At 42.0% G+C, this 144,179-nt stretch overlaps 1 protein-coding gene and 1 long non-coding RNA gene across 2 annotated transcripts; one reads left to right on the top strand and one right to left on the bottom strand.

Annotated features, from left to right (window-relative positions):
- Nucleotides 1-44,598: 44,598 nt before the first annotated feature.
- irx1a (iroquois homeobox 1a) lies at nucleotides 44,599-49,817 on the bottom strand. The gene is made up of 4 exons (XM_034611819.1): nucleotides 49,191-49,817; nucleotides 46,604-47,690; nucleotides 46,196-46,271; nucleotides 44,599-45,184 (listed from the first exon to the last, which is right to left on the bottom strand). Exons 1-4 carry the CDS (start codon nucleotides 49,431-49,433, stop codon nucleotides 45,109-45,111), a joined length of 1,482 nt encoding a protein of 493 aa, XP_034467710.1. The 5' UTR covers nucleotides 49,434-49,817; the 3' UTR covers nucleotides 44,599-45,108.
- Nucleotides 45,090-118,687, top strand: LOC117777205. The gene is made up of 4 exons (XR_004616568.1): nucleotides 45,090-45,211; nucleotides 56,747-56,864; nucleotides 72,718-72,879; nucleotides 118,074-118,687. It is a non-coding gene; the product is annotated as an uncharacterized LOC117777205 (long non-coding RNA).
- The last annotated feature ends 25,492 nt before the right edge of the window (nucleotides 118,688-144,179 follow it).

Raw genomic sequence — 144,179 nt, 5'->3', positions numbered from 1 at the left:
AGTAAAGTTGTATATTTAAATGCTCCTATGCACTAAAATGACATTTTTTTCATTAAGTGGATTTATATTGATGAATTTGTTACAATGTTTGATGACATCAGATATAATTATAACTTTACTGTGAGCTCAAAGCTTGTTTGGCCATCAGTAAGAACTACCTGAGGTCATTGTATCACTTGCAAACAGCTGGCCTCTCATACATTCCTACCTGTGTGTTAACCTAAACGTTTGCACACATTTACGTTCGGAATCATTACGCGGTTTCAATTTATCCGTCAAGCTCGCTGAGGTAACAGGTAATAAATATAGTCACAACGATAAGCCAACATTTCAGTGGAAGATGAGCGCTTACTTTTAATGTAAAAAAAAAAAATCGTAGGGGGGGAGGGTTTCATTCAACAGACTAATCCACTGTCCTTTCAGTCATTGCATTATTCACTGTGTGTTCATTTCCTGTTGATCAGATTGACTGTTTGATGTATTCCCCCAACTTGACACAATGATGCTGATAAAACACTGGCAAATTTACTTATTCTGCTGACAGACAGCAATTTAGTGGGAAATGAAGTTGTCTTGACGACGATGCCATATTACACACACACCCCGGCAAATAACCTAGTTTGAATAATCACCGCCACTGTCTGTTTAAATGATTTTTATACTCGTTTTTTAAAGGAAGCCTTTGATGTGATTTGATATGTGAATACTAATTCCCTGCCCGTGAGAGCGAGGTGGTGGGAAAGTGGGAAATTATTTCAGCGTTATGATGTCAGTCAATCCTCAACCACACCTACCCCATTATTAACTGGTAATGATTGAGCTACTACATCCACTACACTGCCTTCAGTGCTGTAGTGCGCGGCGCATTTGATTTGAAAAAGGCGGCGGATGCTTTAATCTTATTGTTTGCACAGAATATTCAGTTTGGAGGGAAATGTGAATGAGTGTTGTTTCTGTCTTTGCTATGTTTTTCGCTGGAAGAGGAAGAAAGGGTTATAAACCACATCTAAAAAAAAATACCAGGATTATAATACGAGACATACACACACATGTATTTTTGATTAATATATTTTCAATAAATCTTTATATAACAGATAAAAGCAAAATTACAATCTCCATTTTGACATATTAGCACACTGCAAAAACTTCTACTGTCTCTTTTGAAAGCATCAGCTGAGTTCAAAGACAAATGCCCTTGTTATCCCCCCTCCATTCCTCTGTTTTACATAGCACAATGCCCTAATACATGATTTAAGGAGCTTTCACATATCACATGCATTAGGATAATGGAAGGGAATGATAAAACTTTCAGTAGCATTAACATGTGATGCATAAAATAAAGGAATGAGAGAAAAAAAGGTTCAAATAAGACTGTTTAATAAGAAAAAAACTCTGAGCCCTCGGACAGAATGTGCTTGTCACAAAGGGATAACTAGGCTGCCAATCATGCATTATTTATTTGGTTATCACGTTTATTCAGTTTTTCACTTAAGGTGGTAGCACATGTGAGCAGAGATGTTTATAATGAGTGTAGTTAAAAGTCTTTCTTAGAGTGTTGAAGGAAAACACTGATGCATAAAATGTGTGAGTGAGCAGCACTTGTTATGCTGATAAAATTATGCACCCCAACAAAATAACCTTGACTATAAATGTAGGGATTTCCAACCCTGAAATATATATTTTTAATCTTAATATTCTTTTTTTATGATTTGAAATATTCTTATATTTTGAAATTGTATTTTCACAAATGTATTAGATATTTTAATCACATATAATGAATTACAATTCATATTATATATATATATATATATATATATATATATATATATATAACATTAAAGATTTAGCCAGGCTTTGCAGTAACTGAGAATTTAACCAGATTGAGTCATATTGTGACATGACTCTAAACTGGTCAGGAGAAAACTTCTCTGTGGGAAACCCATGTGATGAGACCTCTACAAGCATTAGTACTTCATTTAAGGTAGTAGTAGTATCTTGAATATTGATCCGCTGTAGCTTCATTAGCTGGGAACTGACATCTCAGATTGATGTCTCTTTAAACTGGGTCCTGGTCAGGGATACCTGGGGAATCACACTATTGACTTTGGACTGTTTGTGCTGCGAGGCCTCTGGAGACTCTGTGTTAGCTTTAATGGGATCCATCAATTCAGCTTCCCTTTTAATAATTATTGTTTTACCATTCGCAGGAGAATACGGCATCTGAAGTTGTTTACTTATTTATTTATTTTCACCGTTGCCTGGAGACAACAGAGACTCTCCTGTATTGGTTTGTGTATAAGGAATTTGCAATTTGGCGGGGGCTGTTTTGGTTTTTTTTTTTTGTTGTTCTTGTTTTTTCTAAGTCCTGACAAGCTCCTCCTTTCAATCTGTTCTTCCGGAGAACAATACACAAGGGACGATTACAAAGAAAAGATAAAATTCCATATGAGTAATCCAGAAATCCCTTTTCAATGATTTGACATCATTAACCTGTTCATTGAAGAGAGAGAACTTGCTTTTCCCAAAGATTAGCATTGCGTAATTGAAAGCGTATACGTCTCTGTGTGAGCGACAATTGATCTTCTTACACTTGATGCCAGGATCGTGTTGTTGGTCTTAACAGTGGCTTTGATTTTCCTCTGGTTTAACACACGGTGACCACAGGAAGTTGAGACACACAAAAGCACAACCTTGCAGACCTTCAAGTTCACCTTGTGCTGTGGGGGGAGGGCGGCGGCGCGCTGCCTCAGACGCTCCTGAAAAGGCGTTGGGGGGGGGGGGGGGGGAGAGAGAGAGAGGATGACAGAGTGATAGAACAAGAGGAAGAGAGGGAGAATTAAGTGATCTTGGTACACGATGAAAAGGAATGCTAATGTTAAGTACATTGATCAGCTGCTCGGCTACAAGCAGCCCACCCTTTGCCCCCTGCGATATCAATACATTGAAAACATCATTTGTATCAGCAGTTGTTTCTTTAATTAAGATCTGGACCCAATCTTTGGTATTGATCCGTGCCATTACCTTATCGACGTGGTCCCGCCGAGCTGACTCAGTGGCTTTTCCCTCTATTGAAATGACGTTGCTCAGGGGGTACAAAGTGCACCGCCGTTTTATGTCATATAAGCAAAGCCGCGTCTTTGTCCGCTGTCCGAACGAGCTATTCAGGGTAAGTGGTACAGAGCGGTATTGACATCCGTTTGTGTCACTTAACAAAATTAAACATGTGGGAAAATAGCCTGCACGACTTGAATTCTTAAGGGAGCCCTGCAGTTGAGTCAAGCGGACATGTGCTAAGCAGCCCAATTTTATTCTAGGGTGATGCTGGTTTCTTTTTAAATGGTACAGGCGAGAGATATATATTCTTAAATATTATCAATTGGCTTTGACGTAGAGAGGAAAAAATATATAGGGTACTGGGCACTGCAGGATTTCTCTCTCTTCAAAGTATCTTTTCCCAGGAGTCCAGCAATAATCCCCTCTGAAATGGCCTTCAGTGCGGTGTACAGCATTTACTTCATCATCATTAAGAATCCATCCCACAGTCATTACAGTGATTGATACGGCCATTGAAACCTTAAAGGCATATTTTCTATACGGAATATCCCTTTAGTTGGACCTCTTTCCTGTCTGACTGAACAATGACACATTTTCTGTTATCTGGGTTTTAGGGAGCTCATCCCGACATCAGCCAACTCTCGCTTCCCCTCCAGTCTCTCCCCCTCTTTTCTTCTCCCTCTCTGCTTCTCTGCCTTCCTCTGAGGCATCTGCCGAGCCGCCTGCCTGGTGTCTCCTCCCCGATCCAGCCCCTCACATGGCGCGCATTGGTGTAGGAGACGCTCCTGAATCCACAATGCCTCGCTGCGCCTCAGGTGAGGTTTCTTAAGAGCCTGCGCCCGCCACAGCCTCCGTTCGACGTGCATCCAGCCCCGCGTCCCGCTGAATACCGCCAGTCAATCCCACTTGTCTCACCGCGTGAAGCAGTCCAGCATCCACCCACCTGATAAAATACACACAGCCCCCCCCCCCCCCTCCCCTCCCTTCTAAGCCCCTGAAGTGTTAAATATGTTTCCCCCCCCCCAACCCCTGCAGGAGCACCCCACATTACACTCCTGAAAAACCCCCAAGAAGAGTATTTCTTTTTTTTTTTCTTTTTTTCTTATGGGTGAAAGGATCGGTGGAGGCTTTGCATCTCCATGGGCATTTTCAACAACGCCTGCTTTGCTCCGATTGCAACCACCACAAACAAATCCAATAGCCACCGCTAATCTGATCATCTCATCCACAGCACTTTTCATGCTGGTTTCCTCCCTCAGAACCCCTTGTACTAGTTCCAGTCTGGGAGTGTGTGATAAGACACTGGAAATTTAGTCATCATCTTCGGCGCAAAGGAGCTCAGAGGAGGGATTATGATATTCCTATAACCTTACATTGGATATGGACAGGGGCAGCTCCTAGCACGGATACAATCCTGTACATAGCTGTCTGTCCGGCCCTTTTTCCTCCAAGCTTCATCCCCCCCGCTTCTTCCCTTTTTAAAAGGTTGACTCTACAAGATTAGTGCATGCTCGCCGTCATCATGTTAGCAGAGATAGCGAGGAGGAAACATAGTGTTTACTGTTGTTGAATACATTTTTGCCACCCCCCCCGATAAGAGGCCCAATAAATATAAACTATTAATTCAGTTTTTTAGTGTATTTGTTTTTGGGGGGGGGGGGGGGGGGGTGAAGTCTGAGAATGTGCGATTAGTTCGATATGTTTATACTGAAGAGAAGCTCAGAAGGCTTTTTCATGATTGGCCTGCGAAGATAGAGAAGCACTTGAGAACCTGAATATGACAAACATTTGTACCAGTAGATTTTTTTCGGAGATTATTCCAAAACGCTCGCTACACACAAAAATGAGGGACGAGATAAAAATCACTCCCGTTCCCCACAGGCCTAATTTTGCTCAGGTTGGCACATTCAGAAATCTGCACCGCAAAGATGAGTACTGAGATGACTTTTTGGCGTTTGCGGGTGCCAAACAAATCAAAACACCATGTTCACATTTCGCAAGCATGTGTCTCATTTAGTTTGGCAGTTGCATATGACTGTGTAATTATTGTGGATGTCATTCAGAATAGTTTTTGGCTTGGTGGTCATAATTTCAGTGGAAGTGTGTGTACTACATTTGCTGCATTTTTCGAATGTAACATCTCAGAATCCTTCGTCTGAACTCACAGGAGCCGCATCAATTACTCCCAGCTCTACTTGGGAACTCATAAACTACTGGCACATGCACTGTCATTTATCCAGCTATTTAGACACAGCGCAATCAAGGACCTGGATAAAACGTGTCAGTGGAAAAACACGGAAAGCTGGAAAACACGGCCGGTGGAATTAAATCAGTTTAGGAGGAGTAATTAAAAAGCGTTTTCAGCCCGATTTAATTCCTGCTCTTGAGTGCTCTGCGCTCGGCTGCGCATTTTACATGATTTCAAAGACTATAAAAATGTTGCTTTAAATAAATAGGATTTGGATGATCTCCTCTGTGGCCTTCACGCACCTTTACAGACTGTTTAGAGAGATCATTAACAAGGGAAGGCATGGACTGCACAGCCTTGTATTACAGAGCAAAGCCAAATCAGAAAGAAGAAACGCTGCGCCGGATTCAAACAATGTGACTCATGATAGTACGGGACCTGTACCTCAGGTTTCGCAGCGAGATGGACACACTAAATGGTGTCAGAGGCAGGTAATTATGTAGCAGGCACGCTGTAGAGCAGCTCATCACTGTCCCACAGTTCACAGTTTGCCATCCTTTTTCCCTGTGAAACTACTAAGCTGCATCTAATCATGAAAAGAATCCCAGGATATATCTCAGTCCATTAGCGGAGTCACGCTTGCAGTAGAACATCAGTCAGACATTATAATCGCCTGAGCAGCGCTGTGTCGTATATACAGTGAGCTCATTGTTCTGTCACATTTTAAAAGTATATATTAGACATCTCTGACAGGCGGTGTTAAATATTGATTATGATGCGTTTGAAATGTTTTGGCTGTATATTTTAACGCTGCCTTTTTCTCTGTCTCTCTCCGTCTCGCTCTCTCGTTCTAACTCTCTGGTCCTCTTAACAGTGCAGCGAGCTCCTATTTTTTACCTCCTGTGATACAGACTCATTCAAAGTCAGATTAAATTAGGGCAGGGCTGTCTCGCTGAGTTCCAGAGTGACAGAGATGTCCCAAGCTACAGGAAGCAGCAGTTACAGTTCCAACACCACCGCCAACCCCCAGCCAACCCAGCCCCCGCACTTCCCACATCTCCCATCAATATTTCATTAGGTAACCTAAGAAGCAAAGTATAAGTGAACAAGCGCGCGCGCACACACACACACACACACACTCATCCAGGAGTTCTCAGTCAAACACACACACTATTCTTTTTCCCCTGTTACTGCCGTATAGGTTTGCTGAGTTTCCGTCTCACCAGACGTGCGAGGAAAGCTAAGCCCCCCACCCACCCACCCCCTCCTTCCTTCTCCTGCTACTCCTCTTCCACTTTCTCCTCATGGAAGATTTAGCTTCCATTCATTTATCCTCATTCAGGATGACAAAAATCAATCATTTCATTCTCTCTGGATGGCTACCCATTAAGAATGGGGACAGAAACTGAAATGAAATACACATTTCCCTCAGCTGATCCCCTCCCGTGATAGATTTGTGTGGCTACAAATGGGTGGAGGTGAGATTTCTGAAGTCAAAATGGAAGTGTTTGTACCATACGTCTTCTAATCACCCTCATTGCGCAGACACCAGGGTGTTGATAATGTTCTTATCTCGGAGTGAATGCATGACAGGTTACTGTAGCAAGCCAACCGTGTCATATAGAATCAGGCTACAAGTCACAAACGGCTCTTAACACCTTGTCAAGGGCTTATACCAAGTACCAGGAGAAAAAAAATACATATGTGTGTAATATAAATAGATTTACTTGTAAGGAAATTCGGTTTTTAATATATTAACATACAGGAATCATGCACTGGACGGATAACGAACGGCAGTTAAACAATATTTGACTGCCAAAACCTGGAGAGTACATGTGAGTGCATCACTTCTGAATGTCGGTTTCCACAGGTTTTCAAATTCAACTTTTCTATTACATAATATGCTAGTTTATGTGTTTTACAACAGCTTGTCAATGACTATCCAATAAAAATAATAATAATATATTCAATTATATCAAACTTTTCAAAACGTAGCTACACGTGAGTAAAATTATATAAGAATGTAAATGTGTTATAAAATAATAACTAAAGAAATAATAAACACCGAAGATGTGACACAAATTCAACCATGACCTTCTAATACACTAATAAAAACTATAATTAAGTGGAGTTATGTGGAAAAAAATGATAAAAGTACGTTTTAAGCTTTGATTTAAAGAGAATACCAATAAAACGACCCGTGTATTCCTCATTTCCGTCAGGTTATACCTTCAGTTTTATAGATTGTCTGAAGTGTCTGTTCTCTTACTTGAAGGCTTATCCACCAGATCAATATTCCACTGTGGCAGTGATATTATTTCACTTTGAATGAAACTAAGTCGTATCCATTTGACAAAGCTTTTGAATAACATGCATCATGTAGCGGTATTCAACATTGTATCAAAGGAAAATAGGTTTGGGATGTATCGCTGCAAATAATATATAAATGTATTATCGTTGACTGTGAGCTACATGAGAGATTTATTCTTAAGTTTGGGCGTCTCTTTTTCATATTATTCTTCTGACTTGATGTATTCATGGATTCCTGATCTTCTGGAGCACTGATGCATGCAGTGTCAAAAAACGAGATTAAATAAGAATACCTGCTGTTGAAATTGTGATTGTATTGTGTTGTAAATAACATAAATACATATTTTCCATATAAAAATACATCTATAATTTATTTTAAAAACATAAGCGCACACATATATACAGATATTGCAATTCCGGGTCTTGATGTTTTGGTTTTTTTTACACTTACCAAACCTGCCGCATCACATCTTCTCTGTTTTCTGACAAACATTTTCATTTGTTGCTAAACCCATGCCGGCTCTTAGAATGGCACGTTCCATTCCTGTTATGTTTCCCGCATTGTTCATTGAAAAAAGGGGACACTGACACAAATTCCACTGTGCGTAATGAAACGTGGTCTAAAACACGACCTGCACGAGAAGAGTAAATGACAAAAGGGAGCAGAAAATTGGCTGCGACTCACACCTGCTCGGAATGATTAAGCTGCAGCGATTTCCCTTTTTTTTTCCTCATCCAACAAATGAGTGCAGTAGTCGACAAAAGGTGTTGATTCAGAGGGCAAATTAAGCCCTGAACAGGCAAGATAATGTGCCTGTGATCAATTAACACAGACACAAGGTGTAGCGGTTTCACTTTGAAACTTTCAGCGCCGGCCAACGGGGCCCCTCTGTGCCTCTCGGCTGAGCAGCACTAATCATTTCTGTGGCGTGCTTCTAAAAGCAGCCCTGAACTCAGAGTATGGATTTTGCCCGGGGACTCTCCCCAGGCAATGAACTGACTAGTCAAACATGTTCACAGCAGCCCTAATCTTACTCTAGGACACTGACTTGACATGAAAGACCATATATCTATAAATTTTTTTTACGCTTTACCTTTGCTGGGTTTCTCTCTCTCTCTCTCTCTCTCTCTGTTTTTTTTTTTTAATTGGTGCAAAATAAAGAGCGGGTCTCTCACAATAGGGGGAGACCAGGACTGTCTGTGAAGTTGCGGGGGAAAACCTGTGCATTTTATCTCTTTGTACAAGCCGCTGTACATAGATTGAAAGGCGGATGTGCAACAGTTCCGGACTCTGCAGTGGGTTTGATCTCTTTCTCGGTCCGTGTTCTTGTGAAGGACGTCCAATAACTTTAAAAAAAAAACAACAATACATCAGTATGAGCACAACTGCACGATACAGTGCAGTGTTGTGTTCATTAGCCGAAATAGAGAGGGGAAAACAAGGACTATATATTTAGAATAACGAGCGAAGTATTTGCAAAGTCTCACACAAGAGCTGATATGGAGTTCATTAGGCTGCGATCTCCGCAGGGCCGCACATTAAACACGCCACTGGATTGAGTGCAAAGCTTTACATACAGTAGGCACTGTCAGCTTACTGTCACTGTGTTTCCTCGCACGCCCAGTGTGTAAGTATTAATCTTGTTTGAGACAGAATACGCAGGCATAACAGCCGGGCTTAGGTGGGAGGCAGATGATGATATATCTATGAAAGTGTGAAGCTGAAGTAATATGATGTACCTTATAAAAGCTGGCTCCACAGTGAGGGAGCGCCTTAATCCCCCCTCTAAACCACCCTCTCCATCTCTGAGAGGGAGCTGATTCTGCTCTGCTTTGAATCCCCCCCACCCTCTCCTCCTCTCTCTCTCTCTCTCTCTCTCTCTCTCTCTCTCTCTCTCTCTCTCTCTCTCTCTCTCTCTTTGGTTTGTCTTGAAGAGAGGGAGATATCTGCCGCTACTATTTTCTTTGAGATTAACTGACTGATGGGCCTCTTCAAAGCACATCATCCACACCATATGGATCGTGGCAGATACAAATCACATATAGGTGTTGGGGCAAAAAGATAACTCTCATAAAACACTCTTGTCTGACAGTGTGTCGGGGTGTGGCCTTCTTACAGCGTTAGGAGCCTTCTAAACTGAGGATTTGTAAATTGTTTGTACAATCGGACTTTGCTCGACAAAAAAAAAAAAAAAGAAAAGTGATGCACGTGTGGAGTGAGAACAGAGGGGAAATTCAATCCAGTCTGTAACCATGGCAGTAAGACCAACATAAGCAGTTCAGTGCATGACACGTGTTCCTACAATGTAAAATGTGGTGTTACTTTTGGCTTTAACAGCCTTTTCTTGAGAGGAAAGTAAACGAACACTTGCTTCTCCTACGAATTCTTGTGTTAACTGCGAGCTAATGATATTATATGGAACCTATGGCCTTGGTAAAACGTATTACATATCTGGGCTTGAATGTATCATGCCATGGATTAAGGTCCAGCCTCTGGAGAACCACAAACCACATTAGCTTGAATTACCAAATTTGAACTTTATGCGCAACGCCCCACACCCACCTAGCAGGGTTTTAGCATTTTATGTGTCATAATCCCCTATTCCCCACCATCATAACCCCCTCCCTGGTCTCTCCTGTGCCGAATGACTATTAGGTTATTGAGAAATTCACCACAGATGTCATCCTTAAGATGAATGTCTCCGTTCTGATGTGTGAGGAATGGAATCCGAGCGGAGCCTGAAAGACGATAGTCAGGAAAAAAGAAAGGAATGGTCAGCTGTGAAAACACGGGCAACGCCAGATAAGGCGCTCGAGTTCTGTCCACCTCATGCGAAGCTAGATCCCAAACCTGGAGGAGGTTGTGGGTGCGAAAACAACTTAAAGGTGGTAATTTTCTGCTACCTACACTGCTACGGACAGAGAAAACAAGAGCATGTTTGCAGGAGTTTGTCTATATTTTACGCTACATACTTTAAGCATTTAAATTCAATATATTAATTTGATCAAAATAATGTCATCATGTAGAAAAGTAAAGAAAAGGTTTATTTATAATGAATAAACTTGAAGAAATATATTTCTCGTATTTATATGGACTAATTTATACTCAACATGAGTATGAATTATTCAGAATAATCACAACTCAATTGTTAACATTTAAATCAGTCCAAATACTTTCTTCTTCTTCTTCTTCTTCTTCTTCTTCTTCTTATAACTTTGTTTCCACAGGAAGTGAGTTAGTTCTCAAGTTAGCTCTTATTTATTTATTTATTATTAGTATTATTTTGCATGTACAAAGAATCCATGTTTACAGTAGTTTCCATTTCAAATTCAAGCTTTCCAGGGTTGGAAAAGGTTGAATAAAGTGGATTTAGTGTGTGTGCGTGTGCGTGCGTGCACATTGTGAACATACAGTGTATACTTGTGTGTGTGTGTGTGTCTGTGTGTCTGTGCACACATTGTGAACATACAGTGTGTGTGTATGTGTGTCTCTGTTCTGTAGCATCAGATGGGAGTTGGGCTCGGTCCCTTTGGGCTGTTTAACAGACATCAGTTGTCCTTTCTTCTTCAGGAAATGGATGCAGCTGATTACTATCTGAGGATTCATAAATTCTTTATGGGCAAGTTGAAGTTATAGGAGCTTATGAATTCAGTCTGTGAGGCGGCCCATGCCAAATACCGTCCCCTCCACCCCACCATCACCCACAATGGCCAAAGACATGAAGGAAGAGTCTGTCTTTATTTCTTAGTCTCTCTCCATTTTCACTCTTCCTTCTTTTTCTTTTTCCCCTCTGTCCTGCTACTGTCTCCTTTCTTAATCTCTTTCACTCTCTCCCCCCATCTCTATATGCTATGAAGTTATTCCTGCAGAATGTACACTGTAAAATTGCCCTTGTTCATCTAATGTTTCCAACCCATCTGCCCCAAAATGGACTCTACAAACAGATAGTAGCCTGCATGTCCCCGAAGGCCATTATCATCCTTTCGGGTGGTTCGCTCTGCGTTTACATTGGGGCTTATCTGCAAATTTGTGAACTTTTACCAAATGTAGTCTGTCCAACAGTTGACGTCCAACATCCTTTTCCACATCAATCACTGTTTTAGTTTCTCCTTTCAAAGCTGTCTGAGGCCTTGATGTTTTTTTGTTTTTTTTGCTTTTGCGACTGGATATCCAGAGGCAGCCGAACGCACTGTCCTCTCTGTCTCCCCCTCCATTTCCAAACACTTTTTCCTTGGGTTGTCTTGTGTGGGGTGCTCGCTAACTAAGCCAATCTGGCTACACCCAGGCATGCAGAGGAGTTATCCACCGGTTGGGGCTGTTTATATAAATGAGGACAGTGTGACACCCCAGGGTGTTTCTCACTGGGTACTATTCCTTCAAAAAAAAAAAAACTGAATCTCTCTGTGTCGCTTGCTCCTCAAAGTCCCTCGCCTTGTAAATAGATTTTGATGGATACGCTTTCCTCCTCGCCCTCACACTCGAGGTACAAATAATTCCACCACATAAGACCAACTACCCACTTCAGTGCAAGTGTACAGAGCACACTGGGGGAAAAAAACAACATATAGAATCAAACAGTGGCCACCTACTGGAATATGATCAAAACAAGCGTGGGAACAAAAGTTCGTCTGTGCCTTATACTCTCAGACAGAGATGTATGGATTTTGTATTGCTGATTGGACGACCTTTAACCGGCAGAGTCGGAAGTGCCGTCTTTGAAGTGAGCTTCCTGCTGGGCATAGGTTTGTGCGCATAAACAGTCTCACTGGATCATTGGCTGGGTATCACTTATATGTTTGCTAATGGTTGTTAGGACGGAAAACAACACCTTCCGATGAGCGGGCTCTTTGCAGAAACAGGAATACGGCTTGGAGAGTCAAGCGTGGTGACCGCACAACTGCAAAAAGTAGAAATTTGTGATTGATTTCCAATTGAAAAACATCTTTTTGGTCGCATGTTTCATTCGCTGTTGTAACTCGCAACCATTCTCTGCACTCATCAGATGGATTTTCCGTCAACTTTGATTATTTTGATCGTTTTTTGATGCCATCAGCTCTCCTCTTGCATGGTGCTCTGACTGGGTCTTATCCAATAAATAAGGCTTGTTTTGATCTGCGATTAAAAAGGGCGATGATGTGGAAAGCAGCATTTCTTTTCACGGGAGAAAAGAAAAAAAGGTGTTGAAATAACAGTCTACACAAGAGACCCTCTTTACACCCGCTCCTCTAATGCCGAGCAAGAAGGAAGAGCAGCGCTGCTTGATCTGGCCATGTGTGATGACTCTTGGAGGTCAGACGGGTTAAATGGTATTTGATTAAAATCAGTAGATGGCCAACTCTCTCTCTCTCTCTCTCGTTCACACACACACACACACACATGCGCACACACAGATGCACAAATAGACCCACCTCGCCTGGCCTGTTGGGAATAAGGAGAAGAAAATAGCCTTTATTCTGCTCTCTCTCTCTCTCTTGTTGTGGTTGTGGAGTGGGTGTGGAAGAGAAGTGGGCTCTAGGCAAGGGGGAGGGGGGGGGGGGGGGGTTGAAGTCGACCTGTATGTTTTGGCTGGCAAAAAAAAAAAAAAAAGGCTTGCCACTGTTTATCAAGCCACGGCAAATCCAATTAGCCTGTGGCCTGCCTTCCAACCCTATTAACCTGCTCAGCTGTGAGAGCACTCAACAGCTCCTGCCAATATCTCATTTCTCTCAGCCCCTGATAAGATCGGCTCAAGATATTCAGTGGGGTTCACTCCCGCTCCATCTCAGATGCTACAGCTGCCGCCGAGGCTCTAAAACCACAGCATCCGCCCTGATCTCTCCCTCTGTCTCTCTCTCTCTCTGTCCTTCTCTTTCTTTCTCACACTCTCTTTCCTTCATTCTCGTTCTCTGTCTTTCGCCCCTGCTCCTCCGCCATCCACCTGTCACCTCCGTCTCCTCCCGTCTTCCCTCCATTCGCCTCGCTCTTTCTCACCCCCCCTCCCCCCGCACCTCTTCCTTCATCATACCTCTCTATCTCTCTCTTTCTCCCTCTTTCTCTCTCTCTCTCTCTCCTCCGTCATGTAGCTACACCGAGACAACAAAACAACTAGGACAGTAACTTCCAGGCCCATGGCTTGTTTCCTCCCAGACAGCGATCAGGGCGCAGGCCCCACCGTCTGACAGGAGGGGAAACTGATTTTCCTTATCACGGGCTGCCCACAAAGGGCCAGGCCAGACCCGCGTGATTAGCATTCCTTGGTGGAGATGTGTCAGCCCTATTTCTATCACAGAGACAGATTGAGGCTTTCACTCAGACTGGCGACTGAGTGACACATGGCCCTGACCGGGGGGACAACATTGTTATTTGAGTTAAGAAATCAATTTGTATCAAATGTACACTGTAATTTATTTGTTGCCTTTGAAGGGAACCTGGCTAAGATAAATGGGAATGGACTTCTTTCCCCCTCTCCCTTACCTTGAGCCTGAGCCGATAAAGTTCTTGTGAAGCCCATGATAGTTCCCTGCGTCAGAGTAAAAAGTGACAAACATGTTTAAAGTTGCGCAGTGATCTTTAAATCTCAAAAAGAACACCTTGTCGGACATGATAGAACATTTTTACCTCTTCCCTCCCGTCTGTCAGCCGCCTCTGCTGACATACGGCTTTAGTATTTTTGCTGACATTTCGCTTTATCACATACATCTGGCGGCGAATGGAGAAGCGATATTTGTCCTTTTTTTTAATATATTTTTTTTTTCTCTCACTCGATCCACAGTGAACATCCAAAGCTGTGAGATCAAGATGGTCTTTTTGGGATTAGAAAGATTAATCCCTTTTTTTCATGTCATATTTTAAAGCCTCTGAAACAATATTCATATTCTGTGACATGCATCCTTTTACATGAGAAGAAGCTCTAAAGTCCCGCTGATAAAAACTTGTTTATGCTTTTTGTACAAGGAGCATTTCAGAATATTGACACAGTCGCTATTTATCACTAAAATGAATTATACATGGTGGTGAAGTAACTCTTCACTTCGAATTGGGTTTGTTTGAAAACTGATAACAGAGTATCATCATAAAATATAAACCAGCAACAGTATGAATTCACGTTTATATTATTTATGTTTATTTTTTTAACTGTAGAAAATATAGGGTTAGGGTCTTTTTCCAATCTTTGTGTATTGTTTTTAAAAATTAACAAATAAAAACACATTTCTCAGTGTCCTCTACAATCTCCTACATCACAGTACCTTTTTGGACACAGTGTGTACTTGCCTCTTACTTTGTAAACCAAGCGATTGGACAAATATGAGGAGGCAATCTGGTTCCAGTTAGTTTTTACTGCTGCTCCCCTGCTGGCTAAATCTGGGGGACAAACATCTTCCGCATCATCGTGCCATGAGGACTTAACACTCAATCCATTGGGGACCACTTGGAATGGAAAACCTCTCAGCACTTCACAATTATTTTACAGATCGGTGCACATTAACTCTTGCAGGTAATTGCAGCAAGCCCGGCTCTGTGAATAAAAACCAGCGAAGGACACAAAGTGTGCTCTTTTTTTTTTATGCAGCATGGAATCTTTCAGTTAATTCAAATATATGTAATCTGTGTGTACAATCAGTTGGTTTGCTGCATTATCTGGTGCAGCCATGAGTTAAAATTCCCTTAAGTATGCCAGATATTACATTTTCTGTATTTTTCAGCAGAGTAATAGTTTGTTTCCGACAACTACGCACATGTTTTGGCTCCTATTTCTAAAAACACTCATTCAAAAACAGCGAGAAGGGAAAGAGGGAGAAGACAAACAAGCAAGAAAGCAAATATGTCTCATGGCTAAAGTATATTTTACTTGCACCGAGAAGAAAAACACTATTCATGTTCATCCATTTGGTTGGAATAAACTCCACGTCCTTTCTGCATCTGAGGCTGGGAATTATGAAGAATAGCAGACTGTCCCATTAACATCAAGAGGGAGTTTAGCATTTCTCAGAAACTGGAGTAAGAGGGGAAAAAAGCAGGTGGCTATCTCTACACATCAAACATATATTAAGCCTCCAGGTTGACCCAGCAATGCTGCTCAGTTTGGATTTTTCAGCGGGCCACAAAGCACAGCCTGTCCTGAATTTCAGTGAAGGGGGAAAAAAAAAAAAAAAAAATTAGATATGCAAATGTACTCAAAGGATGCACGATTGAAAAAGGATGCCATATTGCCTCAAAGCCACATACTCTAAAGCTAAACAAGATTAGGAAAATTGAATCATTTCAAAAGCTGTGGGCAGAATGTAAACTGGTTAGCATTCTAATCCTCTGGGCCAGGTGACCAGCTCAGCATGTGTACAAACATACTGTATGAAAAACAAATAAGACGAGAGCCAAATAATACCTATACCTGAGAAATGCATTAATTTACTTTTTTTCTTTGTGTGACACGTCCTTGCTAGTTTTTTTTTTAATAATATTATTAGAAATCTGGCCTAATTTCCATTCTGCTGTTCCCTTCGCCATATGTTTGTTTTTCCTTTCTAGGGAAGGTCTTGTTTATTTTCCAGCATCTTATATTTTCTCTTTTTATTCCCACAGACATTGCAGACAATAATTAGGTATTTATTTCCTACAATAACAACATTCTTCATATTTATTTGGTTTAAGCTGTTCGACTGTGGGTTTCTGCAGGTTTTGAAGATTCTTAAAGACATTTTTTCGGTTACCCATAAACCCCCCAAAATAGGCGATTATGGGAAATGAGATAACTAAACACGTCCAGATATACCCACGACATGGCGGTTGTGGTGAGGTTTATGAATAGCAGTATAAATAATTTGTACTTAAAACGGATACAGCGACATATCTTTGCCGTGGGGACGAGATCTGCAAAGGTCATTCAAACAGGAACTGAACTCTCGACCCTCGCAAACTGATAAGTAAACAGGCGACCCTCTAATAAAGTGTCACATTTCAGCTGTTTGTTTTCACAGAAGTCGACAATGTGCTGCGGGAGGATAGCTTAGCATTAGCTTAAACGTTACATGGCCAACAGCTTTGGTGACGTGTTAGCGCACAGAGGGCATCTCTTCAAGCGCTTTGATGGTCTTGGATGTGTACAGTCTTATCGACTGCACTCTGGCTGACCTTTACGCTACGTTCTCAAGGCTCCGCTCTATATTTGTCATATCAACAGCAGAGTGATAGTCTTTCAGTGCTGCTCTCGAATGACATTGTGGGAATCAAATCTTGGGTCAACACTGGAGTTAAAGGTATATTTTGGACACAGCCTGACGCACAAATGTTGCAATGGGCTTCAATTAGACAGACGAGTATCTTTTTTTCCCCCTCATGTGGTAAAACGTGTCAAAGAAAACCACCTATTCTTTTCTTTATTTTATTTTACACTATTTTCATCACAGAAAGATTTTCACTCTATCATATTATTTAAAAAAAACACAGTGAAGCTTTGAGCCTGACGAATGCAGTGACTAGATCTGGCTGGTGTATTCACGCCCTGTCAACAGAGATCTTGTTTGAAGCACTGGGGTCAACAAACTGCTTAATCCCCTCCGTCAGTGGCTCATACTGACAGACTGATAGATGTGCCCAGCTTTGACATCTTTTATGAAACTGCTGCTTTCGAAGGGTTATTTGAGTTCAGTGAGTTAAAATGAAACTGACCAGACACAAGTGAATGGCTGGATGGATTTTTTCTAGATTCAATAAACATGTGTATACTGCAATTTTGACTTGCAGTAAAAACATGTGGGAACACATAATAAAACATAGAGCAACAATTGTAGGGTCTAACAATATTTGAATGATAACGACAAATATTTTTGAAATACAGAAAACTTGTTTTACCTTTGAAGGAAAAGTATTGTATATAGAAAATAACAAATATTATCAAATACAATCTAACAAAATACTTGAAACTCATTTGATTTATTATTATAATTAGCATTGATATGATCACTTTAAAGATCATACTGAGTAACTTGTGTCTTAAATCCCCTCCCTCTACTTCTTATAGAGCGAGGTGTATACCACAGAGTTTAGTCATTGGACCACTGCTGTGCTTTGCTAGTATATAGATAAAGTCCCTAACGCCACGTATAAACTGTTTACGACTTTTTTGAAGAAATCTTTTTCTGGAATGTCAACTGTCTTGTTGATATTAAAATCTATGTTTATGTCTTTTTTTATATTGAACAATTCCACAATTATTGCATTCAATGCTGAATTTGTTAAACAATACTTTTTAATGTGTATATATGTTTAATATATGATAAAATATAATAACATAATACATCACTAGAATATCAGTATCAAGTGTTATAATGATGTAATGTAGCTTGCTTTAGTTTTTTCTAGTTGTTTTAGGTCCCATTTGAATCATTTTATCTATAATAATACATAGGGAATTAATCACGCACTAATTTGCAGTGACCTGTATAAAAAGCCTACATAAACTAAACCAAACCAAATATAAATATTCCATTATACCATTTGAAATGTGACTGTGTTTGGGTTCTTTTCAGCCCAGTTTAGCAAATGAATGCAGCTGCCTTTGTACTTTAGCTTTAATAGTTTGCATGGACCAGCTGACACTTTGAAAATGCCAAGTCTCTACAGGACACTGACATTATTCTAGTGGAAGCTTCTAAAGCACGCGGCTATCATAGATCAAGGGAAGTGGGGACACGCAAATAGCAAAATGAAAGGTATGTGATATTTGGAAAGAAATCTATCCCGACTTTGAAAAGGCTCCCAAATGAGTAAATACATAAAATCTGAAATACACTGCGCGACAAATTCTTTTGCACCAGAAGGTCCAAACATGTGTTCACAATCTGTTTCTCAAGTATGTGACAGCGACCTGTCGCACAACTGCTGCCTCCATGACCAAACTGACTTCAGTTTGTAAAAAGCAGAGGGCAACGTTTAGATTCACAAAGTGAGTAAGGGTGACATATGTTTTTGTAACGCGCATAAAATAAATGTGTTGCTCGTCCCTAGGCAACGTGTGAACAAATTCATTTGGCACTAATACAACCAGGATAAGGTAGCATCGTATTTATGCCCCCTGACATGTGGCATTTGGTGATCTATCATTTCCTGGGTCATTCGTTAAGAATGTGGTGGTGTAAACATTTAAAAAGAGACAGACACCTCTTACGTCATTTGCACTACAGATGTCCTCCCAACTAAGAATATGCAGTTTCATTTGCTGCAGTGAAACTTGAGTGAAACATGCACGTTTTAATATGCACACCTAAAAATAATCTGTAGCTCCATAACTACATGGAAATATGACCACGGCCAAACCCCACCAGCACTGGCAGACCACTGCATCCAGCCACCAACCTGTTCGCAGAACTCTGTTAATACCAATATACCATTTCATATATCATGATTGCAAAACCAGAACTTGGTTGTGCTCCACAGAGATTTTGTTCGGCTTTCACAAGAAGGGCTCGGATGCCGTGCTTCTCAGTAGTAATCCTAAAAACAGAATTACTTCTTGTAAGATATTTGGAAAGTCTTCCAGTAAGTATTAAAGGGTGGGATGCTGATGGCGAGGGGCAGAGGTTTCACGGAATCGTTGCCTGCAGAGCCTGCAGTGAAAGTTTGGTCACAGCACATAGCACGGCACGGCGCAGTATACTTCAGTGAAGAGCCAAGAATGTGTGTGTGATAAATCTCGCTCAACCCGGTGCTAAGTGTCACATTGTGTTTATGGTGTGCAGATTGCATACAGCTTGTTTTCTCCGAGGCTTGGGCCAGGGCAGGCGTGCTCTGGCTGCCTGACACACTGACAGACTCCACAGGCAGGCTTTGACTCTAACTAGTATTGTTGAAATGATTTTGTACTTTTCACTACCCGTGTGGCTCAATAGCTCCGCGAGTGGCAACCTGACTGTCTTACCTGGTTGGCTTGATGCCTCACTGCCTGGTAGGTTGAGCGATTGGCTGGCTCGCTGGCTGTCTGAGCGAGGCTGTGTGATATATGATGCGGTTCGGCGTGGTTGCGATTAACGGATTGGCAGAACAGTTGCATCCATTAATAACTCCACCCTATAGGGCTGGAGCAGTCCCAAGCTACACGCTGTTTCTGCACTCGCATCACATTTTTAGGGGGGGGTTAAATTAATAAAGCTAGTTATATGATTTGTAGATTTGTGATTTTGGAAATGAGTTTACTCTTGCATTTGCGAGCGAATATCAATTTTGAATAGAAAAAAAAAAAGAATGCATCAGAGGTGTCATCATCACTGCGCCTGGCTGTCACCGAGAGAGAGAGAAATGCACCGTTTCCCTGGGCCGCATATAGATCTCCTTTGAATCTCACCCACTCATCGCTGCAGGGTTTGAAGAATTTAAGTTAATAAACTGGCTCATAAGGCAAGATTAAAGATACCGTGTAATTTGATTAACCGAATGGAAGCGCGAGAGGCCACAGATGAGAAAATAAGCTTTTCCAAGGCCTCATTAAAGGGAACAATCCTGTCAAAACCTCATGGGTGAAATCTTACTGTGAAGATGCTCTCTCGTGAAGTTCCACCATGTTGACGAAAAGTGGCTGCAGAGGAACATTTTGTAATAATTTACATCCTCAATGAGAAAAGTGTTTCCAGTTGCGGTGGCCGCTCTGACGGGAAACATTCTGTACCTGATCCCTCGCTGTTATTTTAGAAACAAAACGGGCTCAGCCCTCATTGTTCAAACATGATAAATTTGCTTCTTCATTCTTAGTCACCACAAAAACACTAAACAAATACATCTTGATGATCCAGAAGTGTGACTGATTCCACGGTAAGCACCGGCCCTATTTCATTTGTGTGTTTAACTCATTTTGTTTGAGTGTTCCCCCCGCCATTTTAATCCAAGAAAACATCAAGTCAAAGGCATATGCTGTTGTATATAAGATAAGAGATTTTTCATTACACTGCTGATATTGAAAATAAAACCATGTGATGGGGAAATCTCATTTTAAAGTGAGAATGCATTTAAATGGCTGTAAATGAATGTAGTAGCCTAACTCGGAAAATGTACCATGTTTATACAAGCATGCATTTAAAACACAACTCGTATCTGCACAGGTTAAACGTATTTTACATTTGTTTGCAGGTGTTCATCTGAGAACTTTATTAAAAATAACATGTGCCAAGTTCCTTCTAATTGCTTTCGAATATGGACACATTTCCAGTGCTGTCTGACTTCATTCCCTCCTCCACATGTGCCAGGAGATCAAGATTAGCCGTCTGCAGAATGAAAACCCAGGAAGTTCACCTGCTCGCCCTTGATATTACGCTGGAAATATAAAATCCATTCCCAGATTTAGACATCTCTCGCCACCAAAAAAAATGTTCTATTCTGTCTGGAGCCACAGTCTGCCTGTCTGCGCCGCCGTCCCTTTATGGCTCAAACTAGATGTCTCAGTTATTGGGATGAAGAAATCCCTGTCGGTGGACATTCCGGGGAGAATCCCCCCCTTTTTCTCACTCTCAGCGAGGTGAGGTTAATTTATATTTCTCAAACCTGTTCCTTTCTCCTTAGAAATGGATTCAGTTGAAGTGTTGGCGCCGGATCGTTATCGGCGTGCTATCATTCCGCCGGGACAGCCCAGCCATCATCACAAATGGCCGTTTTTCAGCGGAATAAAACATATGAATTAAACTTCATAAGCTTATCTGGTCTTTGATATGTAGAAAGCCCAAGGTTTATTTCCACATTAATCCCCACACCCGTCTATTGCTTTGGCTCTTTGATGCATGAAGGTGGGTTTAGAAACTGGAATCTGCCAGGTATATATAACTCCATGTTTTACCCATCGCTTGAGCTTCAGGCCCTCTCTTCTCCCCCTCTCTCTGTCTCTCTCTCTCACTCTCTCACACACACACACACAGTGGTTTTCCCTAAGAATTTCATTACAAAAGGCAGCCATATGCATTGAAATACTGCCGGCAAGCAGGGGTCATGTAGCCCGATACTGAATTTCCCTTGCCTTTGTGCAATCTTAATTGTCTGTCATTTCTGTCTGCAGCCCCGTCTGTGCGTGCTCCAAATAAAACCTATGGAAACATGAAAGGTGGAGCACTGCCCTCACTTTCATCAAGGGATCGCTTACCGGGCCTTGCCGTGGCTACCCCGGGCTTGTGTTACGTACCTCATAAAAGTAGCTCTTGTTTCACCGATGCACTGCCCCATCTGGGCACTGGGCTAATCTGTCAAGCCGAGCTCCCAGGCAAATTCTTCTGCGGCGTAATAGACACTGTTACAAACTCCGCTCCCTCTCTCCTCCGCTCGTTTCACCCCTCATTTCGGCGGAGGGCTCCCCTGATGCCCTCTGATGCTGCTGACAGTTGGAGCTGAGGCTGGATGCCACGGTGAATTTATATCGTGCTACTGCATCTGTCATTGTTTTCACCGAGGTGTTGACCTCCACGCGTCCTCTTCGGGCTGTTTGCCTCAGTTCTGCAACTCCAAGCAAAACAGATACCTACAACTTGGTGGATCGAAAGGGGGGGATATACGTGCCGCAGAGACCCTTTCCTCCTCTTTTGATAGTTGGTGCAAAACTTTGACAGGCGGGTTGGAAACCTCTGGGGAATTAGGTCACAGAGGGATGGGAGAGAGATGGAGGTCTCAGGGGAGTTGGGCTGTTTCTATAGCCGGAGCTGCATCACTGCCACAACAGCATGCAGTCAAAGATGGGGAACGCTCTTTAAACTGTAACCTATCTCGTGTCCTTCATACTTCACCGCAACATCATTTTGATCCTCTACACCTTGATCTCACTGTCAGTTCCACCTCCTGCTGCCATTTCTCATCTAAAATCTCTTTATTTGTATAAATGTGCATGGAAAGCCCTCCATGTAGGACATTATCGCTTTGTAAGGAAACTTCTCCGAACATTCACTCAATGTATTGATCGCTCACTTTCCGCTATAGCCGCTGATATCTTACAGTAACGCTTATTCTTCCTTATCTAGCACTGAGGGCATCAAGGCAGATACTGTATGAGTGGGACAGAAACAGTGACAAACCCTGTGCTCTCCGAAGGCTCGCGCCCGTCACATGGGCCACGAACGGAGCTGGAAAGTGACTGCATTGAGTTTATTATACTCTATACTGCTCTTAAAGCCGAGGATGGCGGATATTTCCCCCCCTTTTTTTAAAGTGTTATCACTCGGAGCTGTCGACTCACCGGGAAGCCTGACAGCTCCAGCCCGCTGAGACACGGAGTGGCCTCGCTGTGTCTTCTGCTCGCTAACGACAGACAGGCGGGACAGCCGTGCTACTCCACCATTCTTCTCGTCGTAACGCAGAGTGGCACGGACCTTTCCGCCTGCTTATTTATGGACGTAATGCCCTTTTTTTCAGTGTTTAACTCAAATTGTAGAACTTTTTACGTGTATACTATTCACGGCAATGGAGAGAATCTCCAAGACATGTAAAATTATTTTCTGAATGAATAAAGAATATGTCCCACCACGGCCTTGTACAACCTGACAACCTCTTGACGTGATTGATGTAGATACTTTCATCTTTTTTCCCTCCCCCCCAGGGTGATGATGCATTACTGTATATCCATGACTTCTAGAAAACCCCAAATCTCAACTTTAGACAGGTTTACCTATGGCCATAAATTGTGTAAAAATGTTGTATATACATGTGCAAATGTTTACTGATACGTGCACATAGAGGTGGTGTTCAAGCACCGGCCCTTTTGGCCTCTGACTAATTCAGTCCCCTTTTGGGAAACATTTAAAAAATTGTATTTTTCGAAATTCATTTCGATTTTTTTAACGTGATAGCATCAATCCTCTAATAGAAACATGTTGTAATGCCCAAAAACTGCATTTGAAAATTCTGTAAGAGCACACAAGTTCCTGCCCCTCCCTCTTCCACTTCCCTTATCCAAGCCACCACATTTTATGCATAAGAATCAAGCACCCTGCAGAACTGCATCACGGTTACGTTTGTTGTGAATGTAAGCATCGCAATGCATACCCTGTGGGTACGTTGTACATACGCTACTATATGTACACCATATATTATTGTTATTATTGGACATCCTCTTGTGTAGGGATACTTTAACGAAAAAAAATGTTATTTAAAGATGCACTACTGTATGTAACTTCATTTTACTGTCTATACAAATCCCTGGGGACAAGTCTTACGCTAAATCAAACCCAGTGTGCATGGCTCACCCGAAATGCACCCAAACCGAAACAGATCGTGCTTTCAGCTTAACTTTATATTTTCGTGATCTGGTTTCTCTTGTCTTTGTTTTGTTTTTCTCTATTGCTTAGTGTGTCCGTATTGTCTGTTTATGTAAGCACAAGTGTGTGAATAAGAGGTTCAAATAGATAGATGGATAGATAACATAAATAATATATAAAATAAATGAAAACCCCCCCCAAATACCTTTACTTTGAAAACTTTCCCACGACTCATCACCTCAATCATTATGCTAATTCCGCTCTGTTATTTATGCGTAAACGAATTCTCTTGTCTCAGCCCGGGGTCAATGTTCAGCTAAAGGCCTCAGCCATGTGTAGTAAAGTAAACCAAGCTCTGGTGTTGTATATAGAGGGGCTCTGTAATGTTCATTATGCTTAACAACACACCAAGTTGAGAGTTAAGCTCTTCTCACATTCCAGGCCAGTTATTAGTCAGCATTACGGTTTATTTGTCCAAAGGTAAGATAAACCAGAATGCTCTCGGCCCGCCTGCTCCGGACCTGCAACACTGACTGGTTTGTTTGAACAGAGGGAAGTGCTCTCTTATGACAAATAGTACAATAACAGACGATAATGCATACACAGCCCCCAAAACCAGATAGTGCCACTGTCGAGCTGTGACTGGGAATTATAAGACATTCACGTTTTTTAGGTGCACTTTGAAGTTGTGGTTTTTGGCATTGGGAACAGAGCATTTATCACATGTGTTAACCGAGGATGCATTGTATCAGTGAAAGCCGAGATCCCAACAAGGGAGTTATTTTTTTTGCCTGGGAAATATTTAAAATGAGATTGAAACTAGAGAGCACTTAATGAGCTAAAAGTATCGCCGCAGCTTTCCATCAAACAAGTTGTACTTTAAAAAAGTATTCTAATTCATCATACAGTACGACCCCCCCCCCCCCCCCGTCTATAACTTCATACATGTACGTTTGTTCGCCAGCAGCTGCGTCTGCTGCGCCGTCTGAACCGTGTTTTCTTCTATAGAACACCACATGTTCTTAACCTTAAAGCCAACAGCACATGACAGTCTCCATGTATGTGAGCTCTTTCCCCCATGCAGCCACATGCATACACTTAACTAATCAGGGCATGCAACCACAGTCACATTAGGTACATGTAACCTCAGTGGGTCAAATTTGTCTCCCAAGAAATTAAATCTGCACAAGTGTCTATGCTGTAATATCCTGCCAGTGGTCATATCAACTTCATTTTTTCTTCTTTAGAGGACAGCGCCCTCCTTACAACTATAGGATTGTGTTTCAGTTTTGACTTTTGAGGGAGTGTGACTGCTGCTGTCCGTCCGAATACGAATCCAAACACTTGACAAAGAGTTGGTAAACATGTCTTGTGGAGTTTTGAAGTGCGGAGAAATGTATGCATCTACCACAAGCATTTCTTTTTCTTTTTAAAAAAAAACATAATCCCTTCGATTATCACAGCAAATAAACAAGTTAAGTGTAAGGTGTGACACGCACGCACGCACAACCGCACGGATCGTCAAACAAACCAAGCCACCCGCGATTCCGCCCATTTGCTGCGAGTGCGTAAATGTTTTTAATTAGCGAGGAGCTGTGGTGTTCCCTCTGTGACTGCTTACGGCCTGCCCATCACACTCACTTCCTGATGTGTCCTGAGGATGAACTTCGAGAAAAACATGGATAGGAAAAAAGAAAAAAAAAAAAAAGGCATCTTCTTCTTAACCAAAACCAGCCTACAGTGTGGCAGCTTGCGGGCCGCCTGCTGCTGCTGCACAGAACATTCCCATCACAATCATGTTCAATTGTCCCCTAATTGTCCTCTTCTCTCTCCGCAGAAGAAGTTGCTGACATGAGAAATTAGGCAATCAGGATGGCATTAGTGCACGAGTGGAGGGACCGAGGCATGGTTATACTATAATGCATAGGCCCCATTGGGGGTGCAAATAAGCAGGAAAATGCTTGCGTCTCCCTTTGAAGTGATGGCCGCTCCCAAATTAAACTCTTAGTCACACTGCTATCAAAAGGATATGGTTGTTAGCAGTGCCCTGCTCTGATCTGCAGCACACTTCTGGATCTTATTACAATGTGGCTTCTGATTGATGCCCTTTAGGGTGGATCATTGTGAGTAAACATCCATATTCCTGTCCTTTTTCACGAGGCTGTCGCAGAGGAATGGTGAAATTACGGGTTATTACTCCAGAATTCACGCGGTTGCGGAAGAGAAACGTGCAGCGTAATTTGATCAGTTATCAAGAAATGAAATGTTTCTTTAATATTGTTGTATTTTGATGTGAATTCCTTTATATTATCAGCATTACAGTTTCTCATAAATATATAACTTACTTGTTTTTTGAAAGCTGAGTTTATTTGTTTTGCTGACATCATTTGCTAAAACATGTACCTTTAATGACAAAAAATAACAACGGAGCTAAAATAGCACTTGTGGGTAAAACTTTTGATGAAACAATTACAAAATACCCAGAGAAAAAAAAAGAGATAATGATAAAAGGAAGTAAGCTGTATCCAAATAAACTGGGTCAGGTATAGCACTCTGTGGAGAAAGAAAAAAAAAAGGGGGAGAAAAGTTCCCCCAAAACCTCTCCGGGGGAGGGGGGGGGGATTCAATGAGATTACCCCCCAAAAAGATTGAATTAGTTTGGCCAACAGAAGGAAGAAATGCTAGAAACTTAATGGCAAATAACAAGCTTGTGACAATTCATCAGGAGGCTTCACAGAGGGGAGGGCTCCGGTGGAATGCCGGAGACGGGACCTTTCCCCTGTGCTATGTTATTCTAACAAACAATGTCAATGAGATGGCATCCTACCTCTCACCAATTTGCATGGTTGTCAGAGGAGTGAAAGCCAGTTTAAAGGTACATCCTTTATGTGCCGGAGAAAGGATTAGGGCCAGCCCCACAAAGAGGCTTTGATTTCCCTGCAAATATGTATAAGAAGTTTGGCTGAGAAAAGTGAGTTTTCAAAGCTGCAACTTTTTAGCAGCTTTTTTTTCCCTCCTCCATCTCTCTCTATCGCTCTCTCCCTCTCTTTCTCTCTCTGTCTCTCAGCTGGCATGTGTGTGAGCTCAAAAAAGAAACTTGACTGATGAAAGTTCACCGTCGTGCATGTGTGAGTTTAATATAACACGATGTTTCGAACTAAAAACTGTTGTAAACTTAATTCCAGGAAAGATTTTTTTTTAAATGACAAAATGAACTGGTATTCATTTGCTTTATGCTGAAATCATGGATAATTATGAGGTGTCAACTTTTGGTTTAAGGAGGCACGGCATGGAAATTATTAAAGATTTCAAGATAAATTTCCAAAGTTGTATTTAAAGTATAATTCATCCTGTGGCACTCCTTTCTTTTTAGTTTTCTTTTTTTCTTTTTCAGTTTTCTTTCTTTCTTTTTGTTAGTTTCGTGTTGTTTCAGGGTCTCGGACTGAAAACGCCTGCACCACTCAGTTCAATGATCGACACGCTGATCCCACGTAAACACAAGGAGCACGCCATATGCACTTATAGGGAATGGGGTTAGAGTGCAGCCCTCATTAGCATGTATAAACTCCCTGTGTCAAGAGGTCGCCTTTGACCCGAACACACAAACTCCTGCTCGAAACATGGCCGACACGGAGCGCATCTGTGTGGGTGAGGGAGGTACACAACACTGTAAAGGTAGATTGAAATCCATCATTGGCTTCTACGTCATTCTCCATAATATCCAACAAAAACAAATAGCGAGTTTTGCTTTTCACTTGAAATCAATATTGAGTTCATATTATATAGACAACCATACATTAATCATTTACTAAACACAAAAATCCTTAAACTGCAAGCTACAAAGCAAAAAGACCCATTTCTATTTGCATCTAATGGTGCCGTCACTGTACTGAATAATTAAGTAAGTAAGTCAATAAGTTTATTTTCCTCTACCCACTAGTCTGCATTGCTGTATAGATGGAAGTTATGTTGCAGTAAAATGGATTTGTATGACCACTTATGGCTGCACCGACACTTGCTTACAGCAGACTTACAGAAATCCCTCACTGTCCGAGGGCTGCTTCACAACTTTAAGTCACTTAATCGATTGATGGCTACATGGTATCAGGATTTCCAACAACTCCAGTTGACATTATAGGGTTTACACACACACACACACACACACACACACACACACACACACACACACACACACACACACAAACACACAAAACACTGCTTCATGCTCAAAAAAGATCACCGGAGAGGCGATGTCCCTTCGGTGGCAGTCCAGCACAATGTGTTCCAGTTCACTTTCATCATGTTGTACCAGCTGAACATGGTGTAGCTTTCAGCCCTGCCCTGTGGGAAACCAGCCTGTCTTTTCTCTCGCTGTGTGTGTTTGTGTGTGTGTGTGTCAACGAGCATGTGTGTGTGTGCGAGAGAGAGAGAGAGAGAGTGAGAGATGCTGTTGGAGCTGTGTTGTCCCGAGCTTTCAGCGACACAAACTCCCTGTCCTCGGGCCTCCAGCGTGGATTGGCCACAGAGACTCTGTGTGGCATGCTCGGATGAATGCTACCCCTGATTCTCGACCAAAATGCCACCAATGCGACCCCTAAAGCATGTCTGTTGGGCCGCGCCGGGCTGCCAAGAGGGGGCCACTCTCTGCAATTTCTTGTTCTACTTCTCCATCTTTCTTCCTTTCTTTTCTTCTCCCTTTTCTCCGCTCATTCTGTGTCTTTACAGGCAAACAAAGCGAGTGTCGGCCTGAAAGCCATGCGATGTGTCTACAACCCCCTCCCAACTTCTTTCACGGAGAAATCCTCCTTCCTTCTACAGTCTCCTTCCTTCCGTCCTTCTCTCCTTCCTTCCTTTCTCCATTTGCTGACAGATGAACCCAGACATACTGTAAACTCACAAACATTTAAAAAGTACGAATACGCCATATGGCCTCACACATCGTATACACACTGTATCCTTTACCCTGCTGTGGTTAATGAGCCTCACGGCCGACATGGGAACCTTCCTCTTTAGAGGCTCTAGTTAAACTGCTCCCCTCTGTGCATGTTTATAGGTCAAACCATGAAACTTGATCATATCTTCTAATAATGGCGACTCTTTTGTTTATATCACATGACAGAGTCAGCATTGACACTACAGCTGACTGGATCCAACAGTAGTCCACCAGTAAATGGCTCCCCTGTATTTGTTAGATGACAGTATACAGCCTGAGACTCTTGCTAATGTAATCACACTTCGTTGAGGTTTTGCTAATGAATTTCGTTTTTCTTCGTTCTCATCTTCGCCCCCCCCCCCCCCCCCCCCTCCGAGTTCCTGTCGAAACAGCTGTCTGGCATATAATACGCTCCTCTGTGACTTGTGTCAACAGGTTTACGAAAATAACAATGTTCTCATTGTTTAGATAGGCCGCCGCTCTGAGACGTTCTGAATCTTGAGCTGTTGACGTTCTTGAATACTTTATGATATGAATTCCCCCCCCCCCCCCCCCCCCCAAGGTGACTGAATGCGACCTAATAACAAGTGCCCTTATTTTTGTAAATATACATGACAAATTCTGGCGTTAAACTCGATCCCCACTCTCCACCGTGCGTTTGGTCTTGGCACAATAAATCATGGCACTAAATAATATAAATGGAAACAAGAATAATACACGAGAATAATACACGAGAGGTTTTGTTCCGCGTCACAAGTTAATGGTGTAATCTAATTAGAGGATTTTTTTTAATTCGAGAAAGAGGATTTTAATCACAGTGTGAGTCAGACAGGCATTTTGGGGCCTGGCTGCCTTTCAAACCCTTATAGAGATCCCTTAAGACCAACAGTACACTATGTGTGGCTCATGTGCAACTCTGAGTCTAGCCGTAGTGAACAAATACATCTTTTATTTACTTTTCACCATTTTTAAATTTCCACAGAGCAGCAGCTGTGGTCATCCTGCCACTTCACCAATTATTACTTAAAGGCCAAATGTTGCCGAGCCCAGGGGACTCAAATCTAAACAAACTCCAGGTTTCCATTTTCAAGCAGCCTTAGCGAAGAGGATGGGAAAGTCTGAATTAAATATCTCCTTTCAGATGTCTGGTTTGTTTACATTTTGTTTCCCCGTGTATTCCTCTGGGGACGCTTGGAAATGGTAATAATGTCAAGAAGTGCTATGTCTTTAATGACTCAGGCGAGGAGGAGCTTGCCTCCAAAATGTCCATGTAAAACCAGCGCTGTGCCTGCAGGTCTGCGTGTGTGTGTGTGTATGAAAAGCCTAATCAGTTCTGAAGCTGATACGTAGGTAAAATAAATGAGACTTCAAACAAAGTAAAGTAGTCCTCGAGGGATGAGAACGAGGCACAAAGGGAGACGCACTCTGTGTGACATACGCAATGTTTCATCTGTGAGGAACACCAGAGAGCCGCGGCCTGTTTAACATAAACTCAGAGAGGTTGGATTTGTTTGGTGTCAAATCTAGTAAATAATTAGCTGATTCAGAGCAGTGTGGGGTCCTTCACAGAGCTCACCTCAAGGCCACAATAACATAACAGATGTAAACACCTATGGGAGTCAAGAATATTGGGGGGCGAAATTGGAAATGTGGACAGGTTCCTATATGTTTTTCTTTTCTTTTTAAGTACACATTTGTAGTTTATTTCTCTTAATTTTATGGAAGTAAACTGTATTTTTCTATTTTTTTTTTTTTTTTATGAAGAAAAACTGTTGTTGGCAAGAGGCTCCTGCTTGACTGTCTGCTTCAAGGTTATATCCCTTCAAGTCCACAGTTTGGAAAGTTCTTGTTTGACACCTCTTCAGTTATTTTCATGAATGATCTACAGACTGTATAACTACATATAATATTTGTAGTTAGTATGAAGGAAGCCATCTGCAACTTACTTGCTCTACGTTAAGAGTTAAACATGAACAAATTAAGAAACCAATTGCCTTGAAAAAGGTGAGTAAATATAAATATTAGTATATTAAGTTGTCGTTGAACTTTATATTCAAGTTTTTCAAACTTAAAAATGTAAAATTAAATGAACTAGTGATTTTAGTTGAAGTAAAATAAGTAACTGTGATTTAGTTGGTTAGTTGTGTTTTCTCAGTCTAATAAATCAGGAAATATTCAATCTAGTCAAATAGCTTGAATTTTGTTTTCATTGTAATCCACGATGACATTAACTTCCAGTATAATTTGTTTGGATTCTGATTTAGAAAAGTGAACAACTCAAGCAGAGAGGGTGGAATATACCTTATTTAAATGGTAGAAACCATGTAGGTTTTCAACAAACCTATTCTGGGTGTTACTAACGCTGGAATCATGCATTGCATCGCTTAACGTTAGCTATGTGTCCCATGTGATTGTTGTCGTTATGACAATCACGTCTGCAGCCCGTGTCGGGCACGCCCTCCATCAAGTGATGACGTAACACAGACGTGCGAGTCCAGCGTAAATGTGCACAAAGCTCCGTTATGGTACCAAAATGCGTCCTAAACAACAGCCACAATGAAAAGAAGTGAAATACTACCGGCACATGCCAAGTAACATCTAGCTATAATGTCTCAGAACACAACTTAACTTACGTGTATAACGTTGATTCAGAACATGCTGGGGCTACATCTATACCACTGCGTTTTCCTTTGGGAGGCTCCGCTCATCCACCCCCAACACACAACAATACCAATGTTGAATGTTCCTTTACTCTTCCACTGCACATGTGCACCACTGAGCCCTTATTCACTCCAGCAACACAAGTCCAGTTCACCCAAGTGAATGTAGTTGTATTCCTGTTTTAGGTAAAACAAGTACATTACTGACATTATATGAGTTGAATAAACTGAAAAATAATTAAAGAACACTATTGTAACCTAAGAACTTTAACTTTATCGCCTTTCACAGAGGTAGCCTATATCTCTCTTAACTCTTTTTTTCTAAATATAACCTTGTGGGCCCTTTTCAAGCTGTAATTGTTTATCCCTGTTATTTTTATTCTTGTCTTCCATGATAACTGCAGAATGACTGGACCCAATTATAGTGAAGCCACAAGCACAGAAACCAGACAATGGCACAAGTTCCGTGCAAATTCGTAGCTGTTTGCCAAAGCTGGTGGAGTCACCGCCTGCTCGATCGGGAGTGAAATCGGTCCTCAGAAATGTCTCTGCTAACCAAACATTATCTGTTGGTGATTATCTAGCACCACTGCTGAGGTAGTGTGATCCAGTGCACAGAAGTGGCCCCGGGGAGCCCTCCCTTTTTCAAGAACTAATGTTTGCAATCATTTAGGGGCGTCCGCGGAAAGCATACAGGAGACACTGGCGTATGTTTGTCTCCGTTCTGAGGATTGTGGTTAAGCTGAAGCTCATCTGGCAGCCTTATGGGCTGCTCATCCTCACTGAAGCTCCTGTTGTTCCTTCCTCTCCTGTCCTCTCCCACTATCACACTTCTTCCCCCCCCCCCCTTCTTTATCATCCCCTGATTATTTAATCGCTTTCTTTCTCTCATACACTCTAACATTGCTTTTGTTGCTTTGTCCAACTTTCTCCTCATTCTACGCTCTCAACACGTCCTCTCCGCTTTCGTGCAGCCACTCATCGAATCAGTTGTCTCTGGTCGTACATGTCATCCGCTGGTATGTGCTGATGGCTGAGTTTTCATGGGGCTTTCATGTGTGCATCATGTGTAGCAATGGCTGGAATAGGATGTAGCTGGAGTAAATCAATTTGTCATATGAGTCAAATCTGCTGAGTGCATAGGTTCATGAGCAGGTTTTGTGGCTCTTCTTCGGTCTTCTCTCACATCACGATTTCAGCATGTTCCAAATGGCCCCAGTGATCCACTGCTGTATTATATTTAGAGAGAGGAGGAACATCAACATCGCCAATATCTTTCTTTTGAGCTGGTCCTCTTCTGCTTTTATTCAAGGCCAACTCATTACCTGAGCTTCTCATCTGATTGCCAGAAAGACATAATGGTCCAACTCGGCACTGATGTCGCTTCCAGAAGAAATACATGAGTCGAACGATATTAAGTCTTTCATTCTAAATTGATGTGCTTCCCATTTGGAAAAAAAACATGTGACACCAACTCATTTAGTAAAACTGCTGCTATCAATGCACTCTAGGCAATAAGAAGAGAGAGAGGACTGTAAACATTGTAATCTGAAAGTATTGTTGCAGAGAGCCGGGCTTTTTCAAAATATTTAAAATGAACGCTGCCCAGTCCTTAGAAATTAGAGAGATTCATGCGACTTTACACATGTGAATGCTAGGAAAAGGCACAAGCAGGGAAATGAGATGAAGGACACAGAGGTTGAATCACTATGGCAAGGAAAGAATGCATTGGAAAGTGAGGGTGCTGTGGTTTGGGTAATGGGGCGGCATCTACATCTGTTTCCAACTTCACAGAACTGGGATTTAGTCTCAGCTCATGCAAAGATGTTTTTTTGCGCTAAGTTATCATTTTTTTGCAAAACTCTTTTTTATTCAACCATAACAAAAACTTTGGGTAAGAGCAAACCAAAATTATTTCCGTCGCTTAAATGTAACCCTCAACTTAACTCTTACCGCTCCACTAAACTTTAGTTTTAACTGCTTCTGTCACAAAGAGGTGAACTGTCCTTGTGAACTCAAATTCAATGAGGTTTTCAACAGCATTTGCTTGTTTTGTTATTTTCATGCAAAAACTACTGGACCGATTGTCACGAAACTAATGCTGCGAGATTGTTTTGATTTCTCAGAGAATAATCCATGGATCTTGATGAAAAAGCCTTGTTTATGGAACTGATATCTATTGAAGTGTAACTTGGTGTGGATCCAAATAAAAATCCAGATCTATAGTGGATTTAAATTTGGTTTCTTAGGGGGACTGTTGGGCCTTGGTGGAGGTATGCTCTCTACAGAGTGACCTTCTAGGTTTCATTCAGGAATCAAAGTTGCTGCAAAACATACAATTGTAAGATAATTGACACAAGTTCTTACATGTTTTTACTGTTAAATCCAGACTTAATCTTCTCTGGAATTTATTTATTTAATGTGGCAACAAAGAAGCATTGATCACATTTGGCTACTGGTCATTAAACCCAGTTTTAGTGTGGGCAGTTTGAAAATCTGTTTGCTTCTCTTGTGTTCAGGTGCTTGTTAACAGGTTCGAAACATGCTACAACAATCTAAACCCCCAGGGATTCAGATTTAACTTTCAAGGTAAACTGACAGTCTGAATGTAGGTACGTCACAAAGTCACAAATTCATTATAGCCTCTTGTTCTGAAGTCTCTCCCCACATTAAGGTTTCATAGCGGAAGAAAAGTGCCTTTGATAAAGTTCAGCAAATTATTGTGACAGAAGCTCTGTTTGATCTCACTGCAGGACTTAGTAAACACAGCTAATACCAGCACCAGGTAGGACCCCAACACTAAGTGACTAGCACACACACACATGTGCAAAAGAAAACACAGCTGAGGAGGAAATGGCCTCCTGGGGTTTTCAGCTGGACCATGTTTATTTTCCTCCCATGGTGCACCAGGGCGAAGTTGCTTAACAGAAGGCCGGGGTTCCTGCGGGGCTCTGTATAATGTACTGTGTGTGTGTGTGTGTGTGTGTGTAGCTGTTTGCAGCCATGTGTGTGCATATGTGGCTGGTGGCATTATCATTACTGTAATGCATGGGCAAAATGTGAGTGCATGTTTACAGTCAGTCAAAGGTTTTGCGGGGGAGGTGTGTCATATTCTTTTTTTTTTCTGTTTATTGTAAAAGGTTACATTCAGTCAAGCCTATCGTATGTGGCTGTAGACAAATAACTGGTGAAGTCGAGAGAGCAGAGGCTGAACTTGGGGCCTGAGTGTTGGATAAACGTTTGGTTTTCCCCGCTGCCTGTGTCTGGATTATGAAGGGCAGATATACGGCTCTTCAGAGTGTGCCAATTAACAGCCACAGCAGCGGCCGCCACACAGGAGGGCCCCTCATAAAGACTCACCCTATGGTGTAAGCCCTGCCACTTCCAAGTGCTTTATCCGGGGCCGAGCCCATACACACAGCTGTTAAACTGGCAGGTTTTTAAGCAGCCCCAGCATCGCCGAAAGGGCCCAGGAGTTCATAAAGATTTTCTCAGCAAGTGCTTTCCCAAGGAAAGAGAGAGGGAGAGAGATGAGAGGAGGGAGACAGACAGAGAGAGAGGGCGGGAGGGAGGGAGGGAGGGAGGGTGAGCGAGGAGACCGGGGCAATCAAGGGGCAGACCTTGCTCAGAGACAAGATCGAGCTACCACGCTTCCTGCCTTCATCCCTCTCTCTGTCCCTCTATCTATCCATCTCTCCTTCCGTTCTTGAATGCCCTCTTCCCTCATTCTCTCTCTTTTTCTTCATGTGAAGAACCAGTGATTGCGATGGCGAGCAAGCCAACAACAGGCAGGGGGTGGCCTGCTGAGGACTTGGAAGTTGGGATAAGTCCAATCGTCCAAGCCACTGACACTCCTGCCTGCCACATACCAACTGCTGGCATTTGAACAGCTTTGATACATATTTTAAAGGCTGCAGTGCATCAGAACTGTACTAATCTTAGTTAAAAGGCGAGGCACCATATACCGTTTTTTTTTTCCTCCTGCACAGAGGCCCAGCGGCTCGTGCTGCAAATTGCTGGGATGGAAGGACACACAAGCTGTGCATGAATCGACAGGGTTATGACATTTTAAAGATGAGGAAATATATAGTCATTGGCCAATGTGTACAGATGAAAGCAACATGGAAGTCCTACCTCTCCAGTGATTAGATGTTTTACAAACATATTTTATTGCATAACTGTTGCTCAAGACAATAATATATATACTGTATATCTACCTACTTATTCCACAAACATCTTTCTCTCTGTCTTTCTGTCAGTATGTGGAACGCATATCTCGCAAACCATTTATATTATCGACTTCACACTTGGCATGTGTATTAAAAACTTTACCAGAAATTGCTTTGTCAAATTTTGTATGATTTTAGACATGTGATCGATTCAGTACTAATAAAAAATGTATAAACAGGCGTCAGTGGGTGACAGGGCAATGTGCCTTTATTCTGCGGACTGAGTTGAACACATCTTCTTCTACGCCCTTGGAAAAACAAGGCAACGGTCGACAACTGGGTCACACCCTGGGTCGAAATCGCCACCAGATCATTTTGATGATTTGGTTAGTTTTCTTCAAAGTAAAAGCACAACAATCTTCTTGTTGCTGCAATGCTTCACACCGAGCCGAGTTACAGAGCTTTTGTGTTTAAAAACGTGTTAACTTCAGTTAAGTAAATCATTCATAAATACATATAAACCACACATGTAAACAATAATAAAGCAAATTCTGTTCCATTTAATTAAACACATTGGCTGTAAAATCTTCACTGCAGATAAACAGGTAGGATAAACACAACGTTTTTTCAACTTCACTCTGCACCATAGACTGTTTATAAAAAGCTCTGCACACAAACATTACAAAGTGACAGTTTATTATAGAACCGTTTGAGGAGGACTCACTAATGACAAGGAATAATTCTGAAGCAGATCCGGAGCATTGCCACAGACCAAGAGAACAGAACATTCCAAACTGGCAGGTGTAGAACGGGCACTGGTGTTTTTAAAATGTTCCAAAAAGATGCAAGCAATGGTGTTAAAGACAACTTGTGCATTAACTTTTAATTTACCATACTTGATCAGGATTTAGTTGCGTTATTGCCACGTAGCTAAAGCCTTTATTGCATGCTGCATGAAGGAGCCCAGTGTTCAGGGCTGCTGTGACAGTGGAGGGATGTGGACTGAACTGTTTAGCATGCTAGAATTTGTTTGACCAAGCTGTGCGAGTGTGTGTGCATGACGTCATATGCACCCATGTGTGGATGTCCGAACATGTCCATAACATGCGTGTTTGTGAGCACATACAGCGTGTGTGTGCATGTATACACCAAAATGACCCCCATGCATTTGTGCGCATGCGTCGGTGCCCTGGCAGCCTTGGGTCCACTTGCCATTGTTCCTGCTGACTGAAGCACAGATAAAGCAGTGGAAACCGAGCTGACCACATGCTCGACAGTATTGGCCACAGATGTGCCCACACAGATCACAGAGAAAACGTGATGGCATTTCCTCAAGATGTGGATGTGTATTTTTAAACTTTGATGTGAACATGATTTGCCATGAAAAAATGCTTTGTTCGTATGATTCACATGGTCTCAATAACGGAGCTCATACATATTGTATGCCTCTCCAGAACTTTTTTCCGCGTCTCCGTTATAGTGTACGTTTATCTCAGGACGGTAAGTCGGCAGAATGAGTTCTCTTTTCTGGTAAAGAAAAACAGTGCACGTTGTCGAACATCACTTTGACGTGAGGATAACGTGTGTGGAACTTCAGTGGCTGAGACAGTTGGTATCACAGTGGTATCAACACAATAAGATACTCTGTACTTCGAGGTCAGGTCCTGACCACGGGCTCCCTATTTGAATACATTAGCCAAGCAGTTAAAAGCCATTATGTGATTTAATAAACAAAATCAAACAAACGCTAACATCTAAAGTCTGTGGAACACATGCAACATCTTAAGACTGTGTAGATGGATATTTTTGTTGGCAGCCAACCAACACTTTCTGTTCTATCTTCAGTAGTGTAATAGTTTTCTTCTCCATCAAAGCCCATTTTCTTATCCACGCTACCTTATCTGAACTGTCGCTCCCTCTCTTGTGGCCATAAAGACATTTTCTTCTTCTGAAAGTTGCCTTTATGGATGAATCTATTACCAAAGCTTAAATAACCCGACAAAAATCCTATGACTTTGTATAAAAAATACACAACTTTTATCTTCATATTGTACATTTATAAAGCAGCCTAATAGTATTTATATTTCTATCTTATTTATTCTATGTTTCTACTCTTTTATTTCTTACTAAATATTCCCCTTGTGCTGCTTCTTCCTTGTGCTGCTGTGTCAGCTTTGAATTTCCTCCACAGAAGATCAGTAAAGGTAAATCTTTTTTTATTTAATCTAATATCATATAAATCAGTTTGGAACATGATTTGAATTGATTCATTAGTAATTTCACATTTTTAAATAAACCTTGTCTCCACTGAATGGCATTATTTATATATTATTGTATACGTTTGATCCATGGCTTTGTGCTTCTAACATTCAGGAATCTATGCAGACTTCCCTTAAAACGATTTCCTGAAAAAACTCACCGTGGTAAAAACTTCTCCTTTCCCACATCATTTTGCCTGACATGCATTAACAGCAGCGGCTGTTATGGCAGATAGCTCTGCAGTTAATATTTGACATATCGAGCTTCTGTTGAAACTCCCAACATTCTGTGCCCGTCCCTGGCTAACGTTACATGGGCTAGTGTACGAGGGAATGGCAGGTGTGAAGAAAGACCCCTCCGGTTCAGGCAGAGGGGAAAGGTATCACTGCTGGATACTCAGGCTGTTGACTGGCCTGTCCCGCTGAGTTCAGGTTTGCGTGAAGTGATAGTTCCAACACATTGTGTTCTTGTTCTGCTCTTCTTCTGTTTCAGCTCTGGCAGGTGACCCAGCATTGGGTGTACTGGCTGCTGTACTCTGGGTGACAGCTTTTGACATTGTAATTGTCTGCTTTGGGCAAAGGGGGGGTGGAGGGTGTCATACGTCTTACGTTTCCTTTCAGTAGAAATTATTGATAACTGGCTGTGAGAGGTGGTGTTGGTGTCACTAACCTGGTTTGAGCAAGTCTTGATTGATGATAGTAATTTGGGTTTACATGAAATTCAGGAACTACAGTGAAAATGATCAGGAATTGAACAATTATCAAACATCTGTTGTAAATATTGAGCGTGTGGCTTTTCATTAGGAGCCTTCAAAGTTAAAATATGTTGTTGATAATCCAAATGTACTCACATGTTTTGTTTCAGTAACTATTTCATCATGCTACAGCGAAACCAAAATAAAAATATAGCACATGGAAGAAATAACTAGAAATAGTGAGTTCATATTTAACTGAGTTTAACGCAACAGTTTTACAGATGTCACTTTTTTTAAATGTAAAAATATATATATTATTATTATTATTATTTTTATTATTATTATTATTATTGGTAGTAGAAGTTCATGTTTCAGTAGTATTCATAATTATAATAATTACATAATAATAAACTAATATTGTACAATGTAATAATTGTTGTTTAATATTTTTGATTTCAAAATATTTTATATCCGTTTAAAATTAGGGGTATTTTTTTTAATTATTATTATTATTATTGTTGTTCTTGTTAATTGTATTTTTTACTCTCCATGCTCATGATTTATTATGAGATATGTATATAAGTATACCTGTATATATTGACATACATTGTGAGTGTGTAGAACAGGTCTCTGTATACACTCTTCAATTGCACAGCTGCAGCAAATACTCATGCACAGTCAGTGAGCAGACAGCTTCTGCCACAGTGCAAAGAGGGAAAGGAAGGGAGAGCGGGGCAGAGAGAGAGAGAGAGAGAGAGAGTTGGACAGAGAGGGAAGAAGAGATTTCACATTCGCAGGGACGAGGATGGTGAGTTGCATTTGATATCACCTTCTGCGCTGCACATGTGCTGCGAGAGTTCAGAGGGAGCGAGCGAGGGAGAGCGACGGAGAGAAGCATCCTCTACTAAATTGAAATTCCTGTGCTTCAGCCACAGCTGCAGTGTGACACTTCAGATGGCCGCGCTTCCCTTTGTACAGCCCCCTGGAATTAGCCCAAACCACAATGGCATCACATCAGAAAAGCAGACAGGAAAATCAGACTTTATTATCTATCGCTGTGGAAATATTTGTGCAGGGAGGAAAAGGGGGCACGAGGCCCTTGGCTTCTCTACTATGTCAACCTGCATTTTATTACTGTTACACACACACACACACACACACGCAACTGTCTTTAAATAAGTGTCAGCGAACCCACTGCTACGATACCTGTGCTCCTGGATGGCTTGGCACAGCACTGAAATGTAAACACGGGTACACTTATCATTTTCCTTTCCTCTTCTTTCAGTCAGTTAGGCATGACATGTTACAATTGTACGTTTTTTTTTTTTTTTTTTACTTGGTGCAGAGAAATGAGTTGTAATGTCAAGCTGAACCCGCATACTGAGGGAACATTGTTCAACTAGTGCTGGGAAACAAACTCGGTGCTAACGAAGAGAAGTACAATCGCAGGGAATAAAACTTTCCATCAAATTGTGTTTGGGGAGGGGGATTCACTTCAAAGAGATCCCAGCACCAGCGCTGTCTGTCTGATTTACGTTTTTCAAGTACATGCCAAATGTAAAAACCCCAATTTTGAGGAGTGTATAATTACAGGGAGAGAATGAGCGACTATAAATACCCCCATCATTACTAGTTCTTCCTGAAGAACATGATCCATACTGAAGGATAATTAAGGCAAAAAATATTTCTGATCCTCCAACAGCCTGTACCAGGAATGAGCGCACAAGTATAGTAGTGCTTGTGTGTGTGTGTGTGTGAGAGAGAGAGTGAGAGAGAGAGGGGAGGGGGTCACAAGGCGTTCTCCCCTAAATATAGTTGTGTTCTGGTAGAGCTGCTATGTGCGGATACTTCAGGAAAACTCAAGACAGACAAGCTTTAATTGGTTTGTGAAGTCATTAATGGAGCAGAAGCATAACTCGAGAACATGTGTGTGTGTGTGTGTGTGTGTGTGTTGGACCCTGTCATTGCCCTTTAAACAACAACAGACACATGGAAATAACTTTGATCAACAAACATGTAGCAAACAAGAAGATAATAATGAACCTCCATGTTCAGCTGAGGTCTCTTAAAATAGAACATTTCAACTAGGATACATCAGATTTGAGGATAATATTTCGACATTAGGCCAGCTAATTAGTGCCCCAATATCTGGCACCGTGCTTCCAGTTCCGATCCAAATAAGCATATTGTCCTCGTAGCAGACGAGTGAAAGAGCCGATCTGTGTGTTCCTCACTCAGAGTCGGAAAGAATGTTCGACTGAGACAGAGACAAACTTTACTCTCCTCCTCTCCCTGCCTGGCTTTGTTATCCCCTTCCCTCTCTTTCTTGCCCGATCAAAACGCAAGAATGTCGCTTTGAATGGCCAAATGAAAGAAAACCAGGCAAACAAGAGCGAGAGACCGTGTTTATTTCTAGTGTTATCTGTGAACCGGGCCAGGGTTTTTGTGTCGGCAGGGGTCTGCACGGGTTGTCGAGAGTTGTTGCTGAACCGGCAGCGAGTCAGTCGGCCAGCCAGTTGTCAGGCAAGTACCGGCTCCTTGTTGCTATTTGTGTTCGAGTGTAGCCGTGCCGAAGAGCCACTCTCCCTGCGTTTCCCCCCCCGTTTCCAACCAAATTCTGCAACCCCTTCCTGCGGCTGGAATCGTGTCTTACAGCAGCCTCTCGCTGCTGGAATGAAAAGTCCTGCAGCCGAGGCTTTCGTCCCCCTTCCCCTGCCATTGTGTTGCCGAAACAAGGGAGCAAAGTAGTCAGCTAAACAAAGTGCAGCGGGGTCTGATGGTGGCCCTGCTGCGGTTGATGCTGCTGGGCTCCAGTGACTTGTTTTCTGCTTGTTGTTGTGCGTTTTCCCCCCTCGGCTGTGGGCCGGGGTCGGGGCCCGGGACGGCTTTTGTGTCAGCGCTCGACCAATGCTGCTCTCGTGAAACTAGATAAATGGATTAGAGGGGGGGCATATATGGGTGGGCATCTTCTGAGAAAAGACAACAGAGAGGTTGGAGGGGAAGCAGGGGTTGGAGGAAGAGGAGGGTGAGGGGATAGGAAGAGGCAAAGACATTTGTGTTGTTGGACTACAAGGGGTCGGGCCTGTTGTAAGAATAGCCTGCTTCTGCCAAAAAAGACAAGACAGTGATAAACTTTCCTCCACATGCAGTCACCTCGCTCCCCCCCCCCTCACACCATCCCTTTCACACACACACACACACACTGCACAAACTGTCACCACGCACAATTCACCATTAAAATGAATGGATTGCCACAGTGTGATACGTCTCAGTTGCATGGGGGAGATGGTACTTGCTCGCCAACAAAAGGCCGTGGTGTTATGGAGGGGGGCCGCAGCCTGTGACAGAATGCTAAATTGTTTTAGGGTCAACAACTTATTGTCTTTGCATGAGCTAGATTTACATATCTCCCAAGTGGGACTCAGCACTCGAATCTCTTGAAGCCTCTCTGGGAGTTGCAGCCCTTTGAAAGGTGGCTTTAAAAAGTTTGGATGATTTGTTTATTTTTTTACTTTAAAACAGCAAAATTAACCTAATTTTATTCAAGCAGTGAGTCAAATTATGTATTATTTAATGCACGGTAATTTTAAAATTGTAATGATCTTATCACTATAACCATTATGGGGCAATTACCATGCTACAAGCATTGTTTACTGTGCCTAACAGTGGCTGTGGTGTTTTGAAAATCTGATAATATCATGTATTTACCTCTCTAATCCCAAGGAGCATTATTATTTAGCTCTATATTTACATTTAATTCATTTATCTGCTGTTCTTCCCTTTCTTTTCTTTTCTGTCCTTTAATTTCATGGTCTTTATTTGCTCTCCCTCCCCATCGTGGCCCAGGGGCGTGCAGGGGGAAGAGACGAAAATGGCTGGAAGTGACAGGCCTAATTATCAGCTCCAACTCCCGCTCATTACCCATTAGACAATCCCACTGTACATCCACTTACTAAATGAATAATTTTGTATATATTACAGGAACACAATATTATGGCCCGCAGCTAACGCCTCGGTGCTGCAACCCCACGCTGTTCCAGTACAAAAGGAATAAATGGGACACCGAGAGGTTATTTAATTTTAGCCCCCAAAAGCCAGCTCATGAGAGGATGTCATGTGCAAATGGAGCAGGCAGGGAGGGAAGGAAGGAGGGAAGGGAATATGAATTTTTCACACCTGCCTCTTCTTTTTTTTTCCTCCTCCACAGCAATATTAAAATCATTATTGCCAAAGCACGTGTTGTAGCATTAAGTGAAATTCACAAAAGTCAGATATGAAATTCCAATTTTGCAATGACAGAGGGCGGAACTCGTTATCCCATCATGCACTGCAAAATGCTGCAGCACAGAAAAAAGAAAAGGGAAAGAAAAGAAACCAAGATGACTGTTAAAGTTAATATTGGCACATTCATATTAAATATCCCCAACTACCCTGCAATCAATCACTGATTTCCTTTGCGCTCTGTTTGAACTGTACCAGAAGCCTCTTGCTTTTTTTTAATTTTTTTTTAATTTCGTACATAATGACGCACAGTTTATGTTGTTGGTCCAACAGTGTTAATGTAAGTGTGTAAAAGCGCAATGACCCCGCTGCGGTCAACAAAACCTTCAGTGACCTTTTAGTTAATTTTTCAACACGCTCCTCACTGTTTAGCGAAGTGACACAGATTTATGCGCCCCCTGTGCCACACACACACACACACACACACACACACACACACACACACACACACACACACGACCTAGTCAACGTTTACCAAGCATTAAAAAAGGAACAGAGAAAATAAATCACCTTTGTCCCCTTTGCACGTTGCTGTGACGTTTAAATCCCGTGCAATAATTTGTAATGACTTCATTTGGAAGTTAAGTTGAGCAGGGAAATTATTTATTGCAGATCTTAAAACGAAAGATCATTTTGGCACGTAACGAAAAAAAATCATTTTTGTTTTATAATATTTTATGTGAAATGAGTGTAATCATATTTCCATAAATAAAGGGATTTCTATTTGAATTCCTTTAAAACCTGCAATAGCACAATACAGTTAAGTGCCACGTGTTTAAATCAAACTATAGAACACACACTTCATTGTGTGTGATGATACAGTTTAAGCACATTGATTTATAGCTGCTGGGAAGGTGAGCGCCGACTCAAGTGGAAGCGAGCTATATCCCTCGCCTATAGAGGTCGCTGTGATATTGCAAAACAGACGTGCACAAGTCACTCCACAGGTTTAGGCCACTCACAGCATTCGTGCTCTGGAACAGCTCACTTCGCAGCTCAGTGGGATTCACAAAGGTGCACTAACTGAGGGGGGATATTTTCTCAGGTTATACTAAAGTTATTTTTTATAAAGAACGAAGTGAGTAATTGATTTTAACCAGAACAAAAAAACGAGGAAAGGCTTTGGCCCTGGGTAAAATTAAGATCAATTTCATTTTAAAGGAAATTGTGAATATGTTTTTATTATTTTTTATTTTCCTGTAATTTGCATGCTCCTGCAAATTTTGAATAAAAAGAGAAAATAAAAAAAACAAAGGCCGCATCATTTCCCACCACAGCTAATCATGGCACTTTCCTTTATTTAAACCCCATTAGGCCGTCGCGATAAATCAATATTTGGTTTTGGTCACCGATTGAGGAGCAGAGAAGCAGGTTTTGCAGGCTAATGATCACTATCAGCCTTGGAGCAGACAGGACCCCCCCCCCCCCCCCCCCCTTAAAAAAAAAAACTCACTGACCCACAGGCTCCACAATGCCAGCCTCCCCCTCCTCATCCCAAAAAGAGAGAGAGAGAGGGGGGGAAAAAAATATTAATAATTTATCTTCGAATCGACTTCTCTCCCTGACAGATTAGATTTTAACCATTTGATTTTGTTTGGACTGGGCGTTCCCATATTATTACTTAATGACCTTCCCAGCTGCTCCTGTCCATTTTCTGTCACCAGCAACCATCTGGACACTTATTAGCACCTCAATGCATCCACGCCGCTTTCCCCCCAAACTTGAATAAAATTAAGCCTGGCTGCAGACTGCCAATACATGTAGTTTGTTTTCTGTCCCATTCCCACCACCCCTGGAAGAAGAAAACAGAAAATAAGCATCTAATAATAATAGCAATAATAATGCACACTCTAATGCATTCTCTATAATTTCATTTAGTTTATTAGGCAAAATATACGATCTGGACAAATTCCTTCAACGCTTCCTATTTACAAATTTAAATCACTTGGTATTTACATTAAAGGAAGGACACCAAAAAACACAAGATAGAGACAAAAAAATAATAATTATAATAATTATAATTATAATAATAATAAAGTAAAAAGCCTACCAAAAAAAAAAAATATCCCAGCCTGCCTGGGTCAAAGTGGAGAGAGAGAGAGAGAGAGAGAGAGTAACATTATAGGCGCGATTATAGGCTACACAACAATAGAGGAAGTAATCCATCCATCCACAGGATATTACCAAATTACGCCATTTGTTCTGTACCGACTGGATGCTACGCTGCATTATTATTTCTCATTGTCCTCTTTTTTTCTCAGGGAGTGTAAAGTCTCTTTTTTTGTCTCTGTTTTTCTTGTCTTGTGTGTTGGAGGGTTTTTTTTTTTTCAATCTCGGGGAAAAAAAGAAAAGAGAAAATGTCTTGATCAAGCCGAGGAGAGAGCAGTGAGGACGCGTTGCGTGGCGTCTGGTGGACTCCTGGCGCTGGAAGGCAGAGAGGATCTGCGTGGGGAATAAAAAACAGAGGAGGTGGGTGAATGGAGAGCCTCCGTGTTTGGACAGCGGGCTTCAATATGCAACTCAAGTGGGTGGATGAATGGCTGAGCAGTTTGGATTTGAAACACACTGCAGCAGCTCCCCCCCCCCCAATTCCAATGTAATAATAACAATAATGATAATTAAATCATAATAAACACAATAATGATAATAACAATCACAATAATTATAATTATCATCATCATAAATAATAAATAATTTCGAGTGTGTGAAGCCAGGAAATTAAAACATTTTTTGCTCGATCATTTTCAATAATTATAATAACTTAAATACCTTTTTTTTAAATAGGACTGTTGCATTATTAGAGGGAGTATTTTGTAGGACTTGAAACTGAGGTAAAGGTTTTTTTTTTCTACCCGCTTCCCTTTTCTGTGAGAGCGCTCCCCTGGGCTCCGGCTCTCCCATGGGTCTTTAGGGAAAGCACACAGCCCAGACAGAGCCCGTTTTACTCGGTGACTTGATAAGTAGCCACACTCTCCCCAGAGGGGAGGAATTAAAGGGGGGTGTGGGATGGGAGTCAAGACCCCTGTCACCCGCAAAGCAAACTGTGCTTTATTTGTCTTTGTTTATTTTTATTTCTTTACGTGTCATTCTAATTATAAAAGCTGTTGCATGCAGGGGAAAAAAAAGAAAAATCTAAATTTCCTATAAATTCAGCAGTTAGCTTGGTTTGCATCCCCTAAAATAATATTATTTATTTTCGTATATTAACTGAGGTTATAATTTAATTCAAATGCTGGCCCTTTCCTTCTGTCCATAATCGTGCTTCATTTTAATAATTTTAATCCCTCACATTATGCATATTACAGGAGAAAGGTGCATTGTCTAAATCCGTATAAATGTCTAATAATGCAAAGATCACAAGGTTTGATTTAATCATTTGATTTAAATCTGGTAATTTTTTTTTATTCCAACAATCAACAAGAGCAAACAAGGCTTGGATAAACGTTGTCTCACCTGTCATGGATGGGTCGAAAGGAAGACTTCAGGATCTGTGTTGGAGGTGAAACAGACCTTACACCGTTTTCATGGTCTAGAAAAGGAAACGAGCAAAAACACTTGTCAGTACTGGTGCTCTGGATTAATTATACAGGCTTTTATTTTTATAAAAAAATTTTCTCACACATGATCATGTTTAAGCTAAACTGAACCCTGTGTTGTTGTGTACGTAGGAACTGATTTTAGTGCCCATGCGCTTTTACGCACGTCTGTGCAATACTTATAAATATGATAATCAGAGGCTACATAAATGAGAAACAGGTAGGACCAGGACAAATAACACACACATATTTCATATTTTAAAATTAGCGTGCATTTTACTGGCGTGTGATATTTTGTGTGCATGTGGACAGACTGTGTTCCTACCTATGTGTTTGGGACTGTGGGTCTCTCGTGGGGCCTTGCTGTCATTGCTGAGCGCTGCTGCAGCTGCTACCGGAGACACCACCACCGACGTCGGCTGCTGCTGCTGCTGCTGCAAGTGGTGGTTGTGGTGGTGGTGATGGTGCTGGTTTACTCCCAGAAACGACCGCACGTTGAGCAGGGAGTTCTGGCCCAGGAAAGCCCCGTTCGTCCAGTTGTGGAACTTTCCAATCTGGCAAGTGTACAGTCCGTGGCTGGGGAGGAAGGCCGGGTGGGTTTGGATCTGGTGGTGGGGGGCTGACGGGTGAGTGGTGGCCGCGGGGCCACAGGGGGACGAGGGTTTCTGGGATGAAGTGTCGGGGCTAGTGGCGGTCTCTGCTAGAGACCAGATCTTAGGCTTGTTGTTGGACGGGAGAGGAAAGCTCCCGGATCTGTCCGGAGACAAAACTCTAGTCGTGTTGTTGTTGTTGCCGTCCGAGCTCTCCTTACTCCCTGCGTGAACTGAAATTGTGCTCTTCGATTTGTCAAAGGCCTCGTGGGCCTGCAGGGCGAAGGCCCGTCTTTTCTCCAAGCTGTCCAACTCTCCCCCCGCACCCACACCGCCCCTGTGCTCCCTGCTGCCCTCCGTCGATTTATCGTCATCGTCCTCGTTGCTCTGATCCCCGTCGTTGTCGTCGATCTTGTCGATGTCAATGCTCTCCAAATCGATCTCCTCCTCGTCTTCGTTCTTCTCCGCCTCGTCCCCGCTGCCGAACAAGTTCTCCTCCCCGTCCTCTTTGCTCCTGCCCCAGGTCACCTTGTTCTCCTTCTTGAGCCTCCTCCTGGCGTTGGCGAACCAGGTGGAGACCTGCGTCAGCGTCATCTTGGTGATGATGGCCAGCATGATCTTCTCGCCCTTGGTCGGGTACGGGTTTTTCCTGTGCTCGTTGAGCCAGGCCTTCAGGGTGCTGGTGCTCTCCCGGGTGGCGTTCTTGGGCCTGGCCGGGTCCCCGTACTGGAACTGACCGTATGGGTAGAAGGCAGGTGAGGTGTGGGCTGCGAAGCTGCCAGGGTGCACGCCAGGACTGTCCTTCAGCTCATACTGGGACCCCTTGAAAAATGCAAGATGATGTGTTATTACAATTTGGCAATTAATCATTTTTTCCCCCAACAGAATGAAAAAGCACGTGGTTTGATTAACCCCCCCCCACGCCACACACACACACACACACACACACACACACACACACACACACACACACACACACACACTCGTGCATTCTGGACATTATCTGCAATCCACACGAGTGACATGGCTGCTATTAAAAAAATCCTAGAGTACAGTTGCACCTGACTCTGGGCTTTCCACAAATAAGCTTCTCAACTTGCACAGCGGCACACGAGGCCCCGCGACACCTGCGCCCGCACAGCCACTCACCGTGAGCCGCAGCCCTTTTATTAGCAGACATTTTTCACACATGTCAGTCTAATAAGGGAACAAACAGCGAACAGGACAAGAGAAGGCCCGTCTCATTCTTGGTGAGCGCGCACATCGCATGCAAATCGCCAGCTTTCGTGCGTACCTGCCAAAACTCACCCCCCCCCCCACCCCCACCACCCCCTTTCTCCCCTCTCTCCACTCTCCTCAAGTTATATGTCAAAGCAAGTTTGAAGGCCTAAGTTAAGTTTGCCCCAGCACGCATCATTTATTAATCCTCCCTGTCGTCGTTTCCACTTGATTCTGACACCGCAGCACTCACACACACACACACACATATCGACCAGTTCCAGGAACATCCACACATGCTTGGATTTATTTATTTCTTTTGGATAATGGCCCTTGCTGTTGTTTTGAAGCTTTAGCGCAGTAGTGGGTGTCTATGCGGGCCCGATGCTCGCATTAGCCAACACATTAACACACTGCAAGTTAATCATTATCACCAGGGGGATGTTTTTAGGTCAGAGAAAGTCGGACAATTCTTCATTCGGCAACAGACATAAACCCCCACGTGTAATTTAGTGAGACGCTATTATAGCTCGGCTGTACTGCAGCACAGACTAAACAAAGATTCAAGTTAATAGCACATTTATAGCAGGATATATTTAAATTTAAATAGAGAATATAACGATCTCATTAAAAAAAAAAAACCTAGCCGGGATACAAGACTGAGCAGAAACTTTCTTTTTTTTTAATGGTGCGTAAACACGCAGATGCACGTTTTTCTTCGTCAGTAAAATTAATTTAAACTTTGTAATCAATCATTCTTACACTATAATAATTATTATTTGGCTGCTGTGTATTACAATTATGCTCTTCTTTATTTCTGGCCTTATTCTTCCTTCTTGTTTTCTTTGTTGTCTGGGGCCAAACTTTTCACAAGTTAACTAAACCAAACAAGACACTGATCTGCCCAAAATCAAGCGTATATATAAACTGAAATTTAATAAAACACATAAAAATGAAGTCATATTAAATTGTTTAGATATTCGCCTATTTCTTTTGGTTCGGTAGCTCACATTGTAGTCTACGGTTATTGTTTTCTTTGTATGGGAAAGTCAAGCGTGCGAGTCCTCAAACACGGAACAGAAGAAAACAGAAATATGTCCTTACCATTTGTGAGAAAAGAGCCAGGTCCGCGCTGGTGTAAGGTAAGAAAGCGCTGTAGTTGTGCGCGTACGGGTTGGCGTACATGCCCAACACCGAACTGACCGCCGCCGCGGTGGCGGAAGGACTACCCCCGATTTCGGAGCTCCCTCCGCGGGACGAAGACGTAAGCACTCCCGGTCTCTCGCCCCCGTACACCGCCTGGGAGGCACTTAAGTACTGCGGGTAGCCTAGCTGGGGGAAAGACATCTCCTCCGCCGAAACTGTGGCACAGCCTGTATCGTCCGACAAACTGTGCGTAGAAAGACCAAAAACAAGTGTGTGTGGTGGAAGGGGGAAAAAAAAGAAAAAGAAAAAAAGGAACCCAGAGGAGTCGAGGGAAAGTGTTCAAGCCAAAGTCACAGCTACTGGAGACATACAGCGGTATGTGCCGTCAAAACAAGCCCGCTCTTAAATCTCGGCTTCCTCTCTCTTTTTCTCGCGCAAAGTCCGCTGGATGTGATCTGATCAACAATTGCGCTCCGACTGACGCGCCTGGCCCTGAGGTCTCCGGGCTGATCTCTCAGATACAATTTGAAGTTGATGCTTTGATTGGCATCCCCTACTTGAGCCTGCAAGCTCCTCCTCGTTTGGAGCAATGTGGATAATGTGAATATGGAGTGAAGCACATTGGCTGGGGCCTCTCTCTCTCTCTCTCTCTCTCCCTCTGTCTCTCTCTATCTCTCTCCTTCTCCCCCCCCCCCCCCCCTCACTCTCTCTCTCCCTCTCTCTCTCTCTCCTCTCCTCTCTCTCTCTCTCTCTCTCTCCGTGTTTGGACTTATTGTATGTTAAATGTTCAAGCATTAGAGTCCATTCACCGAAGGCTTTGATTGTTGTATGACAACCTGTCTACAAGATTTTACAGCTGTCCGACACAGGAGGAAGTAAACCCGTCAGAAGAAGGAACTAACTTTTGAATAGATTTAAATTGTGGGCTAATTAAAAACGGAAGAACTGTTTCTGCGCGGAGGATTTAATATTTGGTACCAAAGACTTATGGTGCGTTTATTTAATAGTGACTAATTTACAAAAAAGTGTCTTTGTTCAAGTTGAGTTTATTCTTTGTAAAGTCCTTGTCTTCATTTAATACCAAAACTGGTATCCTACTTGTTATAGCAACATTATATTTATGTGGACGATATATTAATTAAAAGAAACGTTTTAATAAAATTAACAAATACAATTAAGCTTCATATTTCAGCTATGCAACGCGCCATAATTTCATGACGCACGTTTTCCCCAAAAATCCAAACTGCACCGATCTTTCCACATCATTTATTGATTATGTAGCTTTTATTGACTTCTGTTTTGCCTCCCTTTGATTTCTTCAGAAAAGGTTTTATCAGCCAACTTCTCCCTCCCTCTCTTTTCCTCACCCTCTTTCCCCCATCTGCACGCGCGCTCCGTATGTGTGTGTGTGTGTGTGTGTGTGTGTGTGTGTGTGTTTGAGAAAGAGTGTGTGTGTGTGTGTGTGTGGATTTAAACCAGATTGTTGTTGTCCCTTATTGCAACAGCACAGCCACTTCACGTCTCCTTGTTTGGAGAGAATAGGGATGAGGAAAACTCCAACATGGATCAGGTCCCTGTGCAAGGGACAAGCTGTTATCCATGTTCATTTCTACGCAGCTAATTTTAAAGCAAGTGACGTGGCAGCACTTTCAGCACTTGTGCTCAAAAAGAAAATGAGAATGAAGAATAATTTAGCCGTCATAGTGAAATAAACCTGTTCATAAATTGATCCTAAAAGACATTTTATTTTTTATTTTTCTTATAAATTAGACTTTAGGAAATAATAATAATTCCACAAGAGTTGAATTTGAAAATAAAAATGAATCTGTTGCTGTAGCTTCTGGTCGCCTCTTCTGAAACAAATTTCCAGCTCGGAGGAAGAAAATAGTCCGTTTTTCTGTCCACTTGTGACCTGCAGCCGCGTGGCTCAAAGGAGGAGGAGGAGGAGGGTTGTTGTCCGTGTTTTAACATTTCTATTTTTATTTGATTAGATTCTTATATCGCCCAAGCACCTCAACGTGCAGGGCTCGGGGTGGAGTGGAGTGGGGTAGGGGGGTGGGGGGGTTATTCTGTAGATCTAGATTTAATGCCTTAACGACTGGAAGCCCAAGAAGTCAGTATAGATTTTGATCTGCACCAGATGGCTCCGAGTGGATATTGCCCGAGCTGAAGCGCCGAGGATCTGTTAGAAAAAAAAAAATATCTGAGGGGCACTGATGGTAATCTGGGTAACACATCAGAAAGGAGGGGAGGAATGGCAATTGTGATAACCCGGTGGAAATGTGCGCATGTGAGGGGGGGGGGGGGGGCTAGATGTGATGGTCGTGGTGTTGGAGAGGGGGGCGGTGAGGACACTGGAAATATCTCTCAATAGAAATGAAAGAAGTATAAAAAAAAAAAAAGAAAGAATTATAAGACCAGTAGTAAAGTAAAGGAGCGTGACAATTTATTATTATTATTATTATTAATATTATGAATAATAATAATAATTTACTAATATTGTTATTTCTTAATTTTTTTCTCACAATGGAACCTTTTCCCCTTATTTTTGAAGAGCAAGTTGACTCCTGGTAAACAGTGACAAGTGTTGAGGGCAATAAACCATTACCGTTAACTGATTTATTGGGTCTTGTTAAACTCTCATTACCACCACAAGCTCCTCAGCTTCCACCCGGAGAGAGAGAGAGAGAGAGAGAGAGAGAGAGAGAGAGAGAGAGAGAGAGAGAGAGCATGTAAAACTTTGTTCCGGCTCCTCTCGCCGCGTCCATGAAGCTATTTTTTTCCCCCAAACACGTTGACTTCTAATGCACTGCCTGGAAACAGATGTGCATTCAACATCTGTATCTGTCCATGACGCGCGTTTACGCACACGCGTCTGCACGCACACGTATACATCCGTCATGACTTAAGAATTTTGAAATAGTCTCTCTCTCTCTCTCTCTTGAAAGAAGGTCCCCAGGCTTCTCATATCAGATTAGTTTAATCATGTAAATCTACAGGAGCCTCTTCATAAGCTGTTCTGCCTCGGCCACATTCTACTGATTCACTCAGGTGGAAAAAAAAATCCTGTCACCATGTCATCTTTAAATTGAGATTTTTTTTTTAGATTAAATGCTTAATTATAATAGAGATGTGATAATATTGTTTAGATGTTACTGATGCATTATGTAAAATGACTGGGCCACATCCACCCAAACTTCCACCTACAAAATCTGAAAAGAAGATAGAAAATATAATCTCTGTCCTTCTCTTCAATGTAATTAAATAATAATTACTCTGTTCGACGATAGAAATCGTCATTTTATAAAGTAGAAATACAACTTTCATTAACAGAACACACACACACACTTTGAGCATTTGTCTGGTATAAAAACAATACCCTATCATTACAGACAGGCCAGTAAAGCTAACACCATTCTACAGAGGTCTGTCAAAACACATATGGCAGCACTTTGCAAACCACATCCATATATATTAGTTTTTATAATTACTGTGCAAGTTTTGTCAATTTGTTTATCCTCAAAAAGACGCAGGCGTGTTTGTCATAAATATTTTAACAAAAACAACGTCCTCTTGTAAGAAAATGTATATTTTGCTCCATCAACATCTTATTTTTTCTAAAACATATATTTTCTTAACTATTGATTAAAACTTCAACTGTAAAAGTGTGTTAAATAAATTGCTGTTGCACTGGAAAAAAAACATTGTTTATGTCAGTTAGGCATTTTAAAGCTAAGATGTCCGTCAGGTTCTGGTTGTCATAGTCTTGTAATCTAACCTGTTTATGTTTAAAATCTATGCGTGCTTGTTCTCGGGCCTCTCAGACCCCTTGAAGCCAACGACACGCAGGCCTGAACGATTCCAGTCGAATTGAAAGAGAGTGAACCTGCATTACAAAAACACGGGTTATGTTGACAGTTGGCTACCACCGCAGAGGTCAAGGGTGTCTCTGTGAACTAATAACTGTGGTGAAAGATACTCCTTTCCTGCCTCTGGGAGTGCCAAAGTTGAGGAAAGGTTAAGAATCTGCAGAATGTCCCTTTTGTGCTTTTTCTCACAGATTATCAAATTAAGTGTTGAAACCAAAACTCCTTCTCCCCCTGGAGGGAGGAGATTAGATGAATATAACTGATACCAACGGACCATCACAACTGTTCAGCCGACCTCTTCCCTTTAACATCGCACACACAAAACACTCACACGCGCTCAGCTCTGGTTTATACTCCCCGAACTGCGTCAGAGCAACTCGACCATTTAGCCGCGAGTTAGAGTCGCAGGACCACTGGTGTTACTGTGAGACATTTGATACGCAGACAACTGCACCACACCTATAGGTAAGGAAACTAGGAATTTCCTGGATAATAAAAGAGGTCTATTCTGGGTCCTAGAAGGTCAAGACGTTACGCAGTTGACAGCTAAACACTTGGAGGGGAGGTGCTCTTCACTTCTGACATGACAGAGAGCTTCTGGACGATAAACACCGGCCGAGTGAAAGGTGTTTCACTGCAGTTAGGTGGGCAGTTCACTTTCACGTGAGTACACGACAAGAACAGGGTGATAATTGATTTGACTTCAGATGACTGGTTTTCTTATTCATATTATTCAAATGTCTGTCTGCTTGAGGCCCCATTGAGGATTATTGAGGTAATGACACCTTTAAATAAATGTGCATTCACCTACTTTTCTTTTTTAAAGTATCCAATACGTGTTTTTTTAATGATTTAACCATTGCATATCTCTCTAACTTTTTTATATATATTTCCACATAGGAAAGAGTAAACAATTGTATTAGTGAAAAAATAGCTGTGAATCGAGAGAAAAAGAAAACAATTAAAGTCCTTAAAGTTAGAAGTGAGTGATACAGTGTGAGGTTCTGAGTTGTCACCTTTCACCCTTTTTACCCTTTCTGGTAAGTTTTTTTTATACATTTGTTGCAAATGCAGTCTTCTTGAAATGATCAACTGATTTGTTTTTTTCAAGTATGTTTCTGTAACAAACTTGCAAACTGCAGGGCTGTGGCACTGGGGTTTAAGTTTGAGCAGAAATACATTGTGGTTAATGTTTAAAAAACTTTGGTTTTGGTTAAATGTTTGAAGCAAACACGTAGTTCACTTGGCAGCTACGTCTCTTAAGTATCCTCACTGTGCTGATAAAAAGCATATTCCAGGAGGTATTACATTTCATTCAAAACATATTTGCTGATGGTATTACTCGTGTATTTAAATGTCAGTTGTGTTTGTGGGAGACAGGGTTGAAATAAGTTCATGCCGGTGCATTTAAGGTGACTGACACTCAGCAGAGTACAACACTGTCCTGCACTGTTCTTCCAGCTGGAGCAGCAACACGCTGCCACCACTGCTGCCGAAGGCACATGAAATAAAAACAAGACCAAACACTATGAGCAGAGCAGGTGTTACCTCATCATGATCAAGTGTTATCATGATGAAGTAGTTCATCCAAACTTCCTGAAGTTCAGTGCTGAAGTGCAGGAGAAACACAGCACTTCATTATTGTTGACAAGTTTCTTTTAACTCGTTCTAGCTTCTGACTGCATACCACGCAAACGACAAGAGCCAAGGATCTGACTTTTCTCCTCCCTGAGGGCATACTCAGGGGTGGGTAATGAACGAGTGGGCCCAGATTTTGATGTGGTTAGGGGCCAAGGGGAGAGAAATGTGAGAAGGGGTGTTAATTGTTTTGGCTCTTTACTGGGGAAACATATCAACATTAGATCTAATGGAGGTTAAAGACTCTCATTGCCATAGGGGCTGGAGCTAATGAATAGCTATAGCTAGCCAATGAGAGAGACAGGGAGAGAGAGAGGGAGGGAGAGAGGAGGAAGAGAAAAAGGCGATGCAACATTCACTGGCCTTTAAGATGTTTTAACTGCACTAAGCTGAGTGTTTTATTGAGCTTCTGACCCAAGAGGATTAACATGAAGAAGTTGTGAAAGTATTTTTCACGAGTTTTTTCTACTTTTCTGCTCCAGTATTTACACTGTGAGTGACCTGAAACCATAAGTTTTGAGAAAAAAAAACGTTTTCAAAATCTCCCAATTTCAAGTAGTATCATCATCATAATATGATTATTGAATATGAAAGCTGCCTAATTTAATACCTGCCGCGTAAATATTCACAAAAACTGTGCAAGTCAGCGTACAGGACTGCATAATTTAATTAACCATTCTGGCATTTCCCAGACTAATTCCATTACTTGGTATTAAACTTCCCCCGTGAAACAATCAACTGATTTCCTGTAAGCCATAGCACTCCCAGTCTATACTGTACGTGCACATACGCACAATTCACTTGCAGATGTATGCAAAGTACAGTAAACGTGTGATACATACGAGAATGACTCTAAACAAAGAGAACACTGATATCAAAGTCCTCTCCTTGTCCCACATATAATGTTATGCTAAATCAGACTAACGGGAGGCTCAGACACTGGTTCGAAACACTAGCGTAAAAGATATTCATAAGAGTTAGTTTCCCGTTTCAGATGTTTATTTGCTTCTTCAGAAATGGTGAAAAAAAAAAAAAAATGGGAGCATGCAAATCCGCTTTCAGATGATACAATTCCCACGTTTATTTATCAACAGAGTTAATTGAATTTTAAGGAACGGCCTTCTTAGGGGGAGAAAAAAAAGATTTTTGTACACTGAAGTATTCTTTTGAAACTGCACCCCTTGATAGTGATAGACTCATAGATGAAATAATCAACAGACAGCATGACAAATGGAATTTCAATGAGGCTGTTTTTTTCATCCGTTATCATGTTGTGCTGCGTTTTGCTTTGGTGCGTCTTTGTACGAACTTTTGATAGTTGTCAAAACCTGCTGTTTTTGTGTGTTGCCGGACCCGCTCCCCAGGATGCCTCGGCCTCTCACGCCGTATAACACTCCTATCACCTTGATCACTGATCAGGCTGACTCTAGCTCAGTCGCTTTGGGATGTCACTTGTACTTATATTTATGTTTCAGAGTGTTGCAGTGGTTACCAACACAGAAAATAAATAAGAGAAATATTGGAAAGAAAATACATTGCTGTCCAGTGTGGCTGCGTTTTTGGCAGAAAACACAATATATTTATTTCCATCATTACACCGGTAGACAAATAACATTCCAGTAGCATATCCAACCAATATTTGTCACAGGATATTGTTCTTGACGTCTGTGGGGCCACAAACTACTATTTGAATTTAGATTATTTATGTCATCATGGCCTCTGAGCAGGCTAACCAGTGGTCCTGCCCTCTAGCCGTGGGTGTTATGGGGTCACAGATGAAAACAGCAGTCTGTCAAATTCACTTATGTAGTAATGTGTTATAGACACACAGCGAACCGGGGAGGGGAGGGGGGGAGACGGAGAACAAACACCCTAAAAGAAAACAGGGCTCCAAGAGGGTTTAAAGGCTACTGGTGTACTAGATTAGCTCTTTGTGGCACAGATTAGATCTTCCCATGTGGCCGACCAAGTGCAAACTACATGGAATCTTCTTTTTTCTCTGTTTAGACAACCATGACAAACCTGGAGACCAGCTGAAACAAGACTAGCATATGGCTCAGGACATGGCTGGACTGTGAATGGCCAATATAAGAAATGGAGGACGTAGCTTTGTGGTGGGATCACTGTAAACAACAACTTACAGTGGAAAGTAGCAGTTCTGCCTGGTGTCGGCTGCTCTCGGCTATTTGTCTGTATGCTTCTCTCCTACTCTCCGTGCTCACATATACAGCATTTTAATTCAGTCAAATTCAATAACGATAAATAAAGATGTTTACTTTTACATGTTTTTCAGTTTCTCTAGACATTTTTGGACAGGAAATAGTGAATGAAATGCATCCCATTAAGATAACATGCTAACTAGCATTCACTTCCGGCATTTGCATTTTCTGCCCTCCTGAAATCATAATATTACAACCATGATGTTGCTCGACCACCAACTGAAAGACGAAGGCCCTGCTGCGATTTCAGCTGCATTTAAAATGATCAATCACAGAGAAAGCTATAAGCTCACTCATGTGTCAGGTGCTGTGCGTTCAGTTGAATGACATGTACAGAGACGTGTGCCGAGGGAAAGTCCAACCTCTTGATCGCAGGGCAATGCTAGCGACTGTTTTCTCGTTAGGTTTGTCGCTAGGTGCTTGGTTGAATCGTGAGTGGTGTGAAACTGCACAGAGTTGGCTATAAACCTCTCAGCCAATGGGGAAAGTCCAACATTTAGCTGGCCGACCAATGGCATAAGATACTGTACGTGTGATGGAGAATAAAACCTAGTTGTGTCATTTGGTGATGCTCTAGACATTGTTTTAGCTTGAAGAACTTTAATAATATAAAGACCAGGAACGGTACTTTCTGGCTTTCTCCAAACATTACCAACTACATCAGCACAATTTATTGCCGTTTAATCCATGAACTTCCTGGAGCCTTGTTTTCACCATGGTTGTCATGCAGGCAACCAGCCGAGTAACCATAAATTTAAAGCATCTGTCCAAGAACTAATCTGTTTTATGGCCTCGCTGTAACAACACAGTGTGTCTTTTTACTTCTTGTTTTTTTGCATAGATTATATGAACAGAATAATAGATAATATATAATACTTCGGAAATGCAGCAGATTTTTTGAATGACAATGGAAGAAAGTCTTTATTGCAGAAATGGCTCTTGATGAGAAAATGAATCAAAATTCCGGTCACTCACTGCGAATCTAATCCCATGTAAGTGGACCATTAATTATATTTTTCACATCTCCAGAAGGAAGATAACCTGTACACTCTGATGTGGAGGATGCTGAGCAACCAATTCAAGTTAACTTTTTATGATTTTCCTTTAACACGCAAGATATGTCTGATAGAAAGTGCGTACTGTGGAGGGCCTCACCTTCTGTTCTAAGAGCAGCGCTGGTGTGGGTGGCAGGTTGCGCCGCGGCTTTTTACATCACGCCCATGTTAAAGCATCATTGATCCCAGCTGGAAAAAAAAAAGAGAAAGAAAACCAATCTGGACAATGAAGTTCAATAACAACTGACTCCCGTCTCAAAAGGGGGCCAGCTGAACTGGCGCGGTGTAATGCTTTAGCATTAGTGGCACTCAGCTGTTTCTGCCAAACACTGGGCCACACCATGAAATCTCTTGTTAAGAAGAGAGAAATAGTGTTCGCCTTGTAATTGAACCATTTTATACCCCCATCCTCACCCCCCCCCCCCCCTTTCTCCACCTTCTTTCCTCTCTGTCCCATCCTGCTCGTCACCATTTGTTTTCCGTTCAAACCGTCTTAACACGCATGCACACACACACACACACACACACACACACACACACACACACACACACACACACCCACACACACACACACTCCTTTTGTATGAGCAGCAGTACCCATCAAAATCTGGATCGATCCCCCGGTGTCATTGTGTGAGGAGGTTATTTATGTGGGCATCCAATCTGCACCTGCCGTTGTGTTTGAGCAGGAGGGGAACATGGCCAGAGTTTGTTAACAGCGAAAGGGGAAACATCAAAAGCCGAGAGAGGGAGAGAGGTAGAGAGAGAGGGCAGAAAGAAGGGAGAGAGAGAGAGAGAGAGAGAGAGGAGGGGAAGAGCAGCCACCTCCGAGCCCCATGAGTATCCACCAGCTCGCTGCCTCGTCTCTCGTGAAATGAGCACTTTCACAGTCAGTTAGTCTTTAAGTAATAGATATATTGAGTTCATCCCTTGTAACGTTAGACAACTAATTTATTATTATTTTTTTCCCCCCTCAGCCTTCGCGGCCCTCCCCTTCTCACCCCGCCCCCCCCTCCCCCTTCTCCATGTCCTCCCCTCTGTGTCCCCCTTTTCCCCTCCGCTCCCCATCAACACAGGATTATGAAGGTTAAATAAACTCTGTGAAAATGAATGAGTATTGCCACCGACCAACTCCCCTCCCACCCGACAGCAATCAAAACCAGCACCTCCACCACCACCACCACCCTCTTTCTCTCTCCACCCTCCGCTCTCATCGCCTGGAAAAAAAAAAGAAAGAGAGGGAAAAAAACACACAGAACTCCAGCCCAGGCTATCTGGCGGCAGAATGAATGATCCTATTTATGTTAATGCATACATGAACGTTACACAGGTTTTTCCCCTGATAAGGCGATAGGTTAATGAAATGCTCATTTCATTTTACCAGTTGTTTTCTCTGTGAAGTTCCGATAAGTAGCAAACCAATGAAGCTTGTAATTACAATCTTACAGAAACCCGGCCAATCTGTGTATAAATCTCACCATCCAATTACAAGATGTAATAATTTTGCAGTCAAGCTGGTAATGAGGTCTAATACTCATGCATGTGATAATCCCCCCTGGATGCTGACTCTATCAGATGTTAGCTTTGTAATTATATGAGCTTGAGAAAAAAAAAAATCATTATTTCATGTTCAAGTAGAAAATGAGGTTGGTGGGAAGTTAATTTTCTCTATGCTCTGTGAAGCGTAGACAAGAATTTAATGATTTAATTACAGTTGTTAGCCCTTTTTTGCGAGAGGCTTAAATTGAGCTAAGCATTTTTCATAGCCCCCGACATCAAGAGTCGGCGAGCATCAAAGATTTTGACAGCATACAAAGTGATGAGCAGGCCCAGTGGCCCTGACATTTTTTTTTCATACTCGTCCTGTTTGCCAGAAACAAAACCTCTCCTTTCCTTTCCTTTCTTTTCATTTCCTTTCTTCTCATCTCCCGTCCTCTCCTCTCCTCTCCTCATCGTCAGGGTAACCACAGCCCGGGGACGGCCGACCTGCTGGATAAAGGCAACATCAACAAATATTAACCGCTCTGGCTTTCACCACCGGCAGCTAATCCACTGTATGTGAATTTGTCATATCAGATTACTATGACAGTCATGGTGCAGCGCAGAATGGAAAGCATCCTCCTGCATCCTCAAAAGGACAATATAGTTTTACTCCCCACCTCCTTTGAATTTCAAAACAGCCTGTGAGTGGTGTCTGTAGTCCTCTGATTTCCATACAGCCTTTATATGAGAGAAAGGAACTGTAAATACATTCCTCAGAGTAATCCCTAGAAAGAGGAATGGCTGCTTTTGGTACTTTAAAAAGTGCTTTGAGCAACGTAATTCAACTTCATAGTAGCAGCGGCGACTTGGTGGTGCAGTGGTGTGAGTGTGTCATTGATCCTTTTATCAGGTTTTTGGATACTGATTGAGATTTTAATTACTTATTTGGGCTCTGGAAGTTGGCACGAGAAAAAAGGGTGAAGTTGAATGATTTGTGATGACGTAATAGTTCATATTTATGACAGATGACATATTTGCAAATCAAAGATTATAATCCAAGACGGTGAGTGTAAATGTAGATGTATATATATGTGTGTCTGTGAGGTAATGTTGGTGCAGTGTAACTTTTTGGTTACTAAATATATTGTTTACTAAACATTTAGTTTCTATTGAAATGCAGTTTGGGTTATGGTTATACTTACTTTCACATACATGTTATACTCCGCCTATAAAACTGAGTCTTGATAAATAACGTGTCTAGGCTTCATCTAATTATTATTTCCATTATAAATACCCATCACAACAAGAGAGCATATTGACACAACTAAATAACTCCCCCCCCTCCCCCCCATTTTTTCTAAATGTTAACATTTTAATCCAAAAAGTCTAAGAAAAGTAACAAATGTTCATATTTGAGAAGCTAAAAAAGGTAATATATTTAGAAAAATGCCTAATATTGACTTAAACAATTTATAAATGATCAAAGTTATTGATTGGCTAATCAATAAATTGGTTTTGATCCAGATCTGTTATTGTTGGCCTATAAGTGCAATCTTAGTATTTGTTCATATTTACCCTGAAACACACAAAACAGAGTTATTTGTGTCTGTACATGTTTCACTAGCGTATCTTAACCGCTGTTTTGAAAACTGTCTTCAAAACAAATTTTACCTTACACATTACACCTCTATAGTTTCACTTTTCTTCATGAGGCATTTAAAAACAAATTAGCTGTATTGATATTACACTCCCTCTCCTCTCCCTCCCTCGTCCAGCAGTCCACACTTCCTCTTCTGACCTTTTTTAATCCCCCCCAGCCCACGGAGTCCTTTCTCTGTGCTTGGACATGTCCTGTTAAACAAGGAACGTGTTGCGGTGTTGTGACCCACAATCGCGGGCAGCTTCACGGCAGGTTTTGCAGGCCTTTTTTCTGCTCCGGTGTCCAGTCTGCCTCCATCTGCCACTGCCTCGCCACAGTCCCACCGGGGCAGAAGGGGCTAATTCTGCAGTCAATTAGCAGAAGGGCCGCTTTTGTTCTCTCGCTGGCTCCCATGGGCCCTATCTGCTTCAGTGCTCGCTCACTCTCGCTCCGTTTCGATGGCTCTCACTTTCTGTCTCATTTATTTGTCCACGGTGCTCTATCTCTCTCTGGCTGTGTAATTTCTTGTTTCATTTCCACTCCTTTCTCTTCCCTGCTCCCTTCCCTTTGTATCTTCATTGACTCCATCGTATCGTCTTCATGTCTCTATCGTTCCTCTTTCTCTCTCTGACGTATAGACTCTTTGAGGTATTAAATGTCTGCCTGCCATATTTCTCCTCCCAGCCCACCCTATAGCGGAGTGACCTTTGTGACATTGTTGGCCAAACGCTGTCTGTGGCAATCATGGGCCATAAAAGAGATGGAATTATGGGTAAATATTGCCAGACAGATTTTGATACATTGTATCATAAACACTGGCGATTAGTCTAAATGGCAAACATTAAACAGCAGGCTACGTAAGTTAACATGCTGTACGTGTGTGTGTATGATTTCTGTGATGTCTTTTTTTTATATTATAGCTTATCCATCATATTAATCACTTCAGTTTAACACAGGAATAGAGTTTAAAACTTTTTAAAGTGCTTTAAATCGTTTTAGATTTCCCTGTCTTCACAATTACAACATGCACAATGATTTACCGTATAACATATTTATGTTTCATTTTGAAATAAGGAGACATTACATTTAAAGACAAATATTAATTGCACCCCAAGCCCTCTAGTATCAGAAAAAAAACAGAAGGAAATATCAGTGTAAAATAAATAATCATTCTTCTCCCTGTGTCTTTTGATCGATGCGGCCCCCTGTGGGTCTCACCCTGCTGTTGTCCCTGTGGCTCTACCTGGCCCTACTGAGCTGTACCTGTCTCAAGTTAATAAATCATTTTGGCATTATAAAATATTCAAAGGAGAGGGTGGTGGCGGTGTGGGGGGAGATCAGGCTAGGCCAGGGTTAAAGAATTTCTTAAATTTTCATGGCACGCCAGCCTGATCCACATTCACCGCCCCCCTTCGGCTGATTCGTGTCCCTGTGTGTACGTGTGTGTGTGTGTGTGTGTGTGTGTGTGACTGGGGTTGGGGAAGATCTCCTGTGTCACTCTAATAGTGTAGAATTACACTTGTATCAGTGTCACTAGCATATGGGGTCTATGTATACCCTTAGGCCCATCACACTCCCTTCCACCTTCCACTGTCATGGCATTTAAAATGATACCATTTGGGCAAAGCTAGTTTTGACAGGAAAAGTGAAAAGCTGTGTGTTTCCCTCCTTAGCCTGACGACAGAGCCGCTACCACCGGGGGCCCCTGCCACAGAGCAGCCAATCAAATGATATTTTACAGGATAATGATGGAAAGTAGCTTCGCCTCCTCGGCGACTGCTCTCTCTCGCTCTCTGTCTCTCTCTCTCTCTCTCTCTCTCTCTCTCTCTCTGCCTCCTCTTTTTTTTCCTCCTTTGCCTTTTTCTTCTCTCTGTCCCTGACTCTCAGTTTTTCCTCTGTCTCTCCCCCTCTCTACCCTGTCTCCTGTCCTGTGAGATGTAACTGATAGTCAGAGTGAGGATGACATCTCTTAAAGCAATCAACACTTTTGACAGACTGTACTAATGCAGTGTTATGAGTCGATTTGAGGTTACCTAACTTTATTTTTTTTAAGTGGGGGGGCTTTCGACAAAAACTTGGTCATAAAAGTGAAGTCTGATCTCAAATCATGATGCATGATCTTAGGAACTACTTATCTGTCAACCACCATTACTACTACTTTGGATGTTTTCTGCTTAAATGCTCTGATGACCTATTTTTGGGGTGGCTGTGGCACAGGAGGTACATAGGGTCGTCCACTCACTAGAAGTCACGTTTCGATCCCTATCTGCTCCATTCAAAGTGTCCTTGGGAAGATGCTGAACCCTACATTGCACCTGACTGCTGCCCCAACAGTGTATGAAGGGTGTGTAATACAGAAGCGCTGTATGAATGTGTGTGTGAATGGTTGAATGTGACTTGAACTGAAAAGCTCCATATAAATACAGTCAATTTACCATGTTCTTTATCAGCATCCTACATGAAACAGCTTTATTTTTACATTAGTGATCTCTGTTTTTACTTCTTTGTTTTACTTTTACTTCAAGTAAACTCTTTTTAATGGCTTAACATAGGTGGGCTCAGTTGGACAATGTGATATCATGTAACTTCATGAACTAATCAGGATTTTGCAATATATAAACCAGACTCCCAAGACCGCTGGTGGGTTGACTGGTCAATTACATCGGATCAAACCACACAGTTAGTGTTTTTCAGTCTGTATTTAGGCAGCAAATGTGTCAAAATACCTGGACCCATCTTTCATTGTATTAATTCACTCATCACAAAGGTCTGCATCATCCTGCTAAGCTCTGTTGTGGAAACTCAAATATGTTGAAGTGGACATTCCTGGTATTTTACTCTGTAATGTGAATACAGCAGCTCTGCTGGGTAACTGTTGATGACTGTGACAGAAAGACATTGTCCCAAAGTTTTTCATACAGTTTGGCCATCAAGGCCAATGTCAGCTTCATTGGTTATTTTCTATTAAAGTAGTGCAGTGCCCATTATAAACCTGCCTGTTTGAAATGGGCTGTTTGTTTGGTCTGTGCTTTTGCTGCTGTTTTCTTTCTGAAATTGCAAGAGAACTGTTCACCTGTTTATTAGAAGTTCGGTGAAAGTTCAGCTCAGTACGAAGAATACTGAACAGGAGAATCGGATGTTCTCATTGCCATGAATGCGCCTCGCTTAGTTGATGAGTCCAAGCCGCCACTGCTACAGAGCGCTGTTCACCTTTTTAAACAAAGTTAATTTTATATTTAACATATTACGTGTTTTGCATTTCTTTACACATATCACAAATGATGAGAGGGAAACCAATGGTGTATTATGTATTTCATTTAAAAAAATTATAATTTGTCTGGTAATGTGGTGAACACTGCTGTGTGTGAGGATCTGGCAGTAAAACAAGAGGACTATGAAATGAACTATTCTGTCCTTTGCTGTATCAAACAGCTTGTAAAGGCCTGAGGTAGGTTAGCTTCACAAAGGTTAAACAGCAAATGAAATAGTGATGAATTCGCGGATAGAGACCAATTAAAGCTTCCTGTACTGCTCTGCCATCTCTCCCTCTGCCCCCCCCCCCCCCCCCCCCCCCCCATCTGCCTCCCACAACCTTCTCTCCCTCACTTTTCTCCTTCCTCTCATACATTTTTTGTTTTACCTTTTGGCATCTCTTGATCTTCTCTTTGGCTCTGCCCATGCCTCATATAGCTACTCATCCTTAACCCCATCCATCCATCCATCCATCCATCCATCCATCCATCTATCCATCCATCCATCCATCCATCCATCCATCCCAGATAGCATATGGATGTGGACCACTTCAGGCTATGATGCAGCACTTCTGGCCCTCTTGAGGCCCGGCCAAACGGATGTCAGCCTATTGTCCCCACTTGTAAAATAGCAAATATGGCCCAAATATCTCAAATCAAATGTTGGCAAGGTGTAATCTGGATATGAACCTAAAGTGGCCCATGTAGTGGTGACCCGAATAACACAAAACAGTTTCCAAATCTGACAAACAGGAGTGGAACACCCCAAGTGCCATCATTTTACGTGGTATGTTCAATGGTCTGTATTTATATTGTGCTTCTCTAGTCCAGATGAGCACTCAAAGTGCTTTACAGTTTTACATTCACCCATTCACACACACATTCATACAGTGCATCTATGTGCAGCACTTCCTCTACGAGAAGGGGCAATTTGGGGTTCAGTGTCTTGCCCAAGGACGGCATGCGGAAAGGGGATGACTGGGATCGAACCGCCATCCTTCCTGTTAGAGGACGACCTCTAACCCCTGAGCCACAGCGTCCTGTGGGCTGTAGACCAAATCTGGGCCAAAACTGTTTTGTTCTCCGTCCATCCATCCATCCATCCATCCTGACATCACTTGAAGACAGTGCTCTGGCTGGCTGTGTCACTTCCACAGTGTGGGAGAGAGGGTGATAGCGAGGGAGGAAGAGTTCAAACAGCTCCTGTTTGTGCCAACTGAAGCTTTGGCACAAAAGGTTTTCAAGAGGCCAGGGTGCCTTCATTGATATGTGGCCACCTTTCCATTTTTAGTTGAATCAAGTATTGTCATTTACTACATCTCAAATGTAAAAAATAATGCAGTGTTGTGGATAGAGAGAGCACCAGTTTTATGTTGTACTTTCCTGTGAATATAATGATTTTATATGACAAAAACAAAGGGATCCATATGAATAACAATCTAAATACATCTTCCATGTGTATGATAACTTTTATCATTGCTTGTTAGAGATGTCATCAACACAGAATTTTCTTTGCATGTCTGAGAGCAGCTCGTCTCAATCTTAAGCAGCCGCGTCTCCTGAATTTCCAGCCCCTACCTCACACTGGCCATCGCTGCTTTACTGTCACTGACAAACATACAAGGGACCACATACACACACACACAATATTGCAATATTGATATGTTTTTCCTTCTTATCTCTTCATATCTTGTCCCCCTTTTCTGCCAGGCTACAGTCTGACCTCTGTGAAATCCCTAATATATGCCAGTAATTGCACATCAAACCTCAATGCATTATTTCAACCCCAAACTCTCCCTCATCCAACACACACAGATGTGAGTGCACAAATACGTACGCACACAGTGCCTTCTCTCATGCAAACACATATATAAATTTTGTAATTGCATGTGCATATACAAGCACACATGCATAGATTCGAATGGCAGCTCGCAGGCCTTATTTTCGTGTGTATGCACACACAAACACACAACGCGGCTCGCTGGCCCGCCGATGGTTTGGGACTCATGTATTTTGATGATATGAAAGTTGACCACATTTACATGCAAATCGAAGTTCCAGATTAACATGGTCCGCGTGCCAGCGCGAGGGAAGACTGCATGGTAATATGCTATTATGGCTTTTAAATACATTTACCAGTGTTTTGAGGCAGAATTAGCATGGTCCGAGCACAAGGAAATCATGTCGGTGTGATAGCAATTTAGTTTTCCAATTGGGAATACAATTTCATCAGGTTCAACTGTCGTTTCTAATAATGACTCAGGTTGTGCTCACTAAATTGAAGATTCTTTTTTTTTTTCCTCACAGTTTTGTTCCAACCTTGGTGGATGAAAGAACAAGCACAGTGTTAACAGAGGCTCTTGCAGCTCAGGCATCGCTGTACAGAATACTATTTACAACCTCTGTGTTTAAAACAGTGAATGGCAAGTGTGACTGTTTTGTATTTCTTTTAAGTTTCTGTTTTGAAAATAACTAGCTTGTTCTTTCAACTTAAGAAAGAAAAATCGGTGTTGTCATTGGACGATAAAGTGAAAATGACTCTTTGGCACCAGCCAGAGTTCTTGTCTTCTTCCCAGCTAAAGAGTACATTTGCATATTCCAACATAAAGCATAATCTCGTCCGCACTCGTCAAATCATTGTTTGTCAGTCCGAGCAAAATGTCAATCACCTCACCCAAAAACGATCCTGACAGCTAAATACAGATCTCAATTTTCATGCAGAGAATTCATTACTTATGAATAATAAATGCCAAAATAGTCTGCTTAATCTTTGCATTTTTCTTGCTTCGTATTATTTTCAGAATCATGAATTTCAATACGAAGACTGTTGAGGGGGAAAAAAAACTCAGGGGTTCTTGTTGTCGAGAAATGATTAGACTGTAGATTGACCCAAAAGGATAAACTGAATGCTCTCTACTGTTATAAGTCTTGTTTATCATCTTTGCGTTTAATTAATGTATTCAACTGTACCACGGTTTGATCTCCTTTGAGCACATGCAAACATGAGAGACATAAGGAAGCATAAAGGCAGGCAAAAGGAAAAAACAAAAAACAGACTTCATCCTTGGGTGTTAGACTTGTGATGTATTTCCTTAAAATTTTCCCCACTCAAGAAAAACAAATAATTAACAGCCCCATGGGACATAACACACAAATAGAATAATGTATTTGTGTCAGTCAAATGCCGTTCCATAGCTGGGGAAAGAAAACATAATAAATGAATATGAAATACGTAAACAGGGTCCGGATACCATCCAATTAATAAATACCATTTTTATCGTGTCTTCTGGGGACTAAAATAATTTTTTTGAAAAATCGCAGCATGCCTTTTGGCGTCCTTGTCAATTTATGTAAACAGCCTGCAAACATTCAAGGGGCGAAGACCACAGCGAGATCATAGATTATTAATGGAGTTTGAAAATAACAAAAGCTGCGTCAGCTTCATCCTGTGCTGCGGTGTCAATGGCACCCGGTCACTAAATGGCACAGAATGGTCGCTGTACGCCACCGATTTATTCCTTGGTGTTAGCTAAGCTGCGAAATTCGAGGTCTGACCAAGACCTACAAGAGCTCAAGTGGCGAGGGAAGAACGTTAGAATAACCTTTATCTTTATTCAGGCTGTGATGTGTTGACGGTCTGCTAATTTGACTCTGCTTGGAGGAGAGTGGGGGAGTGGCTGCAGGACTAAGTAGGCCAGAAATATTAGGCCTTTGACATCAAGGATCAATTCCACTCTCAGCAAGGGAGAGAGAAAAGAGGACTATGGCGACGCATGCCCCCTCTCATTAGCTGACCGTGGGGGAGCGAAGGCGTTAACTTGGCTTCTCCTCCGGGACTCTAAATGGGTCCAGGGCCACTGCTGATTGGGGGGGGGGGACTTCACAAGCACAGAAGTGGGTTCAGTATTGAGTTAGGATAACTTTGTTTTCCTCATCAGACCGGCCGGGTTGCAAAGCCAAACTCATGCAGGGAGACAAAGTGGTGATACAAGAAACAAATAGTGTAGTTATGCAAATTAAAATCCACTCAACACACGCACATGCATTATGATAAAAAAACAAAAAACAACAACAACACAGTAAGTGCACCTCACAGCGGTTCAGGAAACAAAATTACACTCTTTAGTTAATTAATCTCATACACCCTGTCATTAAACGTCCAGGCAGCTCGGAAACGTTAGCCGACAAATAGGCTGCTTTGACTAGCAAGGTGGAGATAAAGGGTTGAGATAATGAGGGACTAATCATCTGCATCAGTTAAGTCCATCAGGCCTAATTTCCCTAAAAACAAAATAGTGTACACACGGAGCTAATCTCCACCTTTTATTTATTAATTTCCCATCTAGAGGTTCAGCGCCGCGCTAATAAGGCGTACGCACGCAGCCGTTCAAGCATGCATCCTAGCCCCCTCCTTTCACACACACACACCGATTAAAAGGTGTTATGAGCCATGGACTGCGGAACAAAGAGGAAGCGACTGTAAGTAGATAAAGAGTACACTCATAAGGAGATGCAGCTCTTAGGATAATTAGGCTGCTGGGGCTTTACTGGAGGAGTTTTTTTTCATATTTCTTAACCCTTTCCTTCACCTCACTGCTGAGTTTGTTTCTCTCTTGAAGCCATTCAGGTACGGCATAGCCACGTACCCCACATCGTAGCCTACACTGTAAAGGGCGTGCAGCTCCCGAGAAATGCAACAACTAGTTCCAGTGACGCAGGACGCACCGTCTATATGAACTTCAATATGAACTTCTCAGTCTGTTGCCATTGATTGAAGTAATCTCCAACTCTATCTTCTGGGTGGTTTAAATGGTGAGGGACCCTGACACACCTGCTCAGAAATGTACAGTAAATATTCACAGAGTGAAGACTCTGCGTCAATGCACACAGACCTATAAACCAGACCTTTGGCTCTAAAGCCCCTTTTCGAATGGTCAGAAAACCCACTATAACCCAGTAACATCTGTTTTTCGTCTGGAATGGGAATGGATGAAATCGGCATTCAGTCTTGAGGTTTATTTACTCTGCTGTAGACATGGGCTTTTGTCGTCTCTGGCTCCGATCAGCAGTGATGCAAACTGGGTGAACGAGCTAATTTCTTCCTCTTCTTCTTGATTTTTAAAGTTTGGACGCTGATGCTGCGTTATTTCAATGCAGTGTCATGATGTGCATTGATCTTTCAGGCATTGATGCGTAAATACCCATAATTTTGTGTACTTATTGTTTTTTACATCATGTGAACAATGTGTGACAGCCTTTTTTTTTCTTCATATTGTGCAAATTGCAACACTGACAACACAGCCAGGGATGGAGCTTCTAAGTTTCTGGCAAATTCCTGATGTCGAACATGACTCAGCGGGGGAAAAAACTGACAGACATCTCCTCTACTGGCCATGGGAAATTTGTTAATTGCTTTATCTCTTGGGTTTACCCGCTAAAAAAACCCTACATATACCCACTAATTCTGGTGTTGGAGAGGTTGGCCTATAACTCCCTGTCCCCTCCACTCCTGTCCATTCTTTTCCTGCAGTGTTAAATACTGCATAAAACATTGGTGCATGCATGAGTATGTGTACATGGTTGTATGCTTTAGAGTGTAAATAGTTTTCATTGCACTCTGACTGGAGTAAGTCGAACAGATGAACATGACATATTGCTAATTGACACTTGAAGCTCTCAGGCCCAACTGTAGAGAACAGCGCGTACAACCAGCTGCATATTAGACAAATTCTCATACATGCCTAAATACTTACAAAATCTGACCTCGGTAGTTGCCCATTGTATTAATAACCAATTATTTGCACCAGTTACAGCATAGTAGATATAAGGAGGGAGGCATTTGCCTGTCTCAAGTGCTCTAATTGGCAAAACTAGTGGCTCTCAGAGGTCCGCGCCGTCTTTGTTAAACTGTCAGATTTGCAGTGATAAAGAGTCAGAGAGAGCGAGATGGAGAGAGAGAGCAACAGCCCTCCACTGGCATGAGATGTCTACAGTCTATCGCAACAGATTTTTTAAACTTTCATGGCCTCCCGTCCGGCCTCTTTGCCAGCTGCGTCTCCGAACACTCCACTGCCGACGTAAGAGAACACTCAAGATTGTGTCGGTCCTGAATTAATAATGTGACGTTAATTAATTAAGACACAACACTCCCTCAATACTGTTTACTTCCGAGAAGAAAAGCAAGACCTGAAATATGAACGTGTTGTGTCATTTATTGGCAAGCGCCGTCCGAGTTTATTGAAATGCACTTGTGGACGTGTCTCACCTCATCCATCAAATGACTCCTGCAATCTCTTATTAAAAAGTATGCATGGTGCAGCTTATTTCTTTAAAGATTAGAGGGTTTCTATTTAACTTGAAACAGATGTTAAACATTAGAGCCAATCTCCTTTTAAAAAGAAAAGTGGATGGGTAGCTAACACTTTTTGATCCAGTAGGACAGTGTAATGCCAGATATTTTATGTTTGAGGTGAAGGGAAGAGAAGAGTAGAGAAGAATAAGCAACATGGACTCACATTAACCATTAGAAAGCTGCATGGACCACCAAAGGCCCAGAGAGCACAGCTAATATGACACCCCAAGGCCTAATCTTCTTAGTGGGGTAGGATAAAATGAGTATCCATTACGGAATCAACCTCCATCCCAACCCTCTCTCTCCCCCATGTTACCGCCGCTACTGCTCCAACCCTTCTTCCTCTACACGCCCCCCTTCCACCCATCCAACCCCCCTCCCCGCCTTCCCTTTGGAGCAAATGCTAGCATCGATAGCCAGCAGTGAGACAATTGGCTGACTCGGGGCCCTAATCAGGTATTAGCCACTAAAGCTGTAAGGGAAGGCTGCTAATCTCCATACTCACTTCATCTGTAGGGGCAAGGGCCCAGCAGCTTGCTTTCCCCCGGCCCGGGCCTAGATCAAAGATGCCTGCTAGAAATCAGATTAGAGTAAAGAAGGGTGGAGAGAGGGTGCAGGGTGCGAAGGCCACAGATCTTTGAGACCTCCCTCCACCTTTCCTCCTTTAAAAGCTTTTTGCATAATCATGGAGGTGACTTTAGCAACCCCCCCCCCCCCACTCAAAAAGCCTCTTAGCCGCAGATGAGACAAAAACATTAAGGGGTGGAAAGAGTGAAAAGGAGAAAGGTAATGTCCTTCATGACTTAAAACTGTATAGTAACGTTAATTTGCCTTTTAAGCCTATTCTAGCTGAAGTACCCGCAAATGTAGTGTGATGTTCTAACACACAGTCGCAAAACCGACTGGTGGTGGTTGTAGTGTTGGTGATGTGTGGGTCAGGGTTGTGTTATTTATAACTTCCCTTTTATTGATAACGCAAGGAATGAAAACATTAATGAATAAGCAAATAAGTAAAAAGTTTGTATTTGTCAGTTTGAACCAAAGATGGATGATGTGTCTCCACTTCCTCCTACTAAACAGAAATTAAGCATTCCTGTATACCAAAGCTGCCATCTTGAGCCAATGGAGTCATTTGGAGCCAGTGTGTGCAGTAGCAAGCACAACCAATCATGAGTCAGTAATGATGTTCCACCCCCTTTTCATAGCATTAAATAACTACTTTAAACCAAACTTAGTGGAATAATGAACACTTGAGTGAACATCAATTTGACAAGAACTACCAAAAATGCCAGAAAGCATATATGAGATAAATATATTTGAGGCATATTTTGTCTTTTTAGTTTGGCTCAAGTCCCATCAACTAACATGGAGCAGGCGGTATATATGGCCTCTACTGTAGTCAGCCACCAGGTGCCGATCAAATGCTTCGACTTCATATTTGGGGAGATGTCATGTCGTCCATCTTTAGATACAGTCTATGGTTTGAGCTTTGTCCACTGATTGTCGCTGAAGCCAAATTCATCAGGATCTTTAACAGTTTACTTTTGTGGCTTTCTACTCAATTTACGTATACTTCTTGTCACAAGCTGTTTTAGGTTGTAACCACGATACATACTCCTCATATCATCGAGCTTCTCGCACCACCCTTTGCAGAGATGTGCAGAAGAACATCGTGGTTTCACTTCCAGGATGTGACCATGGCTGTGGAGAGAGCTGGCTATCAATGCACATGGTTGTCTTCTGTAGCCCCTAAGTAAAACCCCTGGGTTAAGATATGTATAGCATAAAAGCCCCAGAGTTAAGATATACATAGCAGTAGAAATGTTCCTATTGCTATACTAAAAGCTTTGTCACTCGAAAACAGGTAACTTCTTTAAAGAGTATGTTACTGTTAGACTATAACTTTTCTATAGTTTGGTTGAAAATACTTCCCTCAACACCAGGTGAGACAGACTCTCTTTCATGTGTTTTATTAATCAGATTGGGAAACCCACCGGTGTTCTTCATGACGATTACGACTAAGGAGGAATGCTTTGTCCTTGTCTTTCTTCATCGTCCGAGAACCAACGGTGGAATTTCTTCTCCTCAGTGTGTGGGACCACTTTTGGACAATGGAGACTGTCATTGAACTATGCATCTTGGGTGAGTAGCCCACTGCTGCTCAGTTGAGCGAAGACATCATCTGTGTGGCTCTGAGGTACCACACACACACACCCACACATGGCATCTGAGCTGCACACAGACCTGCAACAGGGTTTCATTTGTGGTTTATTGCCGGCTTTTGTTTCTATTTTCTGTGGGTCCACTAATGTCAAAGCTAAATTGTTTAGCCTTGGAATGGTGAATTGTTGTTGATTTAGCGTTTCTTTAAGGTTTTATTCAGAAGAAATACCAGTAACAGGTGTTGAAAACTCCTATCAAAGTTGAGAGGTAAACTCAGATGTTAAATCTTGTGGTTTAATGGTGCCTTGATAACGTTCCAACAGATTAAAGAGTACTTGCTAATTTCATTTTTGAATTTGGCTTAACTGAGAAAAGGGCTAGTGCACATTTCATTTTCTTCTTTGTTGTATTACTCCTGCTGTATAGAAGTAAAGGGTTATTGAGCAATACAATTAAAGGGTTTTATTTACACATTCACTTTAAAACATGTAAAGCTTCCGTAAGATCTACTTCAGTACTTACTATTAAAGGGTAATATAAGGTGAAATGTTTGTTTGATCAAAGGACGTGGGGCGCTGTATCTCATGACAGGTGTTTCATAAAAAGCGTTACACATCTACCGTAGCGTCACCACGGGAGAGTAAAAACAAAGATGTTTACGGTCCAGGCAGGATGAAGCCAGCTTTAAGTTCTATATTGTTTTTTCAGTGGCCACTGCAGGGCACCAGTTCACCTTGCTTTGACATTTTTTAAGTCTGCTACTTCACACTCACACACACTACTCTCTCTCTCTCTCAGACACACACACACACACACACACACACACACACACACACAGAGACATGCTCTTGTAAAGTGCACGGCTATTGTTATTGACTGGAGTACATTGGGTTCACACTTCTCCGTGATGGATTCTGGGGTGGCGGTGGTCCTTTAATTGTGAAGGCTGCTGCCTGAGTGGAGCAGCAAAGTGTCAGGGGAGTTCTGCCGTGTCGCCTCTTGAGTGTGGTCAAGGGCAAGCTTCCGCTGGAACCTCAGACAAACACACATACACACAGACACACATACAGACACACAAATAACATACACAACTATGTATAATACTGAACATAAGTAGGCCTACTGAACATATGTAGAAAAAAAAAATATGATAACGAATGTTATGGTGTAAAATGTTTCTGACTGTTACTTCTGCTGTTTCCTTGCTATTTTATTTCCCTTTTATTTTCTCAATTCAAGTAAACCAATTTGAGAATAGCCATCTAATTTCCATACAGTACTTTCTGTTGGACAAAATTGCAATTTACAGTATCTTAAAACCAATAGCATGGCTCACAGAGGTACTGCATGATCATTAACTGCACAGATAAAAAAAAACACAGGCTAAAGCTCACCAATATGCACACAGTTCCTGCAGTCTCCACGGAGGACAGCCTGTCCTTAGCGAAGCAGACAAATGTTAATTCCCTTCAGTGAGCACAGGTCTGACCTCCAGACTTCTTGAGGAGAGCGCGCACACTCACACACACAGACACACACACACACACACAGTCCTCTCAGAAGGTCACAGAGCAGATGACACCAGCCTGTTCCCTGTTTCACTTCGATTGGCCCATCTTTTCTCCTTCATTACCGCACACAGCTGTGAATAAGAGAGTGTGTGTGTGTGTGTGTGTGTGTGTGTGTGTGTGTGTGTGTGTGTGTGTGTGTGTGTGTGTGTGTGTGTGTGTGTGTGTGTGTGTGTGTGTGTGTGTGTGTGTGTGTGTGTGTGTGTGTGTCTGTTTCCCCTAGTCTCTGAAATGGCTAAGTGCTGTTAGTGCAGTTTTTATCAGTGAGGCCACTGCTGAGACTCAGGGGAACAGACCGGGGCTATCTCTCTCTGCCGGGCCTGAAAATTGATATTGAACATGGAGGAGGAGTTGGGGAGAAATCTCACTTGCTGGTAGCAATTAGCTAAAAAGGGATTTGCAACTCTGTGATTCATCACACCAGAGATCGAAGCCATTTAAAGACATTTTTTTCCACTCCTCTACCCCACTCCTTACTCGCTCACCTCCTCTCAGGCTGCGCCTCCTTCAGCCCACTTACATGACAGTGCGATATTTCCTTTTCAGGGTTTATTTCTCCCCACTGAAAACCTGCAGTGTGCCGATGCACAAACATGCTCTTTGATTTGACTGGCTGTGTGTACATACCTAACACCAGGGTGCTAAACTGATGCAAGGCCACTGTTGGTTTGCTTTGAGAGTTGGCAACGCTGCGTGACACACTGTCAACAGCACGGCAAGGGAAACGCATTCGCTAAAGGGAGGAGAAACGGCACAGGTTGAACAAACTTTCTATCACCGACTTGAGGCTTCTTATTTATGGCACTGGGGACCTGTTGAGCTGTGTTTACACTGTGTCCTTCACAAATACTTTGAGCAAACCGCCAACTTCAGGATATGAGGTTGAAGTAGTAAAACACACCCCTGCCACTACGCTGTGGAAGTTTGTGTTACAGTGAGAAAGAAGAGCCACATTCACTCCACTTTGTTATCTTTACAGCTTAATGTTTGGAGTGATGGAGAAAGTCTGTTTTGCCTTTTCAAACATGGACTTAATGAAACTCACACACCACGGACTCAGAGAATGTGTGCAATGCCGAGTCATTTGGACTCTGTGTTTATGCAAGTGGTGGAGATGAGGTCAAAATTAACTCAGGGTGAGGGCAAACTCTCACCGGACAGCAAGTATGTGTCTTATTCATTTGCACAACATTGTTTGTGTTAACTCAGAGAGAAAAATTTAATTTATTTAATATAACATGCTCATATTTCAATGGCCATGACTGAAGAAATGTTTGTAAGTATATTCAACCCACTGAAAACTAACGTCCAGCAGACGGCACCTAATTGGTGAGATTGTTGTTTACATTATCCTGTTTTAATTGAACTAAATTAAAAGCTATAATAGCTAGAACGTCCGTTTTTTTTGTGTTAACTAAGATCTCTGTCTTTCGCCTAATCCCATTGTTAACTCGTAATGACATCATTACATTTTGTGAGGTGAAAAACGTGATGACAATGCATGGTGGCGCCAGACAGTGGTGGGAAAGGAGCGGAGAAGAATGGGCATATCTCAAAAGCAAAAAAGTACATTGTTCAAATAACTTATGGAGTGAAATATTTTGTTTATGTTTATATATCTAGAAATATTTTGTATTTCTTAGACATTTGTAACCCAAATTTTGTACTTTTATCATTTACTACAGTTTATTGACTTACATAACCTTTTAGCTGAATGTTTCGTTATATGAATTATTTAAAGATACTCAAAAAAAAAGACATCATAGCAAAAATTTATATTGAAATCAACAATTGAAATCTCTTATACAAGAGGAACAGAGTAGATAATGGAAAAGACAATACAATATAAACATCATACTGTGCATACACTAAACTAATTACTTACCACACACATTTTTGTTATACAACGACAGGTAAGATTGCCACATATTGTAACAGCAGTTAAATGAACACATGCATAGTCCTCTAACAGGGCTAAACAAATATAACCAGTCGTGACTCTACCCAGTGCTACAAAGTTATAAACAAAGCCTTCAGTGCCAAATTAAACAGCAGGTTTGCCAGTAGTGTATAATGGGCTTCGCATCTGTAGATCTAGAAGAACAACTGGTATTTTTCTTTTCCAGAAGTCTGAGCCTTACTCTCAGACTTCTTTTACTGAGAGTAAAAGAAGTCTGTATCATAAAAGTAATTTCCATGATGACATGATGTTAAAATGTGTAAAAGGGGCCGGTGTAAATTGATACAGACTAGAGAACAGATGTAGTAGTAGAGAGAACCTCCGTGGACAGGGGGTGTGGGGAGTGTTAATGTGAAAAGATCCACATCCAGATGTGAGTCGTGATGTCGGGGGGGAAATCAGCACCCTTGTAGCGGCTGATCTCTGATGTCCGGCGGCAGTACCAAAACATTCTGTAGTGCAAACTGAGTGTATAGTGTCCACCTGTGAGACTGTACTCCTTCAAAAACACAACAAACCAAAGTGGTTTCTTAGTTATTATAACTGGAGCTAAGGAAGAAATGACGTGATGTAGTGTGAAGAGCGATAAAGTGTGTGATAGGAGGAAGTTGAGAAGGATGCGTTAACAAAACAATGGACTAGAGACACAAGACAGTTGCTCATTTCGCTTGTGAAACTGATCCATGACCATCCTATTAAAGTTACCATGGTGACAAAGGGCCTCTACCCAAACCTCTACCCTAATCCAAACCACCTTCTTTCCCTAAACCCAATTTACCATATGTGTCTTAATTCAGGGGTTGCATCTTCAGATTTATTGAATCACACTGACGAGACAAGACTGACCCATTTCAATGGCTTCAAGTGTGGCTGAAAAATGGGATCTCTCACCCACGAGCAACAAAGGCCCCAATGAATTGATCCTTCTCTGGTGAACCTAACCATCCATTGCACTTGGAGACAAACTGCTTTTCAAAGAGATAAAGGTGGCAGCAAGCAATGAGGCCAAAATGTCCAATGGCTACACTTTTAAATGTAGGTATCAGGATTCAACTCAACCAAACAGTTAACAGTGTGTTTAAAAACAAGGGGCATTAAAACTTTCTCGTCAGTGTCCAACTGCAGCTCTGTTGCTAGGCTACAGCGGTTTGGATAGGACAAGCTGGGGATGCAGATCATTGAAATCCTCAGTAGACCAGACCTTCTCATTTCAGCTCGGCCTTTACACTCTACATGACAAGTTCACCTCCTACGTGGGCTGGGTGAACCACATGCTCCCAAGGAGGTGGGCCCTGATTCAGGACACAGCTCATGACTGTTCCACAATCTTAATAACGCGTATATCATGGTTACCTATGACCCATGTGAACTTAACTTTTCTTGTTGCCACCTGCCAAAGTACAGCACGTGTTGGCTTAGTTTGGACACACTTTCCTTCTCATTGACATAAATCCCTCTGTTTTAGATGGTGTGTTGAAAAGAAAGAGTGGGGCTTGGAACGATTCCTTGGACCAGATGTTTAGGATGAGATTAACATTGGTTCCAGCACCAGAGAAGCAGAAAGAAGTAGTAGTAGTATTCAGCTTTACTGTCTTGTACCAGCAGTACATGGTGGAATATTTGAGTATGAAAATAGAGATTTCTAAAATAGAGATTTTCATACTGGGGTAAAAATAGAGTGAGATTCTTAGTCACAATATGAGTTGATAATCAGTTCTCCTAAGTTTTGGTGCAACAATACAAACAAATTAGCACGTCTAGTTTTGTGGCATTTCCTGTTTCTCCAGGTCAAGAAATCTATGACCCTTGTACTCATACAACCCATTAAAGTCGTTGGGTACCCCCTCAAACGGGGTCATTTCTTTGTTAGTATATCCTGTATATTTTAACTTAGCACAGGCATCACCAAGCAGAAATCTCACTTACTTTTCCACACACATTCCTCATAAAGCCCATACAGGCAGGCGGGGAGCCAGTAAACCTCTACAGTTTAAAACCGGAGCTTTAGCCATTAACGGAGCTGGAGATGACAGATGAGTTCATGTGCCATGCAAGCAACCCAAGACAATGGCTGTAGCCCGATGACAGATTGCCTGACCGTAACCCATTTTATGTTAAACTCATTCTTGCTGTTCAATTTCACAAGTGTAATTTTGTTGGGCCGTGGATGCATTGTCCTCGGCGGTGGGTGAGGCGCTGGGGTGTGCTCTCAAACTCACAATCCCCACCTCTGGTAATGATTCCCCCGCTCTATTCTATTGTATTGTTTTCTGCATAATCAGGTTGGTAGTCAAGGGTTTGGGTGACACAGCCATCTGTCAAGTTCATTTGCTCTGCGAAATGCAAAGGAATAATGGCTGATCCTGTGGGAGCCTATCTGTTATCAAATAGGAGAGGTGCCCCCTGTTTATGGCGCTGCTCCACCTTACAGCAGAATGTGATTGTGCTGGCATCCACACAGACACACACACACACACACGTAAGCAAGAACAAACAGATAAATGTGAATTCACATGTGCCTCTTTTACACAAGCCTGTGGAGACAAAGGACACACACGGTATGGGCCTGGCACACACTCACATGTACGATTGTGCATGCTTAACTTGATCCGCTCATCTCACTCTAGTGTAGTTGTATAGGCATCCTGTGTTATCAAATCTATAATTCAGTTAACACTGTGAGCTGTTGTCCATCTGGAGCTCAGCGCCAGCTGTTTGTCTGACGACTCAAAGTGTGTGTGATGGGAGAGTGGCATGTGTTTGCTGACGTTCGGTGCAAAGACACATGTAACAGTCATCTGCAGCTGTGTGTTTGTGCATTTTTATGCTATGCCTACTTGCATACAGTAGGATTTTGGTGTCACTTTTTAACCCGTTATCTGATTGTCCTGGTAACCATGCCTCCATAAATGTGCACCCGGACCACATCCTCACTTTAAAACCTTGTAATAAAATAGAGATCAAACTTAAGGATGCTATATCAGGAAATACAGAACAGGGATAACAAGTTGACAACAATGTAAACATAGACAACCAGAAAAAACATGTCAGAAGAGAGCTGCATAGAGTATAACATCACTGCATTATGGTACAGTTTAGCAAATGAGAATGATCATAATCAGGCCACATCCATACTTATATGTTTTCATTTTAAAATCTAGTTTTAAAACCAAACACTCAGTCCACACAAGCGTTTTAGCTCTGCATCACTAATAAACCCTGACCATACCAACACGCCTGGAAATGTGTATCACGTGACTAGTCACATATGCTGGGCATGTACATGTTGCGGTAAACAGGAAGCAGATTAAGTACTCTGCAGTTGGTTGCTTAGTTAAAGAAAACTACGAGAGAAACAATAATGGTGAAAAGAAAAAAGAAAAAAAAAATGGTTTTGCCCGTCCAGATCACAACACATCCGAGTTTTCAAACTAAAAACGTTTCCTAACTTCTCAGTTTCAGGTACTCAAAAACTCCTGTATCCGGTATCCTGTGCTCATTGGCGACCCTAGAACTGAGATCAAGCTGAGAGGCAGATTCGCATTATAAATAAAAGTAATGTGAAGGAAATATGTATCAATCAGAGCCACTGTTATGATTTGACCTTAAAAATAAATGCATTAAAATTCTGAAGTGCTAATTATAATGAAGAGAAACACCATAAGTACATTTTTCAATTTTATTTAGTCCTACATAGCTTTACTATTACATTATTACGTGTATGTATGCCATGAAACACCTCACCATCATTATGAATACATGTTGGTTCCATAATTCTACACCTTTATTCAGAGGGTAAACTAGTTAAAGTACAAAAACTGTGAACATTAAGATCGGCATCGGGCCGTATGTGGGTAAAACCATCAGACACAGAAACACGGGTCTTAGATGTGAAACCAGAGACCAAAACAAACACAACAGTAGTAAACTCAAACTGTATTTCACAGTGTAAGGCAGACAGAAAGATTAAAGCAGACTCGGTAGGTTTCAGATCGCATCGGTGTTAACTTCAAATGAGCGAGCAACCCCAGGGGAGCGAAATCTGAAAGAAGCACAAAAAGTGCACAGTATGAACTCTGATCGGAGGGCAGCTTCTTGTCAGCACCTCAATTCTGTTTGCTTTCTTTGGCAAAGTATTGATTCAGCTTCGCACTGAAGTCAGCAACCGGGCCCATTGGCAGTTCACTGGTCATCAGACACAAGCACCGCCAGTGTATTTGCTGGATGCAGTGGATGTTTGAGAGAGTGGTCAGGTAAGATAACAGTCATCTTTGAGTCTCACACAGGAAACTGCTTTGATTGACAGTGAGCTGATTGTGATAAAGTCATTTCTGAGTATTCACTTTTACATATAATCTTCTGTCACTATGACGGAGTATTAGGGCCATATGAAGAAAAAGAAACTCAGAGATTTTGAGAATACAGTTATAATATTACGAAAAATAAAGTAATTTAATGAAAATGTCATAATATTATGAGAATAAAGGGGCAAAAAAGCTTCCTTTAGCAAATAAGCAGTTCCTCTACTGGATCCAAACTCTTGATTATCAATCTCCTTGTTTCTTGAGAAACTACAAAACACACTAATATTACGACTAATAATATAATGACTTTATTCCTATAAATATACTTTTTTTTCTCATAATATTACGACTTTATGATCTGTTATTTTCCCTTTGAGTGACCCTAATATGCCATCGTATGTCACAGTTCCTAATTTGCCCATGAAAGAAACAGCACTTCATATATGTATTTATGTATATCACATTTATGTACCCTGTAGCATTTAAACCATATCCACTACTGTACAATCCCTCAGGAAGGAACCATTAAAAAACTTGATGTCTTTTAATCCAGAAATGTATGATGATAATAAGCTTCACCTTCAGCAAACACAACATTTGACTTACCTTTTCATCTTGGTAATTTCTTCAATATATTCCCGCAGCATTGCTTTGGTTCTGCTAAATTATCTCAATTTGGATTTAGCATTGTTGATACTTTTTACAAATCATGTTTTGCATGTTCAGAAGCCTGTATAGGACTATAATATTTTTTTGCCAAGTTCACAGGCTGCAAGTGTGAGGTGAATGAAGCACCATTAGAATAAATTCACTTTACTGAGTTCCAAGCAAGGATTACTCGATGAATTAGAATGACACGTGAACCTTTTTTTTCATCTAAACCACCGGCCTCAGTTTCTCTCTGTGCTCCATGACCCTCTTTTCTGGTGTCCCCTCCGCCCCCTCGCTCCACTCTCCGCTCTCTCACCTAACCCATTATTCCATAGCTTGTGTGAAAAGGGTAATCGCTCAAATCATTCAAAGGCAACTATCTGTGTTTGACACTGGGGAGCATAACCATCATCACAAGCAGCCGCTAATGGCTCTCTCTGGATCCAGCAAAAGCGCTCCGCCGCTCAGCCTAGTGCGGCGCAGCGCAGCAGGGCCAAATGCTGTGGGCACTACAGTGCTGCAGTCGAGGCCAAATTTTACCCTAATGAATTTGGACCTTGCCAGGTTATTGCAAAAGGCAGCCACGGCCATCCAATACCCTCCTAGATGATCTGAAGCGACTCCCGTGGTCACCGTTCCTGCCAGGGAGCCCAGTGCCATGTGGAAATGAGGGTGGGGGTGTGATGGTGGGGTGGCTGTTTTTGTCTTTGGCAGCCGTCTGCTCAGCTCAAGCGTTCATTCCTGCACACACACACACACACACACACACACACACACACACACACACACACACACACACACACACACACACACACACACACACACATAGCAGCCTTGCTACAACCAAACGCAGGCATGCGCACGTATCTGCACTTGCCCACACTCATGCACACAAACAAAAGGGGACAACTTCGTGCGCACAAGCTCTCATGCACACACACACTCACACACACTTCCAAACACTGGCACAGTAGCTGTAATGAAGCCTGAAGAAAATGGCACGATATCCGATTATTTCCAGTGTTCGAATTTGGAGAGAACGTGTGTTTTTTTCCCACTGATGCACAATGAACATATTGATTTTTTTCCCCCTTCTAAATTGCTTGGAAGCTTTTGCATATTGTATATTGAGCTCGAGTCCAGTCCACATTGAAGTGCACTGCTTTTATGGGTTCTGGGAGCGATTTGAGAGGCTATGAGAGAGACTGGAAATCCGTTTGTTAGCACTAATTTCTGCATGCATTTTCCTTGTAGAAAGCAGATTTTAGGCAGATGCCTATTTAGCAACCAGATTTGTTCAACTAGCCAAATGCTGAAAGCTAAAAAACTCACAGGCCCTGCATGAAAGAAGAACGGCTTCCTCTGCTTCCAACATGACTTTATTAAAATGGAAACAAATGCCATCATTACACAGTGTGAGCGTCCGGCTAATTTATACAAACCATTCCTTCTCTAATTTCCACTGGACTTTTATGTGTCTACCATCCTCCTTCTATTCCTCTAATTCCCACACCTATTTTCCTCCGTCCTCCACCATCTCAAATACACACACACACACACACTGTGCTCACCTCCCTGCCTGTTTTCCTCTGTCCAATATGCTCAAGGCCCCCCAGCTGTGTTACAGGTAGCGAAAGTCTCCTTCAATTAGACATAATCATCACTCACGGTCAATGACTGCGCTAAAGGCTAACTTCCAGTCTATGAGGGGGCCTTCGCATCTAATGCACTGATTCGGCTTGTCTCGGCCAACTTCTCTGTCTGCTGAAACCAAAGCAATTTATTCGTCGCCCAAGGCTCTTTTGGCAACAGCCAGTTGAGCAAGCTAACAGAGAGACTGATAGAGAGACATGAGGGGGGGGGGGGGGGGGGGGGGGAGAGAGAGAGAGAGAGAGAGAGAGAGAGCATGAAGAAGGGGGAGAGAGCTAGTGAGGAGGACTCTCTCGTTTTTCTCTCTCTGAGATACAATTTAATCAGAGACATCTGTGTGCAGGCAGGCGGCTTTTCCCTCGGAGGAGACTTAGACAGAGTCTTAGTTAGGGAGGCTGTGTTTGAAGTGCAGGGGAATTATCACTTTCTTCCAATAACAGTGCCAGAGATGGAGAGAGAGAGAGAGAGAGGAACGGAGAGCGTAGAAAAACAGAGAACCTACTTAATCTGCTTCATCCCGGTGCGCCGGGGTGTGCTCCGGACACACGAGAACCAAATCCAATCACCAGACAGGAAAAGGCCCACAGCTGACCAATCAAGTTACCACCTCGCCGGCCAAAGGGACGAGGCCAGAGGAAATTAAATACTGGTAATAGGTTTTAAAGCAGGGGGGTGGAGCAGGGAACGTGTGTGCGTCTCATCAGTAAGACTAACAATAAGCTACTCTGTCATGCTAAATCATTACAGCTTAACAAAAGGCTAAATTATAAGCAAGAGCAACACATTTAAAAGTGTTCAGCGCAGCACAAAACCATCTGATTATTAATAGCAGGCATTTTTATTGTCCCATTTTATTTCCTCGACAACTCATCACTCAAGCGTCGGATCTTAATTGCCGTGAGTCGAGGCTCAGAAATGCAACATGACGTGTCCTGTTGGTTCGTTCAGTTCCATCCTGGAGACGACATTCTGCCCAGAGTGGCCGAGCTGTGAAGAGACATAATCTGGGTGAAGTCTGAGAGGGAAGCGATAACCGCACAAGTGTGGGGCAAGAAGGTTAAAAGGAAAGATAGTTCTTGTCATCGGTTGCTTTGCTAAAGGGCAAGAGATGTGCCGAAGCTCGGTGTATGTGAGTGTGAGTGCTTTTCAGGTGGAAGACGAGCGCACGTGTACTCTTATAATTTCCCTGTGTGTGTGTGTGTGTGTGTGTGTGTGTGTGTGTGTGTGTGTGTGTGTGTGTGTGTGTGTGTGTGTGTGTGTGTGTGTGTGTGTGTGTGTGTGTGTGTGTGTGTGTGTGTGTGTGTGTGGGGGTCCGTGTCCTCATCCCTCCTCGGTATCTTAAAATAGTCAAGTGATGGAAGCTTGGCGGAGATAGACACCCTGAGCAGTTTGGAGTCACAGTTCAACAAGGCGGAGTGTCGCCAGACAGCACCGTCATCACTGTCACATCAAAGGGACGGAGTATTTTAAAAGCACTGACGGCTCTCTGCCCTCTTTGACGAATTGTGTAAGATAAACTTCACGATAACTGGAAGAATTACGCAACCAATGTAAACTTGCCGCTTCAGAAATCCAAACACTGGGAGTCTTTTTTCTTTTTCCTTTAAGTGTTCTCTCGAGTGTGGTCTTTGGCAATTTGGCAGTAAAAGAGGCAAACGAAAATTCAAAGTTAGGGCTTATACAAGTGTGCTCATGACCTCATTATTAAAGCAAAAATCAAACAAAGAGAAGCAATAACTCACGTTCTTTTTGACATATAGCGACCTGTAAATAAGCTGAATGGGCCATTTAAGATGTAGAGTGTAATCCTGTGAAAGTGAAGGCTGCTCGGGGGCGCAGATGAGTTACAAAGTGAGTGGTTAATCAATCAATCAGGCAGATTGTTACATTCACTTGAATCATAACAGACACATGCCAAACAATGATGATGTCTGCCTCTCGCAAACACACACAGAATGCACAGAAATTGCACACACACACACAGACACTCACACACAGACACACACACACACACACAGACACACACAGACACACACACACACCACCCTGTGATTACAGCTTGGGAAAGTAGTAATTTAGTCCAAGATTACAATCTATCAGGCTGCCTGGGGCCAGACTCTGAGAAGTGTCTGTCTAAATGACACTTTAATAAGATGCCGTCAAACACACAAAAGGTACAGGCACACATGCAGGTACATGCTCATGTAGGCTTACTAGTAGCCATGTTACACACACACAGACACACTGAGGCACAAACACACAATCACATTTAAGCCTGCACGCACGGGGTTACTGCAAACACACACACAAACAAGGAAAAGAAATCAACAAACTTGCAGAAAAAGGAATGCACACTTTTATACATGCATGACGGCACACACACACACACACACATACGAGCTCCAAAGATGGCATCTAGACTGATTACTTTTATCACTCGCTGTGTGTCAGCCATGCATCATTTCAGATGAACGCTCCTCTCTCTCTCTCCGTGCTTGACAGTGGATAAATGCAAATGAAGTTGTTGTGAAGCAGACCTCATGCAGCAAAATGAATAATGTTTCTTAGTTTTATTTTTTATTTCTTTCAGACACTTGAGATTTTCAAGGCTCCGCAGCTTAATTTCCTATTTTTAACCACCTTGATTAAACAAGTTGTTGCCTGAGCGATTTCATGTCTTTTTCTTGTCGAAGAGCAAATGTCACCTGCACAAGTTCTTCCGACAAGTTAAATTCAGATGACCAACTAATGAGTGTAAAGATATGTATTCTGCATGATGCTGAAAATAAATATATGTTTAACTGCACAAATAACATCCAGTAAATTAAACCTCAGTAAACAAAAGACAAAAAGACGACAACTACCAAGCAATTACTGTGAAGGACAATTTATCAAGCAGCCATCTCAGACTTCAAAAGTGTTCCTTCGCCTACACCAGCACATGTTTTACATATTTTACCTTGCCTAACAACCAGTTGTTAGATTTGTAATGTTAATGTGAGTCATTTCAATTCAATCACTTCTACTCATAGCATAGCTGACAGTGCCAAAGAGGCATGTGGTTCACAATAACTGCTGTTTGCGTAGCAGTGAATGGCACATATTTTATTATTTACCTGTAGAGCCACTTGGGAGCTCAGCACTGGGGCAAAGAGGTGCATGAATATGTTTCAAATGCAACAAAAAAAATACAAGAACTTTGTTATCTTATCATGTGAGCCGTGTGTCCACTCTCTGTGCTTCAATAAGACTCCGGCAAGTGGAATCAATTCAACCCCGGAGAAGTTCAAATATTTACCCCGGAGGGATCGACAGACCAAAACAGATCAAATGAAAACTCGCTAATGACTAAAAGAACACACGCACGGAAGAAAATCAGGTTAGTGGTGTGATGTAAGAATTGTTTTCCTTTCTTTCGCAGCCGCCATCTACAATACCATCAAGTCAGTGAGTAATCGAAACTAATCTAAAACCCACAATTTAATCACAACGAAGTGATTCAGTTCAGCGTAAACACCTGTTTAAAGTAGTGTGAGTCAGCCGAAAGCTTCAAACGGCAAGAAATACAAATAACCGTTCCCAAAATCCCAAACCTTGCTTTGACACCAGCGATGAGTAATCGTCTCTTGCAATCAGCTCTGCTGTCTTTTTTTTTCTCGTCAGCAGGGTGGTGTGGTGATAATAGAGAGGCCTCCTTTCAGTGGGAACACCGAGGCTTATTGGCCGCTTGTGAAAACAAGCTTTTGTTTTGTCCTGTGAGTGTGAATCTCATGGCAGCTCCCTCTAACAATAGGAGAGGTTTTCTGTGGAGAATCAAGAACCATCTTTATAAAACGCGAGAAATCTCTCTCTCTCTCTCTGTCTGTGATCCGTTTTTCTCGAGAACCATTCATCCCGTCGATTCTAAACTTTGCAGGTGTGTTGCTGGGGGCCAGAGGAAGTGCAGTGGCAAGTTGGTGCAATTAATACATCAATCTACTAATTCCAGAAATCTGTCTGTACATGGCTCACATATCTGAAGAGCCGTTGTGGCTTCACACTTGGCATGTGAACTGTTAGGGGCCCAAGTAAGTGCAGTGTCGAAATCGGTGAAATTCAGACACGTGATATGTTCAATATAAAAAAAGAAAAGAAAACAGAACAGACAGGCAACACCTCTCTGTAGCACTGGCAGCTGGAACTCATCAACATAACTGACGCTGTGGATCATAACAACAGTGCTCTTACAACAGTGGGCGAGTTTACAACAACGACAACAGATTTTACAGTTTAAGGTTCTTAGTCGGACTGAGTCGAGCTTCACTGAACTTTGAATAAACAGGTGAACAGCTCTTTGTGCAGCAGCGGGGGTGCAGCTTAGGGTTCTGTGGAGACCAGCAGTCAGTCTTTGCTTTGCCGTGGCTCAATAACTGCAGGTCATTGAAGCTGCAACCAGCTTCACCACAGGCCAAACAAGCGGACCATTCCAAATAGGCATGTTCAATATGGGCACTGGACTAAATTTGAATAAATGGGTGAACAGTAACAGTAACAGGAACTGGGACTATTCCACATAAGTGATGTTGCCCAGTCCAAAGTAGACCACCGTTTCTCTGGAGATTTATCTGATCCTTAAAAAAGAAAACTCACCCACAGTCATCTCAAGTTGTTTTTTAGACAGATACACCACCAACGTGGTTCTCTGTAAGTTCTGCTAATAGGAAAAGTCTAATCCCAGCAGTGCAAGTGAGCAAGGGAAAGCAGCAGTTTGTCAAGACGGCAGAAAGACAGCACAGCACTCTGGGTCCTGTTTAGTGTTTTTAAAACTGTGGAATGTGTTAATAGTAGTTCAAGTTTCATTTTCTAAATGTTTGTGTGTCACCAGTAATTTTTGAATCACTGCTGTGACCTAAAAAAAACCTCACCCATGATCAGTTAAAGTGTGGGAGTCACAGATCCAACCTTGTAGTTCTGTAACATTTGCAAATTGGAAACATCTTATAACAGCATCAGTATCAGGATCATCAACACGAGGAGCAGACTTCGTGAACAGTTTCTATTCACAACTGATTTTCTAAACGTTTCTTCATTAGCCCCATGTGTATTCATGCCCTGTTCTCGCACCTTGCAGCACATAATGTTGTTGTTAAGCCTTTTTTTATATTTTCTGTTTGGTTTAACCATTGCAGTGTAAAATATGAAGTATTTTCTAGGAGCAATTCTCATGAAAGCTGCAACCAGCATAACCACAGGTCAAGGAAAAGGCCCCATCCCAGACAGGTATTTTAACAATGGGGATTGCACAAGTAATAATATTATTATGTTATACATGTGCTTTTCCAGAAAAAAAATAATTACAAAACAATGTGCACAGTTTTAAGTACACAAATAAAATAAATGAGAGCACAATAAGATCACAGATACTACAGTCTAAAATGTATGACAGTATTTAGTTTTCATTAGCTTGGCACTGAGTGAGTAAACTCGAGCATGTTTACAATGAATCTTAATCAATTTGAAATAGTGTATAAATCACCCAGGATGAGTCGGGATCACCCGCACTGTGAAGCCTGGGTTTCCTATGGAGCGCACACACATGCACACACACTGATGCAACTAAAAACACATTATACACACACACACACACTCACACACTCACCCACCACCACTATATTTTCTTTCTTCCACAGTCTTTTCTTCTGCTGTCAGCAGGATGCAGGGAGGCCCGCACTCTCCCTCTCTTTATCTCTCTCTCTCTCTCCTTCGCTCCTCTCCTCTGTCTCCCCACCACTCAGATATTCATGGCCACATCTGGGACAGTTTAATGAGTTAATGCCAGTTAATTACTCACTCCGGTGCGGCTGACCGACCAAACTCCGCTCTCCCCTTTTTTCTTTTTTTTTTGCTCTCTCTCTTTATCGCTAACTCTGCCTCTCTGTCTCTCTCTCTCTCCCTCTCTCTCCTTCACCACTGATTAATGGCAGAAAGAGAATAAGAGGAAGGGAAAGAGGAGCAATCAGCATCTACTGCCATCATCAACATTACTGGTGTCTGGCTGCATTAAAGCTGGGCGAGAGAAAAGGCTGGGTAGTGTGTGTGTTAGTGTGTGTGTGTGTTTTGGGCTGCCGAGACAGGAGACTGTTACACCACTAATTGAATAGAGATGATTCCATTATCAAGCAGTTTGTTTGAGTGAGGAAGCCAGTTAGTTATCAGCTGTGGAAAAGAGAGAGACACACTCGGCTGCTGTTTTTTTTTTCCTTGCGCTGCTTAATAGAGAAAGAAAGAAGATGGCAAAGGGCGAGCAAGAAGTAGAGATAGCACACACGCGGTAAAGCCACTCTTGATTATGAGATCACTCATTGACCACAACTGAGCTGACCGAGATGCACACACACACACACACACACACACGAGAGAGAGACGGACAGGGAGAGATCAGTTTTATCAAATTCATTGTGTGAAATTCCACCCTCTCAAATCACACAAATTGATCTTAATTGCATCTAAACAATAACAACAGCTGCTATAAAAGCACACAGTTTATTCTAATCTCATCCCAGTGGGAAAAGAAGAAGAAAAATAGATACAAGGACAGCTATTAAAGTTTGGATGGAATTTGCCGCTCCACTTAACAGACGCTTTGGTATCTTGCAGTAACTCCAGTTCCTGCGTGCAGAGATGAAACTGTATTAAGATTTATGATAAGAAAACAAAAGGATCGAGCAGCGGGGAGATGGATCAAACTATTCTTTCTTTTTTTCCCCTTTTTATTTTTCCTGTCTTGCAATTTGTCTGAGGGCTCCAGACCCAGTAATTTATCACCTTTGGTTTTACAGCCATCGATTTCACCCCTAGTGACCTCTTGCTCCCAGCAGTAGCCTTTGAGTTGGAGTGTGTGTGTGTGTGTGTGTGTGTGTGCGCAGAGAGTGTATTTATAAATCAGCACGTGAGTAAAGGAAAGCGTGTGCAAGTGTGTGTGTGTGTGTGTGTGTGTGTGTGTGTGTGCTGTGCAGGAACTATCCAGTGCACAGGCTGTTTTTTGTTATTTTTTCAATTCAGCACTGAAAGGTCAGCTGTAGTTTAAAAAGGATGGCCCGTGGTCAGAACAATACACCAGGAGAATCCTTCCATGTGTTTGTGTGTGCGCGCACGTGTGCACATGCCCATGCGAGTGTGTGTAAACAAGGGAGATTTCATGAATTGATACATATGGAGACCTATCACAAATAAGGTAATTACCTTGATATTTAAATCAGATTTCTCTTTATACAAACTCTTGTACCCATTTTCTTTCTTAAAATTGTCTTCATTACGTCATCAGCCAAAAGGACAATTATATACGGACACAACGCAGAAAGTAACATATATATCTATTTCTATATACATTTATTTTTATATAAACCTGAGTGCCTGATTAAGTGACCATGCGCGGGTGCCGCCCCGATTATGTGATTAGTGGGTCTGTGTTTATGTGCATGTGTAGGTGGGTCTGTGTGTTTTTGTGTACCCACTGTGTATACAGGCTGACTCATGTTTGTTTGTTGTAGCAGTGGTTGCTACTCTCAATTTACGTGGCACTGGTGGGTGTATGGTGAGAGCTTGAAGTTGACACTCTCATTTTACCACTGAGGAAAAGTAGTCAGGGAAGAGTAAAAGGAGTGAGGTCAAACAGCGAAGAGGGGAGCGGGTGAGAGTGGAAAGAGAAACAGCCGGGAAAGGAAATGGTTGCAAATTAAAGGATAGAATAGAAAAGAAAGAAAAGTCAGTATTTCTTACAAAACAAACGTCTGATTCAGTGTCAACTGCTGCACGAATGCTTCCATTTATCATCTTGTAGGCCACAGCTTTTTGGTTCCTTTTGTTGTTGACATCATGTTTCCTCTGTTTTCTTCCAAAATACTGGAGTTCAGACTTGAAATTTTGCAAACTGACACAAGTCTGTGCACTGGAGCACTGCACACAAATCCTCTTATCACTCTTATCTGCAGTTCATCTGTGCAGGGCTAATACACGTGTGTCATCAACTGCTCACATATTCAGTATTTGTATGTGATTCCATGCAAGGTTCGACAGAAGTTTGAATTCGTGGAAGGTGACTTTTGCTTCTACTTTACTGCTGCTTTAAGAGACTGTGAGGATTCAAAGAGCAGAAAAAGGCTTCAAAACAAAACAGACAAAGACAAAAAGAAAGGAAATTAATGACCCCCCCAGTATATTGTCCCCTTTGTGCTGTGGGAAAACAAAAGAATGCCAAGTTAAAAAACAATGTACGAGGACAAAGGGAAGAAAACAGAAGAGGAGGGAACTGAAATAATGAAAAAAGAGAGACCATGACCATCAATACAAGGTTGTAAATTCCACAAAACATTAACTTCATTACATGGCAATTACTAGCTGCAAGTGACAAAACAGGAAATGTCCCTCTCTCCTCACTATTTAGCGAGCCACTTCTCTGCAGCACGTATTTGTGTTTTTGTTGAGGGAAGGTCTAACACGTATTTCAAATGAAACAGGCTGTGTGACACACGAGCGCTCGCCAAGCTTAGACCCAAAGCTGTCTTCATTGGCAAAGACAGTACAGTCTGCGGGAAAGACTGAACTTCCGAGAATGTTGCGCAGTTTAGATTCAGAGTAAAAATGTTTTCCCCCCGAATTTCATTTTAACTTGAAATGCGAACATTTCAAAACAGGTGGCCACCCAGAGGAGGAAAGGGAAGGTTTTTTTAAAAACTTTTTTCTTCCCCTTAGCGTCAGTTGGAGGAAAAGAAAAGTTCCTTATCCCTTTATATGACAGCCAGTCATTAAAAAATAAATAAATAACAGTAAGAATTCATTACTTCCCAAAATGGTGCAGCACAGGTGTCGCAGTCATGGAAAGCTGCATACAGCACAAAGATATTAAGGCTCCGTGCTGTGAGCTGTAGCGGAGTGGCCCAGGAATGACCTTTCTCTGATATTTATTAAAGATAAGCAGGGAGTGTCAGGATAAGACAGGAGTTAGTGTTCAGATCTGATACACTTGTTATTATGTTTGACGCTAATGCTGTGACTCAATGATAAACACAAGTTAAATAATGTGTGCTTAAACACTGACACGGAGAAGTGGCACTCTCGCTGCTCTTTGATGGTGAAAGCCGCACTTTGATGTGTCGCACTGTATATGTTGTGTGTAGGTGGAGAGAGGGAAAGACAAATCTCAATAGAGAGGAAAAACAAGCCGCAGAGCCGGCCCGAGGCATAAGTGATCTAAGCGGCTGCTTCGGGGCCACCGTGACCACTAGAGGGCCCCCAAGAGCCCTTGAAATGGATACAAATACGCAATCATGTTTTAACGAACTGGCAAGTTAATACTACTGGTTTACTCGCATGCGCACTGTAGCGAGACGTAGTTACGCACTGTGCAACCACGGTCAGTTAATCTGTGTACGTATTTGCCACGAGCTCCGCAGCCGCTTAGCATTGCCTGCCGATAGTTTGCAGGTGATGCATTTAAGGGACTTTAGGAAGCTACGTAACTACAAATAGCTTCAGGCGATGCATTAAGAAACATCTGTAGCTGGGTAAACTACAGAGAATATCCTGGGCTACACCATTGTTATTATTATTTTGTAAGGCAGAGTCGTGGATAGATTAAAGCACTTTGGCTGTGCACTTAACACAAAAGCCTGACTCCACCTCACATCTGCTTTCTGCCACAATTATTCAAATGTCTCCACCAGTTCACTGCTTTCACTGAACACAGTGTTTATGTCGTTCTGGATTCATTATGGCCCTAACAACCAAAGCACTACCTTAAAGGATAGCCATTGCATCTTTATTAAAAAAGGGGCAATTTTATTTAATCTATTTTATGTTTTTTATGACTGTGGGAGATTAATTGCCTGTACCATTAAAGTAATAAAAAGCTGATTTGGTAATTTAGGTCAACATTATTTATTTTTGGCCATCTGTCTGACAGAAGTCATGTGTGTCCTTGTGTGTGTACTTAAAAACCATGGAAGCATAAAGGCTGGCATCGGTATGAGCAACACAGCTACAAATAATAAAACTGACAATGGGTGTGTTAGATTTACAGCGTGTGACACATCAAGCATTGAAAATAGTCAATAATATTGGTGGCACCGAGGCGGTGGGGGCCCCCAAATCAAATTCTGCCCAGTAAAGGCTAGGGCCGGCTCTGTCAATGTATATTCTACCATCAACCATCAAGCATGGATTAACAGTTGTATTAGTTGCACTCTCTCCTCAATGTGCAGTATGCCTGGAGTTTGTGATCCCTGCTGCACTGTGACAGATTTCCATTGTTACCTCTAATTGACATTGTGATTAATAACAGCAAAGATCTAGTTCATGCTGTGCGACAGGGGAGTTTGTTTTACCTTCTTTTATCCAGCAGTAGACATATTGTAATATAGGTGCTGTTATTGTTCCTATACCTGATGCGGTATGTGACTGAAGATTCAGTGTTACGGAATGTTATCTTGCTACCTGAACCACGTAGGTGTCACATTTTCAGTTCCAGTTGTGTCCTTGTGTCCTTGTTGTTGTGGTCGCTCACTAGCACTGGTGTGGAATTGAAAAGTTAATCTGCAGTGGAGTTAAAGCGTTCCTCAGGCTGTACAAATTCAAACTTCCACAGTAAAGAAATAAAAAGTGTAATCCCTCCTAACCCTAACATATATATAATGTAATAAATGTGTTGTAATATAATGTGAATACAGATGCTCATTTAAATTGAACACTGTGCAATGTGACAATCACGCAAAAACGAATGCATCAATTATTACATTATTTTGAAATGGGCCATTCTGAATTGTGAGTACTTTATAATTGACTTTACTTTATTATGTTGTGAAGATAATAATACTTTTGTACCATTATTTTAAAAAGTTAAATACATAATGTCACAAAGGTATTGCTGCATTCATCAAAGCAAACATTTATGAGTAGGCTGCTACATAAATGCTAACATGCTGCTTCAGTCAATCATCTGTTCATGAGATGGAAAGACTATTTTAGAAACACGTACTACTTGTTTCACCCATTCCATTCACAGCACGCAGATAACAGCACTTACTGGAAGTTACCTGAGGGGTTATTCCTCATGTTACCCGCACCTCCAGCCCTTTAGTCGAGCTGACGCCTTCCCGATCATCTTCACTGGACCCAGCCCCAAAAATGGACGTCAACCTCAGTCCTTCTCCTGGTGAGAAAGCAAACAAACCTGTCAAATGTCCTCAATGCACTTTGTAGCACTCAGTTATACAAACACTTCTGGTGAGTTCAGGACTAAGGGACATGTTGGACATAAACAAAACCTGTTTAACCTGAACTCATAAGATGATGTCAGGTCTTTTTTTGTAAGATTATTAATACAAAAACAAGCACTGCTACTAGTTTCTATGTGAGCGGAGTGAGGGCATGTGGAATCCCCACTGTCCAGGTTAAACAATACGGTGTCAAATACTGAGACAAGATAATTATAGCTGTGAGACGGTGTGAACTCAGGGCACACACAGAGAGAACCCCTTATTAAGAGCTGTGTAATTAGGTGTCAAGTAGTGTGTGAATGCTGTCTTATCTGTCATCTGTGCTGCTGCTTCAAATAATTAGTGAATTACATTTTTTGGGAGACAATGGTTCCTGCAGGGAAAGGTCAAACTAAATTCCTTCACTGGAGATTCTGAGAGAGCTAATGGTGCTTTACATTGCAACACTGCACTGTATCAGTTTCCTGCGTCGCCAGTCGACGTAAAGTATTTCTGACATCAACATTGTCAAAAGTAATCCACTAATCAATCACTTAATTAATTATCTTGGTGAATAATTGATCACATCTCGGAACACACTTCTTCTCTGATGTTTTTTGAAACATGGCGTTGTGGGAAAACCACGGGGGCACTAATATATACATTGCTTTAATCAGGCTTTTGATCTTCAGTACAATTCTGCGATAAGTCAATTAAAACTAGGCCTGCCAAAAATGAATTATGCAATAAGTTTATTAAAACATTTATCAGCTTGGCTTATTATAAATGGATGACTTCCAGTGGAAGACAGGCAGATGAGATGAACAAGTCATCAGATTGGCTTCTTCTCCATCCCTCTCATTCGACTTGGTTGTTTACCATTTTGCATGCAGATTGTTTTTGATTATGGAGCCCTATATAGTCCACTGCCTTTTTTTGTGTGTGTCTCATTTGGACTGCACCCGGTCGAGTCGGTGAGAGTTTCTGACATCACGAAAATGGCAGCCGGGGATGTGAAAAGTCATCCTGTCCTTCATCGTCTGTTTTTATCTCCACATCCCCCCCCCCCCTCCTGTTTACTTATCAGTATCCGACAAATCCAGATTTGGCCCTAACAGACTGTGGGGCTCGGTACCGTCCTCGGGGCGTGTTGGGGTGTCAGGGAGCACGCAAATGCCCCGACGCCTTGAGGAATTGTCAGTGAAAATGCTCCCCCCGAATCAATCTCTCATGGGCCTCATGAGACACGCGTTGGGATATAAGAAAATAAACACGAAGACGATACATGGTTATAGCACTAGAGAGCTTTAAATGGGCTTTCATGCAGGTTAGGCGATAGTAAGTGACCAAAGTAGAACAGTATTATTAAGAGTGATGATTGAGATGGATTCTGTCCTTCAGGTCTTTTTCCACTACATTTGCTTTGATATTTCACATTATAAACCATTAGTGTTTCTCTCTCGTTCTCTCCGTATCTTGTAATTTTCCGTGGTTTCGGTGATGCTACAAGGCGAATATTGTGCAAATTCTAAAGAGAGGGATTTAGCAATAGAAAGTTCCTTCTGATGCCTCCAGCAAACAACACATAAGTCCACAATGCTCAAGGTACAACAGAAATCTCAGGGGTTAGGGGCGGCTGCGACTTAATTAAAAGGTTCAAGTGGAGACGAACAAAAAAAAAATAGGAGGGAGACGGGGCAGACACAAACAAAACGCAGGGACAATTATTTTGTACGAGTTTTCCTCTGTCTCTGTTTATGTGATTCTTCTGGGCATTTTGGAACCTGTTGACACAGATTATTCAGGTGGAGGCCTGAGGGGCTGGCTGAGGGCGCTAAGCCGGGCCAGTGTGCACATCTCAGCGCTTCTCTGGAATGGCTGCCAGCTCCGTCTGCTCGGCTGTGATAATGGAGCCTCCATTCCCCTCTCTGTGTTGTGTGGAAATGTTTCCATTAGCCTTTGACAAGAAAAGTCCTCTCTGCAATTTAGTCCATCTTTTATGTCCATCTTGTTTCTTCCAGCATGCAGATTTTATGCCTGCCTCCCTCTCTCCCGCTCGGTCTCGCTCGCTAGTTTTTGCCGCCTGCTACACACCCCTCAAGCGCTGCTGGGATGCTGGGGTGAGATAAAGAAAAGGCCCCGCTCTGAGCAGGTTCAAGTGTTTTGCTTTTTTTTATATCAATGACCTTTTTTTGTGGGTTGTAAACACAAGGGATAAACTACGCTTTTGACAGAGGCTCTTCCAATTCAAATCCTGCTCTCCCTCACTAGCCATTTGAAAACAAGCACTTTGATGGATGGGTTTAGTGTGACAGAATCATAACACATTGCCGTTTGAATGGTATCCTTGTTTTCCAAATGTGCTCACGTCCATTGACACAAGCACATCTGGAAATTCTGATGTGACCTTTATTTGCATTACTAAGCTCATCAAATTTGAACAATAATTCACACATCCAGCTGAAACTAATGTGAGATATTTTGGCAAGCGCCTGAGATGAGTGTAATGCAAATCTCATGTCTTTTTGTAGCACAAATAGGAGCGGCGGCCAAAAGACTAACAGCTAGGCAATAATTCAGTCAGATGTGGAATACACTTATAGCACAGTGGGGAGAGACGGCAAGAGATGGAGCGAGAGAGAGAGAGATGTGAGGAGGCCATACAAAGGCTAAAGCCATTCAGCCTGGCGCAGGAATCTGGACCGGTTAGCCAGCATGAGACAAATTGTGGCCCTCAGAGAGTCCGTGAATTAAGTTGCTTACAGTGGAAGGCTTCCTGAATCCCCGTCTGCCTAAAAGTACGGTATATGATTGTTGAATTATATGAAACATAACATGAGATTGAGATTGGGCGTAAAATGAGGTGGCCAGGATGCTTGGAAATGTGGTTTGGAGACTGTCATAGAGCATGGGGGGAAACGGAAAGTGGTTCAGTGTTTTTGCAGGGAACCTTTGAGTTGATGAACATATGAGAAGGTAGAGAAATCAGTCGCTTTTAGCATGACGTTTTTAGACCAGTTGCGGTTTTCCATCTCCATGCGCCTCTCGAACTTTGTGCTGACACCTTGAGTTCCTGCACTAAGTTTTAATTAAAACTCTTATTTAAAGAAATTTACACAGTCCTCCCTATATTGTGATAACAGTACTATACTGTACACAGTCTGCACACTTCATTTTTATAATTTCTGAGGAACCACTACTAAGGGATGCATAAGGTTGGTAAGAATGGGTGATCCTGTCACTGTGTGTGAGCCAGTATGCCAATTCAAACCTCAGTATATATATTACAGTGCTCCATGCACGACACAGACTATCATAATAACTGAAGTTATTAAATGAAGTAATGTTTTACTTCATGATATACAGTATATACATATATACAGTTTCCTAGATTTCCATGGCAAGCACATATTGCACATTACATCATGACACTCATGCAGTTGTCTGTTCTTCAGTGTCAGTTATTTATTATTAAATGTCAGCTCCTCTCTGTAGCTTAGTGTGAATGTATGTTTTATTTAATTTGACCCTTCTAAGGCTTCAGTCTGATCTGCATTCTCATATATGACTAAACCCCAAAGTAGTAAATATATATTCATACATAAATTGCCAATACAACAAGCAGCCAGTAACAAAGCATGGAAGAGTTATTCTACCTCAAACTACTACTATAATAATAATAATAATAATTATAATAATAAAGGACTTTTTTTACATAGCCCTTTTCTTGAAAATGTCACAAAGTTCTTAACAAGGAGTAAAATCAAAACATTAAAGATCTGACAGATAATAAAAGACAGGTGACTAAAAGGACAAATGCCACATACGAGATAAATCAGTAAAAATGAATGAAACAAAATCAAAAATAATAAAAACACTGAATAAATGCAAACAAACTAACATCATAAACTTCTAATAAAATAAGTATCCAAGGAGATGCGTATGTCTTACGGACAAGTGGTGCACTTTAGATATTGCTGAACATCTGAAGGGTCTTCACCAAACCACTATAGAAAGTGAAGGTTCTGGTTGTCAGGCACGGAGGATCGAATGTGTGCATGTGTGTCTTTCCATATGTATCTAGGCCGAACAGCAGGAAGTGCCAAGTGATTGACAGACTTCTCTCATTTCCTCGAGGGCAAGGTTGCATGTGTTGTTGCATCAGGTGACTGCAACAGTGAGACTGAAGACCATATGAAATCCATTAACCCTTTGCTGTTATTATTTACCAACCCTCTGAAACCGCCAAATGAGGGTCGCATATCTACAAATGCAGCCAGCATGTCACATGCGCCCTATCTCTCTGTATCACTAGTGTTTGTGCATCATCCCTCATCAAAGCGAGTGTGTGATATTAATGTGGCTCAGAGCATGTGATAAAATATGCAGGGATGTGGGTGACAAACACACAAAGCGGCCCCCGATTGTTGTGGTGCATTAAAACCGCTTTCAACAGGGGGAAGTGAGCTCGGAATATCAGTTTACATTAATGTGAACAAATAAGTTGTCTCCGGGATTGCATTTGAGTTAAATTCTCAAAACTCCAATTTCAGTAATATGCTGATTTACTGATCCACTAGCAATTGCACTTCTCTGAGGGACTGGTGCAGGAAACCATTCTTAAAATCTGAAACTGGTCTTTTACTGGCCCTTTGTCATTGAAAACCAGAGAGTGTGTGAGTATTGTTCAAAGTTATCGTGCCCTGGAACAGATGTGCCGCCTTTTCCGGTCTTGTGGAGCTTGCCCAGTCACACTTAATAGACATCCACGGTCACATACACTTCACAAGTGTTTGTAGGGTAAGTGCTGGATTTCACCGAGTGTTAAAAGCTTAATCCATCCAAATGTGTGAAACTGAGAAATATTTTGTTTACACCAGAGGGAGAAAATTGACTGAGGTTTGGTGTCAGGCACTTTGCTTTGCCATAAGATGTTGGGGTCGATAACGTGACCCCTCATAATGATTTAACTTTCAGCCAACTGTTAAAGAGAAGCCCACATCTACAGTAAACGGCTGAGCCGATGTATTAGACCACCGCATGATGCTGTAAACAACGAACACCATTCGATCACTATATGCCTGAGTGACAGTTGTGACTTTGAGTCTCAAACTGAAACAAAGGATTGGCTGTCGTGGAGCACAAATTGTTGTGGACATAATGTAGAATTACTGCTGTAAGCTTAGTTGATGCAGTGGCATGAGCATCGTGATTGCAAGCACAGCAGAGCACAGGCAAGGCAGAGGGGATTTCGGGCATGTTTGCTGGAGAGTTTATGGATTTGTCATTGGAAAAGACCAGATCTCCATGTTCCAGACTCTATACCGCATCAATTTGATTCCAAATAAGACCCCCGCATCGGCCCCCGTTCCTTATCAGCGAACATGTCCACGTCGGTCTCCAAGATTTAGCCACGGCTAAATTCCTCCGTATTTAGGCTGGCTGAATGATATGGACATCTACGTAGTTCCAATAGCTGCAGGCAGCGCCTCTTGAATAGCATTTTGTACATAAGCTTTAGCTTACTAGCCAAGGATACCAGGCCAATGCCTTATCCCTGTTAACAGAGACCCTTCTAAGACAGGATTAGTGGGGGAGATAGTCAGTGACAAGGGGGGACGGTCCATCTCCTGGGAAGCACCACCGCTAACTCAACCGTAATTGCATTTGTTTAGATAAGGAGATCACAGCAGAATCGAGTACTATGTTAGCCCAACAATGCAATGTGATTTTGAATTCATGGCATCACAATATGTGGAGAGCTGACGTCCATAAAGACAATGTTTGGAGTTTGTCTCCATTCGAGCTCGGCTGTCTTTTCTTTCATTTCCCTTCAGCCATAGAAAATCATGTGTAATTATTCCCTGTAAAATGATCACCTGTATCATAGAAAATACAGATTCAGTCACATCACGCAGGAATGAATTAACTCTGGTGTTAGGCCCGTACTGTATATGTGCAGGTCAGTGAGTGAGTTTTCCCTCTGTGAAATAACGTGAACACAGACAGTGAGTGAGATACTGTAGATGGAGGGAAAAAAACAAAAAGCAACCTGACTTTCAGGTGTGACCTTCCACTCGTCTCCTACTCTCCCATCCCTTTATGGGTTAACCATCCTTAATGCTTTATGTATGCCTTGTGTGACACTCTTTGCATAAATGATACGAAATAATTGGGATTTATAAATTATTCATTGTGTATTAATGCAGGTGAAATGGCTTTTTGGCTTGGACTGCTGTCTGTCGTTCAGAAAATAAAAGAGGAGGAGGTGGGGTATCATAGATACTTCGCCTGGAAAAAAATATAAATACCCCCCCACAGAAATATTTGCAATCAAAATGCATGAGCCATACATGGTCAGTGCAGGAGCGGCACTGGCATTCTTACTGGTTTTCTTTCTCATAAACAACGGCAATAAAGTCGGTTGAACTCTCAGGTGAGGTAAAGATTTACTTGTGTGCACCTTTCCAACTCCATAAATGCATATTTTTATGTCATATTTTTGGGGTTGGTTTATGTGCTATAAGTATTTGTTTTTGACACCTTTATAACAGCTTTTCTCTAAGGCCACATTCGCATCATACGTTTTCTCCATGCACGTGAATGCTGTAGCTCTGCGTAATCCCCATCCATACTAACACAACTGAAAATGAATGTCACATGACCATTCTCGCATACTGGGCATGTGCGTGCCGGTGTGAACAGGAAGCAGATTGTCTGCTCTGCAGCCGGTTGTTCACCTACAGAAAATACTACAAACAAGAAATAACAATAGAGAAAAGTGAGACGATGGATTTCTTTTCTTGGACTGAAGACCAGAAGGAACGGTTGGTGTCTACAACATTTCACCTTCACCGCCGACAGTCGAGTCATGAGTGATAAGAAGCATAAGGAAGTGAATGCAGGTGATCGCTTTATCAAACGTCTCAATTTAAGTTCTTACAACAACACAGCCCCGGAGTGGTGTGTTTAAAGAAACATAGTTCGGATGTAGTCTAGAAGTAATAGCTTCTATAAGATAAGCGACACAGTGGTTGATCCTTATGCTAATGGTTATCCTCAGTCTGACTGGCTGAAGGCCTATAGTGAGTGATTGGACGCTCCATATGAAGTGTCTCCATTCATGACACAAGTGTGCCAATTTCACATATGAAGAGCATAGCAGGAGATTGTCTGGGTTAGACGTGTTCACAGCTACGGGTAAATGTCATAACATTTAGGAGAAGGTTTCGTGGCGTCTGTGTAAAGCAGGACATGACATAAATTCAGCCCTTATCACAAAAAGCTTGCATGTGTTGTTGTCTTTCCAATGGGACCTTTTTATTCATATTCTTTTTTAGTTTTTTTGTTTGGCATTGACATTTTCCTGCTGTATTCTCACAGCTTTACAAATATTTGGCCATTTTTAAGGGTTATTGCTAAAATTAAGTCAGAGTTTTGTAGCAGTATGTGATCCATCAGTAGCACAGACCTGCAGCTCTACAGCGACATCATAAATATATGAAAAACAAGAAACAGTCTGAAATGAGCAAGAGGAACAGGTTTTCAAACAATGCATTTTTTAACATGTTTCTAATATCCCTAACCGATTGCTCCTGCTCTTTTTCTACTTGGTGAAACAACATCTCCTGACCTGCACACTGCTCCGTCATCCCTGACTCGGTCCTGAGCCTGTGCAAAGTCTTCTGTTCCCCTATTCTTGTCCTAAATGCCTTGCATGATATCATAATTACAGGGCTCCCGTGACCTTACCTTAACACGTACTGACCCAAGCATTTGAAACCGGGAGCTTGGGAAGCTCGAACTATGTCGAGTGATAAAGAGGGACCCGGCTCCTTCCCCGGGCCCTGGGTTTGAGTGCGACATAATATTTCTTTTGGCAGGGGTCACGGGTGACTTGACGTACATCATCACTAACTTATTAGATCTTGAGGCAATTAGCTGAAAACAAACAGGCCAGACAGACCGGCTATTGAGTTGCCCGAACAGGGAGAAAATAGCCCATGGCGCTCAGTCATTTCAGAGCCGCATCAAAGAGGAGTCCGTGGCATCAACAGAAAGAAAGAAACACATTGTTGCGGTGTAACGCCTATACAGTACTGGGGGCTTAGCGCATTTATTTTTCCACTGATTCAGGTTACAGACCCAACTTGCCCCAGTATAATAGGGTGGTGGAGAAAACTTTTCACCTGAACACTATACGCAATGTGCGGCATGGTTAGTTTAGGATTAAAAATCCACTTAGGCCCGTTCCCCTGACATGGGAAGTCAAGCCTGTAGATTATAATGCGGGGGCCAAACCTCAGTCTGTGTCTGGGGTCAAGGGGACATCTTGATGTGCAGTGCCGTGATGACTGCAACAAGTCTTGGCAACAGAAATCTTACACCGCCCTGCTTTTCTCACAGGGGCAGATATCACTTCCTCACATACTTGTCCACAATAATTACAAATTGTCTCTTGAGCTGCCCTCGGACAGGACACAATGGACATTTCCCCCGGCAGAATCTTTTTAAATAGCTATGAGGATTTTTTTTCTCCCCCCAGACTTAAATGATATATTAAATCTTGATGAGATGGAAGGTGGGAAACCAAAAAATTGTGTTTCCAAGGTGCAGTGCAGGAAAAGGAAGAGAGCAGCACGTTTGCTTTTTCTCACACATACAGTATGTTGAATGCCTACAGTGTGGGTGTCATGCACCTGTGCACAGTTATCCCACAGTTGCTGCGTCAATGTTTGATCTCCATTCAGATCCTCGGCGAGTGCGAGACGTCCTCGCCACATATCAATTATTCCACAATTTAACAACAGACAGACGTTTGAGAAACAAAAGCCACTTTCATCAGCCTCTCGGAGGTGGAGACAAGGGGAAGAAAAATGGGAGTCTCTTTGGCTTTTTCAGACTTATCGGTTTCATGTGAATGGCCACTGGAATGCCAAGATTTTAGTCTGCCTTTTTCCCACCAGATTTCTTTCTTTTTCTCCGTCTTTTCTTTTTTTTTTCTTCAATTTGTTCATCATTCCCTCCTAAAGGATCTGGTTCCTGGACATGATATGCCAAATTACCTGCTGTATCAGTTGTGCCGCTGGCGATGCATTGTAAGCTTGTAAATTCCGCACAAAAACTCTCGGAGGGATTTGCCTCGCCGCTGTCACTAACTTCATTGTCTTTGGAAAGTGGCGGGACCAAAGAGACGCCCTCAGAAGTTGAGAGCTTAGGCCTGGTATTATCATAACAGAATGACTACGAGCGCTGGCAAGACGAGGAGCTGTTGCGAATCGAGGGTCTCGGAGGAGATTTGATCAGGGTAATTATTCATGTCTCAGACCCAAACTTGTCATTTTATTAGTCTCGTACAAAGGGCAACCTTTTCATGTGTCTTATACCCTGGACACAGTAGTTCACGACAGTTAAAATACTCATGTTAACATTGCAGAAAAGTCAGACATGAGACACTACTGTACATTTTAATGTTAAGGCCATGAAGCCTGTAACTTAGTGGGCATTATGAAACTGATCCAGCCGCGGATATCATGTTGTGACATCCTCTGCTACACTATCTCCGCTCGCAGATGCTTTTCAACCTATGAATCATTGCTCCAAGCCATCGTACATTAGAAAACAGGTTACTGTACCATCTGTAGCCCACTTGGATAAAGCCACTGTAGAGGCTGCACTTTTTATGGGGGGGGACATCCTTACTGCAAAGCTCCTTCACTTTTATCCTTTCTGGAAAAAGGGGAAGATCAGTTTTGCTGGTCAGTGAGTAAAATAAATGACACACACAAAAAACAGCCAAACTGGAAAAGTAGTAGTTTTAGAAAGTGCCAAATAGTTGAGGGGCTGGAAACTTGTAGTACAAATAATGTAGAAAACAGGAATCTCCAGTGCGCACCCCTGGTTATACTTTAATATTCCCCTCAGTTTCTTATTATAATAAAGTTTAAGTATGTATATAAACCACAGTGCTTAATGATGATAGCACTTTGTTCTCCTTAAGGAATTGCCTCTATTGGATGTCTCATTAATCATGGTTGTGCTTACAGTTTATTAGGGTTGGATGGATTGTTTCTTTTTTTGGATACTCTCCAACAACATACTAACAAAGCAGCGAGACTGGGGGTCTGCATTATGTAATTGCACCCTAGTGTTGCTATTCAGCTTTTATGTTCAGCAGTGGATGTGGCTAATATCCTTCACAATATCACTATACAAAGCTGCTTAACGCAACTCCCATGCTGCAACACTTAAGGAAATTAAGTCTTAATTAGTCTGTATTTCTAATAGAAATTAGCAGAGGTCGATATAAATACCATAGTGATTTAGAATGGATAATACTGAGCGGTTACATACGCTGTGTTTGTTCCTGTTAAGGATCCCTGACACATATATTTAACCTCGTTCTAGTAAGTAATGTACTGAGCATGTCTCAGCATTAATTTGTAATTGCATACATTTCACTCTGTATGTTTGATTGCAGGCTCATGACCTGACATGTAAGCTAACACACTGGAAAAGTTAACACGTAAAGCTCATGTTGTGCAGAAATAATAAATAGTTTTCCCAGTTTCCCTCATTAGACAGCACCTGACGTGAACTCTACCAATCTAAGAGACCAGAAAATAAAATATAATAAATGTTAATAGATAAATAAATAAATAGATAGATCCACAGGGACATAAGGAGGCTGAGGTCAAAATTAAGGTGAGTGAGAGAGAAGTGAGTCAAGTAAAAACATCCAATAATAACAGGTAAAATTACTCTTATTGATAACACAATCATAATATAATATATAAAGAAAATATAATAAAATAGATGTAAATGTATTTCAGCATCAGGCTGAAGTAATAAAACTAAAATAATCCATATGATAACTTTTTCAACAAAAGCATTTTCTAGAAAGGTATGCAAGACTTTTTTTTTTGCGAATGATTTATAACATCATAAATATCTGTCATCAGTATGTGGACATGTTGCCAACTGTTCGCAAAGGACAAAGCCAAATGGCTCCAAGTCACCACACACTGTATGAGCAGATGTTTAATACACTGAACAGCAAGTTAGCCAGCTAAGCTGCAGTGTAGCATTCTGCTCCCTGTGAACTCTGCGCTGTACAAATTATCATTTATAGTCAAACTTATTGTTTGCAGCTCATTGTATCCTCGTGTTTCAACAGTTTCACCGGATCGGAACAACTGTCGCAGAGTTTACATGTCTGAAAATAATGATAGTAAAAAAAAATCCGAATAATTAACACAAAACAAAAGTTGTCTCCAAACAGCAGTGAGATGCAGTGTGTTTATTTCAATGTTTTTTCCAATCCATCTCAGCAAACTGCACATTTACGGAGCCTCTTTGTTCAAATAGTTACTTTGCATGTCTCCAGATGATTTGGAGTCAGTGATAAAACAGTCTGTGGTGGTGCAGCGGGAAACAACGGCGACGCTCGCTGCTTCACATTAAGTATCATCACTGAGGTCTCATCTTAAGACTTGTGTGAGCCTCGCTGGAGTGTTTATCTGGTGGCTGTGTGTGTAGAGGTGGATGATCTCACGGGGGCTGCTGGGTAGGTGGTGGGGTTGGGGCTGGGGCCTCATTGCCTATGCATGACGGTGTTGTAGGAAGATTAGAATAACACTGACTGTATTCTGTAAATGAAGAAGAGAAGCAAGGGAAGCCTCAGGAGTCCATTATGGATTTTAATAATACATCAAGGTAGTGTAACTGAATAACCGATCTCAGAGGGAAGAGGGGAGACAAATACACACGTGACGTTTGGCTAATATTACAATATGAATTATGAAAACAAAAAAGGGACTTTTAGTTTGTATCCTCTTTCTACTTTTATTCATCTTTAGGCATTTTTTTGTTTCTGTTTTTTTTCTTGTGCCTTTTTTCCCCCTCCAACTTCCTCCTGAATCCACAACACGGTGTAAACAAATAAAAGTGGAGGAAAAACAGTTTGGCATCTCTGTAGATTAATTAATGTGCCTGCGACTTGGCATCACCGGGTGAAAATTATGTGCATAAATAATATCACTAATTAAAAAGATGCAGATTAACATGCAAATAATGTTAATGAGGATCTGCAATTCCGGAGTGTATTCGCATAACATCAACAATTTAATGTGTTGGAAGGACTGTGTTTGCATTACATTAATAAAATTCAAAGACCCGTGCATAGAAAATTCTGTCGGAGTCTGTGTTTCCACTTGTGAGTTGTAAATTTTGTGGGCAGTAACAGCCACTTCTTTGGCAGATGCAAAAGTTATTATCTCAAAGGCTGAAGTGGTGCCATGAGCCAGTACGACCAGCTGTTAGCGAGCGGCCAGCCAGAAAAGCACTAAGACAATTAACTGTATTAGTTGTCGGGCTCCGCTGTTTATTTTCTCTCAGATTAATTTCACATGGCTGAACCAGAAATCTGCCCGAGATGGGGGAACAGACAGAAAACAAACAAAAACACTCCAACTGGGAGCAAACACGCGGAGATCCGGCTGCCCCTCCTGTACCTAACAAATGCTGTAGAGGAATACTTGTGGATATGCTATCAACAGTGTCTGATATGTTTCATGTGTGTTTGCAGCAGGGCGACATAAAAAGAGACCGATTATCTCATCGAGTGATATCATTTCAACACTTGTACAAAGTTTAGATCTTGGAAGGAGACCCTACTTACAGCTCATCCCAAAAAAAACAAATCGCGTACAAGCATGAAAAAAGAAAAAGAAAGAGACCCTCAGTCTGTGGACTTAATGGATTTCACAGTAGAAATGAAACGACAAACTTGAGTGAGCGCACCTCTTCCTGTGGGGCAAATGTCTGCCGGATTTGGATCGTTACCTGAAGAATAAACAAGGCCTGCTCTTAACAAGGAAAAATACTGCCCGTGTCTATCAACACAGTGTCAAGCAGGGGGGAAAAGGAAAGGCTCTCCAGTCTGCAGTGATATGCATCGACTGTCCTCAAGAGGACATTTCCACAAACCCCGTTCATGTCATAATGGAGAGCGGCTCAGAGCCTGTTCAGGTCACAGCGGGCAGGAACCCTGCAACAATGACATTTATCATAGATGGTAAAATGGGCCCTTTTCTTTCTTATAGATTCACAATTTGAACATACAATGGGCTTTATAGACTTAATATCTTCATGGGAAATGACAAGTGGGCACGAATATCGTCGCTGAAAAAAAAGGGCAGATATAATGACATCAATTTGTGTACGTTGTAACTATTACTTTACTGCTTCCTTATGCAACAGAACTATAACTCAACAAATGATGACAATTGTTTTTCACTCATTCGTGTGCAATCCATCCCAGTAACTCACGGCTCAGTACTAAATCATATCACTGTCCATATCTCAAATAGCAGTTGTTTCCTTGCTCTCGCCATGGCGTGCGTGACATGGACTCATGACAAGCAGAACATCGGATTCTAATAAAGCCATGTTTATTGTGAAACCGCTGCACATTTATGACATTAAAATGCAAGCAGCTGCGTAACATAAATCTAAAATTATAGATTTTAACGTTTGCCCTCCTTTCTTTCGACCGGGTGTAAAAAATGGGATATCGGGATACACATTTTTCATGCCGTTCAAAGTTTGCGCGCAATCGCTCGTAAATAAGCGACGTCTGTGCAGTGTATGTACAGTGACCGAATGTAGCTGCGTAACAGTTCTGTCCCAAAGTTACAAAAAGGTTAACTGTCCACATTGTGTCGGCCGTCGTGTCTCTGCCCCGTGTGTGAGGAGGATGTGGGGCCTGCTAAAATATTCAGGCAAACGATAGCTTCTCAGGACATACGGTTTGTATTATGCTTGGCATTGACTGTGCTACAGTGTGATATTCTGAGAGGAAAGAGGAGAGGGAGGAAAAAAAAAAGAAAGCGAGAGAAACACAATGACCTCTTCAGCTGGGCACGGCCCTAGCAGCTGGCCAATAACTTAGACAGGGCCTTGTAATATGCTTGCTTTGGGCTGCGGGGGGAACTGCACAGGCAACACATAAAAATATGACAAGCAGATGATGGATTAGGGTCATAAGTCTCAGTTCAGCCGTACAAACAAAACATCATGATCGTGTGTTACGACAATACGGTTAATAGACAGAAATTAGCAGATGTTGATTGCAGCCGAGATACTGTCAGCATACCAACAGGCTGGGCTGGAGTGGCTGGGGTGATACATGGAGCCAGGGAGACCCCCCGCTCATGGCATGTGTAAAAACACAACCACAGATCTGCCCTATTTTTTTTTATGTTTCAAAAACTGTGTTCTTTAGTCCGTCCCATGATACCCTCAGCCTGGTGCAGACTGACCTGTCCGTGTAAACCACAAACTTTCAGGGAAAAAAAAAGATTAAAAAAATACCAAAGAGCGGAGTGTTTTTTGATCTGCCATGGCGCCGTTTCAAAGTTGTCAGGGAGGGAACCTGTTCCGATGTAATGGTTCGGGGTTTTTATGTTCTCCTCTCATAGCCTAAGGTGAAATGCACATTTCATCAAGGTTATGGAGGGCTGCTGTAGTACTCGCTCCCCTCATGAATGCAAAGTTGGCTTTGCCTCTCTGAAGACTTCCAGAGAGATTTGAATGCTCGACTACAAAGAACTTGTTAGAGCGGAGCTTGGCAGATAATTAAATTCAACCCTCCCAGTATCTCAGTGCTGGACAGGGAGGCTGAAATTTCCCTAAAAATTAATTGCTGGCTCCCAGAACTTGTTGATTATTCCCATTGTTGTGTTTCCTCTGGTGTTGTTGTTGTTGTTGTTGTGTTTTTCTGTTCTGCCTTGTTTGTACATTTCCAAAAGCGACGTCTGTAAATGTTAGTAGAAAAATATTCTTCTTTTTTCCTATCTATTTATATTTTTTACATAGTGATATAAAATAATAAAGCGGATATTAGCAAGCAAGTTAAGAATATAATTTAAATTTTCTTTTATCCATCTCATTCACAATGTGTAAAAATATTATAACAAATTGAGAATATTAGTTTTAGCCGCTATTAGAGGTTTTCAACTTGCAGGCAAAACCATCACACCATCACATCAGCAGAGGACATGGAAATTTCCTAATGGCTGAACTGACTGTTTAAATATTCCTGGATTGTACTCGGCTCAGAAAAAAGAGAAGAGGAGAAAAAAAGAAAAGTAACAAGTGATCTTCTGTTCCGCAAAAAAGATGATCATTTACAAATCTCAATTCACTGGCAATTAAATAAACCCATCCATTCAGCTTTAACTAATATAGAATTAATAGCACTCACAATGACCAAATTATTTTCTAACTCCAGACAGACAAAAGAGAGAGAGAGGGAGAGGGAGAGGGAGAAAATTAAATCGCAATTATCATAAAATCCATCATTGTAATTCACACGGGCGGATTGTTGCAGTGTTTGGATAGGTAATGATTTTCTAATATGAGAAGGCAATTTGCATAAATAGCCCGGAGATGGGTTATCGTCGTCATCATCATCATCATTTTCGATTCCGCACAATTACGATCCCTGCACTATATATCAGAGCTCACAGCTATGTAAAACCACAGCACTAATTAATAAGCCATTTACAGACTAGCAGATAGTTACAGTTGGTCCTGCTGATGACCTTAGTGAAGATGAGCCGTCTCAGAAGTGCCTGTGTGTAACTACAAACATAATGATGTGCCAGGAGGGAATCATTAAAAATAATTTACACAAGCCTTCATTTACCCAGATCTTTTGATAGCACGCTTCCCCCGGTGTTTAGATCCGTGGCACAGAACCTCCTCACCATTTGGAAAGTGCCGGCCGGGGGAACGAGCGGGGATACCTAAGTGGTTAATTAAGAGCTGTTGGGGCGCCGGGAGAGCCTCCTGAAAAATCTCTCTGATGTCTGCCGTGTCAAGTGTCTCTCCCAGACTGAGCAGCGAGAGGTGGCTGCCACACTAGGCTAATTACTGGGGAAGGCAGGGAGCAGCTGAGGAGAGGAGAGGGGCCCCTATAAATGAATCGCTCTCTCCAAGAATCCCTGCATTTGCACACACACACACACACACATATATAATACAGATACACACACACATATGCCCAGTGGCACGCAAATATTTGGGCAATCAAAAACGTTTAGAGCCTAGTTTCAAGGCTGGCGGCTCCAGCGAGCACAAAGCGGGGGTATCAGGAGGGCGCTCGGTCTGCGAGGCGTGTGAAGGGGTTAACTACACCTGGGTGAGGATGATGCTCTGACAGAGAGGAAGGTGTGTTTTGGTAGCAAGTGCATGGACAGACGAGAGAGAGGGAGGAGAGTGTGTGTGTGTGTGTGTGTGGGGGGGGGTGTCGAACAATAGGCATGTTACTGAGATGATATGATGAAACAAGCTGCTCATACAAAGTCTCGCTACCGTAGCTCAGCTAATGGTGTCATTCTCTCCTTAATTGTCTTATCTGCGGATTAAGTTCACCACCATGGCTGCACCGTATGCATGCACACATACTATGATTAATCCATAATGTGTACTTTAAAGAGAGGAATAAAAGACACAGAAGAAGAAGAAAATAGAAGCGAAAAAAACATGTTTTTTTATTGCTTTAGCGTCCGTGTTACTCGTGTTAAATATACAGATGATTGCACTGATGGGCAGTGGATATTAAGTGTCTTGTGTAGTATTTTAAATCAAATAATAAAAGCAAAATAAAATAACATTCCTGCTCCTCATTCCTACTTAATGCCTTGATTACGAATTTGCACCTTCCCCCAACCCAACACTACAAAATGCCAAGAAGGAAGTGTACCAAATATGTCCCCTTTAATCTGCAGAATTCCCCACTGTGGTGTCAAAATTCTGTTCAAATGAAAGTGCTGCCAGGGAGAAAGGGGCTGAACAATGCTGCGGGATGTGGGCAATAGCTGCCGTGAAAAGCCTATGCTGATCATGATACGTTGGACCGGGCCCTTGAATGCGCTTGGCTCTTTCCTCCTTCTTTCCCTCTCCGCCTCCCTCTCTCTTTCTCCCTCCGACTCCAGACCATCCTACAGAGGGAGTGGAGGGAGGAAAAGGGCTAGCCGGGGGAAAGACAGACAATAAGGGTTTTAAAGCTCCGGAGCTGCCTACAGCAAAGCCGCTTTCCAGGCAGCGCCGAGCCAGGCAGCCGCCACCAAGCCAAGCGCTCCAGCCACATCAGCCATGACAGAAGGCTGGCAGAACAATCATCTTAACAATATGGCTGTGGCGCTGACCCCCACACTGAAATGGCGCTATCGCTCCAACTATGGCTGGTGGTATGGCTGGCTTGCCACTGGCGCTAATAGCTCAACAGTGAGCCAGGCCTTGGACCAGGCCTGGTTGGTTGTGATGGGACTGTTACAGGCTTGCTTTGGTTGTCGAGGAATGTTAAGTCCCGAAAGCTGAGGCAGAACAAGTTGGTTTGGTTGATGATCATTGACATAAACAAGATAATGACTGATGAGCATCACAGTGGTGCAATTTTGGTGATGGAAAATGTTGATGGTCATCATTTCAGGAGGTCAACTTATATGAGCAGTTTATATAAAAAGCTTCTTTTGGAATTATGAAAACATACCATTACTATTATGAACTGGAATTTCCCTCAAGGCCCAAAATTTCCCCTTAAATTCAGTCAAGCTGCACCAAATTGCACACACCCATAGATATACTCCCCCTAAATATGCCAGATTTGTTTTCCATCAAGATTCCTGCATTATCCCCTGGGAAGTTGGTGAAAATGCCAAAAAGAAAGCAATAAAAAACAAATTCCTGGATCTGCCCCTTCAAACAGACCCGTTCCAAATTTGAATGCTTTCTTTCTCGGCCCATGTCCCATCCTTTCACCAAGTTTCATGTACATCCATTCAGTAGTTTTTGCTAAATCATGCTGACAAACAAACAAACCAAACAAACCAACAAACAAATTGACAGGGGTGAAAACATGACCTCTCTAGCAGAGGTAAAATTATACATCCTTTTTCCCGAATGAGGACATTTACTGATTTTAATCCCGTTTACTTAATTATTTCTAAACTACTCTGAGGAGGCTGCTGACATTATTCCATAGCGACTTCTAACAGTTCAAATACATAAATGCAATGTCATGCTGAACCACATCCAGGAGACGTGTAGGGACCCCAACGTGCAGGCGCGTGATCCGTGTTTGGTCCTGACCTGTAGATTTAGGAACACTGCATTAAAGCTAACCCTCACCAAATGACTGTGTGCCTCCATATAATCAGTTGCTTTATAAGAAAAGTAGGAGTCGGACTTCACAGCTCCAATTATGTGCAACTGCAAATCCCTAAATGTTCTAAAATACCCAGACCTTGCAGTTATCACAGAAATACTATAATCATTTTAATTGACCTGGCTACTTCTATCAAGCCAGAAACCTGGTTATACCTTTGTGAGCTGGCAAGCCATCAATTATATGTTTCATTATGGAGTAAGCATTTCTTTTCTTTTTTTTGAGAATGCTTGAGGATTAGAGGAGAAACAAACATGCTATTAAACGATTTCCGCTCGTGTGTATTGTACTTTAAAGGCACTTTAGTACTTTCCTTTACATTTTTAAGCAACACACTGAGGAGAGATAAATGTCCTGCAGTCGGTAGAAATGTCACCTCCATGTGAGAGGGTTGGGAATGAAATGTCATATCTCAGTACAATAACTGTATGCAAAGCAGAAGCATATGAATGACCACATATGATTTAGTCTTTGACTGTAATTCAAAATAAACACTATGGCTATTGTAACCTCAGCAGGACCATATCAACACAGTTTTCAATAAATGCATTGAGACAAAAAAAGAATCTGTCAAAGAATCGTATGCTGTTGATGCACTGAACTAAAAAAAGAAAAGTGGACTTCCGTCCTTCCTCTGGACCTTTATTCTCCCTATAATTTCATAGGATTTGTGTAAAACACCGTTGTCCGCAGACTTGTTGTATTATTTGAGTCAAAAACAGATATTTGCACCGAGGCTGAAGTCCCCAGACTGAAAATGAGAGGTGTAAGAAGGCCTGGCGGGGCCCCAGGGCGTGGGCACTGTCGCCAGTGTTCTCAGCACTACACACTCAAACATACACTATACACACTCAAAACCGGAAAGGAAGGCGTGTGTGTGTTTATGTGGACATAGGGATGCTGTGCACAAAGGATTAAAGCTGCAAAACAAACACACACAAGCGCACACACACGTAAAAACGCAATGTCTTAGTTGTGTGACCAGGGTTAGATTTTGTTTTTTAAAGTTTTTTTGGAAACTACCTGTGAATTTTGTGTTTTATTTTGTTCAGACAAAAAGGTAGAATGGGGTTTGAATAAGGGAAAGTGCTACAACTGAGGCCATAACACGCCTCAAGCAACAGTTTTATCCAGAGTTGTGTCTAAACACCATTTGGTAACTACGCATTTTCCAGTTCACCGACTCCAGAAACCAGCGATTTTAAATCCGTCACCATGTACAGTCTGCCATCGCACCCCCTCTCTCTCCTCATTCGATCATTTCACCACATAATGAACCATCTCCAGGAATACGGAAGACTTGTAAGTATCGCACACGCTCATGGTTTTTTTGTATTTGCATTCCACTCACTTTCTCCCCCCCTTGTTTTTAATGAGATGAAAATGAAGGATTTCACTTTTAATGCCACATTTTCATGCCTGCCACGCTTCACGCAGCCCTGCGAATAAACATTGGTATCAATAGTTGGCCAGAAAGTAGTGCCATAAAGGCTGCCATGAAATTTGTTTATCTAGCTGCTGAATTGTATTCAGCTGGGGATATATGGCATAATAATGCAAGAACTGTGGGCTCTGTAATTAAGTCTGTCTTCAGATGCTTTCGAAGCAATTCATTAACACAGTCTCTCAGCTGAGATGCAGAAAGTAATGCCATTCATTACATGATGGAAGTTAATTTATTAAATAATGTTTTTAAGTTTTTCGACTAACCAAGGATAACTTTTTTCCCTCCAGTTTGTTATAATTAATATTTCTCATTATGAGTTTTGCAATACAATAATTGGTGTTCCGGAGTAAAGTCATTAAAAGCGGCGCGACGCTTTTGAGCCACACTTTGAGATTGTTTTCAAGAACATTTTGGAATACGAGGTCCCTTTCTTCATCTTCTCACATAGACACTCTTCATATGTTTTTTGTACATATTACAGGACTACACATTAAGTTAGGGGAGCTAAGATGTTGTCCCATATCTTTGTTAAACTACTAGAGTGATACAATTTCACAGTGATGGTCATGGTGTGCAGGATTCCCGTTTGGGTGGAGCAACAATGTGGAAGCAGTTCACACCAGCAGTGTGAAGTCTTTAATAAAGGTGTTAACTGTAGATGGCAGTCTGACCTCTGCTAGAGATAAACAGTAGGTCTTGTTGCAACATGAGGAAAGGATCAGTTTTGTACAGGTCGAGTAAGTTGCACTCTGATGCTTCTTGGGTGAAAAAAGTGGCTGTTTGAGATTGTTTTGCGAGGAGCCACCTGATCTCCACTGGTCAATGTAACCAGTCTGCTCCAATCTTGGTGTGATATCACATTCTGCGGGGATGATACCCTTGTGCACGAGTCATAGCATGAGTGTTGGGATGTTTACACGAGTAGACAAGGGAATACAGCAAATTCCACCACAAACAAAATGACTGGTGCAACTTTGTTTGACTCACTGCAGCATTATAAATTTTAAGTATGTTCTACAAAAACAAAACATGATGAAGGCTTGTCGGTCAGGTTGAGGTTTACCCGAACCATAACACATGCAATAATTGCAAGATAAAGCACATATTAAAGCACGTCGTCGAGTATTCTCATGGTGATGCACAGTCAAAAAGGCCCTTTTCCCTTCTTACATTTTGGACACTTTTCAATTTGCCGCAGAGGCTTAGCCAACTTTAAAGTGCCTACAAATTATGAAATGAGGCTTTTGCCCCTATTGCGCTCTTGCCAGTTGGCTGCCTATGGCAACGCATTCAAAGCTAAAAGTTGGATTTTCAAAGCCGGGCCAATTAAAGGATATGAAAAACAACATAATTTAAACTGTGATCGTTTGGCAGAACCTTGGAGTGAACAGTGGCCCCTGTAATGGCCCATCTAAGGGCGCTTCTGACGGCTCTGGAGGGACACTAAACATTTCACAAACAGAGAGGGAGAGCAAGAGAGAGGAACCTGTTATTTGCATCTGCATCATGCTCTTTTTGCATCTGATGGACTTTCTGGGTCAGCAGTGAGAAAATAATTATCTGTATATTGTATAACACACACACACACACACACACACAAACACACACACACACACACGTCTAAACACACGTTTTTATGAGGTGCTTCAAGAAGATAAAAAAAAAAAAAAATCCACTGGCTAGTAAAAACAAACAAACAGTAAAGATAATGCCATGGCTAGATGCATGTCAGTGATCTAAAGCCTACTTTAAGGAGAGGAGGCTCACACTCATTCCTTGACAAAACAGTCATCTTATTTACAAGGCTCAGAATAACCCTACGCAAATGTCGAAAAGAGGAATAAAGAGAGGAGGGGAAGAAAATAATTAGCATATTAATCTTTTTTATGCCGTCATCTCTCAGGTCCAGGAGACCGGCGGTGTAATTTAAATCTAAATGCTTCTCCTGGCATTAGAATTCATTTTAGATGGGTCAATTGTTCCATAATAAAGGGATAGAAGGTGTACTTCATGCAAGAGATTTATGTTTGCCATTTGTTCATATTCATGTGCTACTGAATACCCCTCAATTCAAATGGTGATGGCAGCTCATATCAGTCGAGCTCCAGACCTACAGATCACTAACCGGCAGCAATGAATTTCATTTGCGGAGGACAAAAAGAGAGAGAGGGAGGGAGGGAGGGAAGAAGAGGGAGAGCGAGAGGAAGAGGGAGAGAGAGAGGGAGAGAGAGAGAGGGAGAGAGGGAGAGAGGGAGAGAGATAGAGAGAGAGGGAGAGAGAGAGAGATATGGGGGGGATCAGCTCCCCAACACAGTTTATTGATTTTTTTTTTTCCTGCTCGACAGAAAGCCTGTATAACAGCTCTATTGCCCTCATAATGATTAGTGACAAAAGTTTAATTAAGCAATTATGAAGCCAATAATAGAGTTGTCTGGTTTGCTTAGCTTTAGACTGTTTAAGACTTATCTCCCTCTCACACATCACAGCAGCTGGAATGTGCTTGAAGAGATTAATGCCGCGAGAACACAGATGCCCACTTTAATACGGCGCCATGATGCCGTTTGAATGAAGTTGAGAACACAAGCTTCTCTTTATCAAATTACAAGTCTGCTTTTCATGAATATGGAGGAAAAAAGGGAGGGAAGGGGGGGGGGGGGGACTCAGCTATGGCTTCAAGGTGTAATTATAAAGACATACAACAGAAAGACACACAATTCCATTTTAGTAATCTTCCTGTTTGAAATATGCATGATAATGTATTACTGAATAAAGACTTACAATGTTGTAAGAGGCTTTGGCATTTTACATTTCCTGGGACAATTGGATATTTCTCGATGTTCCTTAGCGTTATATTCGATCCCCCACCTCTCCCTTTTGTTTCGGGATCTTTTATTTTTTATTTTTTCCTCTGAAAATTGATTAGATTATCTCTCCTCTCCACACAGGCTGCAACAAATGAGTGAGGTTCCCAGATACAAACTTCCAAGTTGATGCCATTTGTCCACGTAGATAAATCTGTGTGACACATGGTTGATATAGCGGCAATTTACATAGATTTCCAAAAGGGGATATTCAAGATAATGTGCCGAGCAAATACCAAACAAAGTATGAGCGCCTTGGTTATTGAAGATTTTTGGTACTTTTTCATAAACAACACTGGTTTTAAATCTTGAAAATTTTCCAAACCCAATCTATTGGCTTCCCATGAGCTCCACACTAACTCATTCTCACTGCACAGCTTATTAATTACCCAGACATTACTCAATGTTATGCACCATGTAGGCACATCTACCCATTTTTATTGCAATGTCACTTAATCTCTAAAAGGAATTATTTGTTGAATTAAAAAGCTCCGATTTGCAGAGCAGATGCAGTGTGAGTGGACTTGGAGAAAAAAAAAAAGCCGTAGATGCGGCATGAAAGACTTCTACTAAATCGTCTATAAAAAGTCCTCGGTCCTCTTGAGCTTATCCACATTTACTATGAGCACAGCAACACAAAGTTGTGCGCTGTGACGGCCCTAAATCCTGGAGGAAGCGCACAAGCAAACAAGCTGAACATAGGCTGCTGTTAGTATTACAGCATATCCAGTATTTATATGTCCTGAAATAAAACTATTATAAGAAGGGAATCTTAGACGGCTCTGGGACATGTTTACACCATTTTAGATAATGCCCGCGCTTGCTCTACATATTGAATCACAGATTAGTCCAATATCAAGTACAGTACTGCGTGTCTGTATAAAAGGAGGTCAAACGCAGTTGGATTTAATGGGTTTTCTCACAGTGGTGTTTGAGTTGTAGATACTTTTTCTACATGGACCCAGCCCTTTGCAAAGTGGTGTGAAGTAGAGAAATGGGCCTGAGCTACAGGGTTAAGTCTGAGAAACAGCTTGCACATGCACATGCACATGAAAGATTTACTATCTGTACACATTTGAAGTGATGTTACGGAAGCTTGGAAACTTTACAACAACGTGGATCCAAATGCAAATGTCCCTGTATGTTTACAAATACTGTTCGTATGGCTAACACACGTGTGTTTGCATCCACTCCAATGCAATATTCTCCTTTAAAGACTGTTGAATACTGGGGTTAAATCTCTAAATCTGAATTTCATCCCTCCTCAAGGTCGAGGTCACCTCAGGTCTCCCAGGATGTCTCCCTCTCAGCTGGGTGTGCCACGGCGAGAAGAAGACACCGCTCACTGACAAACAAAAAAAACCCCAACAGAAAGCAAAACAGAAACAAGGGAAGGCAGAATAAGCGCGAGGCAATAAACCCGAACATCCCACAGCACATGCTGCGTTGTGGGATGTTGTGCTCTCTCTTTTTCCTTTTCCTCTCCTCTCCCCCTGGCTTCCGAGGACAATGAGATGACATGCTGAAGGTGGGACTGCATCTGGCATCATATTTAAACAGGGCTGCCACATCTCAGGAACACGGGTCGTTGCCAGATTGCAGGCTAATTAAGGAGCTTCTTGGATGACCATCAGTGCCTGTCGGTGGGCAAGGTAGCGGGCTGAGCCGTGCTCCACCACGCTCCCACTGCGAGGCCTTGAAAAGACGAATGGCCACTGAAACCCCCACGGGACCTCATAATGCTACATATTTTCCTCCAAAACAAAAGATGTCCCTTATGGGATTGCGAGTTCCCTTTTTTTGCCTTTATCCCCCCCTCCCCTTTTCAAACAAGTGTAAATTACCTTGCCTTTTGGGTTTGTCTTCAAGTGGCCTGTCCACACACATTAGCCAATTGTCGCTAAAATAAATAGGCACTAAAATATGTGTTTCACAGATGCTAGCAGCTGAATGCAATAATTAGCAGTGATATAATGTGCTGTGAAGGTTATTTAATGACTTTGTCCTCTAATTTTGCAATAAATGATTATTTTGTATAATTAAAGGAAGGAAATGTGATGAAATTACGGGCTTGGCTTCAGGGGGAAAATGACCATTAAGCTGTTATTGCGTCGACAGATAATCACCCCGCTTACTACTCGGATGATAGCGTTTTCTGCGGGTACAGTTTGACTTGCTATTAATTGTGCTGTAAAAGTTCTGCCTTAGCAAGGAGGGCTCAAGTGAGAAGCCTCTCCATTGTTTTTGCATTTGGCATAATGCCTGTTTATGACAGGCGATATAACATAGCAAAGCGCGGCCGGTTTGACAGCGAGTGGGAAGCCGGAATTGTTTACTTGACTTCATTTCTTTTTCCCCCACTTGCTGCCTTTATTTCGTGCCAGTGTGAGAAAAGCGGAGGGGAACAAGATGTGGTGGAAAAATGCAGCAGGCTGGCTGCTCGGCTAATAAGATGCCCATCATGCTAGCTGGCGCCGCTGATTTGTGTCTCCCTCTAACTCCCTCCATGATTACATTCTAAGAAGCCCCGCCCTCCCCTCCCCTGTCCCTCTCCTCCCCCCTCCCCCCGATCCTCGTCTTGTTACGTGGCATTAATGACACTTCAGTCATTGTGGCTTTCAAGCAGAGACCTTCCACGGCGAACAGAGAGTTGACATTTCCTGACATTTTCCCAACTAATTACAGTACAAATAATTAAGCATGTTCCTCTATGTAACAAATGAAGGCGAAAGCCGTCTGTCAGCCCGGGCCATGATTGATGACACTCCGGGAGACTTTATCTGATGGGTCCTGCCACGAGGTACAGAGGAGGCAAATTTATTAGAACGAACAATGCAAATTTAGAGTCATCTCATCCAGTTATGCGCCGAGGCAATATCCGTGTCAAGGTGAATGTGACAATGAAAGCAAAATATTAGCATTTTGTGCAGCGGGCTGAAGGGGAAATCAGAGCAGGGAGATGACAGGCCTAATTATTTCGGCTCACACAGGCCAGGACAGCTGTTTCTGGTGTCCTGAACAAGCCTGTCACACAGGTAACCAAATAGGGTCTGCGTATGAGCCTCTGTATTCGACACTCGGCGGATGTGTCTGCCACTAATGACCAATGCTAATGTCGCTGCCATGTCTCTAAAAACGGAAAGAAAAAATGTGGAGGTGTCATCGAGCTGTTCTATTTTTTTATCAGTCAACATTTTTCTACATAATTATGTGTTTTTAGAATTAATGCCTGAATGTCACCTATTGGCCACCCACATATTCTGTACGCTATTTTTTTTTTTCTTCTATTATTGTAAACGAAGGCGCACACACACAAACACACACATAGGAGACAAAATAAGGTTAACATTTAAACTTGAAGATGTTTTTAAAATCATTGCATTTAAAGAGAAGCCACAGGAAGGTATTTTTGTGTTTGTATATAGATAATTGATCCACATTTAATCCTTTCTTATAAGAAATAATTTGCACTACATTTATAAATAATTCAAACATATGTGACGCAGTTGTTCAATATGTCAAAAGTAAGACACTAGCACGAACAATGCTAATATTTGAAGGCACCTGTGATCAAATGTGCAATTGACTGCCAGCGTGCACTCATCTCTGGATTAAACAACAGTCTAATTGAAGCTTTCTCCAATAAACCCACATGCACAGATGAAACAAATAGGTGTTAAGGTCAAGTATGAGTGATGTTGTAAAAAAAAACTAAAAAAGAAAAGAAAATGCATCTTTAATAGTTAATGTTTAACACAAGTATTTTGTGGCAAACGCTCTGCTCCCTCTGCATTCGAGAGCCACGTGTGATATATATGAACCAACAATGAACAATAGGTTAGGCTTTTATGCTACCAAATAGCAATATGTTGTCTGCATACATCTGCGCTTTGGGGAATACAAAGGTTACCGCCCACACTCATAATGAATCTGGAATTTGTACTCCAGGGCAGCCTCACAATGGCTCTTAAGGGGCAGGCAAATCCGGATGGGTTTGGAGAAAATCTACACGGGGATCAAAGTTTGCTGCTTAGTGGCTCGCTGGCTGGCTCGGAACAGATGGGCGTCGGAGGCACTATGAGCCCATTGAGATTCAGGATCCAAAGTGGCTGCTGCTGCTCTGTACACACAGGCAGATGACGCCTTTGTGTCAGTGGATTGCCGATATGCATTTATGTAGGTAGGGAGGGATGTGGGCTTTTTTTTTTTTCTCTCTTCTCTCTTTTGGCTTCTGACTGCAGAAGTGAAGCAAAGAGACAAAGCAGCAGGGAAACAGGAGTTGGTTTAAAGCCGAGTGTGTTTGGGGATTCACTCGCACAGGTTGGTTAAAAATATGCAAAGTTTCATATTCCTTGGTTTTAAGCATTGTAATTGAGTTTGTGTATCTTAAATGAAAACAACAAGCACCCTTTGTACACTTTGCCACAGCTTCTTTTCGCTTTGTTTAGTCTCTTAAACACCACAATTAGCCACAGCTTTGTAGGCTATACAATACTCCACTGTATATACACCCTTTACTTATTTAGAAAATCAATTACGTTGCCCCCGGTGCTGTACACTTTTTATTGTTGTTATATAGAGGTTGAAACATATTACAAAAGCAAAAAACGGTGGGTTCATCTCTTTTGATTGTACAATCGCCTACACTGAATTGTAATAAATTAAAATTCCACAGACGCACATTATAATTTTGAGCTGACAATGATCAGCCCACATTTAGTGTTTCGCCCTTTTTTTCTCAAAATATTTTAAAAAGCAGAGTTAAACAGTGTCACAACTTTCTGAAGCTTAAATCCTGATTGTAACAAATATGACAGCATTGGATACAAAACAACACACACACACACACACACACACACACGATGTGGAGTAGAACAGATACACACAGTTCGGCCTGCACATTTGTGCAACCGCGTTAGAAAAAAAACAGATAAAAAAAGTTTTTTACACACATAAACATATATTAAATCAAAAAATAATTGTATTGGAGATATATTAATAGCAAGCAGTATGGACCAAACCATGTGAATGAATTCCGGTACACTCTAAATATTTCAGCCCCAGATGTCAGGGCAGCGGCGTCCCTTTCATGTTGAACGCGGTGACGTCGCAGCTCTCTCGGTTCACTGTTGTCAGATTTCAAATGCCATGAAGTTGAACAGGGTTCAGAAACAGCCCGACTTCCTCCTTCCAACGCGGCAATTAGTTCCTACAACACAGAATGACAGTGCTTCAACTGACGAGGGGAGGGGGGGGAAAAAAGGAACGCTTTTTAATGATGTAAAACAGGTTTAACATTTTCTGTTGTGGAGACATTAGTGATCTTCGACAGTGGCCCTCCAGAACACGGAGCTTTTTGTTCCTGCTGTGCGCTGAAATACTAATTTAGCAGGACGATTATTTCATCATCTCTTTTAATTTCTTTCCTGGGAATAATTTCATGGTTGATCGAAAGTTTTTTTTTTTTTTACACTCCATGGATGATTTCATTCATGTGTACTGTTGTCTTGTTTCAGTTCGACAACAATTCTTTGCATGTTGAATTTCATCTCTAGATTCATTAATATTCATCTGAAAAGATAAATGTTGATTTTGCAAACATTCCCGTACCCAGGTAAAGATAAATGTGACCTATAGAACAAATTAAATCTTTGGATTTTTTGTTATGGCCTCTATGGTATGTGCAGACGGGTAGCCAACATAGATCACTCAGGTGACTCTGCTAAATGACTATAAATGTTCCTGTTGGAATTCTATGATACTGAAAAATGTGTAATTATGAAGCAGGGCGGTATTCAGCACTCCATCATGTTATGGTTGGAAAAAAAGAAAGACAGACAGGGTGAAAGCTGGAGAGAGAGAGAGAGAGAGAGAAAGCCTCAGGGGCTTGCATTTAACCTGCCCACCAATCCCAATCAATGTCATTACTCCTTTCCACTCCATTTTATCAGCTCCTGGAGACTGTAGTTTCCTACAAGTGACCATTGTACGGCACTCTATGAAACAGTCACAGGGCTAATGGGATGAGATGCAAAGAATTATAAATGCTGACAGTAAATCATATTACATCCCTAATAAGCATTAACTGGATAACTGGGTCAAAGCTGTATTATCTTAATTGATTTTTCTAAAGAAACCTGACAGTGAAATGTCAATGCTTGAATATTTCTTCATGCATCATTAAAACAAGATTGGCTTTTAACAAAAGGGTGTGGGTGGGGGGTTGGGGGGGGTTCCTTTGGGCTGAATTGATTCTTGCTCGGGGCTGCCTTGCACAAGTAAGTGTATTACATAAAAATCTATACAGGATATTAAAACAACACCCATTCTGCGAGACAGTTACAATTAAAAGCTGACACCCGCCCATGCCTTTTTTGTGTCTGCCACCGCCGCCTGCCAACAAAATGCATCTCAGCCCCTGCGACTCGCCGCAGTCAATGAGGGGACTGTATAAACGCCCAGAAAGCTTATGTTAGCTGGGTAATAGAGCTGTTGCTTCCTGAACAGTGACAGCCAAGGTTTCCTGCCAAGCACAACTCGGCTACCAAGACTTTCATGGCACTGATATCCTCTTTGAAATGGAGCTGAAGAGAAAAATATGAAAAACGCTGGTCTCGATATAAGACAGGAGACAGAACTGCCTCAGATGTATAGATTTTTGATGAAACCTTTAAAACTGAGTCAAGACTCTGAGATATTTTATGATAAAACTATATTTGTGGTATTTAAGGCTTTTAAATGCCCTTCTGAACAAAGTTGATGATGTGGATTTAAAGTCTTAAAATTTCAAAGGTATAATAAATACCATGTATAAATTATTAAATAATTATACACAATTATTGAATGAGAGGTACCTTTAACGTGGCTTAGAAGAAGAAAGTCCAGAATTTAAATATGTGGCATATCTGGTTTTAATAAGTTACAAAAACATAAAATAAAAGAAATGAATGTAGAGAGTTTTTTCACTCCACAGCTCCCTGTCAATTATAAATCATATTTGTTTTCCTTGTCATGTATTTACTAGCCCTGTTTATAACAGCTCTCAACAGATTTTAGCAACACGATCTGAGCCTGATGCTAGCCGTCGGCTCCATATTATCCCAGAGTTGGTAGCTTCGCTATCCACTATATTCTGTCAAACATCTGAGACTCGCTGTCCATAAGAACCGACTTGTGATCTGAGGATTAATGCAAAAGTGTCTGCTTGTTCGTGCTGCTATAACTCATGGTCAAAACGTCAGCAGAAACGGCCTTATGCTGAGGGCATGTGAAAACATTCGTTGCATCATCAACCCGCATCTCGGGCGAAATTCAATCGGATATCTGTGACCAGACTCGGGGGAAGGGGGGGATGCTTTATGTATAAAGTTACCGCACCTTGGTGGGATGGGTCCTATTCTGAGAGCTCTCAAAGATAGTAGGGTCTGTGTGTGTGTGTGTGTGTGTGTGTGTGTGTGTGTGTGTGTGTGTGTGTGTGCGGAAATGGCTGGCGTGGGGAGCGGGTTGGACTGGGTCAGTTGGCACGACCGCAGAGCAAATGCTGGGAATAAATCAGTCTCACTGACATGGTGCCTCTCATCAAGTGACATCCCGCGGTGTCCCCATCAGTTACAAACTAATAAAGACGTATGGGGGGGAAACAGAAGCGATCACAGCAGATGCCAAGGTGAAATGCATCCAGTGTCTGGAGAGATGTGTCAGCTCTGAGAAGTCCATCAAGAACGATTACCAATGTCATTGCTTTTTAAATCCGGGGCCGTTACAGCACAGAAGCCTTTTCATTTGCAATTGAACAAATGCTACTTTAAAAACTATTTGAAACAATCATAAATTAAAGGGGGAAAAGGCAGCTTGACCCAGTGCAGTACAAAAGTTCTGTGAGTGCAATCATAGCTTATTATTTTATTATTCAGATTATAGTATCTTGTTATACAAACCAGGCCAAATTCAATGATTAAAATATACTTATTTCACAACAAAATACTCACAGAGTTAGCATGCATAACTCTACTATTGTATATGTATAAATCATTCTGGTTTATTTATATTAATTTTATTTCTATTATAATAATTGAGTGACCCATTAAACTGCAATTAATGGATTATTCCAACACCTTAGGCTTGTCTCTTAAAGTGTGTGTGCATGCGTGTGTGTGTGTGTGTAAGAGAGAGAGAGAGAGACAGAGAGGAGGAGCTATGTGGGTATGTGGAACGATGTAATATTCATGAAAGTCCTGCTGGAAGTTGTCTTCACTGAGCTCCTGTAAAACACCACACACACACACACACACACACACAATCACACACTGAGCGGTGCAGTCCGGTGGTGCTCACCTGACATCTGCATATGCCATTCAGACGGGCAATACGTGTCTGCATCAGTGATTTCTAAACACTTTGGGGTCAACAAATTATTAATATTTAGTATTAGCACTGATGACAATGTGGCATCCTCCTGAGAGCCGGGCAAAGTGTTGAGCGGGGGCCACTCTCTTGACGTCAACTGTGTTTGGCAGATGGTGCTGTCAGTTTGGGTCTTCGTTTATTCTCCCATGCATATGGCAGCATCTTCCCTTCGTTAAAAACAGCGAGCGAGCTCATGTATTATCTATGGGGCTAAAAAGCATGCAAACATTAGCAGGAATGTATCAGAGGAGCTTAAACTTCTGTAAACAACCAGCCGTGGTTGTTGTGGACGTGGTTTTACCCTCAGAAATAGCAGAAACATATGGTCCGAGACAGGGAAAGGGGCTGATACCTGGATGGGACGCGGTTCCGCCTGGGCCCACAGCGTCGTGTGTGTGACAGGATGTCATCCGACAGTGAGAGACTATGCAAATGACTTTTTTTATTTTCCTTTCTCTCCCTCTTTTTAAACAGAGCTTTACCTGACTGAGAACAACACTAGCCTGTGTTCCACCACCTCCCCCTCCTCCTCATTTACAGTAAACATTACAATGTAGATTGAGTCACTTATCACTGGGACATTATGAGTTGGACAGTAAGTATTTGACCCTTTAAGTAATAACAGCAATACCTCAGTATGGGAGGAAGAACACTCAGCTAAATGGTATGCATTAAACCCAATTAAAGGCATATTAGTAATGTACTTTGATATGCTCAAGAAATACTAAAGTACTGGCAATGCAGATACATGTGTGTTATATACTTTAGTACTGGACTGGATTTAATATTGAGAAGTTTTTGTACAACACAAGTTACATTTTACTGTTGTATTTTGTGAAGTTGGGGTTAATTTAAACTACTTTATATCTTGTTTGTTGTAGTTTAATCTATAAGAATTAAATATGTTATGTTCAATTTGACACTTTTATATGAAAATCAAATTAAAATTTAGTTTTTGTTTTTCCTGGAGTACAATCATTTTAATTCATGTGTCGTGAAGTTAAAGTATAAAGAAGCATATTGCATAAAAATGATTACAATACAAGTGGTTGCGCACAATACTTGACTAGTTGCATTCCACTATTGGCATTTACTCACAAAACACACACAGAAACACCACATCAAGTATCATCATTAAAAATCCTACATAAACTAAAATGTCATTAAATAATAATAATTATTATTAAAATAGTTGTGTAACCCCAGCTTTCAGAAACATTATAACTTTATTTGGCTTCAAAACAAACCAAAATGTGTTAACAAACCTTCAGAAGGGGCAGACAAAAAGAAATGACCAGATTTAACATTGTGCATTTAGGTCTTACTATAGAAATCTCCCTTTCTCTCCATGTGGCAAGAATGTATTTGTTATTCTCACAGGAGAAAAAATCAGGTGTCTATCTGGAGGAGGAGGGAGCTGTAAGGAGAGAGAGAGAGGAGAGAGACCCCGGTTAACTTTTGGAGTGTTAAACAGCGAGGGGTCTTACTCCTGCTATTCTCTGACATGAGGCTGGGCTGGATAGAATTGACACCAGGGTTGAGCAGGCGGATGAGTGGAGATATGAGGGTCCCTGTGGCGACCTGGCAGGTGCCATAGCAACTGAGGATGGGGAGATAGGCAGGACAAACAGGGAGGGAGAGAGAGTGAGAGAGAGAGGATATCCCGTTAAAGGGGCGGGGGTGGGGGGGTGGGGTGGGGGCACGGCACCAGCAGCGAAATCACTTGTGACAGACCCAAACACAGGTCGGCAGCTTTCATGTCGGAGTGTGTGTCTAATCTTTGGGAGAGAAAAAAGGGAGCGAGGGGAAGGGAGAGACTCGGAGAGAGAGGGAGAGAGAGGGAAGGTGTGAGAAAGCAACAAAGACGGCGGTTGTCAATAATTAATCAACAGATTGTTCGATGCTGAGCTTGTTGAAATGACGGCACTGCTTTGATTGACAGATCTGGAGCATTTGTTCTGCATGCTCTGGCTCGAGCCACTCTGCTACTGCTGGATGCTCCTGACAGTATTTTTCTCTCCTGCTCTCACCCCACACTTTTTTTCTTCTTCTCCCCTTTAAATCCTCTGCAAGTAGCATAGCTTCTATTGCACAGAGTCGTAGCTGCAGGGCAAGAGCGGCACCTCCCCGGAATCCGGTATTTACCAGGTTGTTCTAGGTAATGTGCGCTTCACAAGTCATAATGTACACTTGTTTTGTTGTTTGGGGGGGGGTTTTGAGTGGGGCTTGATGCAGATATTTACAAAAAGAAGTTGTGCTGTCTTGTGAATAACCAACAGTCTAATCGTTAAAAAATTGAGCAGAGTGAGACAATTATTTAAATTCCAGAGCTGGAAAAGTACCGTTTTAGAGGAATAATAGCATCTGTAAAGCTTGTTAGCGGATGGTTCCCCAATTAATTCATCTCTTTACACACTTAAAAAAATGCAACAAGAATTTGAGTTGCACCAGCATCAATCTATGCTGCATACCATTAGCCCCATAACGTCCTGGCAGACATCACGGACAGGTTTCAGCTGAAATTTGGAGCAGTGTGTCTGTCGGCATCTGCTGATTTGCCGCATTAGAAAAGTTATTTCCAGTGTGTAGAAATCCGCGGATGGTGGGAGTCCATCATTCAGTGAGACAGTGAGTGTTCCCTGCTAAACAAGGCCTTCATTGACCTAATAACTGGCAGCCTACTCAGTCACCAGCATGTTGAGTAGTATTCATTATTCATGCTCATTAAATTCTGGGCCTCATACGAGCAAAGACTGCCAGCTTGCTGCCAAAATGTGTTGGTTTTGTGATGTGCCCACTTGAGACTTGGGGATTTAAAACCAGGACACCACTTCTGAAAAAAAAAAAAACTAGCATACAAATACACAGATTTCATTCTGCTTCCAGTTTAATTTGATCACATTTGACAAAATACACAATTATACTCACCTCCATTCTTTCGCCGTGAATAGGATTTGGAATTAATAAATGGGAGGGGAAAAAAATGTGCTCATTCTCCCCCATGAAAAGAGATTTGGAGTCAATTCTGCCTGTTTGAATATGCATATTCATAGTTAGTTGATCATATTTTTTTCCGCCATACTTGATTCCTCATCATTTACTCTGCAAGGAATTGGAGCCTGTCAACAAAAACCTTTTTTCAATGAAAAGCACCTCTGAGGCATTTAAAACATGCAGCGTTGCATCACAGTCGTTTTCTCCTCGCAGACAGAATTGGCAGCACGTCCGTCTATCTGCATCACACTTGCGACTCTGGAGTCAAAACAAAGCGCAAACTCAATATCTTAACGCGCAGTATGTGCGTCTCACGTTAAGTCGGTTTCACCACGGTGCTGATGTTGAATACACTCGTTGTTTACTTTGTGTGCGATGCCAGCGCCATACTCCAAAATGTTGATTTGTCATGATCTCGGCAGACAATGAAACATTTAAGGTTCAACATATGCTTGGAAGGAGCCATGACAAGATGAACCTGGAAGGATGCTCTCGGAAAAAAACTGCCATAAATGCCCATGCTGCTTACAAAGAGGAAAACAGCAACATATTATACCTTTAAGCAAAGGCGGCGATGTTTTACATGCGTAGCTACATAGAGAGCAAAAGCGGTGCTGCGTTACAAGTGCACTTGCATTTCAAAGGCACGATTTCTCACACAGTTCTCAGCCAGCGAAGGATGCGAAAAAAGAGGCTATGACAGATAGGAAACAATTATTTATCAGGATACACATCCACAAAGTAGCAGCAGCTGCCTGCGCCATTTTCCAGGGCGGCGGGACCATCCATATTTGTCTCCACTATGCTCAAATCCCCAAGTAAAATACCCACGGTTCCAGCACAGAGAGAGGATTACTGCTTTCCCATATGTTGCCCTGTGTAGACACCGCCATATCAATCTAAGCCTGGTCAGTTGCTCTTTCATATACTCCTAATGTACTGGAAAGCCTTCCACAGTCGGCTGCCCCTCGCTGCTGGTCCTGAACAGGTCTCAGTCCCGAGTCCCACAATGGAGAACAATCAGGCTTTTCTGTAGGATTAGGGGGGATACAGGGGGGGGGAAGCCCCTGGTGGCTGATTGTTGTCTGGTAAGGTTATGTTTTAATACTGAGACACTTCAGCGCTGGTTCTTTGTGCGGGAACTGTGTCAGAAACAAGAGGTCTAAATAAACAGAGAGGCCCACCGCAGCCCCTTCATTCATCATGGCCTCCTCTGACAGCGGCATGCTGAGGAATCATCTGGAATCGTCTTCTGCTTTGGGCTCCGTGATCCCTCTCCGCTTTCCTCCATGACTCCTGAAACTGGGGCCAGCCATGTGACACACACACACACACTCGCGCACACACACTGGAAGAACTGTGTGGTCTATGAGTACACACACTGGATCCGCGTGTCTTGTTCATGTGAGGTTACACATATCAACAGGCACATTATTAAAACATGCACCAAAGCATCTCAACTCGCCAAAACACACGCAGCCACAGTCGTGTCGAGCATTATACGAGAATTCCTCCGGGCAGATCTTTGCCATGTTTGTTAAAGATCAGCAGCTACGCTTAAGTCGCTCTATCTATCATAAGCAGATCCAAGATGACAGCACAGTTTATGAGTCACAAGCTAACAATAGGCCCACTTGTGAGACATGAGCTCAAATATTAGTTTTGAGCCTGTTCTTTGAATTTCTGGGGTTAGTTTGGATTACTACCTCTAATCTAGGCACTAGTATACGGTGGGGAATTTCCTGGACTCGGCGGGAGGGGAGTGTTTCCGAACAAACAAGACTTCAAAGGGTGTGTGCTCGGCAGAAAGGTAAGGTTGAATGCAAACATGTATTCATTTAACAATATTTATTTTTTTTCTCCCCTCAAAGCATCTCTGCGCCAGGATCAAAAGCTTAACCTTTTGACCGTGGAGAATTCCACTGCTGGGTTTGATTTCTTAAAAGAAACTTTTTTCTTTTTTCTTTTTCAATCAGCGAGCTTGAGACTGCTGCCTGAAATGCCACTTGTTTGGAGAATCGAAAAAAAGGTACAAGCTATTTTCGGTCAAAATCAACAACTGCCAATTAGTTCCACAGCAGGCGTACTGCTTTATCAGATGTGAACGGCATCAGTTAACTTTTAGCGTTCTGCCAAACTGAGGAAAGTGACGCACAACTGTCAAATGGTCGCTTGGAATACAACGTGGAGAAACAACATGAACAAAGTGGTGGATGCAGTCCTGTAGTCTTGTTTAAATTCATGCATACAAAACATTGCCTGCAGAGTGGATTGCCAAAAGACTAGAATCAAATTTATTAGGAGTACATGCTGCGGTCTACATCATTTCCTAAGGTCCTATTCTAAGACAAGGAAACTCATTTCTTTTTTTGAAATGATTTGGTCCGAAGCTCCATCTACTTCAGCAGCCACTTAATTTGGCATTTTGTCCTGTGGGCTGGTTGCTGAGGGCGACTCATGAGGAGGGTATGAAATCCTATTTCTGGAAACTGCTGCTTCCTTTAAATGGCTGCATGGTAATGTACTTAATATAATTACTGGGTATAAGCCTGTAATAACCTAATGACATGCCGCACTAATGTTTTATGATCTCTAACAGCTCAGTGCCGCCTTTGAAATACAGACGATCCTCCATTGTGCTGGTTTTTTTTAGCCAACTCCACACATATTTTGGGTGGGCACCACGACAAATCCGAGGGAGGTTCTGAGGAATGTATAAGAAATAATTAAGAACAGATTTGGTATGCTAAGCTCCTCCAGTTGAGTGAATGGGATATGGACCAAAAGGGACAGATGGGTAAAATGCCAAAAAGATATTGAATTTGCTGCTTAATAAGCGTACTTATTAAAACAAGAATAATAAGCATCAGCATCTCTTTCAGCTAAAGAGAAAACAATGTGCCGATGTCCAATTAATTCCTCACATTGTAACTGCTTTCAGCGCCGCTTATGAATGTTGTCATCACTGCATACATATACATTAGAGGGGATAATCTTCACACAGCAGATTGTGGGCTTAAAACAACAACATATCCAGCATCCTGTCACACAGAGAAAACTATTTTATGTACTGTCACGATCACTCTTCTAATGTCAACATGAAATCGTAACACAGCCAAACTTTGCAAGGACGTTTTACATGAAAAATCTTGTTTACAGCGCGGCAGACAAAACGGACGGCAGACAAAGAGAAGCAAAAAAAAAAAGAAGCATTTTCTGAACGTGTCCTCGTCGTAACTGCGCCGACGATCACCCTCAGACACAACACCCGTCTTCTTTGTCTCCACCGGCAGACATATTTCGAGAAAGAGCAATGCATTCCGAGGGAAGGCGATGTAAAGACTATAGTTCAATATCATACACCGAGAGTTATCACACTGTAGCCCGTATCCGGTAATCTAACATGTCACGGGGCAGGAGCCGTTTCGCATGTGAGACAGCTGTGATCTGTGTCAGGCAGTTTCCGTCCCCAGGCGAGGGGTCATGACGGTTGACTTCATCTCCCTCCCTCGGCCTCCAATCACTCAAACATAAATCAATACTGTTAATAACTGTTTGAACGATGTCTAAATGGGATATCTTTGCTCGGAGCGATATTAAAAGAGTTTCCCCTCGCCAGCCACCCCCCTCTCGCTCACTCTCTCACTGGAAAGAACCCCTCAGACATGGGCTCCTCTCTCTATTTATTGGCTACGATTGTTCTTTATGTCTTTATCAGATTTATTAACACGCGGTCTAGATTGTTTGCTCGACGCAAATCCACAGTGGTCCAGACATTTTATATTTTTCCAAACTGCACCTCACAGATGTATGATTCAATTAAAGCACCGGCTGAGTCCAGTTGTCGGAATTCGAGGCTAACAAGTAGCAGGGAGCTAATTATTCTTTCACGCTTTTATTTTCCTTAGACGTCTTCATTTTTATAGCCGGGAGTGATAACACCTTAACATTCAATTGCATTATGAGATTTACAGTTTACCAATCTTCACACACGACTAACCCTTATAATATTGCCCTTCAAGGCAGAATTTCAATTTAGGTCTGATCAAACAAAATAAGCAGACGTCATACTGATGATGGCCTCCCTTAGCAAAGGGGAAAAAAAGGAAAAGAGATCAGGGTGAGAAATGATCAGGTTCGGGAAGGTCAACGCCACCGACTGTGCGAGTGAGGCATCTTGGTTATCATTCAAATTATCCATTAATTAGCTTTCGCACAACTGCGGTAATAACCTACATGCTTCGGACATCAGCTCAGGCACATTAAGTGTTTTAAAAGGTGTTTTCTGCAGTCACGTGACCTCTATCTCATCTTGCTTTCATTTTCTACGGGGTATGCATCACTGGGCTAAGCGTATTTACTCTGATAGCGCTGCCACAATGGAATTATGTGAGCTTGTAAATAGAGTTAGCAGTCAGCTGATCTTGGCTTTTCATTATTAGGCGGAGGGTCTGCGCGCGAGAGAACTGCAAACTGTTTTGCTTTATGATCCATTCTAAAGCCCATTGAAATGACGGCCATAAAATAATGCCATTACCAACTATGTATAAAACCTTACTGCTCAGTGATGCAGGGTGATCATCAGCACGATTTGTAGACTAACACTGGGGCAGCCGCAGCACAGTGAATGAGCCACAGAATGAGGCATGAGGTTAATATGACAATACACCTTTATGTGGAAATGTAATACACACACTCTGACAGAGTAGTTTGTAGGACAGTGCGAGGGAGTCGTGCTCAGTGGATTCAGCTCAGGAAAAATGATCCAATGAGGAATTTGTCTTTACTTCCACATCTCTATCTCGCCTCAGTCTAATTTGTGTTGTTCGCAGCTGTAAAAGTGCACTGTCGTCAAATGAGAAATATTTGAGGTCCACGTTTATGTCGAATGTACTTTCAGATTACAATGAGAACAATAATGACGATTAACACAAAACGACCTGAAGTGAAATATTACACAATTCACAAAAGCAGTGCGTTGGTGCAGCCCGGGCCTCAACATAAACCCTTTACATCGCCTTTAACAAACATATATTCACTATATCACAGAGACATATTCTATAAACACTGCTTAAGCATCACCAGGGGAAATTGTGTGTTCAGATTCCTGAGAAACTGACTCTGTAGAAACACAAAGCTTCTGCCAAACACTGACAATGTGATCATCACTGATGAAAAGAACAGGTAATCTTTTTTTCCCTTTTTTTTCCCCTATCCAAAAGGAGGCTTTTATCCCCCCCCCCCCGCTTTAAACCCATTATGCTTTGCTGTTAAACTGAGCAATAGTGAAACTATGGTAACAAATAATCTGTTTTGCTTCAATGAAAAGTATGTATCATGGTGGGAGACAAAGCCAGGGATAAACACTGAGCAAACCCTGAACAATGGGGCCCCGAGCAGGCGTGTGTCCAAAACTCTGCTGCTCTTTCTTTTTTTTTTCTCACTGCTCACTGCCATCCATCCCCGTCCCCGCGTGGCTCTGTAAAATTATATTCCATTTTCTACCCAAAAAACTGCCTCAAACTGGTGACTGTGCCACCTAATGTGTGACAAAATGACAGACATCCAAAGCAAACCAATAAAACTGTTGTCTAATTACATTATTATCTACTTAGCCATACAGAATGTAAGGACAGTGTAACATTTCGTTAAATACAAAATCGGCTTTAGCCTGTATTTAATTTCGTTTCGAGGTAAGATTCGTTCAGTCGCTGCAAAGACAGTTAGAAACAGAAAAGAAGATCCATTAAAAGGATTAGCTGCTGAGATACTGAGGTTTGTTGAGTGTGTGATGAATCGGGCAAAATTGCTTCCTGAGACCTGGAAATGAATATTAAAGCTGTGCACATGAACATTTCTTTCAGAGGAGCTGTTGATTGCATTCCTTACACAATCAATTGCCTTTGCTTCCCAGCGCAAGCATCATAATTTAATCTGCGCTTCAGTCATTGCGGCGACGTTATTAATAAGTTGATTAGACATGATGACGGCAAATATTTCCATTCATCGCACAGCAGCTACAGATATACAATACTTGGTCACAACTGATATTTGATTCCTTCATGTCTGCATACATCCAGGATAAGAGGCTCCATATACATATATGCAGTTTACACACTTTTTTTCCCACTAACATGTTTAAATCCGCAAATTCAATAATCCACGAGGAGTTAAATTTCATAGGTGTGTTCCATATACACCTGCACACCGGCCACCTGCTGTCACCATGGCCAAAGTGGGGGAGCTTGCAAAATAAGCAGCTGTGTTTTCCAAATACCCTTAACTGGATTTGGGAGTCTGGGATGGCCCTCCTCCAAAAGAGTAAAAAAAAAATAAAACGACTGCTTGAGCACATCTATCAATTTGCAAACAGACTTAAAAGTGTCAACAGTGGCACACGAGCCATGAGAAACGTTCTGCTTATCCTACACCAATGCACCCCTTCATGTGATGTAATTTCATTCTCTACAAGATTTCCCTCTTTCTGCCCCTCTTCTTCTGTCACCATTGCACAGAGGGGGAACAGAGAGAGAAAGCCAATTCCAACAGTGACAGAAAACTGCCCACTCTTCCCCATAAAATTAGAAAAGCTGTTCGTGGCTTTTTTATCTTTCAGATTTCCTGGGTTTTACGGCTAAATACTAAAGCACTGGAGGCTGGTCATGCTTTAAGCTACTAGAAAAAGTTAAGCTTCGGCGTTGGGCAGCAGAGATATGGGGTATAAGCTGACAAGTAATTAAACCGGCATATCTGTAACAACTGTCATCTCTTATTTCTCCACAGCCTGGACGTAAACCAAAGGCAAGAAAGCCGAAAAGGATGGAGTAAGAAAAAAAAAAAAAAAAGCAAAGGGGGACAGTGAGAGAGTGGGAGAGAGAGTCTTTACATTACTGGGCAACTGCAGGGTATATATCTCCTGCCGAACAGTTTAGCAGACTTGGGCATTTAGGGGATTGTGGAGGAGATCAAAAGGGTCAGGGATCCTTTTACCAATTAACAGCAGGGAGACGGACATCAAATAAGGTGTAAATTTCAGCTCTGCACTTTTCAGTGAGCCGAGCATGAAATGCATTCTAATGCTCTTTTTGAGTTTAGTGGCGGCTTTTGAACCACCAGTGATGTCACCGCGGCTCTCCCAAAGACGGGCTTAATCGGGTCTCAGAATGGCGTGTAGCCATCTTGTCCACTGTGTTGGTGTCAAAGGCAGTGTCGAGTCAGTTGTTGATAACGGCGCCACAATATGACTCTAGATTTCGAAAAATTGGAGTGGAGACAATAAGCTTGCAGTGACAGAGGTTTGACCCTGTGGCTTGTACAGCCGTATTAAACTGTTATTGATAAATCTGCAAGCTGCGTAAATGGGCGATTTATTTATTTACCTGGGCGAGTTGTTTGGGTGAATTGAAATGTTTGGTTTAGCACTGAAGGCATCTCTTATTGGATTTTCATACTGCACAGCAGGGGCAGCTGGTATACACATTTTCCCCAATGTCCTGATAAAGTGATCATGGGGCGAAATATATCCGGGGCCGAGCATCAAAAACGTTTCATGTCTGGCTTTAACAAAAGATTTTGAGTGTTTCGACTCTGTGATTAGTTCCGTTCCTTGAGACACGCACATCTCACATCATAATTTAACTTTTATAAATGTTTGTGTGCAAGCAGACCCCTGCGGCTCTCACAATGTTATGAGCTTCAGTTTGGAATATGAGATAGTAAATGATATCTATCTATCATGTCAGTCTGTATGTTGAAAGCATATCTTGAGAACTTTATATGTTATTACCTTCACATTTGACCTGTGTATTGTATAACTTTAACTTTGAATTAACAGGCGAGCAGCGTTGTGTAGCAATCAGTGGGGGGGCAGTGTGTCTCAATCTGTGGACTCAATCAAACATACTGACCTACTGTGGTCGTCAATTGACGGCAATAATATCTGGCCAGATCATTTTGATAATTTGATTATTTCTATTTGACCTTTTCAAACTTATATATTAACACACATGTGAACAGTAATAAAGCAGATTTAGTTTCGGTTAATGCGAATCATCATGTCAAATTTTCACTGCAGATAAACCAGGTAGGATGAACACAAAGTTTTCTAACTTCACTCTGAACCATAGACTGCATGAAAAAGCTCTGCACACAACGTCCAGCACACAAACTGTTACAAAGTGACAGTACATTGTAGAACTGTTTGAGGAGGACTCACTAATGACAAGGAATAATTCTGAAGTAGCTCCAGAGCATTAACACAGACCAAGAGAACAGAACATTCCAAAAGGCAGGTTTAGAACGGCACAAGAATTGCTGAGTTTCCTGTTTGAAACATGTATGGAACAAAGAGCTGGGTGGTTTCTTTATTAATATTGCACAGCACCTCACCTCACAGCGATTACTGATCCTGCAAGCAACTACTTGACTTGAGTTGGTAACTAACAGCTTGATGACCTGCAATTTGTCCGTCAGCCAACCACTAATTCATTGTGTTCACCTTCCAGCGAATTCTAACAGAGGTGTGCTTGAAAGAAATCAGAGCAGCTGCTGTTTTATATAAATGTGCACGATAATAAAATCATAGCCAGAAGAGAGACAGGCATCCACACTGCTCTAGAATTCTGGTGAAGAAGTTTGGAAACGATGACGTAGAAACTCGAAACCTCTTCCTGATTGGGTCTTTTGTCACGATGTAGCCTTCACTGATTGGTCAGGCTCCTATCACGTGACTCCACTCCGGAAGAAAAAAACAGGCATTAGCCTCGGGATAATCAATTACAAGCGTTGCTGACCCTGTTGTCTTGGCTAACAGCTGTTGTGCAGTTAAATTCTGCTGCATAATGATATGAAAGCTCCTTTGTGTGGGAGACAAGCTACTATTTGCGTGCCCAGTGTACGTGAGTACAATGCGTTAGTATGGACAGGTATTAAAACTTACGTAGCCTTAAACCCACAGTGTTGCATGCGTGGTATGTACCCAGACCTGTTGAGCCACCACAGCTACTTAGCTTCTATTTACTGGAATAGTGATGGTTGTCGTGATCGATGCCAGAAGACCTGAACAGTGCAACAGTAACTGAAACACATGCTTAGAATAATCTCAGCAGCAAATCGTTTGATGGTAGAACTAAAACATGTTATTGTTTTTGTTGGGATGCGGTCGCGCACTGAACATATTGTTTTTAGTCCAAACGTGCTTAAATATTCGTGTAAAACATATTGTTATTCAGCGTGTCACGGAACCTGAGATAGCCAATCTGGCTGGTTGTATTTTAAGAACAAAGACAATGGATTTGTATGCATGGGAGCTGACTATCAAAGGTATAGGCGTCTATATCCTCTGCCAATATGCAAACTTTCCCGCGGCGTATAATTTCACACATTCCCTGACAGTTTACTTAATAATAACCTCAGGTAGCATCATTAAAAATCATCATTTGTATCGAGATGAACATGCCTCCGCTCCACAATCCACACGCAGTCACAATCACTGGCGCTTCTGCTCCATTTTCTCCTCTCTTTCATTATGCATGCGCCGGGTAGGAGTAAGTAAAATAATCGTTTGTAATTCAATAGAGCAATCTTAACTCACTTAGTTGTGCTAAAGGCTGAGTGAGGGAAAGACAAAGAGCCTCAACATTTTGCCACCGTGCTCATTATGCGTGTTTTAAAACAATTTGCAATTCAAGGCCACACAAAGTGGGAGAGAGGGAGCGAGGTAGGCGCCCGGGCTTCAAAGGCTGCTGCGAGAGAGTGACCTCGTACCCCACTTCTGGGGTCGCCACCCCCGATGAGAGCCGGGAAGATGCAATTAAAAGAATTTAAAAACAATGTGTAACCAGAGATTGTGGTGCTTATTATCCTGTGGTGTCTTGCAATATCAGTGACCTGAGCATCCCCCCCCCCCCGCCCCCCTGTTCTTGCTCCCTCTCGGGGCACTTATCTATTAGAATATAAGAGTAATCCTTTCACAGGGGTGCAATATTATTCTGGAAATACACTTCCATGACGGCTGCTAATTGTATAAGTCATTAAACTGCTCAGTTGCCCTGCTCTTCACGCCTGCTCCGAATCTGTCCCGATTGTTTTGACAGTTCACGTGATTAAATTGATCGCGACAACCCTCCTCAGACGAGCACTCTGACACCAAACAATCGCCAGTTTAATCTTCACAGTATATGTTTGCATTGGACTTCCAGCGACTTAAGGAATTAACTGATTTCATGTCAACGAGAGGTCGCACTCGTGCATCGCCTCTTGGAATTTACGACGCCGCGCTCGCAGGATTCATCAGTCGCTATCAAATTACAGTTTGCTGCAATACCCATTATTTCCATCCTCATATTAAATGTGATATGTGTCTGTACAACCCATGTCAGAGTCACTTTGGCGGAACAGAGATGTATTTATTTTTAGGCGATTCGCTCTCTCGCTCGCCTTGTGTTGTCTGCCTTGCTCGCTCGCTCTCAAACAGTTATTGCCGAAAACAAATGCAATCAAAATGTCATCGCAGGAATGAAAAGGAGCTGTTTAAAAATGCATCAGAAAAGTCGCCACAGAGGCTTCATTAATTCTACCCAGGCTGTGTTGAGCAGTCGTGCTGAAAGCGCTACTCCCAGACCCTAAACATTCTCCGACACTTCCTTATCTTTATGGTGTAATTTCCCATTTAGCGAGTTAGCACCTAGGGAGAGCACAGTGTTGCTGGTCTAATTGGGCAAATGAGAACACAAAACCAAACAAGCTCACTTACTTTGTATTTGGAGGTGTCCCCATTTGAACTCATGTGACGCAGCCCAAGTTCGGAGAACTAAAGTTTATATACCGCAAGCTAATCGTATATTTTATATAACTAGTGGCCCTAACAATATAAAAGCAAACGCCGCTGATGCACAACCGACGCCATAATGCATTCGAAATGCTGTCACTTCAAGTCGTGTGTGAGCGGCAACTGTATAGAGCCACCGACGTGATATACTCTGTCAAATCCATCAGGAAAGATAGATGGTCAGTTCAGCATAGTTTGAAGAAACTATTCATAAAAGTAATTGAGTGGATTTGACGCCATCCACATTTTCTCATTCACGGTATCAACTCCCCATCACTGATGTGATAGAAGTGGAATTACCATACGCACCATCAATAACTGAGGCTGGGGTGTCGTTTTGTGTGATGGATAACAAATGACAGGTGGCAAGCTGCTGCAGGTACTCAATTCAGCCCGCCGCCGTGCCAAAGCCCCAATAAGGCACCAGCACACACACACACACACACACACACACACACACACACTCACACGCACATTTGTGTTTACTTTACATGCGGCAACATGCGCACACAGTCACAGAAACACTAAATGCGTACGTACTAAAAGCACACACTCGCTCCCCACCCCCTCGCAGAGAGATCCAAGCACACAGACCCACAGATGATAATGAAACCTTTCCTGAGGCGCACACGAGCACTCTCCGCTAAAACACACACTTTCTCACACACGGGTTGTGTGCAGGGTAAAAAGGGAAGAGCGCTATTAGGCTGAAATGGCTGCGGTTTGGGTAGGTCTGCTCTAGTGCACCTTATCAGCACCGGGCTGATTCTGACTGTCCTGACATTGACACAAGCAATCCATCATGTCATCAGCCCCCGCTGAAGCGTCCGTGTGTTTCTATGTGACTGTGTCTATGTGTGTGTGTGTGTGTGTTTGCATGCATGGGCTTTTGCATATCTTTTTTGTGTGCGCATGTGCACGGGTACTTATGTGTGTCCATCCATCTGTGAGTACACAGTGGGGCGGTGGTTTGGAGCGGTGCATGTGAGTGAAGAAGAGAAGGAGAGTGAGAGACAAGACATAAGACACACACACACACACACAGACTATACCCAGCAGCCACACTAAGCAGTGCTTAACTCCAGCCTGCCTCCCTGCTCCCTACCCGAGGTCTCGACCCATCAGTCAGTCACAGACGGGAGAGGTGCTCGGCCCACTGACAGCAAATCCATACTAACTCTCACAATCTACCATCATGACCATTTTGCGACGCTGTAGTTCCACGGCCTCCAATATCACAGCAGGTGTAAAAGAGCAGTGTGTCTGTCCTCAGCTCTATTATACAGTCAGAGCATCTAGCTGTCATGGCGCTGTGGATCTCTCTGTGTAAAGACCCAAACGGCTTGATTTTTTAACAATGAAGATCTAACAGCAGTAATATCTCTATGTCAATTTAAATTACATTGTGATAGAATAAAAATAATTTTTGAAGGATATTAAGAGTTATATGTTTTGCTCTCTTTTCTGATACAAAATCATGACCTTGTTTTGAGTCCTCTGCAAAGTTAACTGTTTAAAATGAAATGATTATAAAAATTTGTTTTCAAAAAATGAACCCCCTCCGTGGTCACATTTATACACCTCAGTAAATTTTTGTGAAATAGTGCACAGATTTTAAAACCACTAGAGTTTGAATAAACTACAGTTACAAGGTCAAACCAAAGATGTAATCCCTTCATCTCCTCATTTATTATTTATTTCCTCACATACATGTCTAACATGACAGATAATCAATACTACTGAACATCATTGTTTTGCCAGTTTTGCTCTTTCTTTTGCACTGTTTCATTGCATGAGGACTAACCAAAGAGATCTGAATAACAACAAAATTTGGTCTTAGCCTGTGTGGAAGCATTTTAATTTGAATATGGAGACATTTGGTTCGTGCCTTTCTTAGTGTATCATTGTAAATGCTGCGAGAAGAGGAACAAGTAGTATTCGTTTTGGGGAAATCATCCGTTATGTAGGGTTAGTGGCTGATAACAATCAAAAGTTGGAATGGAAAATTGCCTGGAAGGCCTCATGAACAGAGATAAGAGAGAAGATTAAGCATGTTGGATTTGCTTTGTTTTGTTTTTAGAAAGAAAAAAAGGGCCCAGCAGTGCAGTGCAAACAGACACAGGCAGAATTGTATATACATGGATACACTCATACCCCCATGCACATGCAGCAAACCAGACGCGCTCACGCAGGCCAAGTATCGGTGTTGTGGTACCTCCTGTTCTCTGTTTCAGACTCCTCAGGAAACAAATGTGGCCTTTTGCTAACACGAGCAGAGCCCAGCTGTGGCTGGGGAGATGCTGTCAAGTGTGTGTGTGTGTGTCTGCTTTTTTCTTTTGAAAGAAACAGAGAATGATAGAAAGGAGACACTGCAGCATATGTGTGTGTGTGTGTAAAATGTGGCGAGCCCCTTTTGAGGTTGGTGTCAGTAACGTACAAGTCAAACGCTATGAGCACGAGATGTTATCGCCACGAGCAGGCGGCGTAAAGTGGAAGAATAATACGGCTTCTGTTGTTTGGTGATTCACTGAGGTTTGTGTCAGATACGTAACAGTCAAAAGCTGCTGGCCACATGCTGGACCCAAAGCACATAACAGGCACGGGTCGAGAGATAAAGTTTCCATAAAAATGTGGAGGCTGATTGAAAAGATACGACGAAGGCAACGACGTGCAGCCGCCGCGTTCAGCAGATATATTTATGCTCGCTGCTTTGAAGGCAGAGCAATGTGTTTGTTTATAATGAAGAGAGATGCTTAACACTCGAGAGCCAAATGTGATCTGAATCTGACTCAACGTGGATCTTTATTTGAGGACCGGAAAACTGTTTCTTCAAATGACACACTTTCTAGTGGGGGAAGAAAAACAAGCGATATCAAAAGAGGAAATAAACAAAACTGAGACAAAATTCAAACAAATTCATTTCAACTGCGGCGTGTTGAAAATAAACACTGACGCGTTAAATTATTAAAAGCTCTTGCATATTCAGAATGATAATTCAGGGAGTAATGCAGTGTGAATTGCAATAACAAAATGTGCATAAAGTGAATTATGTATAATAAAATTTGTTTTTGTATAACAAATGAACAATATTCCTCTATTTCTGTCCTGCCATCAAATTCAATTAGTGACAGGAATTCATCTTCACAAGTTTTGTCTCTGGTAAGCATTGTTTTGTTTGTTACTTTGTTGTTCTCTCCCTATGAAGAGATCTGTCACACATTTGCATGACAAGTTTCTCAGTGTAGTGCTTAGAGAGCACTTTGCAACAACGGCACACTGTTGTCCTTTGATTGTATGTAGTCTGCCCCAGTTTCAGCAATTACCTGCACGTGTGTGTGTGTGTGTGTGTGTGTGTGTGTGTGTGTGTGTGTGTGTGTGTGTGTGTGTGTGTGTGTGTGTGTGTGTGTGTGTGTGTGTGTGTGTGTGTGTGTGTGTGTGTGTGTGTGTGTGCAACATGAACAAAGTTGCATTGGTTACATAGTTAAAAGTAAGGAGAAAAAAAGTGGTAATTGGATTCAATTGGAGTAATATTCTTTTGCTTGCTATTTCAATTCATTAATTAATTAATCTATTACATATAAAATGGACGCAAAATCTCATTGCACACTCCATGTAAACATTAAAACTCAGAATACACCCATGCATATAATACATGGATACACTTATTTGTGCTAAAGTATAATGTGTATAACACTTGCAAATAATGATACACATATGCATTGTCATCTACATGGACTAAAGCTGTAAATACACACACACACACACACACGTTTGAGCTCCGGGGTTATGTTGTCTAAAACAGCACACAGGCCTACAGTTGCAGGTTGTTATTTTTTAGTGGGTACCAATGCAAAAATAACAGCCCACTGTGAACACTTGTCTTCCCCGGCCGTTTCCCACTGTTAACCTAATCTTTATGATTATTGCAATGGCTTTAGCAGCAGGCAATGTCTGTCAGCAGACAGCCGCCCGCGCTGTAGGGGATACTCCACACACACACACGCACACACACACACACACACTAGCCTTCAATCAATGGGAAGACAGACGATTAGCTGAGTTTTCCGTATTTTGCATGGCTGTTTTGCTCCATTAGATCGTTTACGGTCAGAAGACACAGAGGAGGAGTGAGAAACAAAGAGAGGGGAGACGGTATCATGACAAGTGATGATGAGCTTGGTTAAAAATAAAATACAGTGCAGTCAGCGTCACGCAAAAAAAACTAAATCTTTGCAATTCACCGATGACAAATTGAAGAGACAGTTAATAAGGTTTGACTGCAGCAGATAGAAATAAAACACCTGAACAAACTAACAATGTAACATCACAGCTGTCAAAAATAAACACTGCAAAAAAAATAGGTTTTTGGGTCTAGAAGAAAAAAGATTATAATACTTTATAATAATAGGTTTATTTTTCACGTTTTAAAGTCTTTGTGTTACAATCGTAAAAGATGACATGAACATGTAAATTGACATAGTTTTATGAGTCGACTATATCAACATTCAAAGCCAATAAGTCCAGGCAGCAGTGGTTTGAGAACTGTTTGTTCTTACTAATTATGTTCAGCAGTGGGTCGAGCTCTCTGTTTGCTTATCTCTCTGAGTCCCACACGAGGTGTCACACCGAAAGAATTTCTGCCCAGGGCCAGTGACCTCTGAGGCCTCTTTTAGCACAAAGCAGCACCGCAGGAAATCACAGAAGATGGTTCCTGCGGCATTTAGTGAGATAATACCCCCCCTCCTCACATTAAAGAAAAAAAAAAAATCCCTAACAACAAACAGCAGACTGAGCTAAAACTAAAAGATGACTGATAAGGTTATTAGCAGCTCATGCTGGGAACAAAGGGGGAGGCACACAGCTAAGATCAATAGCAGATGTTAGCAGGTAGTCTTAAATAGTTTTATATTACAAATACCCCCCGTCAGAACACACTGATGCAAAACAAATCATGTTAACAACGCCCATGTGTGTGTGTGTGTGTGCTTGCTGTGTGTGTGTGTTTTTTTTGTATTCCCTACTGGGGAATTTGGGGAAACCTGATCAAATACAATACGGCCAATAAAGATACATCCAAACTAATAAGTCTTTCTTTAAAAAACCCATCAACTCTACTTCGGATTCGCTTGACGTGCACATCACTTAAC

Source organism: Hippoglossus hippoglossus, chromosome 16 (genome assembly GCF_009819705.1).
Source record: "Hippoglossus hippoglossus isolate fHipHip1 chromosome 16, fHipHip1.pri, whole genome shotgun sequence".
Lineage (NCBI taxonomy): Eukaryota > Metazoa > Chordata > Actinopteri > Pleuronectiformes > Pleuronectidae > Hippoglossus > Hippoglossus hippoglossus.
The sequence above is the reverse complement of the archived record's forward strand: the minus strand, read 5'-3'. Positions and strand labels throughout refer to the sequence as shown.

Coding starts and splice junctions, on each gene's coding strand:
- irx1a (XM_034611819.1), bottom strand. CDS start 49,433: ATGTCTTTCCCCCAGCTAGGCTACCCGCAGTACTTAAGTGCCTCCCAG. Junction 47,691..49,190: donor TGGCTCTTTTCTCACAAATG/GTAAGGACATAT, acceptor GCATTTTTCAAG/GGGTCCCAGTATGAGCTGAA. Junction 46,272..46,603: donor CCACAGTCCCAAACACATAG/GTAGGAACACAG, acceptor TTCCTTTTCTAG/ACCATGAAAACGGTGTAAGG.